Source organism: Corvus kubaryi, unplaced genomic scaffold (assembly GCF_017639235.1).
Source record: "Corvus kubaryi isolate FWS band 111438036 unplaced genomic scaffold, C.kubaryi_AGA036_p1.0 66, whole genome shotgun sequence".
Taxonomy (NCBI): Eukaryota; Metazoa; Chordata; class Aves; order Passeriformes; family Corvidae; genus Corvus; species Corvus kubaryi.
This window is the reverse complement of record NW_024582054.1, coordinates 2,520,876-2,659,329: the sequence shown is the minus strand read 5'-3', so window position 1 is coordinate 2,659,329 and position 138,454 is coordinate 2,520,876. Positions and strand designations below refer to the sequence as shown.

Genomic DNA, 138,454 nt, shown 5'->3' with positions numbered 1-138,454 from the left:
TTGGAGAGGGCGAGCCCGGCGGCGGGCAAGCTGAACGCCGGCGGCCGCGGGGCGGGCGATGGGCACGGCCTCGCCAGCGGTGCCCAGCCGCGGGCGGCGGCAGCGGGCAGCGCTGAGCCGGGCGAGCTCATCGGACGGGCGCTGGATTTCAAGAGCGAAGGGGCGCAGTGCTACAAGGACAAGAAATTCCGGGAGGCCATCGGCAAGTACCACCGCGCCCTGCTGGAGCTGAAGGCGCTGCTGCTGCTGCTGAGCCAGGAGCCGGCCGGGCAGCGCCCTCCCGCCGCCGCCGCCGCCGCGGCGGGGCTGAGCGAGGAGCAGCGGCAGGCGGTGGAGGCTATCGAGGTCGACTGCTACAACAGCCTGGCAGGTCAGCGGGGCCGCGGGCGGGGGGCGGAGGGTCCCCACCTGCGCCGCGCACACCTCCCTCCCCCTCCGCAGAGCAGCGCTGCCGCCCTGCTCCGCTCGCCGCATCCCCTTCCCCTCCGCTGGCTTCCATTTTCGCGTTCGCGCTCCCGCTGGGCACAGCGATGCTGCCCCGGGCAGCACTGGGGACGGGGCGCACGGCCCTCAGCCCTTCCCCCGGGCGGCTCCATCCGCCCCCGATGAGTCCGTGCCCTCCTCCCCCGGGAGACAGGTGGCAGGGCGGCGATGCGTGCGTGGGGCGCTCCGGCTGACAAAAATCGTGACTCGTGAAATGGCCAAGATTGCCTGCTGCGGTGTACCCTCAGCCCGAGACGTCCTTCAGTCCCTTAGCCACAGCTTCGGCTCTGGAGCCTGTAATTAACGGTATTACAGAGAGACGGACTCCTACCATGTTTGATATAAGGAAGGGGACAGGTTTGGGCACAGCTGCAGTAGCTCCAAATAGTTGTACCAGATATAAAAAGGATTTTTTGGCTTCGTAACACTTAAAGTTGAAAGCAAATACAGTCCTGGCTTTTTGCTAGCTGCCAGTCACCACTGTGGTCAGTAGACATTTGATCATGCCTCCCTTTGCTCCCTGCCATCTGTTTAGAAGTGCTGCAGGAAGATGGAGAGGAGTGGTGTGGGGTTTAACTACTTTGTAGTCTGATTCTGAAGTCCTTACAGAAACAACTCCTGTTGACTTCAAGAAGCTTTATCCAAACAACTGCAGAATCAGAGGTTATTTTTGGTCCCCAGCAGCACACGTTTTTTTTCATTCCAAGCCTGAAAGCATCTCTACAATAAAAACTTGTGCCTAGGTACGTACAGGGAAGAGACCATTCATAACTTGGACAAGGTGCACAAAATAACATTTAAAAAGCTCTGTTGTTTTCCAGAAGGATGAATGGTCGCTCATCACGCTTTATATTCTTGGGGGTAAAAAATGGCACAAATCAGGACATTAGCTTTTGGCTTTCTAGACAGAGTTGGTCAGCTTTGTTTCCTGTTCTCTAGTCCTAAAAAGGATGCAGTATAAAGTGAATGGTTTGAAACACCAAGCCAGCATCCTCTCTTGTCATAATGCATGCCAATCTCTTATAATCAACATGCCTTTTGGGATGTAATGGGGAGCACAATTTAGCTCCTTTTCATCATGTTTCCAAATACTCTTTCTTCAAAAGCCTATTGAAATCTCATAGATGGAGAAGCAAGTAAGATTTCAGAGCGATATCATAATTGCACAGGTGTAATTTCGTCTCTTTACAAATTTCTGTTCACAGGTTTATTAAAATCCATTGTATTTGGCAAGGATCATTTAGATTGGCAGGGTTATACAAAGAGCCCATAGTACTCTGAACAATACAGCTTGGTGAGTTCATGGGCTTGGAAAAGGGCTCACAGACAGCATCTCTGCTAGATACAAATGAGACGTGGTAGGTAGAAGGTAAATGAAGTGGGAGAGAGGAATGGAATTTGCTTCTGAGGCACTTTCTGCCAGTACACAAGTTCCACTTGCTAGAAATGTCTTGACTCCTGCTGATGGAGTTGTCCTGTGTCATTGTCCATCTCATTTATTTACAGTTTCCGGTTTGTGCAAGGAATTTTTGTCACTGTTGGTTGTATTTGATCTTGTCAGCAGTAGCAATTGGTGTGAGAAACATCCTCTGTCTTTAACCTAGATATGAACAGATTTTTTCCTAAATTTAACCAGTATGAACACAGGAGGAGGTGAGTATAATTAACCCTGGACTTACAAGCAGTGCTTTTCCTGGGATAACCTCATAGTGGGTCAAGCTGTCATTTTGCACAGGCGGTTGTCACATGTTTTCAGTAGATGGCATGCACAGAGCAGAAAACAGCATTTGTCTCAGAAATGAATAGCTTCGTGTGTGTCTGCTGAGCTATCTGAAAGCAATTTTAAAGAAATGCCCTGCATACTGGAGAGGGGAGTGTGCAGTTAAACTGGAATCGCAGTGTTTGTACTCCTAGCCCAGTCACAGAGCTCCCATTCTAGCAGGAGAATCAGTGAATTCATGTCGGAAGAGAAAGGAAGAGGGGACAGGGAGTTTCCCCAGAAATGTAACAATAACTAGTATACCTTTCTAATAGCAGCTTCAAGACGTGCAGCAGTGGGACTTCATTTTCTAAGTGTGATGCAGCAGAAGACACCAGTTTCTTTACACAGTGGACTCTAGCAGAGGCACCAGCACGTACTGTTACAGCTGAAGGCAGTGTTACTTGACATGGGGAGGATATGAGATGCAGGGAGTTTTGCTTCTGAGCACTACTGGCTGCCTAGAGCTGTTTCTAAAATAAATAAATCTGTATAGTGCAGAAAGCATAACAGCAGTAAATGTTAACTCTGGAGAAGACAGTTTTTCACTTAGCTCTGAAGTAGAGCCGGTAGCATTACCAGCTGTCATCTGTGTCCTTATTATCAAGTTCTTTTAGCACCTCCGCTTACTCTCTAAGCCTGGCATTTGAGAAGCCCACCTTGCTTTTGCACTGTCATTTTTCATGTGGCCACCACACATCCACCTGTCAGAGATGCTTTGCATCACAGCTACAGATGCACTCACACATTGACTTGTTTAGATGCAGCATGAGAGTCAGAGGAGAGCATCAGCTACAGGTAAATATGCACATAGGTGAGGAATACACCCAAAGGGGATTTTGTGCGATCTCATGGGTAAAGGCTGGGGTTGTTTGTTTGTTTTTTTTTAAATCTGACCGATTACATGAGTAGGCACGTGTGGGCAAATACTAAACTGTTGTCAATGCCTGTCATTGCCTGCAGAAGGTAAATTTAGGCACAGATGTGCACACAGATTCTTGTTTAGATCCAATTGTTTTGTAGAGCACCTGCTGTGAGGTGTGATGTGGGGGGGCCAGCTCTCATATTTATTCAAAGCTCCCCAATATTTGGTGTGTTTTCCAAGGTCTGCTGTTGTGGAGCTGTGTGGCACACCCACAACGTCAACCATTTAGCCCATTTCAAAGGATCCCAGACCTGCTGGGTTTTAAATTCTTGTGATTTAAAAAAAATTATTATTTTAAATCAGCCTAAGAATGTCAGAACTTGCCATTGGCAGAGCTGCTCATGTTTTTTTCACTAAGCTGCTAGCTGGGCTTCATTTTAAGCTCCAAGAGTTTTGCCTTAAAGGGACTGCCCTTCACATCTGTGCTGCTGCGTTCTTGCGTGGGTCTGCCAATACCCCACCATTTTACCACAAGTCATTCTGATGAATGTCACCAGAGAGAAGAGCAGCATGGCCAAGGCTCCCAGAAATCACTAGGGTAGGCAAAGACAAAAGCCTACCAGCAGCATAGAGACTTGCAGAATGAATGCAGGGTTGTAAGGCAAACAGTCCTTTCTTTCTTTATGACTCATTGACGGTCTCTGACCTTGAGGAAGTCACTTGACCTCTTTTTGCCTCTCTCAGCCCTGTCAAAAAATAAAGAACAAGAACCACGATCTCATCCTGATGGTGCTTTCAGTTGAGTTTTCTCCAAGTTAGTGGTTTATGTTCTTTTAAAAAACAGATGGATGTACAAAGAATGCTTGCGGAAAAGCAAACTGGCCAAATACACCTCAGGTCTTGATCTCGCTTCCACTCGTACAGCATCTTTGATCTAGAAGAAGCTCAAATGCTTTATGTACTGCATGCAGACGGGGGTCATTTACCAACTACAAATGCAACCATTAAACTCAATGATTATTTTATTCCACCATTACTGCCTAAAAGTTTACAGGATTAAAAGCACTATGTAAGCTCTGCAGAGAAAAACAAGTCCTAGTCATTCCAAAGCAGTGAACTACTAAGGGTAAGCACAGTTTTAAGCTTTTCTAGTGAGGGAATGTTGCAGAGTGATAACCAAACCTTTGTTGATTTTCCTAAGCATGCAGAAATTCTAGTGCTAATTCTGGCAGGAGAAACAGAACCAGAGAGAGATCTGGGGATGACAACTGGCACTGGGGGATCTGGTTGCTAATCCTCCCTCTCTATGCTAACCAGCTGTATTATCTTCACCAATCTTTCCTCAACTTCAGTTTATCCATCTGCACTTATGACCTCCTGGGACTACTGTAAAACTGTTAGTTACATGAATGTAAAATAAATGTAGCATGTTTATATTCCCATTCAGGTACCCATAGTTTACTATAGGAGTCTTGCCAGAAGGGCACAAATACCTCCACAGAGTATTAAAAATTTAGCTCTCCAAGATACATCTCAGTCTGGAAAATGACATTTGGCTTCCTACACTGGCAGAAATGTGCACTGGTACCATTCCAATGACTGTGTGAAGATCATAGTGATAGTCCCACAGAACATGACACTTCCAGCAGCATAGGAACCTTCTAGCACCCTCAGGCTGGGGTGTAGGTACTACTTCCAATTATTGCCAGTTGCATGGACTTCCATGAGTAGTTCCATGGAGAAATCCAAATAAAACCACTTATCCAAGTGAACACTAATCCAAGTAAAAATGTAACTAAACACGAGAAAAGCTGGTAAAACTTTCCGCTGACCACCCACTAGGACACGTCACAAAGAGTCTCTGCTAAAAGCCCATCCCAGTATATAGCCATTAGCAAGTACAGATTCTACCAGGACACACGGTGCCGTGGGTGTTAAAGCAGTCTTGGATTGTTGCTTGATGTGATTTTTTTTTTAATGTGCTGCATCAACAAAAACACCGTCTGTAAGGATGCCATGCAGTGGGAAAGAGGAGCAGCAGCAAACAGAGCAGCAGGATGTGGTCTGCATTTTCACTGAGTGACAGGGAGCGTTTCCTGGCACTCTTGTTTTAGATACATCTGACCAGCCCGGAGTGCTTGGAAACTCTTTGATTTACAGGACTGATGCATTTACTGCTCCAGGGAGGTGCAACTGCAGAAGAGAATAAACACCAATGACTGTGTGTGGTTTTTTAGTGATAGGCCCAAACTCTGACACGTATTTAAGAAAGATATGGAATTTAAAGCCACTGTCATGAATTGCTCTTTAGAAATACTCAGTATTTACCTATTCCCTTTTATTTAGCATAACAAAAATCTCCCCTGTTCAAGGAGTTGCTTGTGCATTGAAAGGGTGGGATGGAAATACCTCCAGATGCCAGGGGGGCGGGAGGGAGGGAAGAGAAAGGATAGCAAGCTGCCACCAACCTTGGTTTAAGTGATACATTTCTGAGAGTGTCTCTTGCTGAGGCAGGAGATGTGTTTTCCTCCATATATATCACTGTTCATCCTAAGCCTTTTCAAAACTTGAGGCTCTGTGGGTTGGGTTTTGGTTTTTTCTGCAAGCACTTCTACCATATGTTTAATTCCCTTTGCAAGAGGAGAAGCCTATTCCAGCTGACCTTGTCAGCATTTGCCTGAAACAGAGAATTGAGAAGGTACAGATCCCCTGGCCAGACTGTCCCGAGGAGCTGCAGTTTTGGTGACCTGAGATCCCTCAAAGTTTAGCTACAGCTTACTATGAGAGATGAAGCAGGAGATACCAAAAATCACAAAGCTTCTCCAAGAACAGAGTGATTAATGTGTTTAACTAAAGAGTACTGCTTGTTTTCCACCTTGAGAACACTGCTGTTTTCTCAGAGTTCTGTAGTAGCACATCCTTCCAGCTTTGCTCCATCCTCTGCTGAAATGTTGTCTGAAGAGTTTCCTCCAGCAGAAGTTATGCAATGAGTCACAGCCTCTTGCACCTCCACAGGTTTCCATCAGTGCTGTGCTGAAGATGGTTCAGCTGGTTCAGTAAAACCTAGTGTTAAAATCAAAGCTGGGTCCCAGTCAATTGGTAAATACACCCATGAGCTCCACAGTTACCACCTTATCTGGGAGCTGGGCCACTTTTGAATGGTTCAGCACGTGGAGCATCCTTCTCTTCTTGTTGCTCACTTGGGCTCAGGCCCAGAAATTTCTAACCCAGCTCCAGACCTCTTTCTCCAGCCTTTCTCTTAGAACTGCTTATCAGTTCAGCAGTACATCCCAAGTTCCTTGTCAGTGTCCTCTAGCATTGCAACAGATGCTCCAAGAATGGAGGACCATCAGGAGTTCTTACATTAGGAGTTCAGGAATGTAAAGGAGCTGCTGTGAGGAAAGGAACAGTAAAAGTAAACTGTGTAAATAAAAGGAGAGGTCTAAATTGCCTGCTTCTTGATGTTGTGCCGTGTCACAGGAAGTAACATAAAAAGGACTATGAAATAGAGGAAACAAAATGAAGAAAGGGAGAAAATAGTTAATAAACTTCTGAGAAAAATTACTGGCCATTTATTGTCTTCTTTGTTCTCTCACTTCATGGATGAGAAACTGATACAGAAGGAAGACAACTGTTTATTAATTCTGTTTTCAGCTTACTCAGATGACCATACCAGTGACTAATACTGAGGGTTAAAAATGCTTTGAAAAAGAGTCAAAATTAACTATCATTAAGTAGAAAGGTGTTACTAATGGCTGCTCAGGAATATCTCTCCTTTTGTTCATTTCTGCACTGCATCTTGGATGGGAAACAGTAGGCTCAGGACATTGATGGATGAATGCAGGTAAATCTTCTTGTGGTAGCTGGAAGTGCTACTATTATGTTCTCTTTAATACATTGTAGAGTCAGTGCAGTTTCTGGAAGCTTTGCTGGAATTGCTGAAGGTAACTTCACCTGGGGCATGCTTGCTTGAGTGAAGCTGAGAGGTGGTAGTAGTGATTTTATACACCTCCCTAGGCAGCTGCAAATGGCAACCATTGAATGTGGGGCTGGAGCAGAACAATCAGTCTCAGTATAGCCATGTGGAGTTTAGGACACTGCTAGAAACAGCACTAAGACAGTTCATGAAAATGGTTTAGTCACAGTCATGGTTTTTCTCTGATAACCTATGGCAAAAGTGACAGCTGGGAGCAATGGTCTTTAGCTGTCATAGCTTGACATGTCAGAACGCATCTATTACTATGCATAGGCAGTAGCTGATGTCATGATACTTACTTCAAAATCCGCTCCATTTTCCCCACTTTCCAAAATTCTTGACATGCCATTGCCCCGAGGCTCGTAGTCTGGATAGCACCATCTGCTTCTCCTTGTCTTTGTCCTGTGTACCCAGTTCTCCCATCATATGTCTCAGCACAGAAGTCGGGTCTGCTTGCACAGTCCATGGCTCTACCCTTTCAATTCCTTTACTTGCTGTCCCAGTTGCAATACAGCTATGTCAGACTTTTTGACCTCCCACACAAAGCGTCATCACCTCCCAGATGCCCCCCATCTCTGTTCTGCCAGTGAGGTCCTCTCATCCCCTCAAGTGGGTGATGTGACACTTACAGGAAGCCAGTCAGTTGATGCTGGTTGCCTGTTGTTGTGTGACCTCTCTGCAACAGACTGTATGTGTGCAAGCATGAGACTCTATTCCCTATCTTTACAAGCTGTGTCACTCACCTGGATAAAATTACCAACTCTTCCAATCAGGGCCATGAATTCTGACATTCTTGTCCTGTGTGGTCATGACCACAACTCTGCCCATCACTGTAGTACATAACTTAACTTGAAAGCCTTAGGCAGTGTAAGTCACCATCACTGAATAGTTCTGCAATAGCCTCTCAACAGAAGTCTGGGGGAAAAAAGCAATCTTACGCTGTTTGCATCCCTAGTAGTTGTGGGTATTTGCCAGAAAAACTGTAACTGCCTGACAAGTCCTGTGTCTCAGGGTCACGACTGTGGTGACATCTCAGTCCTTTTCACTCACATGTACCATCAACAAGGCAGGAACTGCAACCCTGTACATTTCCCTGGGTGCAGAGAACAACCATCCTTACATTTCTGCATAAGCCTTTCAGGACCCAGGACACTGATTGTTGCTTGCAAGGCTACAGCATTTTTCCTTCTCCAGCACATCCATGTTTGACAGGTCAAATCTCTATCCTACTAAAGCAACTACTTTTGTAGCCACTGCTCAGTATTCTCTTTCTTTCTTTAGTAGGAACACTGCTCACTGCATTTACTTGCTGCCAGTTTATGGGGCTGTCACGTAGATTGTTCTGCATCGATGGCAATAGCAACTCCTTTCATATCAGAGTGGCAGACAGAAAAACTCTGATAATCTAGCTGTCGATCCAGTTGCCTGGGAGCTGCTGGAAAGAAACAGCTGGGTCAGTCAGCAAAGAGCCACCAAACTGGTGTTCCTCAAATTTTGATTCCAAAGCTCCTTTGATGCCCTGATTACAACTGTCAGTTTCCACGCCCCTGGCATTGTTCTGGCCTGGCCACATCAGAGACATCTGACAAAAAGCTCATTTCCTACACGATGAAACTCAAATGACTTACCTTGAGTATAAGTCACCTTATTCTTGCTATAAGTCACCTTATGCTGTAAAGCAAGGGGGTTCAGGGCCCACTTGGTAGAACTCAATCAGGCAATGGTGAAAATTTGCTGTCCATTTGATGTGTCTGTAAGGTTTAGCCTAACATGTAATGACTAATTTCAGATCAGCCCAGTTGGATGCTGCTTATCTTCAGCCTTTTCCAAAAGACCCCACTCTAGACAGCAAAGCTGATTACTGCTGCCTGAAGCAGAAGGAGAGGAGAATACAAAACAAGTACTGGGGTATCCTTGCCCCGCACATTCCCCAGTGTATATGGGAGAGGAACTTTATTCCAGGAAGTAAATTAAAAGCAGAGGAAGTATCTGGGACTTGAACATTTACATCAGACCTTTAGTGCTTCCTTTGTCTACTCCTAGACTGATGTAACTAACAAACATCTACCCCCCCATGTGCTGTGTTATCCCTGCAGTCACCATATAATCCAGAAATGTACCATGATATCAAAGGCATCTTTATGATATAAAGGACAATCTAAGAATCTTTCAACCAGCTGTAGGGAAGAAGCTGTGAAAATTCAGATTCCTCTGCTCCACTCTTGCTCCCAGAGAGGAAGAGGGCAGAAAGATTTTATTTCATCCACACTTTCAGAGAATAAATCCAAGCAATGGCCAAAGCCTCTCCCAGACAGGAGCTGCCCAGGGAGGTCACCACCCCACCCAGTTGATCGTGAAGAAGCAGAACTGCAAGATCAGCTGAAAGAATGAGAGAAGAAGTCTCTTAGGGTGCTCTGGAAAATCATTTTAAGTCAGCCCTAGCTGTTGTTCTGCATAGGCACCTTTTTTGTTGTCTAGTGATTCAAAAAGGATCAAATCAGAATCTCTGTACCATGCCTCAAGCAATGATTCTCTCATCAAACAATGTGGTGGAAAGTTAAGCCTCAACTCCTTTAGTCACCATATATTTTTAATACTAGCATAATTCAAATCCTAGATTACTGTCCTCTTAAATGCTTTGCAATGATTAATTGTGTATGACACAGTAGTGTGTTCATGTTGCAAGGAAACCAGAGCAACATAAGATCCTCACCTATACTGGAAGTACAAAGCAAATGGATTCATTTTCCTTTTTACACTTCCTAACTACTGTGATGGAGCTCAAACTGAGACAGCTGAGGAGCTTTGCTCATGGGGTGGGGTGGTAAATTAAATTAATAGATTAATACAAAATAATTTTTAAACCACAGGTCTGATTAACTTGGAGTACAGTGCCAGAAGGTATCATGGAGTTAAAGAACCTAATAAGGTTAGAAAAGAAGGCTTAGACATATAGCTAATCAGAACGTTCACTGCCCTATTAAATAGAATAAAAATTGGAAAGCAAATATTACATTTTCATGCTTGAACACCACTGCTAACTGGTTTGAATTTTTGAATAAACTTCTCTAAGATTTTAATTTCCCTGTCCATGGCCATGTCACATAAGTGACTCAGTCATTCTTTGGTCAGCTGTGTATTCACATCCTTTTCCTCTTCATTTTTTTCCAGCTCATGAGCTGACAAATTCTAGCAAAAGTTCTTAGTAGTCCTATAGAGCATGGTCTTAAATTTTGTATCACCAAATTCTATTCCAAATAAATTTACTTCTGTGTACCAGGTCATATAGTTCTTTATATATCACATTGTCATCCTCATGTCATCCCTTTTGACAGTATCTTTGAACTTTACAGTCAGTAGGCCGCTCTGACTTTTGCATAGGGCTGTTAATAAAGCACTAAACAAGCTCCATTCTGAAATTAATTAATGAGATATTCTACTAGTGATCTCTTTTCAGACCAATATCCTTGTCAGCAGAACCTATTTCATCGCATAATTGTTACACTGTATCTTCCCATTCCTCAGCTTAATCAAAAAGGCAGTCAAGACAGAGAATTGTACTGATTTAGTACAATGATTTTGGTGTTCCTGGTGCCTGAATATGGCCTCTCTGTTGGGGTGGAAGTTAGCCCCAGTCAGACATACACTCCTACCTCTTCCACTGCCAGCAATTCATTGCACAGGTGTGGTTTATAAAAGCTTTGGTAGTGATCTGAGATTTTTACCTGAAGAACTTTGCCACAGCTTATATTAAAGAGCAGACATCTTATTAGGGGACTGGTTTATGCTTCTGCATAGTTCAAACCCTGACTTTTTCAAGCAAATAATATTCTGAATCATCCCTCTGGTCTTTAGTTTATTCGTTTTCAGCCTGATTTCCAAAGGAAATGAGTCATAAGTACATATGTTTTCTGCTGTCTGCCTGTCAGTCCCCTCTCAGTAACTTTCAAACCTGTTGGCCAGCTTGATTTGATAGGAAGACAGATGTATCAATGATACTAAATTATTGTGGTATAAATGGAGGGCAGGGAAGAAGCAGGGCCATCACCAGAGGCCCAGCTGCATGACAGGGTGACACCTAAACTGCCCTTACGTGGTCTGTCAAAGCTCAGGCAGGTGACAGCCTGGCACAGGCAGAGTTAGTTCGCTGTTGCTGACAAACCACTCTTCTCTGTAAGTTTATATAATGCATTTTAAGGAAAATAAGGTTGAGAACTTTATTTTACACCTCTCTTCAGTTAGTTAGAAAACAGCTGACTTGGGCATCCTCTGCCTCATTGATTGTCAGTTGTTCTCCTTTCCATCCCTCCCACAAAAGCCATAAAGGTTTCTCTCTGTTTCAAAACATCATCAAAATGGAAAGGCTTTGGGCTACACTGGACCTGGATAGAACATATGAGTGAGTAGTTAATTTAACGAAGGAAATATTCCTCCTAGTTTGACATCTCCATCTTGCCACATAAATCTTTTCAGCTAGGGTTCAAGGAAAATGTAAAAGCATTTCAGTCCCTATCAATTTTACATGGTAATCCTGCTTTCCACCCCTCAGCAGACTCTGCAATGGTCAGCTCTTTCACGTGCCCTGGGAGGTGAACTGTGAGCCACCACAGGGCACAACACACAGATGTTATTCAGCCACGTCATCACAGCTTGTTTGTGGTACAGGATAAAGTGCTAGCTTTCATCCCAAACTCAGCATGCTGCAGTAAGCCAGGCTTGAGGCCATCATGGCCTGCACAATTGTTGGTGACTTCATTGGAAAGCCTTCAAGCTGCATTTCACAGTACTGCTGTCAATTGTTTGAACCACCATGAGCAAAGGATGCTTTTCAGCAGAGAAGGCAGCCTGAAATCCCCCATGTCCTCCAGAGTGCTTCCCTATTTACAGAAGTCCCTCTTTGTCTCATATGGGTTTTGAAAAAATACCATCATTCCATTAAGACCTTAATTTCAGTGTTTAATACATTCCACTAAGAATTATAAATATTTGATAGCACTTGTTGGAGTTGACTGTTGCTGAACACCAGATATTTACTAGATGGTTGTCTGGTGTTGCTGATCTCTGATAAAATTCCGTGTACTGTTTCCTTTTGAAAACAAGTCAAGAGACAAGATCCTTTCAGTGGGTGTCAATAGCAACAAGGGGCCAGAGGAGGAAAGGCTGCAATGTAGAGAAGGTGCAACAGTGAGAGAGAGAGTAAAGCAACACAAGGTGAGCAAAAGCAAACAGCAAAGAAGAGGCAGTGGAATAAAATAGCAACTGGAACAGATTTGAAGGCCAAACATGTCTAGTTGACTGGACTAGACTGGATTAGATGAGCACTGATTCTAAAAGATACAGACAGGTCAAAGATTACTAGATAGTCACAGAGAAGGAAACCTCCAGGGTGTTTAACCTGGCAGATCAACAATAACAGCCTTGGCAAAAACAAACAGAAGGAACTTGCATCTCGTCTAATGTGGCTGCAGTAGGAGCTAGTATTTATAGAATCAAAATGATGTAGTAGTTAAAACCTGACTGAAGCTCTTGCTCTACCAGTGCATTGATGGGACTTTGCTCCTTCCTCTCCTGGCTGAGAAAAACAAAGCCATGTAGATTAGAAGATCCAGTATGAAGATCATCTCCATGTGAAGCTCTTTATTATGGTAAAATAAAAATTTGCCGGTACACAGCTGGAGGCAGATTTTGGCTACAGACAATTCTTTTTTGCTTGACATCTAGATTTTAACTACTGCTTTAATATTACCACAGCCAAGAATTTTCAGTAAGCCTCTGGTTTTGCTTTGAAGGACTGGTAACTACAGGAAGTGGTAGGTCAAAATACTCTTACAAAACAGAAGCTATGGGGATCATATGAAAAGTTGGCTGAAATTCCTTGCTTCTCAAGGCCTTGGCCCTGTGAAGGGAAACTGCAGTATTACATCACTGGATTTGTGCCAGAAAAGAAGCACAAATCACCACAAACTTACCTTAAAGTAGCTTAAGAATCATCTTACAGAAATAATGAACACTTCTAAATAACTGGGATCTTCAAAACTACAGAAGTCTGAGATAGGGGAACATAAACACATAGCAAAGGCTTGCAGTCATGCCAGCTGTTCTTAAATGCTTACCTGTTCCCATGTCTGGCTAGGATGTTGCTCTAACATCCTCCAGCAGGACCTGCTGATAGGAATTAGCACTAAATGGCAGCTGTCAAGGACAACCCAGGATTGTTCATGTTCTGAGTGCTACAGGACAATCAAGAATGGGACTGAAGAGCTGTCAAGAGTCTTCTGTCCATACCCATGAGTGGTAAAAGTGTACAGATAAGACACATCCCAGGTAACATTTGCTTAAGCTGTTCTTAAGTATTTGAAAAGCTAGGAACCTTCACATCTTTCCCAAGCAGTCTCTTTCAAAGTTTCATTCTTCACTGCTATAAAGTTCTTCCTAGCTGAAATGTAAGCCCTCTTCTTACTTTCTGAGTACAAGGAGAACAGATGATTTCCTGGTTATACCCTTCTTTCCATTTGAGTTGCTTTTTTTCTTTTTATGTAGATGAATAGGGTTAGCCTCTCTTCCCTCACTGTCTTGGTGAGGCCCTGTCCTCTCTGGACCACTTGTTATTGTCAAGGTCCTCCTGTGGATTTTCAGCAGAATTGCTTTCCAACTACCTGTTCCCCTGCTGTACCTAAACAGTGGGGTTTTTTCCTGCATATCTGTAGGACCTTTAACTTGCCCCTGTCGAATTGCATCCTGTTTTTATCAGAACACCACCACCAATTTGTGGGGATCCTTTGGAATTCTATCCCTACCTTCCAACAGATTCCAGCTTCTCACATCTAGGAGTTATCTGCGAATTGACAAGACAGTCTGCAGTCTGTCATTTAGGTCTATATTGACAATACCAAATACCATGGGGCCTAGGACAGATCAGTGCAAACTCTACTTAATGTTGCCTTTCATTTTGTTAACAGAATTAAGTCTATTCATTTAGTCTGTGCTCCTTCAACTTGCTTAAAAAAAAGTCACTAAAATTTGTGATTTGACTAGCGTAAAAGCCAAGATATCTACTGTTTTTCCTTTATCTTCAAGATTGATCACCCTATCACAGACTGAAGTTAAACTAATCTGTTCTGACAGCTCATATTAGTCCTAGGGTGGGCTGCCAGCCACAAAAAGCCTGACACACAGGCTCAGCAGCTCCTTTGAGACCTACTAAATACATTTTAATGTGTACCATGGTGGAAGCATCAGCATGCTTCAGTCACTACTACTGCCTCTCTCTCTCCTAGAAGAGCTAATTGGAATGATGAAGTCAGAATCTTTATTTTGGAAGAGGTATGGAGGACTAAGGAGCAGCAGGGAACTGAAAGAGACCATGCTATGTATTGGAAGGAAAGCACGGCCAGGATGGCAGGAGGGGGAGGAACAGTTGGTATCTGTTCACAAATTGAGTCAGGCTGAGGAGAAGGGGAAGGCTGTTTGGAAGAGGTGGCTCACTTTGGGCTCTACAAACATTTGTGGATCCACGCTTCATTTAGCATTAATCCCTCCCTACGGAGAGAGGCAACCTGTCATACAGTTTGGATTTTAATCTTCCACACATTTCCCTGCAAGCAGAAACATACGGGCATGTTTAGGTCTTTTTTGGTACCTGGAGAGGAATAAATGAGAGCCACTGGCTGGAAGTTGTACTGTCATTGTGATATTCCCTATTCATCCCATTAAGGTTGTCTGGGAACTAGGAGTCAGCTGATGAGATTATTGCCAGACATTATCAAGCTGTCTATAATTAGCTTTTTATTGGTGAGAAGCCAGAAAATCCTCTTTGTTTGCAAGCTTGGACTATAGAGAAAGAAGAGAAATATTTAATGGAAGATTGTTTGGAAACTGTAGATCCTAATTAGTGTCTCAGTCTAGTAGGGAAACTGCATGCAGCATATCTCTGAAAAAAAAAAAAAAGATACTTTAAGCATCCTCTTTTGAGGAATGCTGGTTTGCATTCTTGAAAGGCACAGAACACATGGAGCTCTGTGGAGGTATGGATGCTTTTCTCGGTTCCTCTAGTACAGGATTCTTACATTCACACATTATATGGCTCCTTTTAGTGCAAATCTATTGAAAATTTAACACAAGTTAAAACACAGCTTAAAACTTGGGCTGTGCCTTCTACATGTAACCTGTGCAGTTTGCAAATTTGGGATCAATAAATCCAGAGAAATTTGGATAAGCATTCCAGTAGCCAGTTCTTTTTATGCTGTATATTAAAATACGGTATTTAAGTCCAAGGTGACTTTAAATCTAAAATAACCCTCTACATTTTCAACATCACCTTATGAGTCACATGTTACCTGATTTATTTTAGAAGTTAATTATATTCAAATTACTAACACATGACTGACATTTTCAGTCTCATATAGTAATGGTATCCCTTTTAATTCTTCCAGTGGACATTGTAAACTCCATGTGCTTTTTGTCAACACCATCTACACAGTCTGCAGCAAACAGAGATTAATTATGCATCCATTAGTGGCATGGTTAGAAGGTTGCTGTCTATTCCAAGACACATATTTTTTTCTTTTCACACCCCCCATCCCTCCCGGTGCCTCCTGTTTGATTTGGGTTTTGTTATTGTTGTTGTGATATTCCAATAATTTCTCTTCCCAGATGCTTAAACCAGAACTTGTCACTAGCGTGTTTTCTCTTTTCTGAGGGAGAGCATCACCATGAAGGATACTAAGCCTTCTGAAATACAGGACTCTCTTAGTCTGCCCTGTTATTTTGAGTCTTAAAGAGATGTGAGAACAAAGTCTATTCAATGACATATGAAGGTCTTAATCGAATGTCCGAATAAAACCCTGAAGCAGTTATATTAAAGTATCAATCATGTTTCCTAAAGTAGAACCCCTGAGCAAGAATAGGAACCATCTTCCTGCAATTAAACAGATTTTAAGTGAACGGCTGGCTGCTATTCTTAGGGTGAGATCATACTGAAAGCAAAGTATTTTGCAGAGTTTAATTGTGGTTATATCTGGGAATGACACTGTCAGTTTAGGAAATGCAGGTTGAGCTTGTAGTGGTTAGAGTACCTAGCACTTGTTAAAGAGGAACAATCCACAGAAGTTGTTAAACTCTAGTGGTGGAGTCAAGAATAAATACCACAAAGAGGGAAGATGCACTTCAGGTTTAAGCAGTAATTAGTTTAGCTACTTCTCTCTGCATTGCAACTAAACAAATCAATACAGGCTGGTTTTTTCCTTCTAAGAGTTGAAAATAAAGGTCATTTGGATTCAGACCTTTTTGCACAGGTATATAAGAGGGGTTCAACCACATGACTTACCATTAACTCCTGTATAGAACACCTACTCCAGTCTCCAGGGAGTATTTGCAAGGGCAACCTTTCAGCACTGCAGCTTAGTGTTCCTTGGTGATATCCCAGCATAGAAAAAGGTGATTCAGAGCCAGGATGTGACTGTGGTTAAGCGATCTGCTAGACATGCTGCTGCCATACACAGCTAGGGAGGCTGGTTTCTTCTGCCTGGATTTTGCTGCTATAAATGCTCCTCTTGGTCTCCAGGCTGGCTGCAATGTGTACTATGTCCTTAGCACATTGTCCCAAACTCTTAACTTCCCATCTCCACCCAGACTTCACCTCCACAATAGACCTCAGCTCTCAGTCATACACCCCTTCCACCAGATACCCCTTTCTGTGCCTCTACCCCCCAGCTTTCTGTCATAACAGAAGCAACACCTCTTAGCTTGGTTTCCACTTTCTGCTCTTTATTCCTGTGACCAGGATTTCTGTGGTCTCAAAAAGAGGATTTCTGTGATCTCAAAAGTTTTCAAATCACAACTTTTTTCTAGATCAGATTATGTCCAGGGTCAACTGAATATTCAAAGGATTTGGGTACCAGATTCTAAAGTATATCGCTACAGAGTACTATATGCACTACCATACTGGGTTTTATTTTCAGAAGGTTATCAGTTGGCCAGCTAAAGATTACCTTGGGGACAACAGAAGGCACTTGCTTGACACAAAGGATATCTGCCAGATTTCCATTTGCAAAGCCAAACGATGAGGGCATGAGATGCATCCAAAGAGGCAGTCACTAGAGATCTTTAACAAAGGAAAAATAAGCTATGTTCGCCTAGCCTGTTTTTCAAAAATACCTGAACAGTCTTGTCCGACATTTCCAAAAGAAGACATCAAGGGCAGATACTGCACATAGAATATTTTAGCCCATAAACTTAAGAGACCAGCAAAGATATAAGCAGTTGACTCTCTTACAGTGAAATGCACAAGAAAATCTTAAAATTAGGCAGTGCAACCAGCTTACCTGAGTGATAGCAAACAGGACAGGAGCTTGTGAAACATGAGTTTGCCGCCCAAGATCTTCCTGTAAGGCAAAGGCATTTTCGTCTCAGAGTGCTGAGCCCAAGGAACATGCCACAGGGTAGGGATGCTTGCACAGCCCTAATGCTGCTTGCACAGAAATTTGGCCCATTCTCTTGAGTGTTCTGTAACATGGATAGGCCTTGAGCCTTGCCTACAATGGGAATTTAGCCACTGGTATAAAAAGTGTCTGGACGATTGTTCTGGAATGAAGATTTGCCCTTTGGTGAAAATTGCCAGCTAAGCAAGGCTCTTGATACTGTTGTTCAAAATCTCCATGTTAAAACCTGGACATGCTACTCCCAGACTTAGTTCTTAGCCAAAATTAGAAGCCAGAAATTAGGGCCAAACTGAGTTTTTTGCATAACCTGCAGGGGTATTCTCACAGAAGAGGTTTCTGTGGTAAATGCTGACTGACAGCACTTTCAGTTGAACTTCATTTTGAGGATTCAGAGAACAGCTATAAAAGTAAGGAAAGCTGAAAAATAAGGTGGTTTTTTAGTAAGAGATTCCAGATGCCACTTTATACAAGCTAATAAAGAGGAGATGAAGGACTTGATCAGAGTCTCAGAGTACCTACGCAACAAGGATGTGCAGGCTTTGCAGGGTAACGTGTGGCTAGTAAATTGAAGCTAAACAAAAAATCAGTATAGAAATGTAGTGATGTTTCCTAAACAATTTAAGTTATTAGCCTTTGGAACAAAAAAGCTGCCATGGATCCCTTCTCACTGGTACCCGTCAAGCCTTGGTAGCTTCCTGAAGGATACTCTGAAATTCAAAATTATTTCAGGGTGGAATAAAGTAGAATCCAAACCCGTCAACTTCCAGGATTTTAGTTACAACTTCCCATCCCAGCTAACCACAGCTGCTGGTAAAGGTTAAACGTGTGATGTATTTTGGCTCTACAGGTGCTTTAATCTTTGTTTTGCTCAACCTTGTGCTGAACAGGGCTACACAAATTAGCTCACTTATCTACTGGAACCAGATCCATACTGCACCTCTCAAATGGAGCTGGCTGGCGTAGATTTGAATGCACAAATTAAAATGTACAAATCTAGACTTAACATTCCTCTTGTGAAGAAAAACAGCCAAATTTCCTATTCCCTTGCTTAAACATCAGCAGTCAGTTGGGAAGCATGATAGACAGGGCCCCTCCTCTGGAGCTAATAGCATTAACCTTCTCCCTGTTCCCATGGCACATTTCACCCAGTAATTTCAAGATGGATTTTATTTTATTTTATTTTATTTTATTTTATTTTATTTTATTTTATTTTTCAACAGATGGGGACTCTTCATCACTATGAGACATACATGGGCTTAAAAGTTAAGAATTACTTATTGCTTAAGCTGACACAATAAATCAGCTGCCAAATTGAGAACGATAACCAAATATGATGGATAACCATTGCATGCTGCTGGAAGCAGGGCAAGCAACATTTCTCAGTGGGGGAGATGTAATCACCAGATGCTGTATTACAATGACAATGAGACCTGCAGGGAATGGGCAACTATAGTTTGCATCTGCAAGTAAAGGGCACCCTTCTAATCATCAGAGAGTCACTAGAGCTGGTGCTGTGCAGGATCAAGCCCATCCAGTTTCAAGAAGGCAGGAGGATGATCTAGGGATAAACCCCTAGATTTGGTCTTTCTGGGTGAGCTCTGTTCCTCAGAGGGATTCACTGGGGGCCTATTATGAACATAGAAGGAGGGTGATAAGGTGTTTGATGTGGTAAACACACACTGCCAGCCAGAGTTGCACATCTGTTTAGGAAAACACGTTTTCAAAACAATTCTGCCCATACAACAATTCTCTCCTCAAAACAATTGTCCCCTTCAAAACAATCCTCTTACCTTACTGAATTAGGTAAGAAGTACAAAGATTCCATGTCTCTTCCATTTCTGAAAGCTGAATTACTTACAGCCTCAATATTTTTGGATCACAGTCGATTTAGATAATTTCAGGCCACCAAGAACTGGAAGCACGCATGTCTAAATATTTATAAGGGAGATACTCCCTCCAGGTTCATTTCCAACAGCCGCTTCCAACACTGGGTCTCCAAATGGCCAACTCTTCCAGCAGAACTGCTTCCTGCACATCCATCTGCTCAGTTTGTTCAGATAAACACACATCTCTCCTGCTGGCCATGTGGTGCTGACTTCTCCCCGCCACGTGCATGCACGGTTAGCGGGGATGCCCTGCAGAAGCTTTACTGTGAGTATGAGTCATAGAAAGAACCCAGCTGGATATCTGGAAACCCATTTGGATTTAATGAATTAGCAGGATGTGGGAGAGTTTTTCTTTTCTTTTAAACCAATACGTGAAGCAAGTCCCGTATGGAATTACTGAGTTAATATACATGAACAGACTGCCTGTCATTTTTCCAGAGTAATTTCTGTGACTTTCACTGGAAATACCAAGTAGCAAATGAACAGAGAGACTGAAATCCACCCCCTAGTTGCTCTGAAAGGCAGTTCCACAGAACGTGAAAGGCTGGCTCAGATTGGCAGCGTGCAGAAAGCTACTGCCACTGCTGTACATGCTACTGGTCAGCAGATAAACAAAGCAATCCTGTTTCCAGGGCAGTGAAGCCAGCAGTAAATTTACACAGCCATCTTTTCAATAGCTTTTAAAAATAAAGAAAAACAAGGCACAGTCGTTTCAAGCTCCATTAGAAACAGAGTGAGAAAAATCAATGTGTGACAAATAGGAAAGGACTAACTCTGGATAAGGAAATGCCATTAAGGTTTTAGAAACATATGTGTTTTTTAACTGGGAGTCAAATAGCAAATTATCAGAATCTTTCAAAATACCTATGCACATTAATGGCAGGAGCTGTTAGAATATATTGACCTTCCATTATTAAAGCAAATGGGACAAAGCTCTAATTAGTAATGGTTGTGTCACTTAAACAATGTACAAGCAGTGGGACTAGTTCTGCAGTCCTTGTTCAATACATTTCTAGCATCAGTGCTCTGATGGTAAAAGCCTGTTTGTGATTGTTCCCAGTAAGCTATTTAAGCTTTGAAGGTGTACTTGGGTTAGAAATATATTCTGTCCACATTAAGTGATCATGAATTTGAACTAATTTAGATTGGAAGGAATCTCTGGAGGTCACCTAGCCAATCTCCTTCTCATGAAGTAAAGTGTGATACAGAGAGGGTTGTAGGGCTTACTCTAGGGGTGTGGGGAAAGGGGATGAAGAACTGCATCATATTCCCGATCCAGCACCATATCCTCTCAGCTGCAGTTACCATGCAAAAAATGAAGTCTGGTTGTTCATTGGTAACACCTGACCTGTGATGACTTGGGTTTCCAGGAGTACTGAGTCTCCTCCTTGCCAGAGACACACTGAGTAACACCACCTGCTATGGGAAATTTCTCTCCATGCCCTGGCACTAGATGCTGCCAGCCTCTGAACTGATCCTTGTAGTGGCATTCTGCCTTCCTTCCCCAAATTGTGTCATTCCCAAAGTTGCCTTGGATTGCAGCACTAGATGGGCTTGTGTTGCAGCCCAACTTATTTCCTCAGAGACTGTGACTGCACCATGTCCTATTCTTGTTGGTGTTCTCCAAGCCATTCCTAATGCCCAGGTCACCTGTATGAAGTTTAGCCCACTGGAGTAAGCATGACAGAAAGCCATGAGCATGGCTGTAAAGCATGGCTTGGGGATCTTCCCCTTTCCCCTTTATTTCACTCCTAGTTGTGGGAAACTCACAATGGGAATTTTCTTCAGCTCCCAGACATTTATGTAACAATTGTCCTTCAGCACACAGAACCCTCAACATGTTATTTACTGTTTGCCTTTTCCTTTAGGAAGTTGGCAGAACTCACCTCTGGGAATGAAATTGTATTGCAGTGCTTTTGAGGAAGCAGGCAGCATAGCACATTTGTTCCCTGTACTACAGCTCCAGGTGTCTCTGGTTTGCTGACAGCACATTCCAACAGGGCAGAGCCCCTTGTTGTTTCCTATAGCAAAACTCCATACAGGATCTCCTGGATAAAAGGCAATTACATATTCTTTTTAAACCTAAGAGCCTTGGATTAAGCCAAATACCAAATCTGATCCAATTTATCCCCCTTTTTCCTTGTTGGATAACTGTTAGTCTGCCTTTTAGTACTTTTCAGAGCTCCAGCCCTCAGTCCAAGAAGCAATTTCATTACAAATGAAGCCAGCCACTGCCAGTAGACTGTGTGGCATTCCAGAGTTGTGGAGGGGTGTTTATGTTCTCCCTCTCCCCCAGTGTTTTGTGGGCCTGTGTGTCTCCCCAGAGTAAAGACAATCCCTTTGCTTTGCAATGCCAAAAATAGAAGCATTAGTATTTAAATTGCGAACAATTGGGTTTGGCAAACAATCCATATGACTGCACCCTTTCTGAATCACGAGGCTGAGTCATTTCCCTCACCTAAGCTGCTCTCTTCTCCCGTGCAGATTGCAGGGAGCAGGGGGAAATCCAGCACTAATGTTCTCCTGTCTGTCTGTCTACTGTCATCCCCATGCCCTGCAGCCTGCCTGCTCCAGGCTGAGCTGGTGAATTATGAGCGGGTCAAGGAGTACTGCCTCAAAGTGCTGCAGAAGGAAGGCGAGAACTTCAAGGCGCTCTATCGATCAGGAGTGGCATTTTATCACCTGGGTGACTTCAACAAGGCCCTCTACTACCTGAAAGAGGCAAGATCCCGCCAGCCGACAGGTATGGGGAAGGGGGGCAGGGATGTGGCTTGGCACTGAGTGCTTTTGTATTTTTTTCCATGACTTTTTTTTTTTTTATTTCTGTCCCTGACTTGATTGTCTTGATTTCCACAGGAATGAGCATGACTCACTGTGTGTCCTTTGCTGGACTCCCCTTCAAGCACTTGTGGGTACTGCAGCAAGGTTGCAGTGCCCAAAGATTAACCGCTGCCAAGGCTGCAGCATGACCTGGAAGATGACAGTATTGCTGGAGTGCTGTCAGTGTGGAGGGGATTCTGCCTCTCTTTCCCTCCCTAACTTATTTTTGAAGAGGAAAGCAGGATGGGGAAGGAGTGTACTCCAAACATTACATTTTCTGACTCTCTGAGAAAAAGCTTTTTCCCCTTAGCAATGCCAGGAAACTATTTGTCATCCTCAATAGCCTTCCACCATCTCAGTAAAGGGTTAGTATTCTGCTTTGATCAAGGAGACAGACATTTACCCACAAAGCATTCATCAGGATGCTTCAACTTTTGCTGTGAAATCAGCCAATTGCTTGTTAAGTATCTGTCATCCATCTGTCAAAACCATACAGTTCATTTGGGGACAGCAATGAAATTATACATCCAAACAACTTAGCCTTGCCAGAGCAACCATCTTCATGCTAAACTGCCCAGCCTCAGAAGGCAGGTGAAAGAGCTGTGGAGATGGTGAAAGAGATGAAAGGTGAAAGGCCAGAGATCAGGGTGAGGCAGAGATGGTGCTTTTATTTTTCAGAAATAATAGGGAGATAAAACAACACTGTGGTGTTAAACAGAAAGGAATTTTGTAGAACTCAAAATTAAAGGATCTCAAGAAAGTAAAATGGAAGCCACGTGCAAAGAAAATCTGCTACAGAGCAGCTCTTCAGATGAATCTGAGAGGAAAGAGTGAGAACTGGGTGTAAAACAGGAGCAAGCCTGGGTCCTGGCGGAGCATGGTGGAGCTGATGTTCATTGAACTAGAGGAGGGAAGGGAGGCTGTTGGAGCTGACTGTGCTTGATGTCCTACAGGCATTGGCCCTGCAGGGCTCCTGCAGTGTCTGTGTCCTGGAGGACCATCAGGGAGGATGTGCTTGGGAGTGTGCTGGGATCTCCTTCCTCTTCCACTTCCCCTAAGGGTGCTTGATCCCATCTGCTCTGCTTGGCCATGGGCTCCAGGCAGTCTGACAGCACAGCTGTGCACCCCACACTCCCAGAGCAAATGTGTTTAAAAGCTCAGTGTAGCCTATTTTAGTTTACACTGTGCCCTTCTGCTTTCAGCCCTTGCCAGAACTAGGAAATGGAGAAGCATATGCAAGAGAAAAATAGTCAGTGGAAAATAAGTTATCCTAACCTTGAAGTTTTGACTAGGCTCAGATGTGAAAAATTTCTTTTAGCTGAACCACTTAGCTTCCATTTTTAAAATATGTGTTTCTGTGCTCCCTTACCACCCCCCTCCTTGTGATACTATTTATTTGGTATTCCTCATTGCTTCTTGAAATAAATACTAATTTATTCAACAGCAACAACTTCAAATACCACTTGCTACAAAAACATACCAGAAAGTGTCCCTAAAGGCCCTTAATGTATACAAAATCCAGTTCTGGCCTTCAGCTTTGCATCAGAGACTCTTTCCTGTTATTTGTAGACCATTCAAGGCTGTTGTTCCACTGTTTTATTTATGATTATGGAAAACTTGAAGGGCATTCAGGGGGAAAGAATATGTACAGTAAGAAAGGATGTCACTGTTAAAATGCAGAAATAGGAATCAAGTAACACTATCAAGAATTGTTATGTGACCTGGAATAAGTCAGTGTCTCGACTTTCAATGTCTCCATCTGCAAAGTGTGATTGTTTTCTTTTATCTGAGGTTTCACCAGGCTCACTGGTTATTATTGCAGTCATGTTCTGTGTGTTCTTTTTTTTTCTAATAAGGAATGGTTTTGGCACAAATCACTGGCAGTTATTCTCTTTGGTGGGAGAGATTTTGAATGGTAAAGAGGAATTAGTTAGCAAAGTGGTTTAGTGTTCTAAAGGGGTGGCAGCACAGCAGATCCCTTATGGCTATTCACTGTCTGCCCAGGGTGAAGGAAGGTTGGATTTGGCCTGATTTCCTGTGCCACCTCCAAAAAAAAATCACAAAAGCAGATGGAAATAACACAAGATAGTTGTATAACCCTCTTACTGAGGGAGAAGGCAGCTGCTGTTAAGTCGTGTAAAGCATGCATGGAGCCCTCCATGGCTCTGTGTCCAGAGGTTGGTGCAGCAATGGGCAGCCAAACAGACACCTTGCTGCAAAGTCTTGTTCAGCCCTCTCCTACTGGGGCTGCATTGTCAGGGCAGGGACCGACTGGGATTGAGACCAGACCATCAGCTGGCAATGGCCTGGTAATGTCAAGCAGTGGTCCCTGGTGTCCCTGTGCTGGGAACCCACGTTCAGACATCCTGTGGGCTGCCCAGACCAGATGGTTTTTGTGCTGTGTGGGGCAGGCTCATGGCTGCACTCAGGCACTGCCTTCCTGCACCCCTGTGACTCAGAAGTCCTGGGAACAAAACCCAGGCCACGATGTCTAAACAGCAGATAAGCAACTGGGCTCTGAAGCTACAGGGGAAGCAGAAATGATCTTCAATATGGCATTAGGCCACTCCGCACAGGGACACAGGCACAGTCCTCAGAGCCAGGAAACATGTTCCCATTGCAGCTCTACTGGTACCTCTTTGCATGGGTCTGACCCGTCATCTGTGTTGTTCTTACTTTTTATTTCCACATCAGCCGAAGGGGATAATTTCTTCTCCACTGAGAGATGAGAGTCTTCTCATTAACATTTACACACAGCTTTGAAATATTTCTGAAGGCAGAGCTAGTATGGTGCAATACCATTAGGTAGAAAAAACTTGACAGGGCTCTACTCCTGTAAACAGAGAGCTGCTCTCATTATTTTTCCTTGGTAAAATAATGGTCCTCACAAAGACAGCAAAACGTGCCAAAGCCAGCCTAAGAGATTTATAAGTAGCTTGCAATGGGAGTGTCTCCCACCCTCTATCAGGTTACATATATATTATTTTGCCCCTGGCTTCCTAGGCATGTGGAAGTCTCCCAGGTGAGTGAAGCTGTGCCATTAGCAGTCACTACCTTACCCAAAAGCCAAAGGGGGCTGGCAGCCTTTCCTTTCCCAATTATGAGCCCACCTCTGCCCCCTCAGTGAGGTGCTGAGTCCCTGCGGGCTCAGGCAGGTGGATTTCCTGACATGCCCATGCAGTTATCCCTTCTTACCTGCACCAGGCAGGCACTGTAAGCATGCACCTCAGTGGCAGGGATGAGCACAGCCCATCAGAGCCTAGGCGGGCACAGAGCAGAGGTCACAGTGAAGGCAGAACAGCAAGACTCTGCTCAGGCTGAGTGCCCTGCCTTTACACTGCTGGGAGTGAGTCAGCCACCTGCACCAATTTTATTTTAAGCCTAAAATTCAGGGCTACCCCCTCAACTGAATTTCTTCATTACAGGAGGCTGCACAACTTAAATAATTCTGGTTTTTAAAAAGCTGTTTTAAAATTTGCTGGGCTGGTAAGAAATGTGAATGCATAAACAGCCGAGGATGCTGGTGCATCTTGCTTGACAGAAGCAACGGCAGAACTTCTTAACTCATGAAAAATGTCCCAAACAGGTCAAGTAGCTTAGTCATCAAATCCCACCCTCTGGAGTGCCTACGATGAACTGAACCTGCAGAACACTCAGCAGGGAGACCCACCTCACCAGAGATAACTTGAGAAGTCACAACAGCATGGCCACAGCCCACAGATGCCACATGGCATGTTTGTGGATAGCTCTGGGTAGCAGGAAACTGATCCGTCTCGCACTGATTCAGCATTGGCAGACGGCACAACAGAGACATCCTCATCTTTAAAGGAAGCTTTGCACCCTCAACTGCTTTGGGGGGTGCAATACTCACACTCACTAGTGCTGGACATGTTGCTAGTAATTTGTTCATCACTTTGAAAGCTGAAGCACTTCTCATTTCCCTAGCTGGTGTGGAACACATTGCAGTTTGGATGAGGAGGAGGCAAGACTGCCCTCTGATTGGATTGCATTGCATTTCCGATTGGTTTCTGAGGATCTAATAACTTCAGTGGACCAAGCTTATTACTGTATCCCGCAGCCGTAGGGAGGAGAGGAGAGAGATCCAGCAGGCAGGAATTGTGCAGCAAGATTGATTTATTTAATTATTTTACAAACTCTTTTATAGACTTTTTTTTTCATAGTCTAATTGGTCAAAGGATCAGCCACCCCCTGGGGTGATCGGCTAGAATTCTAAAACATTCATTGTAAAAATATTTTTCTACTGTACTATAAACATAGTTCTACAAGGTCGCAGGTGTTCATAGTTTATAGAACTCTGCTAATATCTTCGTGAGAGAGAAAAGTATCTCACAGGCTTAGAAAGAAGCAGGAAAATTTCTTGCTAACAGCATTTTTGTATCCACACAAGCTGGCCCTGGCTGGCTGTTAGAGCAAGGCTCTGAGCAAAGAACCATTTTTCAATCAATACAGAAGTGAAAGTGGCTATGTTTTTACTTGCTGGCTTCTGGTACTACATGGCTTTTGCAACTTTGTGGGTGCCATGTGTGTGTGAAGCTACCCTCATGATAGAAATCAACATGATTTAAAAGAGGATTGACCATGACTGCACAATCATTAGCTCTGTCTGGAGACACATACTCATTTAGATCAACCTGTGATTCAGGGTGAACAGGTTCCCTTAGGGCCGAGGCCAGGAGATGAAGCATAGTGTGTGTGGTGGGTTGATGCTCTGAAATTCTGGAAGGAAAAAGAAGGCTCAGTTTACCACCTGCACAATGCTGGAATATCACAGAGGTCTACTAGGATGGATCAGTGGTTCTGTGCCCCTAGGAACTTCATTAGACAGGACAGACAAGGCAGTATGCAGCATATAGCATATGACAAAACTGCAGATAGTGTGTCATGGTGGAAGGACATCCAAGCAGAAACTTTAAGGGAAGAAGGGGTACAAAGACAGTGTGAAGGATGCTCTTCCCAATTCTACTCATCATCGAAAAGCGTGAAAAGAGTGGAATAGACAGTAAATAGAGTAGGAGAGTGAAAAGGCAGAGCATAACTGTACACAAAATGCCTGTAGGGGTTTGCATGCAGGCACTGCAGGAAGAGAAGCCAGTGGAGGTGTCGTTCCACAAGTACAGGCAAGGATGACCTGGATAGTTTCAGCTGTGTGAGTTCAACTGTGCTGACCAAGAGACAAAGTAAAAACTAGCTGAGGCAAGACTGAGCAACAGGGATGGTGAGTGCAACTCAGACCAGGCTCTCCAAAACCAGAGATTCCTGGTTTGGTTTGGAGCCACTTCCAAATGATGCTGTTCCAGAACACAGCACTGGAACCGTGCTGCTCCTCTGTGATGTACTAGGGATGGAGGTGCATTCTCTCTGTCTGCCACAGGGAGTTGTGTAACCACCATACCTGTGTGTGTGTTCTTCCCCTGCAGATACCAATGTCATACGATACATCCAGCTGACAGAGATGAAGCTCAGCAGGTGTTCCCAGAGAGAGAAGGAAACCTTGTGAAAATGAAGCCACTTCAGCTGAAGTGCCCAAGGGGGAACATTTCCTTCCTAGAAGCTCATTTGATGGATTTTCCCGTTTGCTCTGCCTCATCCTCATCTCCTCATCCATCCACTCACCCTTGCTCTTCATTGAATACCAGTTTTGAAATGAAAGACACTTGGACGCTGGATATGGCTGCTTGCCAACTATGGTAATACCCCTTCCCCGTGGCAAAAGAGCACAACAACTACAGCCAGCCTTGTTCCCAGACAGTGTCACACACCTGGAGTAGGCAATGCTGGAGGACCTGTCTGGTCCTGAACTGACTGCCTATTACCTATTAGGGAAGCAACCCCCAGAACAACGACTTCCTGACCAGGCAAGCTGGAGATAGAGGGTTTCTGCTCTGAGTGATCACTGGAGCTTGAAGAGCTAAGAAACCAAGAGAGCCGCTGGTCATTCCACAAGGGACAGCAAACGCCTTTTTACCATCAGTTTCCTCTGCCTGCTTCTCCAGTGTGTGTTATTGGTCTCCAGTGAGAGCTCACATGCTCCCAGTCTAATGTCAATGAAAACTGTTTCTAAACATCCTCTTGATGAAAGCACAGAGCACCCTATGTACCCCCTGCAGAGCTGTCCCAGTGCCAGAGGAGAAGGCTGTGGGCTACCACAGAGCGCTGAACGGACTGTGAAAGCATGGTGTACAGTGTGAGGGAAAAACTGTGAAATAATTCATTAAAGGCAAATAAAAATTATTCATAGGCAACAAGTCCAGGCATTGCTTTTCAAAGGAGCCTCTTGGGTTCCCTGTGTCCAGACAGACAACATTATCTAGTAGGGGGGCAGCATGGAGTGGGGAACAAGGGATGTCTCTTTGCTTACCTTGGCTCTGCCAATGCCTTGCTGTGTGATCTTGGGCAAGTCACTTAGCCTCTCGGTGCCTCGGTTTCCCTATCTGTACACTAGGGATAATAATACTTCCCTACCTCGCAGGGGTGTTGTGAGGATGTATTAGTTAATGTTTGTAAGTAACAGTACAGTGATGTTCAGTGCTAAGTATTATTAGTACATTGGATTGAGGTCTTGATTCTCCCACCTTGTGTTGGTGCTTCCTGTGTCCTGTTTTTTTCTTTTGTAGGAGAGTGTGGTGCTGACAACAGGGCAGGACCAACAGCTTTGGAGCCTATTTTGGCAGCCCAGAGGGCCTGTTTAGACCTTCTCCAGCAGTGTGACCTTTTCTAAGAGCTCTGTCTCCTTGGCTCAAAGGTCCTTTCTGAAACTGCCAGTAATGGGATCAGTAAGTGCCACAAACACATTCTCAGTGTGACTTGCCCCAGCAGCGGCCCACAGGGACATGTTCCCAGATGCAGGATATATATGTATAGTCTCATCCCATGGTGGTCAGTGTCAAGTGAGTGTAGCCAGAGTTACTTCACTTGGCCGTCAGCTGAAACACAGAAACTGAAACAGCTGAACAGACAAAAGTTTGGCCAACTGCTGTGTGCTTTGGTCCCAGCAGACATGGTATCTACAGACAGTTGGCTATGGCATCCCACATTCCAGCTGTGGTATCTAGCCACATTTTTCTCCAGCCAAAATTTAAGAGAGTTGTTAGAGAAACATCAAGAGAAAAGGCAAATTGAATATAAGCCAACAGTGTGCCCTGGCAGCCAGGAGGGCCAGCCGTGTCCTGGGGGGCATTGGGCACAGCATCGTCAGCCAGGCAAGGGAGGGGATCGTCCCACTCTGCTCTGCACTGGGATAACCTCACCTCGAGTGCTGGGGGCAGTTTTGGGTGCCATAAAAAAAAAGATAAAAAGCTCTAAGAAAGTGTCCAAAGGACAGCTACAAAGATGGTGAAGGGCCTTGAGGGGAAGCTCTGTAAGGAGTAGTTGAGGTCACTTTGTCTGTTCAGCCTGGAGTAGAGGAGACTGCGGGGAGACCTCACTGTAGTCTTCAACATCCTCACGAGAGGAAGGAGAGAGGCAGGCACTGATCTCTTTTCTCTGGTGACCAGTGACAGGACCCAAGGCAACAGCATGAAGCTGTGCCAGGAGAGGTTTAAGTTGGATATTAGGAAAAGGTTCTTCACCCAGAAAGGGTGGTTGAACACTGGAACAGGCTCAACTGGAACAGGGAAGTGGTCACAGCACCATCCTGACAGAGTTTAAGAAGTGTTTGGACAATGTTCTCAGGTACCTGCTGTGTCTCTTGGGGTGTCCCTGTGCAGGGCCAGGAGTTGGACTTGATGATCTTTGTGGGTGCCTTCCAGCTCAGGATATTTATGATTCTGTGATTTTATGAAATCTCTGTAATTGTCTCTGAAAAAACTTCAGTCATATTCTTTAGTACAGGAACACATCCAGCTCACATTGGGGCTGGGGAAGAGACCATCTAAAAGTCGCATATAAGTCTCTGAAATAAGGCAGACCTACCTCAATTGTGTAAAACTTAGATCAGCTGGGATGGCACCAGAATGTTCCTCAGGTGGGTGGTAGAGAGCAGCTGCTTCCCAAAATTGGGAACACAGTGTGCGGCTGCTGTAAAGCAGCTGTAAAGGAGAGAGCTGCTGGAGGCAGCATAGTCACCTTCTTCAGATGGCCCTTGGTTCACACATCTGGGTCAGAAATAGGAAGCACCCCTGCCCATCACTGCAGATATCTAAGTGATAAATGGAACTACAGCTGCTAGGAAGACGATTTAAAGACAGGGAGGACAAATGAGGGAAATTCTGTAAGTGGCTGTTAACCAGACCAGAAAATAAGGTTCGGCAGAGATGTGCTTGGGTGCATGTCAGGTGTACCTAGTACTGCATAAAAGACAGAGTTAATAAGGTTCTGGTTCTCAGGCGCATGCAGTCCTTTATATCCTAAATATATCACAGCACAAAAAATTCAAATAGAGGTGACTCTCCCCTTCTTCATATTGCTCATGACAGTTCATCCCACAGCCACATGTGTCTGTTCACTAGGAATGAAATGAGGATTCATCCTGCAGGCAATGCACGAGAAGAGGACACCACCCATGCAAACAGTCTCTGCCCCAGGAAAGCTCAGGCCAGCAGAGACAGGCTTGTTCCTCATGACCTTAATGTAAGAGAAAGGGCATTCTCCAGCCACTGGAGATGTAGGGCCATGACTGTCATTTTGTCTGGGAACAATTTTAGCCCTCACAATGGCTTCACTAACGTACTGTCACTGCATCAGTGCCATGTATATATTAATACAAAAAGGGCACAGCAGACTCCAGTCTCCTCAGTTTTCAGCATCTTTCCCTCCAGGAGCACTGCAGAAGGTGGGGGAGAGGGAAGGTTTTGAATGTGCATAAGAAAAAGATCTCAGAGAGCCTTCGGGTGCTACACAACAACCTATTTTCTTCAGAAAACTGTTGTCCTTACATACACTGACAGCCAGAGCACCTGTAAGCAGTGACACACACCAGAGGCTGGAAGAAGGAAGCCACCAAAGAGAAAACAGAGTTGAGGACTGTTTCGTGCAGTGACACTGAGTTTGAGAGAATTATGGACAAAAGTCCAGGTTAGGGGCCCTCCACATGCAAGGAAAGACACAGCAGCAATGCCACAAGGCCACCAGAATTTCTGTGGACTGCGCTCTCCAAGTAATAGGCAGTTCTGCTATGCAGTCTAATTGGAAGGATGTGCAGACACATCACCTCTACTGTGTGTGTGTCAGGGGCATACGAAAGAGCCTTTGAAACATTCTAAAATGCTTTGTCTTCTGCAAAAAGAAAGAAGGCATATTTGACATCCAGCACATCAAGGAGCTCTTCAGCTCTAGAGAAGCAAGGCCCTAAAAGACTACAGGCAAGTTTATCTCATGATCACTGTTGAATTTAACATCTAAGGGAGAAACTTGTAGTTTTGTCCAAGAACTGTCTTAACAGGAAGTGGAAGAGTGGAAGACTGAAATAAAAATCAGGTGGAGAGGGGAGAATCTAGTATCAAGCCCCCAATAAAGAGGTCTACATATACAACAAGGCCTTCAGAATCCATAGCAAAATAGAGTATACACCTTTTCCAGTGAGTGGTCCTTAGCAGCCAAGATGTGGAGGTGTGGGGAGAGGCCACCCAATTCCACCCAAGTTACATGGACCTTGTTGTAGGGAGTTGGAGACACACTATTGGAGGTAGCCATGTCCACTACAAGTCAATGGTATGTTTCTGCAGAGCAGTCAAGTAGCAATGTTAAGATACACATCCTGGAACCCCAAAAAAGCAAACAAAGCTTTAGCTCAACCAGGTGATGTATCTGTATGTCAACAACCAGTACACAGGGGAATGAATACAGGCCCCTGCCTGTACCCAGCAGGGCTAAAATGTCCTCAGTGCAATGAGAAGTGAGCCCATTCATCCATCACATGGTAAAACAGCAGGAACAAAATGGCAGGTGCCAGACAGAGCAGTAGGACAGCAAGCAGGAACTGAGGATGAAAGAGGAGAGGGATGAGATGATCATGGGATGCAAAATATGAGCCAAACCCAGGTTCATAGGCAGAATGATAATTGAACTAGAAAAAAAACTGACCAAAGGCTTAGACACACTATTTGCAGTTCATAACAACACCCAGTTTTGGCAGGATACACAGCAGGGAAAAAAGGCAGCAAGATTAGATGTGATTTTTCCAGTTGGAGGGGGCAAAAGAGGGGCAGGCTTCCTTCCTGCAGCACAGTCATTTTTAAAAGTGCAAGGAGAGGACAAACAGATGCTCGCTGTGGAATTTTTCCAAATATGTGTTAACAGTTGCTGTTGGCAAAAGTGGCTTGAACAGGGTGGAGAAGTCTTTGTTTAAATTAGGGAGAAGGTATGACTAGTTTCCGGGAACTGATGGGAAGGCAAAGGTCTGGATATTCTTGCTTGCTAGTGAAATCCAGGAGCCTCTAAGATGAAAAGGAGGGTCTTGAATGCAGAGCAACCCCTTTAGCTGAGCATCTCCATTTAGCTGAGCATCTCCATTCCCCAGAATTCCTCTGCAAGCCTCATCTGTGTAAATGTTGTCCCCAAAATACAGCCAGCCCAGGAGTGGCTGTATTCTCATGCTTCACATAACATCTCCAGAGGGCTTGTCTGCACTGTTTTCTTTATGCTCAGTCCCTTGATGATACCCTTTTGATTTGCTTTTTCTTAGGAGCAGGAGAAGGGAAGGGGGAGGGTATGTGCTGGGTGAAGGTGAAATCAAACCAAATTCACACAGGACCTGCTGACTATCCCTCTTCTCTGGTTGTTTATTCACCTTTCCTCCTGCACCCTGAAGGACACCGATGTTCTTCCCAAGTTTCTATGGTGAAACTTCTTATCTTCACAGTAGTTTAGAGGCTTGAGCAGGAGTTACTTAAACAAGGAGGAACAGTGGTGGGCTAATGTGCCCTCCAGGTGGGATGCTTGGGAGGGTGCAGTAAATGAACAGTTTTCTTAATACTATATTTGCATAATTATAATTGCATAATTATATTTGCATAACCAATTACTAAGATCACTGCAGCTGGTAAGAGGTGGGTTCCAGAGATTGTTCTTTAGGAGTTCCTTGGTTACTAAGGTGCCACAGGGTGTACCATCCCCCCAACAACAGCCTCAATGCTGCCTCAAGTGAGGGTGATGAAAAGACAAGGCACTGTCCTGGCCCCTCCCACAACTGCAACTGAAGGAAGGTAAATTCATGGATATATAAGAACATGAGAGGAAACCTCTGGCAATATGTAACTTTTGAGGCAGTTAGCAGCTTGTGAGATGGAAGGGCATGTAAGTGGTCCCACAGATGTAGGGAGGGGAAAACCTTCCCTCTCCTTTGCTTCCCATAGACAGATGCTGCCTCTTGTCACAGCACGGGTCAGCTCAAACTCTGTTCAACCCAGAGAACTGTGCCTACAGCAATTCTTTCCAGTAGCAGTTACGGTCTGGAATCAGGAAATAAATAGACTGTGTAGTACCCAGGAAAGTACCTTCTTACTGTACCTTCATGCTCACTCCTTATCCTTTGGAAAGCACCTGTTGTTACATGACAGACAAGGGGGCACATATGGCACTATTCAGCCATGGCCATGGTGAATGAAGCTGCTCTCCAAGAGAAGCTTCACAGGCCCTACCACAGCCTCCTTTCTTCCTTTATTACCAGCCAAGTCTTATACACAGCAGCAGCTCTGCAAAACCAACTTCCACAGCTTTTCCTTCCAGAGGGCTCCCCTTCACCGCATTTTGCCTGCAGGGAACATGAGCCTGTGCCAGCTGGTAGCTACCTCTGGCAACTCCCCATCACTGGTTAGGAAATAATTTGTAATGCAGCCAGGTGGAACTGTAAGGGCATCATGAAATAAAAAGAGGAATTTGGCTAGGGCTTTGGGGCCAACACAGATTCTCATACAAGTAGTGCCACCAGATCTTCAGTGATTCCATGTGCCCAGGTGCAGAATGCCCAGGACCACTGTATATCCATACAAAGGGCACTCAGAGAGCTCCCTGTCGTGCTCCACAGCCTACAGGGGAGATGGCAAATGAGCTCAGAGGAAGGGTGAATCACGCATGTACTCTCTGCGTTGGACTATTTTCTCCTCAGAGCTGAGCTAACAGAAGCAAATGAGCATATGTTCTCTTGTCTATTGTCAGAGCTTCAAATCAAAACTGTGATTAATCTGAAACTGTACATTTTTGGTATTAGACCCCAGCTTACCTCAGTACTGTAAAGATTTGGTGTTAACTTTGTGTTATGTTGACATCTAAAATCCAAAATATGAGCACTGAAGATGACAGAACAGCTTTCTATAAAGAATTCTGCCAAGAAAAAAATCACTTCAAAACAAAAGGAAAAATACCTGGTTACTAATAACAGAACTGATATTTAATATTAAATCATCTCGACCAGTGATTTTTTTCCCAGCATTTAGGGAGGCACTCCTCAGTCTATGCATATGTGAATGTGCATGTGGGTGGGCACACAAGGCGATCATGGGGTGCAGCCCTAGGGGCAGAAGTGTACAAGACAGAGCTGGACCTGACCACATCCTGCTTCCCAGTCCATGCCACAGTAGGACCTGCTCCACCTCAGCCAGTCCTGACACGTTCTTCCCAACTACTTTACTCTCTTGAAATGAGAGCAGGGCAAATGCTTGGTTGTCAATTACTGCTGTTACCAGTTCCCAGTTCTGCAGACTTTTCTCTGGCCATGAATCTGCTGTGAACATAACAGCTTACACATGCTCCCCATGGAGAGAGAGGAAGGAGAAGGTATTCCAAGGGAAGCAAGAGCTTCATTGAATGTGAAAGCCAGCCTAAGTGAAAACTCTCATGACAAATCAATAAAAGCACATGCAATTCGGAGTCTGGGATTCTGTTTGAGCAAGAAAGCAGAATGAGAGTATCTCAAAGGACAGTTTAGGTGGGAAAAGGAACAAAGGAGAAAGAGACATAGATATCCTTACCTGAAAGTCTGGAGGACCTGGCAGGAGCTCTTACTCCAGGGCAGAGGAGGAGTTTTTGGAATGGGAGACACAAGGGGTGAAATGCAAGAGGAAACAGAAAAATGGAATGTAGAAGAAAAATTTAAAGATAGAGCTGATAGCAAGTCTTCCCATCCCAGTAGGACTTGGGCGTCTGGGTAACCAGACCCTACAATAGCTCTGACTCTGGAGACAAAGGGAGGAAGATTGAGGCCAGTATCATCCTGAGGACACAAGAAGGAGACCTCAGGAGTGGCTGTCTGCTGGATCTTTAAATGCTGATCCCTTTCTTTTGCCTTTGTATTGCTTTCAGTATCATGAGCCAAGAGACAGCCCAAATGCCTTATCCTGATGTATTTCTTAACACATGACAGCAGCATCACGGCTGGGGGGACAGGGAAAACAGGGTCATCATTTTAGGACCTATATTAGCTGGAAGTGGTAAGCCACCTTCAATATGTTTTTTAGGGACAGAGTTATTCTGAGCCCTGAAACAAAACAAATGACAGTTTTTTTCCAAGGCTGGTATTTTCTTGATAACTTCAAATTCCAGCCCTTACGCCAAAGTTGTCCATAAAAGCAGGCTGCTCTCCCAGTTTGGTGCGGGGACCTTTTGCTGTCAGTGCTTCTACTTAAGCAGTGGTCCAAACTCAGATGTAGTTGCACCTGGTTCCTCCTGCAGCAGCATCTTTAACTCATGTTGTAAATAGAAACTGTTGTTGAGCATGTGATACTAAAATTAAAATGTGTTTTAATGGCCACTAGAGAAAAGTACATATTCAGATTATCCAGGATAAAACAGATTGACTGTTTCTCTGATTTTGCTTAGAAAAGATAGCTGGAGAATTTACAGTTGGGAACAAAGGATTTTCACTTTCTTAACCAACAATGGATGGTTGGCAGCCAATCTGGCTGCCAGTGTTATTCTCCTTTTGTGATGGCAGCCCCAAGAAAGCTTAGCATGGCCTGGAACAGCCTCAGGGGAAAGTCATGTGCAGGATGGACTGTCTTTTTTGGCTCCCTGAAAACAGCAGGTGATAAGAGCTACAGCCTCTGCAGGCTTCCTCCACTTCACACAGCAGCAGTACTGGGTTGCAGCAGAACTTTTGGCCGCAGATAAACCCCCAGCTGTTTCATATTACCTCCTACAAACTTCTGGTTAGAGAAATGGCCATATACAAATGCCATATTCCTCACTCAGAGGTGGTCTCCCGCATTTTGCTGGGGCTGAATTAGATCCAAACTAACAGCTTGCTGAATTCAGTAGGTTGTCTTTGAGGCTCAGCTGCCTCTTGGCAGGCTCTGAGCATTGACTCAGGGAGAGCATATGAGCCCAAGGACACAAGCCAAGATGCCAGCCCTTTCATGGGGTCCTTTTGGATGGCCTCGAGGTATGGGGGCTGAGCCTGGCTGCTCACAAAAAGCCAGGTCTTGGCATCAGCTGAGCAGAACAGAAGTGTGACCCTTTCCTGGTCCAAAGGCCAGGCCCTCACATCAGCTCCCCAAGCTGCAGAGGGGGTGTCACAGAGCCAGGGCTGATGGCTGACTGGCTTATCCCCACTGCTAACAACCCTCACGGGTTTTGACTATTCCAGTCTTTGGTGCTGGGACTGCACTGTCACCCTGAGGTAGAGGTAGGTCTTGGTTTCTAAAAGCCCTTTAAAACCTCAGGAGTAAGGACTCTAAACATCAGCAAATAAACGGTAAAAATCCATTAGGTGTTTTTGGAGCTCAGAAGGGCTCAGTTTATCACTTCTTAATGTTTGTGGCAGACAAGCCTGCCTGCTGTTGTGCCACACAGGCCTCGGCTTCCATATAAACACAGAAAAATAGTTACTTAGTCAGTGGCCCAGCAAAATGGGAGGGGCTGAGCAAGAGAAAAGCTTGCCTTGAGCATCACCAAACCAACATGTCACAGCAACCCAAACTCAAGTTATCACCTCAACCTGGCAAGCTCAAGGTGCAGTTCAACACCAGCACCAGGCTGTCAGTCTGGGAGATCTGATTGAAGTCTGGAAAATTATTTCCACATGAGAGAAGATGAAAAGCTGTACACAGGAAGAGGGTCTGAATCTGCATTTTACAGGTAACTAGCATAGCTTGACTCTCAGATCAGTGGTTGGGAATACAACACTCTCAGTTAGGAAAATCCTGTAACTTACAGCATAGACAGTGTGCTGGTTTTAGCTGGGGTAGAGTTAATTTTCTTCATAGTGGCTGGTATGGGGACATGTTTTGGATTTGTGCTGAACACAGGGGTTGATGGTATAGAGATGGTTTTGTTATTGCTGAGCAGGGCTTGCACAGAGCCAAGGCCTTTTCTGCTTTTTGTACAGCCATGCTGGTGAGGAAGCCGGGAGGGGTCACAGCCAGGACCGGTGACCCCAACTGACCAAAGGGACATTCCAGACCATATGGCATCATGCTCAGTATACAAAGTTGGGGGAAGAAGGGGGGACATTACAAGTGATGGTGTTTGTCTTCCCAAGTCACTGTTGTGTGTGATGGGGCTCTGCTCTCCTGGAGATGGCTGAACACCTGTCTGCCCATGGGAAGTGCTGAGTTAATTCCCTGTTTTGCTCTGCTTGTGTGAACAGCTTCTGCTTTCCCTGTTAAACTGTCTTTATCTCAACCCACGAGTTTTCTACCTTTTACCCTTCCAATTCTCTCCCCAATCCACTGGTGGGGGAGTGAGCGAGCGGCTGCCTGGGGCTTGGCTGCTGGCTGGGGTTAAACCACGACACACAGTCAAAATTCAAATCAACAGAAAAAGGAAGAACCCCACAGTATCATCAATACTGGTTCCCATTATAAAATGAGTTCCACTTCTCAAGCAATGAATCTTCTAAGACATACGCTGTCTTTGAGAGACATCCCTCTTATTTTCAGTGTCCTGGGACAGCCACATCCCACTCCACCTGTTATTAGTCTACAGACTGATGTGGAGCTCTAGGAATCCCAGATGTTTACATCTTTGTGATATCAGATGGACTCAACTAATGAAAGATGGCTGTCTAAGAAAAGATTAGATCTCTCCTTTTCACTCTTCAGCAGTATAAACACAAAGTCCCTGCAGGGACTTCACAGCTCTGTTCATGAGAAGCAAGCCAAACCAAGCTGTGTCATCTCATACGATATATCTGAAGAAGTACCAGCTCTGAAAATAGAACCTGAAAAGATCCTCAAGAGAGCCCAATTACCTTAAGGCCATTAGGTCAGATCAAGTTAAACTGCTCCTGAGAGATGTTTATCTAACCTGTTCTCAAAAGCCTCCTATGAGAGAATATCCCTGCCTTCATAGATGAAAAGTTCAGAGACTTCTTACTACAGCTTTAATTGTCTCCTTTGGAGTGATTTAAACCAATTACTTCTTGTTTCAGCTACAGTAGATATGATCAAAAAGTTAGTCTCTCTTTGCAGTAAGTTATTATGTTGGTGAAAGGCTCTTCTCTAGGACTGATCTTTCAGCTTCCATCAACACTTCTTCAACCCAGCAAGTTTTCTGTCTCCTTGCTTGTTCTCCTCATTCTCCTCTGCATTTCTTCCAGGTGGTTTGCATCTTTATTGGAGGGCAGTGCTGAAAGCAGGACAGTTCTCTAGCTATGGCCGTCTAGCACAAGACAGAGTAGAAACATTATTTCAAAAGTCCTATATATGATAGGCCTACTTACATATTTGCTGCACTAGCAAGACATTATTTACTCATGTTCAGGTCTCACCCCAGACTGCTTTGAATCATTCCAGTTTTTCTTCTATGTTGTCATCATGTCCTTTTGTATTTCTGCAGCCAACATTCCTTACTGAATTGCATCCCATGTGGCTGAGAAACAGTCGGATTCCACAAAATCAGACATCACAATTCCTTTTCCATAGAAAGAACAGATCTGCATGTCTGCTTTTAAAGGATGCATGTGGCCAAATTTTAAGAAGAAGCAAAAGTAAGGTTCAGCATAAAGTACCAGTTTTCGGGTGGAGAAAAATCAATATACTTGTTCCACTTCTGTAGCATTGTTAACAAGTTCTACTGCACAAGCTCAGCAGTACTTTAGCAGCTATGAAAAACACTTAGAGCTGAGAGTCACAGGCTGTTGGGAGCATCACTCACAGTGTCTTTCATCATGCGAAGCAACTCCTTGCTCCTTTAAATTATGTTGCAGAGTCAGGCACACTCAGATCATCCAAAATAAGCAGGATTAATAATGCCTGAGCAAGATAGGAACACTGAAGAACAAATGGCACAAAAATCAAGTGTTGTTCACCACACCTTGCAAGCTCCTTCCCCAGCTTACCCCAGTCAGACAGAAGATTCATGTTTCTTTCAAAACTTTCTAAGCAAAGGTCACAGGCAGTACAGCCCATAGATTTGAATTACCATATCTCCTGTCTTGGTTTTTTAGCAGCTCATGTGCCTGACCATGAACAGAAAACCAGGTGATGCTCAGCAGAAATGAAAATTGAGGATGAAAGATAGAGAAAAGAAAAAAAAGGAAGAAAATGCTAGTTGAAGTTTGCCCAGATTTCAGTGAAGATTATGGCTTGGCTTCTCTTCATAGATTTTTTTATTCTTTACTCACAGGTAGTGAGTAGCTCAGTGACATCCAGAAAGACATTTTGATTGTTTGCCTTGCTGTTTGCTCTTTCCTAGCAAGACAAAGCGTGAGCAGCCAAGGACTTGGCTTGGTAGGTCATGGGTTGGAATGCACACATTCCAGTGTTTCTATCTTTAATCAACACATAAGAAACAAATATCAGTATCTCCCCAAGGCATTGAAGGAAATAATGCTAATTAAAGTAGCTGAGGATCTGACAGATTGGGTACAGCGCTGAAAAGTGGCTTGGAGGGGAAGACAAGTTGTGTAGAGCAGTAGAGGCTGGACTTCTCTCCTAGTTCTGCACTCTCTCTTTCACTTAGCCCACGTCAGAGATTTGTGCTGAGCCCCATTTCTCACTTCGTTGAACAAGCCCCATCTTCTGTTGCAGAGTGTGGAAGAACTCAACAAATAACGCTTCCGGCTGTAGTGGGTTTGAAGGGACTCTATGAACATGAAGTATTACTGCTGCTGTTGTTAGGATTAAGAACAGAGTCTGCTGCTGAATAATTCATTTGATATGAAGAACAGCCAGCAAGTTGTTGAACAAAAGTGATGTACAATGAGACATAATTACAGAGTGGCTGAGGAGAGCAGGATGCAGATGGCGCTCTCAGGTTGGCTGGCGGTGAGATCAGACCATGAACAAGCACGGATGTATGTCGGGTTGTGTACTTCCTTTTCTGAATTATTGTATCGCTTTGCCTTTAGCCTTCGGGACACTCAAGGACTACCTCATTTGGAGGGCCCATCTCTGGTGGAGAAAGAGGATTCAGTATCCCCAGTTTTTTTAGTACTTACCATTACTGATAAAGCTCTAGAAGCAGTAAGTACTGCTGACTGGGAGGCACATCAATACCGGTTTTCTTGACAGGAGGAAGGGGCAGAGCTGCTAATTCCCCACAGATGTGTCATGTTGTGGACACCAAAACTTTCTGCAGCAGATTTTAAAAATTGGAAGGAGATTCTCTGCCTCAGACTGCTGCTTGAAAAAAGATACCAGCATTCACAGAGCCCAGCCTGCAGTGTGGGAGATTTAGACCATCTCGGCTCTTCATCAAATCACACAGGAAAAGCTTCCTCTGCCTTGGCTTAGGAAGAAAATGAATTCCTCTCTACTCTGCTTTCTTTAGCCCCCACCTGAAGTACTGCATCCAGCTCTGGGGTCCCCAATATAAGAAGGACATGGACCTGTTGGAGCAGGTCCAGAGGAGAGCCATGAAGATGACCAGAAGGCTGGAGCATCAGCAAAAAACAGGCACTAAATCAAAAACTAAACCAGAAACGGAGACCTCCTTCAGCCAATTTGTCATCAGAGTTAAACAAAAAGCCAGAACTTCCAGATACTACTGACAGATTCAAGCCTGGCTTGAGAGACTGAGACAAAATCCCTCCTGTATCCCAAGTCTCTGGCTATTCTGACCTGTGAGCCAGATTCAAGGGATGGGGAACATGGAAGATATGGATGGCTTGGAGCCAGAGTGAGAAAGTGGAACATGAGAAGAGGTTTTATCATGCATTTCCTTTATAATAGCCAAAATACCCTCCTGTTCTTTCTCATATATCCTAGAGAGAGCACAACTGAAGTGTGAAGAATTGTTTAATGGATTTAGTAATAGTATTGATCTTCTGTCATTTAAAATGGGACTCAGGGCTTAATCAGGTCTGTAGAAGTGTCTCATTATTTACTTTACCAAAGAAAAGGATTAGATATCAGAGAAAGAAAAGGCCCTTCTGCAGGTATGGGTTTGCTCTGCAGGAAGAAAATCCATTCCATTTACTCTTACCTGCGTATGTGTTTAAATGGGAAAGAATCCAAATTACTCTCTGTGGGATTCTGCCTGGAGGAATCAGTAGAGTAGCAATAAACAGGTAGACTCAGCAACACAGCAAACTGACTCAGCTTTCCAACACCCTGACTTAGCTCCATTATCTGGTCACATAAGCATTGACAGCAGAAATTGTATTGTTGGTGACAGAGACAGATTGAACAAGTTTTCACCTTCCGAGGTACCATCCTGCCACCATCACCTTTCTGAGATACAAAGTGAGAAAGAGTAAACCAGAAACCCTCTGATGGCATTTTTATAGTCACCTTTGAGACAAAAGAAAATTGGCTTATCACACCATTGCCTGTAATGCCCCTGCCTCAGGAAACACTATGACAGTTTAATTTCCTTGACACCTGAACCCAAGTTAACTTCTCAATCTGTCTTCCAGGGTGGTTGCAGATGAGACAGGCCATTTTGGACCTGCGTTGTGGCACTACTGAAGCTATGCAGACATGGAGTAGCAGCTGTAGAACTGCCTACTCAGAACTAGTTGGGCATATCAGCAGAGCAAAATATTTCAGGTTGAACACAAACATTGACTTTGCAGCGAGATTTCTTTTGCAATGATATTTTTTCATGTTAACATCCCAGATATTATCAGTATGTTCTGAGATTGGCGCGCGCACACACACACACACACATATATACTTGCATGATAACTATGATGAATAATCTGGTTTGATGTGGCTTGCAGGGGATAGTTCAAACAGCAATTTCAATTCCATGCAAACTCTACATCAGTTTCTACTGCTGAATTCCACAAACAATAGAGAGAATTCAAGAACCTCTGTATTTTCCATCACTGGAAAGATTTTGCATTAGTTCTCTTTCAAGTACTTCTTTTTGTAGACTTTTACTTAAAACACCTCACTGTTTAATACAGGAAGCTTGCAGGTGGCTTCTTTCTTGGATCAACATTGATCTGCCTTGCTCAGCACTGTCATTGTACTTATTCATCCTGATGCCCACTTGCATTTAGTCATGGGTTTGCCATATCGCTGGCACATTTGTAGTGAAGTTAATGGAACATTGTATGGGGCATGAAGGTTTTGGACATCCCCTGTGTCCCAACTCCTTACTTGAGGTGAGGAAGGTGCATAAAGCCAAATGACCAAGAAAGGGTTAATTCTTTCAGAAAGGGTTAATTCTTTCATTTTTCTAACCATATGAAACAGAGTTCTTCTTCCAGGCCAGAGATAGGCTAGCAGGCGAGCAGGGTATCCCCTTGGAAAAGCACAGGCAGGCAATCCCAGTGTGACCTTCAAAGCACAGGGACATGGCTCCCTGAATCAGAGGCAGCTTCAGCATGGCAAGAAGAGCCACTGACAAATTTTAAGAGAAGCCTGAAAGTGACCGACAAGTGCACAGACTGTGCTGAGGTGTTGAGAGCAGTAGAGGGTGTGCTGCTCTGCCACAGCAGCTCCAGTGCTGGAGAAAAGTCCCCAGAATGGTAGCTGCTCCCAGAGCGGAGATCCGGGCTGGCAGTGACAGCTAGGGAGGCAGAGGGCAAGGAGGAAGTGGTAGTGGGAGTGCAAATTGTCACTCCTTGTATAACCAATGGATTTCACCTGGCAGTCACTGATGGATGATAAATTTAGAAGAAAAGAAACACCATTATTTTAATGTTCCTATTAAGAAGGTGACAGCATTGGAAAGATGCTATTTATTATTTAGCCATGCTGCAATATGTAATATGTTACATACTTCAGTCTGACATTAGAGTCCAGTATCTCAGAGACACGTTAAGAAACCTGTACCTTTGAAAGTCTGATGTAGATTCAAAAAGCTTGCAGAGGCAGGAGTAGCCAGCTGCTACAAATAAGTTTCTGATTACAGGAGTTCCAAGGCAAGAGTAGCTTTGTCTAAAAAGAGAACTTTCCCTTTATGCTCAACCATCTATTTTGTGCAATAATTGAATGTCTGCTGAAAAACCGTCTTGTGTTCTGTTGCAATAAAAAGAATATGTTTGATCATAGCTTGGTTGTTCTCCCTGAAATGTTGCAGCCCACAGCCTTGAGGGCAGAAAGCCTGACATGTTCCTTCTCAGAGCACCCCTCATTCATACAGAAATGTTTTGGGCCCCTTGCACATTTTGCCTACAGTACCAGAGCCCTTTCCTTCCTAAAGCAAAAGCCTTCAAGCTCTCCTGCCACTTCTGGAGTATTTCTTACAGGGAAGGGTACCCTGGGCTTTCTATCAGGTTTGTAACGTCCTTCCCAGATTTCACTCTCTGGATTATATCCACAATCGATCACAAAAATAGATGACAGTTTTTACTTCCGGAGCTCAGTCTGAACCCTACTGACTTAGCAGGAGCAAGGGAGATATGGTGAATTCATCCTAGCTTGCATCATATCCTGTCTGCATTGCACCTTTTTAGCTGTAGGAGGACCTGCCATCTTATGAAAGCAATCTACTGCAGTATGATCCAGACAGCAGCTAAATGCTTCACTTCTGTTTTTTCATTTGTCATCACATTTAATTTAAATCAAGTCTTAGAGCCTAAACCCAGATATTCCTTAGAACTGCAGATAATTCAGTAGAAGTAAAATGCCTTTTTTAGAACTATATTCAATAATAAGCAAGTGTTAGTAGGAGTGCTAATATCACTAGGAGTGAGGAGATGTTTTGGTTTTAAATTCCCAATTTCATGATGCTGAGAAGCACACCACAGTTGTTCTGTGTTGTACTCCAGTGGCTGTAACGCCTTACTGGAAACCACAAGGAATGGATGTGCTGTTCTGAGCTGGGTTTGGGTGCCTCCCCCAACTCACACATACTTGGGTGCATGTGTGAGAAAGGACAGGAACGCACAGGCACATATACACTTTAGGGGTATTTTATATTTCCCTCAACCTTATCCCACTTGCCAAAGGAGATTGTTGATTGTTGTCTTACCCCAGGCAAGATGACTGGCATGCAAAACCTTTTATATTTTGTTGTTCTTTGGTACAAAGAGGTTGTTTATCAGAGTGATGCCCACAATATTATCTTTGTTGAACGTACATAGGTAAGAGAGGGCAAGAGCATAAGGAGAGAAGGAATCTAAAGTTGTGTCAAGGTCTTGACTTGCCTCCCTCTTATCTATACAGGAGAGTATGTTATCTGTAACACCTACCTTAGGGGAGGTCAGAAATTACTTTCCTTTCCCTGTCTGCCACTGGAACTAGAACAGCAAAAAGACTGGGTTTGAGACAGATGTATTCAGCCCACAATGCCAATCAGAGGGTCATTAAATGGGATTAAGACTTAGAAATCAGCACTGAGTAGCTGTTAGGAACACCTGGTACTTCACAAAGTGACATGTGCAGAAGGGCATCAAAGACAAGCTCCCAGAGTAAGGGCAGTTCCAGGCTATGCTATGCACAAAGGCAAAAGCACCTCTAGTTCCCTGGACTCCTGTCCCCTCACTCATTTCCCCCTCAGTGGAGTACAGTAACATACAATGAGAGCTCAGGACTTCAGTCCATGTCTCCTGTATCATTGATGCCATTTAGCTGCTATGCTGGGTCCTAAGGGGTACAGAGAACACCAGGACTTTTCTTCCTTTAGTTATGAGGAAAGTTCTGTTCGGTTCTCCATCAAACATTATTTTGCCATTTTTGTTTTTATGTTAGCATCTGATGTTAATCCACAGGCAACTCTATTTCCAGCCTCAGATCCTTTTCTGAGGTTTTGCTTTTCAACCAGCATTTCCTTTCTCCTTTCACGTCTGTAAAGCTTATTCCTTTTCTTTAAATCAATACAGCTTTATTTAGAATGGCATCTTTCATAGAAAATGTATTCTCAAATGCCCGTGGATAACTCCAGATCATGGCCTGTATCTGGGACAAAGTACTGCAAGTGGTAAATATTGCATGGAGTCAAAACATTCAATCACACTTTGTTTCAACAAACCTCATGTTATCGATTCCTTACCTTTTCTGCATCTCATAGATTTCATATCTGCATACTTTTCCTCTCCCCTCAAATGCTGGTGTTGCCCAGCTTTGTCCTTTATGCCGGTCTGATCACAGCTACATGAAATCCTCAGGAAGGAGGATGTTCTCAATTAAAATATGTGCCCAGCTTGTATTTTCAATGGGCATTTGCTCCTTACCTCCCAGGATATCCAATCACATCAGTTCTACCTAATTTATTAAAAGTATTGCTTATTCAGACAAGGTTCTGAGTGCTGACCCCAGGACATCAGCACCCATGTGTAATGTGCTATTGTAAGAAGTACCATTAGCATACATTGAAGAACTTGTACCTGCCCTGAAAAGGACACTTTGAGCCCAGGCTTGTCAAGATCTCATCAAGCAAAAGACCAGTCTGTAGTAGGAAGAGGATGAAAGGCATACAGGTGGCCTCCTGGAGAGCACTAAAAGGGAAAATGACAGTTCTTCCCCAGCAAAGCTTCAAGACTTTCTATATCCTCTCCCTATACATCCTATGGCAACCTCCCAACCCCTGTCTCCACACCCACTAATGCAGGGGTACCAATTCTGACTTCTGCAGAGGCATCTCCTGTAAGCTCAGGATTGTGCCCCTGAAATGTGAGCAAAATAAGGGGCAAAATGGGAAGAATAGACTCTGGCACTAAGATTTGATTGTTTTTATATGACCAGAATGGGAACAGGGATTAAGAAGTATTAGCACATACAGTGAAAACTAGAAGCAGCAAAGACCCCATGTACTCTGATCCCAAAGTTACTTGGTTCCACTCAGGACTCACTGATATTAAGGATGGGTCGCTTGTCCTGCCCACTACATTGTATGGCAGATAACCACTGTCTGCCAGTGACTGTCAGCACTTGGCTGCATCCCTGGATCTGGGAGACTCAGGAAGCCTAATGCGTATCTCTGAAGGGCTGGGAGACCCTGCCATCCCCAACAGGTCAGGAGACAGCAAACACATCTCAAGGATCATCTCTGGTGGTGTGCACAAGGGGACCCATGGCTCAGACTGTGTGGGCTCAGCACTGCTGTTGAGAGATGCTTTGTGTAACATACACCACTGCTAAGGGATGCTGATATTCACTGTGTGTTTTAAGTTTTGACCAGGTGAAATGCTTTATCATTCTACACTCACACACAAGTAACTTTCCTTTATTACCTAAAGCCTGCAAAACTCACAAAATGTTTGACTGATCCTCTGGGTAGAATGCAACATTTTCTTAGGAAACAATTATCAAAATGAAAAAATAGCCTCAACTTCTGTATGCCATTTTTCTTCTTAATGGGCCATTAAAAGGCTCATTCTTGTGCTGCATTACTCAGTACCTAGCTATAGCATTTCTCTCTTCCCTGTTAGTGCTGCTCTTATTGGAGCATCTTGTGCTTCCCTGTAGAGCTCTAGAAACATCCAGCCATTTTGTTTTAATATTATTATCCCTGCTAACAGCTGAATGCAATTGTCCAAGAGAGCAAGCTAATGTACACCTACAGGGAAAAACACTTGCAGAAAATCAAAGAAGAGAGCTGTGGCCAGAGAAGGGAGTTAAGAGGGAGGACTCCTAAGATCTACTTTCAGTTCTGCTTAGAGCTTACACATGTAGAAAGATTTTTTAAACCTCCTTCTGCCTCAGTTTCTAAACTCTTGAACAATCCACGGAAGAGGCTTGCTTGGAATATTAAGCAATGTTTGCAAAGATCCTGGATTTAAGGTACTAAGTGCACTCACAAAAAGTTGGTCTGCACTTCCTGTGCCCCTTAATTACACCACTTTCAAAACCTACACTGGCAATTCTACCCATCTCCTTCTCCCACTCTCCATCTTCAACTCTTCCTTCTTATAAATTTTCCCTCTGTTGGGGGTTAGGATTTTTCCTTTTTTTTTTTTATCCTTTCTCTTAGGAAATTTTCTCCCATTTGTTGTTAAGAGACAATAACTACCGATACTTAAAGAGACAAAAGAACTGGCCAAGGTGGGGGAAGGCTGCAGCTGGCTACTCTTTTACCTGGGGGGTTTTCTCTTTGGAAGGGCAGAGATACCGCAAGATTTTGGCTGGGGGGTGAGGGGTTAGGCTTGGCTCCTCTCGCTGTCGGCATGGGAGGAGAACAGTCGAGCTGTTGCTTACTGTGGGGAGAATTCACTGCCACTGCCGGAGCCCAGCCCTCTACTGCTTCTCCTGCCATGGGTGAGCCTTTGCTCGTAAGAGCAGCCCTTGGACTGGGACCTTATTAACACCCTACCTCACTAGAAAGGACCCTCACCATCTATTTGAGTGCCTCACGGGAAAACTCAGGACCCTGAGCCCCTTCCAAGGGAGCCTCTCCCAGCTGCGTTCAGAAGCTGGGCTGCCACTGCTCCAGGTTTTTGCTACACTATAGCCCCACCCACCCTGCCTGCCGGGACACCCCGCGGCTCCTGGCACAGTTTCTGATACCTTTCACTTGCTGCTCCGGGGTCTGCTCGTCCCTGTCGTTCCAGCCGCAGCTCTGAGGTTCCTGCCGCACCCACCTTGCCATCCAGCCCGCCCGCCATTACCGCCTGTGGGAAACGCGAGCGGACTCGCGCCACAGCGCCCCCTGCAGGTGCGGGGAACCATCGCACCCTCCCTGCCCGGCCGGGAGCCACCGGCGCCCCTGCCGGCTGTGAGCGGAACTGCCCTCGAGCGGAAAGCGCCTGCGGCCGAGAGAGGCTGGCACTGGGCTCCTGGTTCTGTTTGTTGTTGCTGCCATTGTTGTTGGTTTGCCTTGCTACACATACTAGTAAAGAACTGTTATTCCTTTTCCCATATCTTTGCCTGAAAACCCCTTAAAGTTATTATAATTCAGAGGGAAGGGGTCATATTTTTTCCATTCCAAGGGAGGTTCCCTCCTTCCTTGGCAGATGCCTGTCCCTCAAACCAAGACACTCTCCTTTTTGGATGTTATGTGCACTCATTTAAATTGCATCCAGAGACATCTATAGTGGATGTTAGGAGAGCAATTCTAACAGGAAATATAGCAAAATGATGATAGTTTCCCCCACAATGTATTTAAAGGAAAGGAAACGAGCATGTAGAAATGCCTGCCCCACAATTACTCTGTGTAGCTGCCAAGTGCTGCTGATCCTCAGGCCACTTGGCTGGAAAGGAGGTCACAGCTATGCACCACTGTGGTTTCGTGTCAGTACTGCTGCCTCTCAGCTGTCCTGCCTGCAGCATACGAGTTACCTCTCATCCTTCAGTATGTAGCTTTGCTTTGCTCTCACAAGCTCCTGCACCCGAGGCCAGGAGCGAGGACGTGCTGCATGGCCTTGCAGCATCAGAGGCTCTGACCTTGTGCTCATGTGTACATGCAGTTCCCTTCCTTGGAGGAATGTGATTTGTTTCAGTGATCTTCACTTATCTGTCTTCCTCCTTGAATCTAGAGAAAGTAAAAATTGTTGGTTTTTAGATGTGCTGTGGCTCTAACCACCTACTAGATGTGTAAAACACAATTCACAGTTCACTGGGGTAATTTAGCCAGTGAACAACTTACAGAAACCAGAACTGCCAGGAAGTTCCATTTTGGGGAGGTGGAAGAACATAATTTGCACTTCAATCATGATGTTCACTGCCAGGTAAAATCAGCACAAGCCTTAGCCTGTACTTGGGACAAAAATGACAAAAGGTTGATGAGCCTTGATAGACCGAAAATGGAGAAAAAATCTGAGAAGCCATTACAGAATCAAATGCAAGCAGCTGCAAGAGCTAAGCCCAGTTCTGTGATGGTCATATCCTCACCTTGGTTATTATTTTGTACCTTGTTACTAGCCTGTGATTGGTGCCTATAAATGCAAAAATTCAGCTCAGCTGGAAATAGATGTGCTCTACACCAATTAGTATCTCATCCACTCGAAAATACAGAAAAAGGCACAGCTACATAAGCTGCAAAACTGAGTGCTGGCAGATGAGGCTCTGGAAACACATCCAAGAGGGTCAGGTGGGAACTGAGAAACAGAACGTCAGTAGGAGGAGAGGAAGGCTCTGTGGGAGTCATCGCTCCCAGAGTTAGCAACAGGAGATCGGGTTTCACGGTGCTCAGTCGGCAGACTTGGATATGCAGGCATCCTTATGTCAGACGACTCACTCCTGACTTACATGTAAGGCTGCTTGGCAAAAACCAACGCAAGCCTAGGGGCTCCTGAGAAAGCCATCATTTTGCAGCTTTTGAAGGCACTATCTGCATGCTGTCAAGTCACTGAATGCCTGCTGTAAAATTCAAGCCCTCAGTGAAATGCAGTTTCCACACAAGCAGTGCAGCGGATGAGGGGAGGGCAGCAAGGTGCGGGAACATAGCACACACCTGCTTCCCACAGACCCACAGCTCCCCACCCAGCCTGCCAGAGCTCAGCTAATCCATCCCACAGATCCTTTATAGTATCATCTCTTCTTTGCAGGGCTCTGCTCCAGTGTGGTTCAGGCTGCAGAACCCAGATGGGAGCTCTGGATGTTTTCCTTTCTATCCACAGAAAACCTTTTATCTTTCAGCTGCCAAAGGGGCATGTGGATCCTGACAGGAAAACGATCAGCAAGTCTCTCTATCAGCCAGAGACATCAGGGACACAGGCATGTTTAAGCCTCACTCCCATTCCCAGCCCTTATCTGCCCAGAGGGAGCCTGTGGCCCTTTGAAGGGCCCAAACTGCTCCCTCACCCTGCACAGTGTCCAGGGTGATGATCACTGTCCTGCCCAGATCCCCTGAGAGCTGTCTCACCTAACACCCTGGGAACAGCCCTGCTTTTTTTGCCAGCTATCTTAGATGAGTGACAAGGGGTGTTGAATGGGAGGTGTGACACCCATGGGGACCCTTGCGATACGTCACATGCTTTCATCTGCTCTGAACTGGCACCGAGTGTGCCACATCACCTCTGCTTCTTGCCTAGTAATCATGCAAGAAATCTGCAATCTGTTTTTATAAAAGGGCTGAGTACTCTTAAAGATGAGGGACTGGGGCAAGGAATATAACTAAAACAATAAGATGGGAAAGAAAGCACACACGTGTTCCCAGGTCTTCCAGTACAAGCTCCAGAAAGGTTATGTAAGGTGCTGTTCACATCCACTTTCTGCTGCTGTTTGGAGCTAATGCACAGTCCTGGAGACAAGAAGCTTTCAGCCCTGGAATACGTGCCCTCAGCATCCCTGGGCAGTGTCCTCCTGTTCTGCCTGGGGGAGAGGCAACTAGCAGCAAAAAGAGCATGTAATCAGCTGTAATTGAAACCCACCACCTCCATCCCACCTACCAGCAAAGGCTAGGGCTTCATACAAAATGTCCCTGACTCCCACAGAGAGGTGTCTGTCCTCATCTCTGTCCTGGGAGAGAGCAAGAGCCCTTTTCTTACAGGAAGGGAAACTGAGGAGTGTGTGTGCTAACCATGGATTGCCAAGCCATTGCATGGCTGGGCACAGGTCTGTGCAATGTCCTGCTTGTAATGCCAGAATTCCTTCATGTGTACAACAGGTCTTGAGTGGGGTAGTGGCTTCTGTGTTGTGACTGATAAGGGGAACGAAAATCTCTACAGCATAGGACTGCGTGGCTGCTGGCTACCACAGGAAGCAAATCAAACCCAATGACCTCTCTGAGCAAGGTTTCTTTGCCATGTTGTCCAATGTTCATCCAATAAAACAAACTTTTATTTTCAGCCTGTCACAGCATAGCACTGAAATGCAGATGTGGTAAACTTTCTCAGGCATTAAAGTGCTAAAATGAAACAGTCATTGCAGCAAATTTTGTCCTTCAAGTTCTTAAGCAGGACACAGACCATCACATCCTGAGTCATCCAGACTCACATCAGCACAAACTTGCTGTCTATACCCAGGACTGCCCTTTTACAGTAAATCCACCTCCCTACCAGCCTGGCACAGCACAAAGCATTTAGCAGTGAATAATATTTCTGCACCAGTAGGAACATCCCTGCAGTTTGAGGATGCAAACAGTTTCCTCCTGGCAATCCACAGTGCAGCTGCCAAAGGCTACCAGTCTGAGCTGGAGCCTCAGTGTTATTTTAAGCACTGTTCCCAGCTGCAGCAGCACTGTGTTTGCCAAAACCCTTCCTTCTAGAAAGGAAGAAAACTAGCCAGGCCATATGGTGGCTTTCAGGGAGATCAAGTGTTGATTTTCCCAGCATGTCATGAGGATAAAACTAATCCACACTTTAGCATAGCAGGTGAAGAATCTTGCACACCTTGCATGTTCAAACCCATGTATTTTGTCTGTCCTTTTACCTCTGAATTTATATGTCCCTCAAACTCCAGCTTGATGCCAGGACCTAGATGAATACACCTTGTTTGTGCCTATCACTGAACAAATATATGGAACAGCCACTGAGCTGTATTAAAAGTCAAAGGTAGGGACCCAACTATAAGTGAGGATAAATGAGGTCTTTGAGGGACAGGAGACTGGTGTCAGACTGACACAGAGCAGAATGCCAAGAATTTGTGCACTTCTGACTCACCTCTGGCTAGAGAAGGGTGATTAAGATAAGGGCTCTGCTCCAAACATTTCTGGACAAGTTCTTCTGCTTTTCTGCTCCCCTGCCAGAATTGAAAAGACACATCCACCAGGTACCCGGGTATAAGGGTAGACACAAGTTGTTTCCACAGAACATTCCCAGCTGCCAACAGAGAGGTTTGCCTCCCCATATGCACAGTCATCCCAGGACACAAAACCAAACAGCTTCTGTTTTAACTACCTATCAAGAGACACATTCAACTATCATCTCAGTCAATTTAGCAAATGTTTGCCTTAGATAAAACAAAACTGAAGAAAGGTGAGAGCCTTGTGTAATCTAAATCACATTTACTCCCACACACAGAATAAATAAAAAAATCTTTTCTATTGTGCACTGCAGCCTATGGAGAAGTACGTATTTAATAAACATCCCCATTCTAAAACCAGTTAAAGAAGGGGTGTAATGAGCCATATAGGAAACACATTGGGAAGATGAATCCAAGTGCTCAGTCAGTTCTAAGGTCTCCTAGCTTCAGTCTGGCTTTCCTATGGCAGATCACAGCAGTCAATATCAGCAAAGTGAAGCAGACCCGCTGGCAAAGAAAATGGCTGGCTGAGTTACAGGATTAGGCCCGTGGCACTTAAAGTAAGGGTTGGCATAGTGCTTCAGTCACAAGAGAGAGGCTGATGGCAATACTGCTTAGGGGCAATTCCTCTCAGCTGGTGTTATTTAGATTACGTAGAGGCAACATCCTGATGCACACCAAAACCTTTGGAGAAGCCTAAGTTTACAAAGGGTCTGACACAAGGTTAAGACTGCTTGTCTGAGATGGAGCCCAAGGTCATAAGAGCTGCATCAAAATAAGGCAGTCTGGATGTGCCACACAGCCTGAGCGGAATCTTTTGTGGTATGAGACAAAACAGGAGTTGCACAGAGCTGGTCAGGCCCCCAGATTTCCCTTAGCCACATGGTCCCAAAGCTCTGTTCTTAGCTTGTGTGCAGGCTTGCTAACTGTTAACCACCCACTGCATGGTTTAGATGAGGAAAGGAAAACAGTTTCCAACACTCTTAGCTGTTGCTTATGCAATACTTAACATTATTGTTGCTCAAAGGCTCTCATAGAAGCTCTTGCTTGGCCCTCCCTAGTCCCAAAAGCCCTGTTGTTCCTGAGAGATATTAGGTAGCACTTACATCTTCAAGACTGTGCAGATTCAAGTCCAGAAAGGACTTAAGCTTAAGTAGCAGGTTATTACAAAAAATTCCTACACTCCACCAGACATTTTCAGTTATGTGCTGTCCAACAACAATTTTTAAAAAATCTGTTCCATCTTTTAGTTGGATGGGAAAGAATTTGTGATTGAGACTTAGACATCTGTTTTTCTGATAGCTGTGTAAGTTGAGGAACCCTGAAGACTAAATGGCTGTGATACCATTTCAAAATTAAGAACTGAAAATACTGATTGCTCAGCCATGTCTTTAGGCAGGGGGACAGTGATAGACATTGCTTGAAATAGTACTGCTGAAAGGTATGTGTATAACTGGTGAGGAAAAAGTGCCCTATCATGCATGTAATTTGTAATAACCAGTGCATGCAAAGGGAAAAATACTTCAGGCTAACCCAGAAAAGATGACATGTGGATGCAAGAAGTGAGGTCCTAATGTCAGAACTGCATGCAGGTGAGAAATCAGTTGGCAAATATGGTTATGACAGATTGCTCCAGAGACAGCTATGTGATTGCAGAAAAGGAGATTGGATGATAAAGACAGAAAACTGTATGGAGGAGGAGAAGGCCAGCAGAGAATCTCAGCTGTTTGTTCTGAAGATACAAAGCACTGAGGCTGCAGGAGCTGCTTCTCTCACCAGACTCAGCAAAAGCTGAGGTTCTGAAACCCCCAGTGGTGATGAAATCTGCTCATTCTCTAACTGCACTGGATTACAATGCTAAACTTCAGAACTAGACTAAGATAATAATGAACTTGAATGGATTTTGCCATTGAATAGGTGTCTGCCCCACTGAGTATCCCACGGCCTCTGTAACAAGAGCCCCTTCCACAGTTTGGCTGCTTGGGCTCAAGGTCAGCTCAGATATAGCTGCTGGCTGTGGTTGGGACAAGAGCTATGAGAAACCTCATCACAGCCTCCTCCCTTCACCAAGTAGCCACATTCTCCTTGCCTCGGCTAAATTATGATTATGCCTACACCTGCCCAGTACCTTGCTCACCCAGGCCCCTTTCTGCCTTCCTAGCTTGACCGTGGACCTGTCTTATCCCTGCAGACTTGCCTGATGATCACTGTGACTGGCCCCGGTTACTGTCACTTGACCTGCTCTGCTTGCCTTGCTCAGGTACCCTGGGACTGTATCCATGAGGCTGCTGCCCTTCTGTCACCCTTTTTCTCCAGTTCATCTTCCCTTACAGAGCAGCTCCAATCACAAATCACTATCAACAAGAAATTCTCCTTTAGAATGCACAAGCTTAGAAGACCATCTTACCTCTAACTAAGGCCTACAAGATCCAGGGGTACCTGTACAAAAGTAAATATAGCCAGATGCAGTTGCAGGAAGATCACCAAAAGCAAAAATGCCTGACTGCTGCAAAAATAGTAAACTCTTTGGACAATGAGCAGTTCTCCAACTACTGCCTCAGGGCCCCATTGGAGAACATGATGGTGTAAGATGTTCACATCCATGAGAGCTGGTTCTTTTAATGCTGGCTGCAATCTGTGACAGGTAACCCCATCTGTGCTTTAAAAAAAAAAAATTCAAACCTGTAATTTGTTATAAAGTTAAGATACTACAGCATGATTTGGGGAGAAAAGAATAAATTTCAGAGCAAATTTTGCAGGCATGAAGTGTACAGACTTTGGTTATATTTAGTAAAGCAATTATGGTTCTACTTTGTGTTGGAGTGCTATCAGTTGATCCTGCCTCTTTTCATTCCACTCAGATTTGTTCATTGTTAAATTAATGAGGACTTAACGGAAAGTAAATCACATGCCATTTAATAAGATTTCAGATGAAGTAGCAAAGAACCACAAAGCATGTTGAAGTCTACTTGAAAACCCCAGAGCTTTGTTCATCCTTCGTCACAATTATTTCCTTTCCCTGCCAAAGCAAACTGCAGTGTCCATTGTGCCCAAGCATGAAGACAAAGCTTGTTAATCCTTGTTGAGATACTCTGACGTTTGTTATTGTCATGTTCACTCCAGATTTTTTTCTAAAGCTTAGTGTCCTTGAGCCTGATAGCAATATGCCTACAAACTTTTCATGTTACATTTAAATAAGGTCTTGTTAAGCCTAGCTTTAGTAGGACATCTTCTCCCTTTCCTTCCATGTCAGAAGGACCAAAAATATAAAAATTTCACTAGAAACAGCAGATTAATTAATCAAATAATATGACCTGCATGATATAGAAAAGCCTCCCTTCTTTTCCCTTAATCTGCACAGCCTTGGAAGGCTACTAGAAGTTTTATCAAGGTGTACTATGAACTTTCAGAGCACCACTTGCATTTACTATTTCAGCATGTGCCATCTGAGGAACATAATGTAATAAATGGTGGTTTCCTCACCTGAGCACATTCATAGCTAAAGGCCACATACAATTTGCACTGTAGAACTTGTACACCCAACCCTTGCCTACACATCAACCAATGAAAAACTAAAGTTGCTCAGCCTAAAGCATCTCGTGGTGTGTTTGTTCTGCATCCATGCTGACCCTGCCAGCTTTCATTTAAGATGCTCCTTCTCTTCTAGAAGTGGTTAGATTCCCCTGCTTAGAAGACTGCTATTTTATTTTTCTGTTCTGCCCCAGTGCTTTGTGCTCCTGCCATGTTCTGCAGAGGCTGCAGTTGCTGGCAGAAATGGAAGTGCCATGATGCATGTAGACTTCTGTTGCTGATGAGGCCAGCTTGAACATTAGGGTAACCTTGTCATTGTGACAGGTGAGTAAATTCACCTAGAAAATCTGATTCTTTTAGGACATAATGCTACTTTGCAGAACATTACAGGAGGTAGAAATATTTGTTTTAATTTTACAGTCTGGATCTGGGGAGGAGTGGAAAAGTAGTTTGGAAGACAAAACACTGTAAGACACCTTTTGTTAAAACAAGTGAAAAAGCAATTCATTTTGCATGCTATTATTTCCAACAAACTTAACTGACGGTCTGTTCACTCTCCTCCCAGTTTATCACAAAACACAGCACTACAGCACTTTGAATGGAATATATGACTAAAGGTAGCCTACCTATGCATTGTTCAGTCTCCGTATCTGTTGGAATGGTGAAGGATTTCCTGCATGCACCTGCATTAGAAAAAATTTTTTTCAAAGGAAATTATGAAATACAAGTTCCTGTAGTGCATAGTCCTTCATCACATTTCTTAAAGCAGAAAAATGTGAAATGATGGATTTGTGGCAGAGAAGAGCAAAAGTATAACCTAGGATTCAAAAACATGACCTAGGAATCAAAACCATGTTGTTCTGGCTTTCACACTGACAGCAGACAAAAACAGCTTGGAAAGATCCTTGTTCATGTAACTGTGTCTCATGGAATGATGTGGCAGGGACAAAGGCACAGCATCACAAGTGAATCTAAACCATCTGTTAAATGTCATCATGCACAAAACATGTTACTTCATAAGCTCCAGATCCAGGCATTTAGATTCATATTCTAGCTGGCATATCAAATAAAGAGTAGAAAAACCTCAAGCTAACAGAACAGAAATATTAGCCTTAATAAAAATGGTATGCAATTAATTCCTTGGTTCAGAGAAAAGCCAGAAGGGGCTTAGCAGACAGACACTGTGTGCCAAGACCTGTACTAAACTGTCTGATGTTTTGCAAAAGCATTTCAAAAGCCCTGTGGAGGACCCAGAGCTGGAATAGCTGATCACAACTGAGAGACCTAGTAAAGAAAAATAAACTTCTTGTTGCACTGGGAAAAATTCTGAAATCCTCAGAGCAAGGTGATGCCACTGTTATTCTAAATATCTGCTTAAAATTATTTGGAGCACAAACCCAAGAACTCAAGGCCTAAAGACAATCTACTTTTATAACAGTTTTATTCAAGTCTGTGTGCTCTAGTGTTGAGACAAGGCCTAGATCAGCATTACACTGTAATACAATAATTTTAGCCATTGAACCAAGCCTGCTTGGCATCCTTGGTTTACAATTTACAGTACATCCAAAAAAAGAGCAAAAAGAAAAGAAATCCCAAAACGTCAACAACTTTCATTAGCTCTTTGCTTCACTTAAATATTGTTCTAGAACATAAAATAATTTAATACAAAAAGAACTGTAATCCAAATACACATAATACATTGACACAGAACAGAGGAAAGATACAGTAGATTATGCACAAGAGTATTCAGTTGATGTGTTACCTACAGTGAAACAAACTGGACATTAATATAATTTAACTATTTAAGCCCAAGAGGGTCAGAGGCAACTAGTCCAGGTCACAAATAAAGCTTTTCAAAAAATAATGCAATCTTCTTTTCCTCTAAGCTTACTGCTGTACAGAAGTTAAAGGAAGGCTCCAATGAATCACTTTATTTGACAACATTTCATCACACAAACAAGAAAAACTTGGTGGCCTCTGTTATTTTACTCAATTCTGGGGTACAGTGCCATTTGGTAATGTAACTGCTTCATTGCAGGTTCTTCGGGCAAAACATACCTTCAGGCGCTACCTTCCATAGCAACGGACTTCTGAACACCATGAACGGAAGAGAAGACATACAGAGGTCTCCAAAACCAGACTGAAATACTTGAGCTGTAAGATGAATCCCAGTCCTACAGAGTTTGGAGTTCCTAATGAAGTACCCAATACCCTCCACACAGTGATTTCAACATAAGCAGGAACCATCCCATATCTCAAAGGATCAGACATGGGGGCATGATCTTACACTAGAGAAATCTACTCACCTGGTTATTCAGATTTACAACATTGTACCTAGGAAAGTCAGGTCACCGATTTTTGCATCTGGCTTGAAATAGAAGCAGGAGCAGATCCACAATTAATAAGGCAAAAGAAAGAAGTAGCTTATAAAAAGAGGGAGGAAATACATTCTCTGGCTAAGAAATTCTTGGACTTTCAAAGCCACAGAAGAGACATTGTTAAAAGCACAGGTATTTTCCCTGATTTTTCCACCACTGTTGCCTGCCCATTCCATATAAGCATCTCAAACCAGGCAAAATATCTCACGTATTTCCAGCTTGTCCTGAATTTATGACAATGAAATCATAATATAGCAGCACAAAGTGCTGTGCTGACAGCTGACAGGCAAGAATCCTAGAACTCTAGTCAAAGTGGCGGACGTTGATCACTGCTGAACTTGTCAGGTCTATCCACCAGCCTGGAGGAATGCATTTGTAAAATAAGAAACACCTGAGAACAGGCCTCAGGTTAAACTGCCATTTGCACACACACAGCCTCCAGTCACCACTTACTGCCTCTTTACAGCTAGCAATCTGCTAATGCAGTTGTTGCTCTTTCACCCCAGGTCAGAAAACATTCTCAAAGCTTACCCTGCTTATGGTTAGAAGTAGCAGTCAAATAGGCATGGCATGTGCAGTCATGGAAAGGCCACAAGAGTCAGCAATCAAACCAAAGCATTTACCCAGCGGCTTGTTGAGGAACTTTCTCCTCAGGTTAATTGACTCTTTCCTCTGACAATCAAAGTAAAGAGCCTGGTCCTTCACAATCAGTCTCTGCATGACAATCCCCCAATTCAGATTAAAAGAGCTTTGCTCAATTGGGGTCTTGTGCATTTTGACCCACAAATACATTCCACTGACTTCAGTGATGTTTAAGTATGTGATGAAGAGCTTTCTGAATTGAGGCCTCTTCCCTTTTAACTTGAAAGTTAATTACCCTAAATACAAACTTTTATTACCAGATGTTCTTGGGTTTATGTGGTATTTGTAACTGCCAAGCATGAAGGGCACCAGTGCCTTTAGGTGGATCTAGGTAAATTCTGCAGTACCAACCCAGCCATCCTCCTAAGATATCTATGCTACAAAAAAATGGATCCTACTCTCTGCCAAGAGCACTGGCCAAATTCAACCAGTTCAACTGGCAAACACTCCTAAGTACGTTTTTTTACTTACTTTTTTTTCCTGTGGCTATATTCTTTACAGTCTAGGGTATCTGGATGTTATAGTTGTCAAGACAACCTTTAAATTAGAGCAAAAGAAGAACTGATGGAGCAACAACTGCTCGAGATGCAGTGTGAAAAGTCAGCTCAGAGATACTAGCTGCTCTGTTCAGATACAAATGCTAACCCTGTTGACACTGTAAGAGCTGCTCAATAAAGCATGCAAGACACAAGAACAAGCCTACTATGAATATGTGGTCAATCAGTGGAGGGTGACAACTGATTTTGTGACATTGACTGGGCCTGGGAGAAAACAAATTACCCAAGTTGAGAAGTGGCCACATTCCCAAATTCCAGCAGAACTCAAGGAAGCAGCTCTGTTCGCCTCCAGATATAGTTAAGACTCAAGAAGCTCAGTGTTCAACTGAGGTATGCCAAACAGTAACCAGAGGCCAGGTTTGTTCTGAAACTTAATTGCTGTTAGCAGCATTCTTGAAAAACACCAGCACGTCTTCCTGCGCCATTATAACCTCTACAGCTAAGACCACAAAATACAGAAGATCAGGACATGGCTAGAGCAATGTTTCTTCTCTCTCAGACCCATATGCCTCTCCAAGACAAGGAGGCCAGCTTTATCCAACCTCAACATCTGTTCTTGAGAAAATGCTCAATCAAAACGATGAAGGTAGAATGGGAGACAGTGTTAATCAGTCAGAAATAGCATATATAAAATGCATTATTCTGGTCTTAATGTTGGGCTTTCAGTCACACTGTACACAATGTAGATTCTCACTAGCTATCCCGGCAACTAAAATTTGAACATGGACAAGATCCTAGAGATGTACTTCTGAGTAATGAAGGGCCTTCCCCCTACCTCCCTCCATGATTGTTTTTCAAATTGCTTATTTTAAGCAAATACAACTTTGGCATTGCTCCTGCAGATTAGTTCTAAGCCCCCTTTTTCTAGCTGTGCATCCGTCTGACCCATCAGCTACAGACCTAACAGTAGCCCACTTCAAGCTGGGTTAATAAATCCACTACACTGCACACTAAAAATGTGTCATAGTTCCTTAATGTTAGTTCTATTGGGCTGCCTGCACATTATTAGCATTCAGATACAGGAAGGACTGTATTAGGAGCTGATACACTAGGAAAACAATACTGCAAATGCAGGAAAACAATCAGGATTGTGTATAGCTCCACTTTAAGAGCACATGAGAATATTATTTTTTAAAAAAAAATCTGTTTTGAAAAAAGAGACTATCACTTTTAAAAGCAGTAGTGACCAATATGAAATCATCACCTTTTTGTCTATGGACAATCAACTCTTCCACAGGTTAGAAACCATCAAGAAAAATGCCCCGCTTTGTCCTTTATTGTTTATTTTGGAGACAAATATCCAAAGCAAGTATAATCTTCACTTAATAAGCTGGTTTTACTTTTCCATCAGGAATTTGCATGTGAAAAGCCAAATACAAGTTTGCCTCTGCCTTCCCATCTCATTCCAAGCTTAAGTGCTTACTTAGAGCAATTCTTACCAAAACTTAGACTTTCTTTCCATTCTATCTCGACAAATGAGGTAGTTCAGGGTAAAACAAACCAAACCAATCAGAAACTGGGTAAGTTGGATGGGGCTTTGAGTAACCTGATCTACTGGAAGGTGTCCCTGCCCATAGCAGGGGAACTGGAACTAGATGACCTTTAAGGTCCCTTCCAACCCAAACCATTCTATCAAACTAAGTAAATGTACATTCCTCAGATTCTTCATTAGGACCCAGCTTACCGATGATGCCAACAGTTTACCAAGTAGCTAGTATTCCTCTGTCCTCTGACTTACATTAAGAAGGATAATTTCACTCTGTTATTTCCTGACAACCCCCGCTTCCACTTCACCCACTTGTATCTTATGCTTTTAGCTTAGAAATCTTTTAGGCCAAAGGATGCCTGAAACGTGTATGGTTTTCTGCCTTACACTTGTTACTGTGGCAACAAGAATAAATAACCAACAAAGATGGGATGGGGCCAAAACCCTAATGGAGAGATAGGGAGAGGCAGTGATAGTGCAGGGTTCAACACAGGGGTGTAAATGGGAGGACATGAAATGTTTCCTGTGATGGTATTTGGCCTGATCTGCGGAGAACACAGTACTGAAAGCTACAGCTAGGAGGTCCCTCCAAAAAACCAACCTCAGGCCCCAGCAAGGAGACGTGCTGAGATGGAAGGCACCTCAGAATACAGGATGCACCTAACACATACATATATATATTTGAGAGGCCTAAAAACCAAACCAAAAATAAACAATATCCCCAAAGAAACAGAAAACCAACAAACAAAACCACGGAGTTCAAGAAGCCATTCTCAGTAGGAAAATGTTCCTGATCAGGAAAAGGAAGATTTTTCCCTTGTGTACAAAAGGAGATAAAACGTATTTCTTGTATACAAGCACTGATGAAGTGCTGAAGATTTTCCAGTTGCAAAAAACGGGAGATCCTTGTTAGAAATGAACAATAATAATTCCTGTAGCTACATCAGACCCACTACCCAGTCACCAATGGGAAGTTACTTGTTCATCAAGCACACACCTCTTAGCCTGGGAGTGACTACTTTCAACATACAAAAATAAAGCTGATGTAGGTAATTTCAGAAGTTGTGTTCATCTTGGACCAGGGGCAAAACTGTTTAAAAAAGAGCACGGGAAAAAACAAAAGCAAATGCACATTTTAACTGCAGCATGACTTTCTACTAATGCATTCAATAGAGGGAGCACCAGAATAAGCCATAGATTCATTTCCATAATGCCTCATGAAACTGTGAAAGTAAGGTTAATGAGTTCTTGAGACTGTATTGTTTGTTAAACACCATTAAAAAAAAAAGAGAAAAAATTTAACCCAAAAACTGGATTGAAAATAGAGGGGAAAAAAAGCAAATTTGGTTGAAGATCCTTTCTGTCCAGCTAGCTACCATGTTACTGGCTGTGCAAACTGCCGTATTCTAACATTAAAACAGTAAACTTAATAAAAACTGTAATAAGGCATTCTTTCCTATAGATACCTTAACTATATCATCAATCAAAGGTTTACAAAGTCTGAAAGTTATGCTCTAGGACAGAGAGTCATTTTGGTTCTTGTATTTGCTGTATTTATTGCTTGCTTGCAAATATGTTTTAACATGTGTCTATCCCCTCACCTTTAATATCCAGTTTTACCCAAGTTAGTCTTAAATGAGTTCAAAACATGGAAGCTAAGAAACTGTTCTGCAGTGACAGGATACGGATCAGAAATCTTTCCAAATGTAAATGCCCTTGATTCATACAAAAAAAACCCCAAAGCCAAAAGGACTTAAATCACTCTGCAAGATCTAACCCTTCTTATTCACCACAGAGTTGGTAAGAGTTCTTAAGAGTATCTCCAAAATGCATGGAAAAGGTTAGAGAGCAATAAGCATGTTTTCCAAGAAGAAAGATTTCAAAAAACCAGAAAGAAACAAACCTATTAACATTAGCTTAAAATTACTTGCAAAAATAACAGGCTATCATTGAATTTTGGGGCATAGGAACAGGTTCGGTTCCATACATCTAATGAGACTGCAGCTCCCATATTCATCCCACAGAGATGAATAGGTTTCAAACAAAAATTAATCTCAAGATAGAAAGGTGACTCAAGGTGGGAGGTTTCCTGTCATGTTTTATTTAACAAAGCACTCCAGAGGCAGACTTTTCTTTACTTGACCATTACTGCCTCACCTTCAACCCAATGAGAGGTATCCAGTTTCGTGACATTTCAAAGTAACATCTCTACACAGTATTGTCCACAATGTCTTAAGATAACAGCATGCTAAGAAGAGGAAGGCAACTACTTCCATTCCTAGAGGTACAGACAAACACTTCATCATAAAACCATGCCAAACCAGAACAGGTCTTTTCACATCAATAACAGAAAATTCACTTTAAAAATACTCATTTTGTTAGAAAACTATTACAAAAAGAGTATTTTCACTGAGGTTCCCTGCCCCATAGTGAATATCAACCCATTGTAATAATAATCTGGAGGGAAAATATGTATAAAAAGTTACATTTGCACCTCTGAAAATGATTGAAAGGAGATTAAGACCTACTTGCTGGTAAAACAGAGCACTGTGCAGTGCGTAAGAAGCATCAGTATTAGAAAAGAATCCATAAATATTTAATCATCTTAGTTTTCACACAAAAGCTTTCTTCTCTCTACTTGTCCCACACTCAATTTCTATGAAACCAGTAAAAACGTATCCAAAAATCTGTCATTTTTTGCACTGGTTGCTGTGTCTGTGCCTTCCCCCCAATATTACAAGAACACTAAACAGGCTACAAGGATAGCAGATTTTGAAGGGCTAACAAGCTTCTTTCTATTTCCTAAATCAGCACATCAATTACATAAATTAGTTATATACTTTGCCAGCTGACTAAACAAAAATACAAATATATTTCTAAACCACAAACATTTCTCTCAGCTACAATCTCATTATTACTATCAGTTAAAAAACTGCCACTTCCTCTTTGTAAGGCCTGTAATCGAACACATTTTTCTCCATTCTTTTGTCATTGTTTTAATCTGCTCGGTGACTTCCATGTTATCTTTTTCTCATTTTCTCAGCCAAGAAAATGTGCAACTTATTCAGACATTTAGGAAACAATACATTTATTAGAATTTTTTTAAAGTAAGATTTTCACCATCTTCCTCAATAATACTACTAGAAAGGTAGGTCAGTGACCAATATTCTGACATTTTTGTTTCCCTGAAAAATGGGAATACTAGCAACCAGTAGGAAAAAAAGATTTCTTGAGCTGACGGGCTCGTACCTTCTCACTATCTAGTGGACTATAGTCGATCACTCCTTTGGAGATTTGGAGCACCTCAGCTCCCACAGTTGCAAAGGAAAAACCCCAAGAGATTAAGAAAGTAGAGAATTCAAGCCAGGATGGGACAGATGGATTTGAGAGAGGTTTTGACCTAGCTTAAACATGCACACAGACTCTGGGCCTTAGAGCACTGGCTGCAACAGCTTTTGGAGTGCATAAGGTAAAATACCTTGACAACTCTTTGTCTTGAGAGCCCTCACTCTGCCTGCCAGAGAATACCCCACCACCTACTGAAGTCAGGAGCCTTGTTTCCACAACTGACTCCTCTTGCCTGATACCTCAGGTTGGCTACTGGAAGACAGTTATGGGTGGATGCTCGAAGACTACCTCAGGTTAATTCACATGCTAGATTCAATAAAGATAACTGCACTGAAGAAGCATTAAAAAAAACCCAACCAAACAAGAACCACAAAAAAACCACACACCAACCAATATGCTTCTAACTAGTCTTTCTGGCAGCTTTGTAATAACAGTATCTAGTTTGCTAACCCTGACCTGGATCCTTGACTCTTGTCACCTGTCCTACCAAGTTATTTGATGTAGCAATGTCCACTTGGTATTAGAGAAGATGCTCTTTGGAGCAAAGTACTTCTCAAAGTTCAACTGCATACCACTTTCACCAACTGATTATATAGAAGGGGGAGAGAGGCAAGGGGGAGTTTAATACCTCATCCTCAACTTTCTTAAGCAAAAGAGGTGACAGAACAACTTGCCTTTACAGTTGTCTTTCCTGGGAACTTGACAGAAACCTTAAAAGTTCACCTGGTGATATCAACTGGCCAGCTATTAGAAAGTTCAGCAGGCTGAGTTATATCAGTATGACCTAGAAAGGTGACCTCCCACTTCATGCACGTAAATGGATTTTAAAGATTTCTGTTCAAACTGAGCTATTCCAGGTGATGCCTTTGCAGAGCAGATGATACCCCCTATGATATTTATAATTATACCTTTTGGATAGAAAACATTACATTTCAGAACAGCTAATCTAGTTTTGTTCCAGACTTTTTAAAATGCTAAGGAAGACTATTAAATAGATTATTTTAATGTTCTTCTTTTAAGTCCCTCTGACACAGCCTCTTACTGAGATTACGCTAAGGCTGATTTATAGCACAATCAAAATTAGCAATCTGTTGGATGAGTTTTATCTTTTTGCTGGTGTCTGGGTCACAAACGGAGTTTTCAGAAATGGAAAGCAAAAGGATGCTTAAGAAATCAATAATGCTAAAGGTCTAAATTTAACAAAAGAGTCAGAAATGTAAGTTTTCTTTAAGTACCCGAATCCCACATCATAATACCTTGTCTACAGTCAGCAGTCTCTCCAGCTTCAACATCTAGTGTAGCACCATTAAGGCTAGCTCTAGAGCATTCAATGGGGAGGGCAGCAGAAAGTAATTCTGCCATTATGCATTTTCCATGGAATGTGACAAACAAGTAATATGTGACAAAACAAAACATACTGTAATTGCTTGAATAAAAAGGTGCACTTGACTAATGGGAACATGCTGGTTTCAGTCCTCACACAGAACTAAAAAGCCTTACGTAAAGTTCTTCCCCACACATGCTGGTTTTTAAAATCAGGTTACAAACATCTAAACACGCAGCTTCTCTCTGCTGACAGCTGCAGGAAGTATTCGGCTCCACTGCCTTCACAACAGGACTGGACTGCCCCAACAGGCCAAGCACTGCATTGGCAGCACCGTCAAATGAATTATTTGCAACCAAATATCAGCAGCTTAGCAAAACGATCGCAGATCTGTACAAAAACAATGAACAGACATGCTGTACCCTGCAATAAAGCAGACTACTCTATTACACTCAAATAAAGGCCACATCCCTTATATATAATGCCAAATTTGGGGAAGACTGAAGCTCTCTTTACAGCCAGTAAGACATAACTGCAGTGGCACAGACACACTTTAAGTCTTTGTACAGAAAACACTGAGCCACAGGCACACACTATTTGTGTGACTTCCTCCTTTCAGACAGGGGTCTCTTCTTGCTCCAGATCTAGGAGTGTTTTACATATTTGAACAAGAATAAAGTTTTACATGTCTATAGTGCCTTTCACTCAAAGATCTCAAAGGACTTTATACCTATGACATACGTCCCAACCCCTCCCCTTGTGAGGTAGGTATTATTCCTATTATTTACAGATGGGGAAATTCAGGCACAGAGGTTACATTATTTGCCCAGGGTAACACAGTGAGTCAGTGACAAAATAAAACAGAATCCAGATGTTCTGATTCCTGTTTGCACAATCCAACTACTAGCAAGCCTCATTTTCAAAACAGCCTTAAACAAGTACCAGTGTGCATAAGAACAGTCTTGGGTTTCATGGGTCACTCCTAAAAGGCGTAACAAAGGAGAAAAAAAATAGAAAGAAAAAAATATGGAAACACGTAACTTCTGCAAGCCAACACATCTTTAAAGAAAGTTTCTGCTAACTCCCCTCTCAAAGCTGAGGCAACTTGACTATGAGCCTGAGAAACAGGGTGGGGAAAAAAAGAGACTGATGGAACAAAAGTCTGAAACAAGAACAAGCTCAACAGCCATACCATAAGCTTTCATCTTGAAAGCCCAGGGTCATAAAAAAAATAGGGCTGACAGGGACCTCAAGAGACCACTGAAGTTCATCCAACCTACCTTGAAGTCAGGATCAACTACATCTACTTGTTTCCAATGGTGTGGTTCACCTGCTCTCAAAGACCTCCACCAGCGGAGATGCCATGCCCTTCCCCTGCCATCTGTTCCACCTTACGCTACCACATGAGCAAAAGAGAATGAAGAAGTCTTAAGATAGCTACTTCTGCTCTTTCAGTGGGGGTATGATGATTCCCAGGCCTGTCTAATGATCTGAATGTATTTCAGAGAAGGTAGTCTCCAGATATTTATTTGTTTCTGTTCTGGATTCCTTGGGAAAACATCAAACACTGATGTCTGCTGTAGTGTAATATTTGAGTTTTGAAAATACTGATTAATACCATGATAGAGACCAATATACTTACTGCAAGTGCCAAATTCTACAAGGTCATTAACAAAAGGCTTTGATATGATAATTTTAGCTCATTGCAGATTCAAACTGCAGTAACAGGGCAGGGAAGACTACAGAAAAACCCCACAGCAAAAGTCAGCAGCTCAGAGTTGCCAAGTTTCACCCAAATGCAGACAAAAATCAGGCAGCTGACAACACATCTTCAGCAGAGACAGCACCATATGATCTCTGTAGCATCCCTCCATCTCATCTGTCTTCAAAGTGCATTCTCAGTGCAAAAAGTAGGATTGAATTTAGAGGGGCTCACTGTCCCCAGTGGTTTCATATTAAGACCAGAATTCTTGCTTGAGTTCATATGCTGCAGCTTTGTGTGTGTTAAGTTCACTTCTGCATAGCGGAATGGTGCTGTCCTGGCTCTGCCCCTCAGCATCTATGTCCAACAGTGTCCGCTCCTCTACAGGAGGACCCACCTGGAAAGGAAGCAGTGCAGGCAGTCCAGGTCTCTCTTCTACAGTGCTGCTGCTACTAGCAAAACAAGAGTCCAGATTGCTTGGAGTATCAGTACTTGAACTGTTGGCAGAAGATTCACCCTTGGCATTGCTGGGCGACACAAACCACCAGGGATCAAGCCGCTGCCGACTGGCTGCAGGACGTGGCCGGGGCAGGAACTCCAATGTCTTGGGTCTTTCCAGCGTGGGATCCTGCTGTGCATTCCATCGTCTCGGGGTTGGAGGAAAAACAAGGTTGGGGTCTGGCAGGCGAGGGACCTCACTTGGATCTTTGCTTGGACTAGGTGTTTTTAATACACCTATCCAAAACAGACAACGTAAGAGAAGAGGGAAACACGTTAGATGGCAATGCTAAGTGGTTCCTACAGATCTTAGTTCACTTTATGTACAGTGCATTTTCAAAGCAGAAAGCCTCCATTCAGAATCTACAAACTCCGTATCTTCAAGATTATGGCAATCTGAAGTGACTGGCTTCTTTACCCCTACCCTGTTCTTAACACATTTCAAGACACCTGTTTCACTGACCTGGAACAAGCATCAGGTTTTGATCATTCTCTCATGTGTTTTCTTCAATTTTCAGACTGGAGAGCATGGATTTGACCTCCTAACAGAGGAGTGGACTCTCCAAGTCCTTTGGAGGGCACACTACCCACTAACAGCTTGAATGGATCAGGGAGACACTTGCACAGCAAGATACATGACACCTGTTTGCCATGAGCAGGACCAACTTCCTGGAAGAGTCACTTAACCCTGCTTACTGCAGATGCTTCCTGGTTTCTTTTCATTTAGGGGTGGGCGTGGTATTTGGTTTTTTTTTTTTTACAAACACAACGTAACTTGTACATGTTCATGAATACCATTTTAATGAATACTTTTCATCTGAATTAACCCACATTTTACTGCAGACTTCCATTCAAAAGACAACTTCATATTTTGTTTTACTTTTGGGAAAATGCTAATTAAATCAGATTTTAATTTATGATTCTAGTCCTTCCTTTTTTTGGTGACTTACTAGGGCAAGAACACAGTAAAACATCTTTTAAATTATGAAGTCACAGCCACTCAAAGGTTGCCAACAGTGAGCACACCTACCCAGAAAGATCCCTCGTTTGCAAAGGAATTGGAGCAACAGTAGCACAGCCTCAAACTGTTTTATGGATCCCATTTTCACCTTAGAGATCAGAATTTACTCTGAAGTACAAATAAGTGTATAAAGGCAATGGAGATGAAATCCTGAGAAGAATGTGCAATATTTGTAAATTGGTACCATTTTTGTCTAAGAAACAGTATTATGCTCTGCCTCACAGCATGGGGGGGCAGAGAGAGTTCTTTAGTGTAGACATGCTGGAACTGAAACCATTACTGCATTATTCTGTTAGCTATTTGTGTAAAGACGGCCTCCACAAGCAATTCTTGTGGGCTGGTCATCTCAACGAATGTATAAGCAACAAGTAATTATACTGCTTCTGTCTTTATTCTGAAGAGGAAAAGGAAGATGGCTGAAAACCTACCTGCTCCCAGTGCTCCAGTTAAACAGCTACCAGAAGGGCATCCACTGGTTGGGCAGCCATTGACAACCAGTCCACCCCCTTTGATGGCCCCATCAGAAGGTGTGCGCCTGTGTCCACCTTGCTGGGTGTGGGAAGAGACCGTCACGTGTGTGGGAGTCAAGGACTGGTTGGGGTCCTGTTTGAACCTCTCGATCTGGACATTGACCAGTGGGTTTGTAATGGCTGGCAAGGGAGCCCTGACTGTCACTGGGCTGACAGGCATCTCATAAACCACAATCTCATCACTGTCTGAGCGCAGCAGGGACCGGGTGGAATTACATTCGGAAATGGAAGACAGGGAAAGAAGGGTGAGGGATGTGGATGGCTCGCCTAGCAACAACAGGGGATCTTCCTTCTTGAAGATCTTCCGGGAAGGTGGACTAGTGCTCCTACGTGGGCGTCCAGCTCGCTGAAAAATGCTGTCACGCTTCTTCTTCTCTTCTTTGGGCACCTCTGGCTCTTCCTCAATCAGCAGCTGACACTTCCCTGCTTCTAAGAGATCAAAACCCAGGCCTGCAGCCGCCAGCACTGCTCCACAGCCAAGCAATGCAACCTCACATCGCTTGTGGTGGGAGCCGCTACGTTTGAGGCTGTTGGTGGGTGTCAGCTGTGGGGTACTCGTAGCAGAGTTAACAGGGGTGGACTCCTCATTGGCATCACTAGAAGGGCCATCCCACTCTTCATTCTTCTGAAATGGGATGCAGAGGTATGACTGATTGTGCACAGGTGAAGGGTGCACTTTGCCCTCTCCATTAAAACATTCACTGTCCTCATCATCTGGAAAGCAAATGAAAATAGACTTTGTATCAATGTAACATTTTCACTGGCAAATTTAATTGTCTCACAGATATACTTCAAAATAAGCTTCTCCTCAAAAGATGCAACTGCTCTCATCACAAACATCATTCATCAACTCCCAAATACTCACAGGCTATTGTTTCCAAAGCAGACAGGCTGAGACAAGTAACTGGAAACACTATCAAAGTGAAAGAAATTAGTGAAGCATTCACCCACTTGGGATTAATTGCAGAATAGCATTTCAAAAGCAACCTACACCTCAGTTACTTCTAGAGTAAATTTATGTGTTTGTGAGTCAGGACCAAAAGGTAGGAGAATTTTAAGGATTGCTCCTTGCAAGTGAAGGTGTAAGCATGCTGCACATGTAAATATCATTATACAGGAAATGAGCTGAGAGACAGCATGGAGCTAGGGGAGAATTAAGCTTGTTAGCTTGATAGAGGGAGAAGCACAAGCAGTGAGGTGAACAAGAAGAAAACCCAGAAGGAGAAAGTGGACACTTGACAAAGAATAAAAGAAAACCACATACCAAACAAAATGAAAACATTACTGTAAGGTACCAGGAGAAGGTCAGGAAAGAGGTTCATTCAAATGTGAATGGAAGTGGGGATGAGAGTACCAAGTTCAGGGAATTCCTTTACCCATCTCTGCTAAGCTGGTGAATCCTGGAAAAGCAGGTGCAGTTCTCTGGATCTTCCCAAGATTCGGTGCACTGGATGACCACTGCTTGCATCCTTCTACCAGAGCTTTCAGACTGAAATAGTAGAAGGATATGAGAAAATGTACCATGCTCACAACCAGTTTCCATTTTCCCCTCATATACTCCCTATTGATCTACTTAGGGTATGCATGTATCCATCTCAACTACACAGATCTGAAGTCCTGCCACAGCAAGAAATTTGCTGACATCTTTACAGCACCTTAAAATAGAGAAAAAAAAAAAGTCAAAAGGTCCCTCCTTCATTTGTTACACTGTAGCAGTCAAAAGGCCTCTGCTGATAACTAACGAGCTATGAAAGCAGAATAATAGAAGGCTCCACTACAAAAATCAGATGAAACATTTTCTTTTTAAATCAAGGCATCTTGATTTCTTTTGCAATCAATCTTACCATGGCAGGTAAAGAATAAATTGCTCAGCAAGGAGAGGGGAAAATACCTCCAAAAATGTTTCCATGTGAAACACAAATGAACAACGAATTCAAATATCACTCACTAATAAGCTAAAGTCACTGTAACAGCAAAGCTGTGTCTCTATATTATAAACCCCAATATTTTTCCTGTAGAGGAAACACTGTATTGAAGTACAGATAGTTAAAAGCACAAGTTCTAGATTACAGAAAAAAGGCAACTAAACTTATAAATCATGTCATTGTTTCTTTTACTTAAAAACAAAGCCCAAGAGAAGAACCCAAACCCAAATCCCTAGTTTGACCTGTGTCTGAAGATATGTCACCAGGCTCCTGAACTTATTAGTAATCCCTATTCAAAGGTTTTCATTACCATCATCCTGCACTAGTTTCATGACATCAGACATGTATGTCAAGAACTTTGGTTAGCAGCACAACTTCCTGATGTATCAATATTCAAAGTTTTATTATTCATTTATCAACATAATCCGAACTGGAAAATTTGGTGCCTTTCTCCACAAACATGAAACATTAGAGTGCTGATGAAAAGCCACACACACTTAGGATAGGCAGAAATTACATGGAAGGAATAAAAAGATCTGCAGATTGACTGATCTCAACTGGAAACACAAAAGCATCGACTTGTTACCGAAAGAACAGAAAACTCAGAGATAAGCTCTCTTCCAGCTCCATTACTAGCTTGCATTGTTTTTTGGTAAGACATGTAATTCATTACCATCATTCCCTTAAAGAGAAAGGGAAATACAAGCATATATAAGTTACCTCTCATGATTCTTATTTTCCACCACCATCACTCTGCATTTCTAAGACAGCTTCCATTCCATGATTTAAAAATGTTATTATACTGGGGTATTTTTTTGCCTTGGTATGAGTTTTTCCTCTGCTCTCTACCCAATTGAGATGCTCTACTTGTCACCAAACTATACTGCAGCAATAGCAAGGCCACAGGATCTAAACTTGATTCAGCACATGATCATTTCGTTGGTGACTGTGGTACAGACATTACAATAAAAGTATCCTGTGCAGTTCTCAACTGCCCTGCAGTCCATCCTCATTAACCATTCTGGCCCTGCTGTGATCTTGAATCCAGACAACACAGCACTGAACCCTATTTGTCAAGACAAACAACCATAGGGTTTTATAACAGACATGCAAATCAGTGTGTGGGTCTGTTCTGATTTACTCCCTCCACAGCATACTCAGCTGTGTAACACAACACGCCAATAGCATACATTAGATCTAAATAACCCAGGTGTACAACATGCCTACCTAGGATACATACTATAAACAGAGATGCATATTAAGGGAAGCTGGTGAGTGAAGATGAACCACATTAACAGTGTGAACACACCCAAAACTGAATCTCAAAGCTCTTACAATATGGGTAGAGAACTACTGAGGAAGGTGAGATTTCCAGAGAGCTGGGAAAACACATACTCAACTTAGTTTGCTTCCTCATGACTTCTCAGGGCAATCTTCCCTTGCAAAGAACAGACTGAAGATTTGCTGTTACTGTCAAAGTGCAGCTCAATCTGAACAGGAAGATAAATAGCTACCAGAATAATTTCAAGGCCTGCTATGTTTGCCTTAAGGTTATAAAATTTTCATCCTTCCCTTTTATTTTTTGCTCCTTCTTTTTTCCCTCAAATTACAAGCAGACCTCAAAGACCTGTCCAGAAGATTCCTGCACATCATCTTAATTAGGCAGTGGCGTGCATTTGAAAACAATTCAAAACATGCTGCCTTAAGAGAATGTTCCTACTAGAGTCTGTCAGTGCCCTAAGGAAAGAGGAACTGGAATGATTTGAAAGCACTAGCACTTACACTGTATTTCAATCACCAACATAACAATTCAGGAACCTAAAAACTTCTCGCCTATAATCTATTTGGATTAACTAACCAGAAGGTTGTTACTTACTTTGCTGTATTATGATTGAGTGACTTTTCTGTTGCCTTTTTCTACTAGGAAGTCAAAGGCACCTCTTTGTAGGAATGGTAAGATGACAAGGTTTATTTGCTCAGCAAATTGCAAAAAACTTCCCTACAACTGTAAGACAGCATCTCTAATGTCTTAATAGCGTTCTGTAATACCATGTTAAGGCATTAGTACTGCTGTGAATAAAAAAAGTCTGTTGCCTACTTAGCTTGCAGATTTTAAGAGGTAACTGCTAAAGCATTTTAAGTCACATCCACTGTCACCTTCCGTAAAATTAGTAACCTGTGCAAAAAGCAGGGTGACCATCACCTGTGCCATAGTAAGTCTGTGACTAATCACTGCCAAGTTTAAAGACAATTAAAACTTCACAGTATATCTTTCAGAATATACTGTAAGATCACAAGTGAACTGTCACAGAACTAGTCCAACAAAAAGCTTCGTCCAGTCTCTGCAATTCAGCACAACTCCCTTCAGCTGCTGTGCATATTCTTTATGTTCAAAGATAAATGGAGAAGTGTGAATAGTCACTGTATCATCTTTTCATGACTGCCTTTACTTGATGTTAATTATAGGCCACTGCAATTTTCACAATGCTATTCTTGCATAAACTTGGAATTATCTCCTGTGAGGAATACATGGAAAGTGATAAAAATTATGAAGATAAAAGTTCCCTGGATCTCAAAGTCCCATAAGCAGCAGTAACAGCAGCACTTCTGCTACCAGAACAGCATTATGGAGAACACTTGAACTGGACCTCGCTATCCTAAGATGAGCTCTTCACTTTACCCCAATTTTCCCAGGGTTCAGTATTTGGGTCAGCCCTGTTTAATATCTTTATCTATGTCCTGGATGAGGGGATCAAGGGCACCCTCAGTTAGTTTGCAGTGACATTAAGTTGGGTGGGAGTGTTGATCTGCTGGAGGGCAGGAAGGCTCTGCAGAGGGATCTGGACAGGCTGCATCAATGATGAATCAAGGCCAACTGTATAAGGTACAATAACATGAAGTGTTGGGTTCTGTTCTGTTGACTTCGGTCACAACAACTCCATGCAATTCTACAGGCTTGAGGATGAATGGCTGGAAAGCTGCTTGGTGGAAAAGGATCTGGGGATGTTCATCAACAGGCAGTTGAACATGAGCCAGCAGTGAGCCCAGGTAGCCAAGAAAGCCAAAGGCATCCTGGCAAGACTAGGGAAGTGATTGTTCTCCTGTACTCAGTGCTGGTGAGGCCGCACCTCGAATCCTGTGTTCAGTTCTGGGCCCCTCACTACAAGAAAACACTGAAGAGCTAGAGCATGCCCAGAGAAGGGCAGTGGAGCTGCGGAAGTGTCTAGAAAGTCATACAAGGAGCAGCTGAGGGAGCTGGGGTTGTTTAGCCTGCAGAAAAGGAAGCTGGGGGAGATCTTATCACTGTCTACAAACACCTGAAATGAGGCTGTAGCCAGGTGGGGGTTGGCTTCTTCTCCCAAGCAACAAGTAACAGGACAAAAGAAAATGCCCTCAACTTGCACCAGGAGAGGTTTAGATTAATTATTGGGAGAAATTTCTTCAGTGAAAGGCTGGCCAGGCATTGGAATAGGCTGCCCAGGAAAGCAGTGGAATTACCATCCCTGGAAGTGTTCAAAAAGTGTGTGGATGTGGTACTTGGGAATATGGTTTACTGGCAAACATGATGGAGGCTACGTTAATGGTTGGACTCAAAGGTCTTTTCCAACCTTAAACATGCAATGAAATTTTATCTCCTTACCCTGTAAAATAAGAATTAAAAAATACTTAAAAATAGCAAGAACTAACTTTTGAGTCTTTAAAGGGAGCAACTCTGCTCCTTTTTAATTAAAGTCTGCAGTCTGGCACGATCTCAGCAAGGAGTGGTTCACTGTATGTTAGCCATACTGCTCTCTCAGCAACACTCTCGTGTTTCAGACACTCTGCAAAATGTGTATCTGTATCGAGTCTCCCTAGGAAAGATTCTGAATACTACAGAACATCTCAGCTGTAGAGAGAACAGAACCACAGTTTGCAAGCAACTCCATTCCAGCTGTCTGTGTCCAAAAGCAGTCGGTGCTTCAGACTGTACAGTAATTAACAGAAAACAGAAGAGCTCTATTCCCAGAATTCTAACATGATTTCAAGGTAGAAGTGGTTTTTTCCAGCTTCAGTGATCTCCTGCCTTTCTACATAATTGATGATTGTCAAGCGTGACATCTGTTTTAATTCTGTAGAATGCTATCCTTCATTTGTAGGATAGGTAAAGCATAGGCAGCAGTCAAAGAAGCTTCTTCCATATTGTCCTGTCAACATGTCTTGAGCACCTTAGAGAGAGAACATATTTTAATAGATCCAGGCCCTCTTGCAGAGGGTAACAATAGTGATGCACTATGCAAACATCAATTTTTCAGGCATTTCACCCCTGAACACACAATAGTAAAGATAAAGATTATAACCAGCTATTTTATTTTCCCTGCTAAAAAATACGGCAAGAGTCAAACCATCAATTTATCAGGGGGAAGATGCTCAAACTCCACTAAAAATTACCAAGCATTCAAAATCTTTTAGAAGGCCAAAAAGTCCTATGTTTAAAGCAGCACTCCAGCAATGATTCACTGGAGTCCTGGTATAAATAATTCACACACACAAAGAAAAAAAAAAGATGCCACAGAACGATAACCTATAGAAACAGAGGTACAACCTGTATCTCTGCAAAAATCACTTTCAGGATTGATTCACTCAAGGTACATGTCCTTTTCAAAAGACTGAAGAGAAGATATTTGCTTGGCTTTATCAGATACTTTTTTATATAATAGCATCTAAGACAAGAAAAAGCATATCTGAGAATTTTAAGAGAGAAGCAGTTTCAGATATGATACAAAATTGCAGAAAGCTGAGCCTTAAAACAGAGAAAACCTACTAGAGAGAGTTTTGTACAGCTAAGAAGTCCAACTGCTTACAAATACACCTAATAACTTAATAGCAGACAGTGAAACATGAGTCACTAGCAAAGGAACTGAATGAAGTTTTCTAAACTGTTCTGAATCTCTAACATCTCTGGTACAGGAAATAAGTTTGGAAGCAGAAAAGTGTTTGCAAGCAGATAGGCAAATCTCCTGTGAGCCAGCTCATGACCAGTTTTAGAACCTGGACACGAGTTGCCTCCAGGCCCTCTCTTACCCCTCTTCTCCTGCACCTAGCTCCTTGTGACAAAGTGAGCTTGGTCCCCAAGTGCGTCCCTTTTTCTTCTGGCCTCTCTTCTCTTCTTCCTCTCCTTCCTCCTTTGGAAGGACTGAGCTTCGTCCCCACGTTTTACTGCTTTCAGCAGGTGTCACTTCGTAAGTGGAAAGAACAGTGGAAAATGGGAAAGAAAAACAGATACAAAAATTAAAAATAATTGGTTCCACGGCAACATAAAGAATAAAACATAGACCAGAGCAGGAATAGTAACAAAAGTGATTTTGCCATAATTCTGACCATTTATCAACACAGATCTAACAACCAAATGCCAAATAAAAGCATTACCTAATCCTTTCAAGTATAGGTAGCCTCTCCAGCTTTATTCCATCACTAGTTTTCTCTTTAGAACCACCAGTTTGAAACCAAATGCACAAGTGCAGTGCTATCCATTACAAACACTACACATTAGTTAACATGACTTTCATAATTCTAATACATGTATGTCTGCCTAATCCTGTGTTATAATGGGAACACTGTTTGCATGACAAGTGCCCCTGTTCTTATTTCCTTAAAACAGTCACTTAATACACTATAGCGATGTTTCACAGATCTACTCTGCAAATTAGTATTTTTAAAAATTAGCTTGTACACCTAAGGAACATATTTTCTATAAAAACAGCAGTATTTCAAGAACGTGGGCAAGTATGGTTTTGGCTCCAAAGGAGGTGATACTCCCCCCATCACCAAGACACTCCATTTGTCTCTCTAAATGCATACATACAAGACACAAGGCAAACATTTTAGGTACTTTCTTTAACAGTCCTGTCCTAGATATGGAATCTTGGCATCTTACCACACTGACAGACTGCACATTCCCCAAATTCAATACTACATTGAGCTCCTTACACTGTATGGCCCTGAGTCTGGGAATAATGGTAGGACTTGCAGGAGGGCTGGAGCAGCTACTGATTAAGCTTTTCCTTTTGTCCATTGTTGGAGAAGCCTGCACAGTGAATTTATGCTGAAAATCTGTTTAGAAAAAGAAAAAAAAAAATAAAAGCAGAAAGACACAGTTAAAATTATCTTTTTTTTTTTTTTTTTTAATGTAAGAAAAAAAAAATTACGGTAACTTTCAAAGAGCACATGTAGATCTATGTAGAAATGAAGTTTTACAGCTAATTGCTATTTGCCCATTGTACACACAGAATTCAGAACAAAGATGTGCACTCAGCCCTGAAAATGTATCTTCTCAGTGTATGTGTGAAACACATACACACACAGACCTTGTGTTGACTGACATGCCAAAGTACATCCCTGTATAAATCCATGCACCCTACCTTTTAGTTTATTAAGCACCACCAAAAATAGGCATTTGCAGACCAAAAGAAAGGCATAAGTAACACACAAATTTTATCATAGTTTCTCTTCTGAACAGCCAGTGTCTCCCAGAAAAAAAAGAATATAGTGCAAGTCATCATCCCTGATGTAATGACGAGCACTATGTGATTTACAAACCCCACGCTTTTTGTTTTCTACAAATTTAAATGTGCACAAAGGATCTGCAGTAGAAATGCTAAGAATTCAGTATTTCTGCACATCATCTTCACTCTCAAGAGTGACTTCGTCAACACCTTACTAATATTTAACATTTCTTCCAGAAGGGTGGTATTGGAAGTCACTTGCACGTTAATAGTTCATGTATGAATTAACAATCTAGGTATTGTAGTCTCACAGTTATCAATGTATTTTTGGTAATTTTTAGATTCCTACACCAAAAAAATCCAGTAGATTACAGTTTCTCCTGCAGCATTATGCAAAATATTCCCAGAGCATGAACCTCCATCATTTTCTATGTACTTCCTTTAAAAAGCTGATTATTTTGCGTATTAACATGTTAAACTGCAACCACATTTTTACAATAAACCATATACAGCCAATGACTAACAAACATGTAACATCTCAAATTTACTTCTGGCCTTCACCTTGGGACTTTGGGCAATGCTAGCCACAAGAGCATTAAACCTAGTTTATTGATCCTGACGAGGTATGTTTTTCCCAAAGTCCATCAAATCCTTTCTAATGCATAAGGGTCACTCGTAAGGAACTCTCAAATCTACAGGTTGCTCCCACTTCACCTGGCACAGCCTGACACGGCACCAACCTGAAGGCAAGCTGATATGATTGCCGTCCTTTAACTTGAGCCGGTTCCTCTTGAACTTCCCCATGCGTTTCTTGACCCGAGGCTTCTCCTGACACAGCTGGTGGATGATAATGTTGAGCTCCCTTTCCAGGATGTCAATCTCACGTTCTGCCAGCTCTTGTTCCCGCCTTCGTAGCAGCTCCTCATGGTTCTTTTGTTCAACAGCAGCACGAGTCAGCTCTTCTTCCCATGTGCGCAGCTCCTGCAGGGAGATAAGTAGAAACAAAAGGCTACCTTGTGACCTGTGGGTTAAGACTAACACTACCTGTTCTGAAGGTACAGCTACAATGACTTGTGCTCACAGAACTGCTAACACCATTGGTTAAAGGCTCAGCTGAGAGCCAAAAACATTCCTCAAGGACTTCAATGCTTGCCATTCAAGGCCCCTCAAACCAGTATTAAAAATCAGACATAACCACCTGTGAAGCCACACCTGAAATCCTGTGTCAAATTCTAGGCTCTCCAGTACAAGACAAACATGGACATACCGGAGCGACACTGAACTGTGCCGTAAATCAAGTCCCTCCTGATGGGAGAGAATTTACTGAAAGTCCTTGCAAGGAGTTTCAAAGAAAAGCGAGACTTTTTCTGGAGTTTCAATGCTTCCAGATAGTTGTTTATTAAGTCTTATCAGAGGAACGGAGCCACTAGTGTGACCCAGGTACAGCATAGAAGACAGAAAAGCAGGAGTGAGCTCAATTATCAAGATTTACACAGCTTTTAAAGATATTTTAACCAATAGTTACTAAAAACATATATTATTTTCACTCTCCTACCAATTATTCAGTAACACGGGCAGGAACTGCGGAATTCTCTATCCAGTCATTCCAAACTACTTTTACTGCAGAACATGGAGTAGTAGAAGAAGGAGAAGAAGGTTTAGAGAACAACAACAATCTTCCATTTTGATATTTTTTACTCTTACCTATTTACTACAAAGAGAAGCCCAAAACCTCTAAATTTTTCACCCTGCGACAATCTTACACAGTAGTCTATCACCTAATTCACACCACTGTATTTTCTAGTTGTTGTCTGATTGTTGGTAATTTTTTCCAAGGTTGGAGGTTAAAACAGTGTTGTTCAGGGGGGTAAGAACCCTTAAAAACAGGCAGAGAAATATTCTCGGCACTCTGGGTTCCTACACAGAGAGATTCCAATGAAGGGCCATGAAGGTTGATTAAGAGACTGGAGCACCTCTCCCACGAGAAAGGGCTGAGAGATAGGGGACTGTTCATCCTAGCACAGAGAAGGCTTGGGTGGAGTGAAGGGGGATCTTACCAGTGCATATAAAAACCTGAGGGAAGGGTGGCAAAAAGATAAAGCCAGGCTTCCTTCAGCAGTGCCCAGCGATAGAACAAGAGGCAATGGGCACACACTGAAACACAGGGGACACCCTGTGAACACTTTTTTACTGCATTACTGAGCACTAGCACAGGTTGCCCAGAGAGGTTGTGGAGCCTTCCTCCTTGGGGATACTCAAAAGCCATCTCGACATGGTCCTGGCAAAGATGCATATGGCAAACCTTTCAATCTATCCCTTGCTGACAAAATAAATTAACTGAAACTGTCCTTGAAATCCCAAAATCCCACTGCGCTCCTTTCCAAGGACAAAAGAATTCAGCACTCAGAGTAATTTTCTTCAGCTGGCCAATTCCAGTGCAGAAGGTAAAAACTGAAGAATTAAACTTCAGACAGATAATCAGACAGATTTTAGTTTAGATGTTTTTAATAATGTCATTGTTACCTGGCTCATCACTGGGGAGACTTGGTACATTTTACTCAATAGGTGAACAGCATATAAAATTATTTCTCCATTGCTAAAGAGGAATACAGTACTCAGCCTGAGAGCAGTGTAATTAGTATTGTTTGACTGTTTGTCTGTTGAAGTTTCTGGTTTTCAAAAACTGTTCCAATACAGTTATGCCATGGGACAACAGTAGCAAGGAAATGCCTATAAGCTAATTTATTTTTCCCAAAAGCTACTACAATAGGTGAATAGAAATGTTTTAAGTATTGTTGTAGAAGTTGACTTCTTTCCTCTGATCCAAAGTCTTCTTTTCCTTCTCTCTGCCTCCTAAACCCAACCTCTGAGCCCAAATCAAGGTGGTTGCTTATTAAGAGTTTATTTTCAGGCAAGAGAATGTGAACTTACAAATGTATTATTACGCTAGTGATTTTGCTGCAGTTTTTCTTACCAACAACTAAAGACAGTCTCTGTAAAGACCTTAAATTAGATGCAGCGAGCTGTGCTTTCTGCAAGTATGCTAGAAGAAAACTTCAGCTTTTTCACATCTCCTCTTCAAGGCTGTTGGTCACCATTCCTGTTATTCCTGCTAGCATTTTTGTTTCCTACTATTTACCCAGATGGACTTCAGTTATAGCAGTTACTGGATCCTTCCCCTGGTAGCACTCATGTTTATTAAACTCTATGCATTTTGGTTGTGCTCAAAACCTTGAAAACGCAAACCCAGCAGAACCAAAGCTGCAATGTTTACTAGAGTATATATGCTGAACCTACCCCTCCTACATCTCCTGTTAACAGCTTTCATTGGGTTTCTCAATTAAGATGGTAATAGTGAGACAGTTACCAAATGCACTAAACAATCAAGATAATTCATCACAGCAATTTGCACAGAGTATAATGGAAGCTCACTACAATATTAGAAAGAGCAGCAGCTCAGGATATGGATATTTAATTTTCTTGTGATTCTACCCTTGTGCGCATCATAACCTGTCACTGATTCACGGACTTAATACAAGCTCCAGTAAAGCACAGACAAAATTAGCTCTGGGATGCACTAAACAATAATCCCTGTTTGAACCACGAAATGGGGAAATTACAATCCAGAGAGCACAAGCAGGGAGCATTGTTCTCTACTTACCTTTTCTTTGGCTCTGAGCTGATCAAACATCTCTTGGATCTCTTGTTTCCAGTCTTCCTGCAGGGAGTGGAAGGAATCTTTGGGCATTTCAAAAAAACCAGACTCTTCTATGGCAGTAAGATGGTCTAGGATAGTGGCAAAGGAAGGTCGTGAGTGTGGGTCAGGGTTCCAGCAATCTAGAACAGAACAAAGACAAGCAACTGTCAAGGATCTCTAAGTATGGAGGTCTGAGAGGCTGGATAGTACTTTACTGATCCCCAGTGGCTAAGAGTGGCATACACACCATCTGTGTTACTCCATCTTTCCCACTGCCCACTTGCACTGACTAATGTCAAGTATGGAATTCATGCTTTCATGTTTATACAATATCCAACAGAACTTCAAATCTTGAACTACCTAATTATCTAGGTCTCTGGGTTCTATTGCAATAATATGTCAAGTAAAATACAGGCTTATTCATGGTACAGAAGGTTACATCTTACAGCATTTTTAAAAAATAACAAATAATTTCCTTAAATATTTTGCTTTAAGATGCACGTATGTGCTCACAGAGTAGAAATACTATGCAGGATTCTTGCAAACACTTATTTTATCATAGTTACACTGCAGAGTTAACAGCCATACTGCAGCAGGACGATCTCTATCAGGGTTTTTTTCTAATGCCAAACTCTAATACTAAGCTGAGTCATTATGAATCTTTTCTCAGAATAGAAAACCTCTCCTGCAAAGCAAACTGGGCATAACTTGACTGAAAATAAGAGATTTAAGTAAATAATGACATCAAATAGTGCATTTAGAGTTTTTCTGTTTTTACAGGTCCTTTTTTTACTATTTGAGAGAAAATTAATCAGACTTTTTTCTTTTGCTTTTAGGCAAAACCACAGATAAACAAGTTTATTTCATTTACAATCTAATGCAATTACTTAGCCAGTTACAGAGCTCTAAAAACACAGAACTGAAGGTAGCCATCTTACCACATAAGGCAACTCAATGAGCAACAGTACAAAAGGAAATGTTTTACAGCGAAGGGAACTGAACATTGAAAACAGAAGCAGAAAATAATACAAAGTAACCCCTCAAGCTACAAACAATCCCCCAAACCATTATGTCAATATGTTTGATTTAACAACACTTTTGAATAGGAAATTCACACTCATTCAGTCCTCCCTCCTACTTCCCCCTCATTTCTACTCCAGCAGGTAACATCACTTTCTCATTCTATGTTGTCCTGTACCTACGCTTACACAGGTTCCTGTTCAACAAGTGTCCTTACTCTCTTTTGTACTGCTAGGTGCCTGCATGCCAAAACTCCAGAGCAACCAAAGAGAAAAACTTAACATTCACATGTATTTGTAAGGAACACACCTTTTCTGTATGAATGGAAGTAACTAACACATGAGTCTCTCTCATCATACAGCACTGCTCTGCATGGTCACTGGATTTACAAGACACACATTACTGCAGCACAAGACAAGAGTTATAAAAGCGTTCTAAAAGTTTTCTAGACCTTGAAGTCAGAAAAAAGGGAACATTCTTAAAATATTTGGTGATGTCCTAAAAGACATTCATTCATCAGTTTTGCGAACTGAAGTACGCCAAGGGGCAGCTGTAATTAAAAATAAATATCACTTCACAAAACCTGTGCAACAGCCAAGGCTTGGCTCTGCAGGTCTTTCCTTCGATTTTAGCGTTACTGAGATTTTGCATTTGGGAGCTTTGTTTTCAAAACTGTGGGTATCAAGCTGGAATGCATTTGTGTTTATAGCTTTCAATTTGCTTCTTTAGAGAACTGAGGATGTTAAAGAGTGCTCTGACGATCCCCTGCTGCTGGCCAATTAGTAGCAATGGGTGTTAAAGCCGGACTGTCAGTGCCATAATCCCTGTCTCTTTACCTCAGGTTTTAAGCATGGCAAAGCAAACATGACCCAAAGTACAACAAAATGCTGCAACCAGCCAAATGCATGAATGAGTGAACAGGATAACTAGCAGGTGGCCCGTGGCTTTTATTTTCCCAGGCCTAGATCAGCCATTATTTGCACTAATGAGGACAGTTGTAGCATATAACTCTTTTCTGTGAAGAGCAAAAGTTCAGCTTTGTTGTCTCAGTGAAGACCACCATGGCAGTAATTCAAAAGTAAAAGCAGCATTAGGGAAATGAGAGTTCACCCGAGATGGGAAACAGCCTTTTGAAAGACAGTTTTGGTGAAGGGGCAGAAAGTAATTGGGTTTTTTGTTCTCGCCTTCGCCCTGCACATGGAGAAGCCAAGTGTTCCAAAGCCACGTGGGTGCTCACCCCTGTGCTGCTGGGTTCAAGCCCTGGCCATATGCCTCTACATAACTTTCCCAATAGAGGGCATTATTTTTAAATACTCACTCATAGTTAAGAAATCCAGAGTCCTTGCTTTAGGGAAGCATGTCAAAATAAACTACCTGAGCATAACGCTGAGCTGGTAGTTCCATCAACTCTCTCAGGTGCAGTTTCTCACTTTACACTGCCTCCAAGCTACTCTACCTGCAACTGTACTGCTGTTTACTATCCAGTAGGATGTTTCTTTTTTAGCAGAACATACATGAAATTTTTTACTTTACCTTGACTGAAGCCTGTAACCTAAAGAAGAGACCAGAGAAATGCAAAAGTATTCCAAAAACAGGGAAATCCATCAGAAACATTTTTTTCATGACTCATACCCCTTTCCTGAGGCTAAAAGCACCACCAGAGGCCACAGAGTATCAGTTCTATGTTGAGACTCATTCTTTGCTCACCAAGACTATAAACCAAGTTTGATTTCTCTTTACCTCTGTTTTCCTTTCTGCCAGATAGGTATAAAAATGTTTATATAAACACTTGGAAATCCTTGGGAAGAGGGACACTGACAAAAGTACTGAAGGTAAGGAAGAGAGAGAGGGCAGGAGAGAGGGAGGGAGAAACAACTGAAGCTCAGGACACACGAAAGTAGTTGCAATGGCCAGAAGACCAGGTCACATAAGCACACCTGAAAGCTACCTCATAGAATCCTTTTTAATAACCACAGTAGCTCTGATGACTAACTCCTATATTTCTTTCAGATTTTCTCCTGTATTTCTGTAGCCCTCCTTGGGCACTAACTACCTCCACAGGCAAAGCAGGAAATCACATCAATCTGACTGAAAATATGGGTTGTTTTGGAACGGCAAAGCCACATTTAAACCGTCTCCCTGAAGTATCAGTAGGATAAAGTTTTGTTTCAAACCAATCTGACATTACCTAGCAAGATGTTCGACCTATGAATTTGAAAATAAGTTAAAGCCTTCAAACTAGACCAAAGTAAGTGAAGTTTTGGTGTTGGTGCGTCTTAACTACTAGAAAACAAGCTAAGTGATGACAGCAATAGCCCCCATTTTCCTATAAAGCCAGTTGATAAAAAAATCGCTTCCACTATTCTGGTAGTAGAGTGGCTGTCACAGCACACTACCCAGCCAGGCCTGGCTCCCATAATAACCTGCAGCATTGAATAAAGCCACTGGAGAAATCTGTGCTCTTAGGTAACAAAACCAACACAAAGAGACCATGCTCAACAGCACTCTAGAAACAGCACAAACCACACTCACACCACAGGTGGCTTACCTTCCATGAGTTTGGCAAAAGGCTCAGGACATGTGGAAGGGATTGGAAGGGCAAGCTTATTCATGGCAACACCATATGCTACTGCAAGACCATCAATTCCTCGGAATGGTACCTCTCCCGTTAGCAGTTCCCAAAGCAGCACACCATAACTAGCGGGAAGGAAACAAAAAAGAGAACAGGTGTTTGACTTTAACACAGTCTTTGTTAAGCAACAAGATACCTGAATCTGTGAGTTTGGTACCCTAAAGAAACTGCAGTTTTCAGAACAAGCTTATCATGACTGCCAAGCTGGTGATCTGCCTTATTTTGCCTGCTTTTTTTAGTAAGTCTGAAATAAGATGACATTTTCACCTTTTAGGCAAAAATAATTTCCTCTCTGAAAACTGGGAATAATCTGAAAACCGTAAATCTTCTAATTTAGCTTCAAAACAGAAGCTCTGAAAACACCCAAAAATATGAAGAAGGCTTGTTTGGCAGTTTGTGATTTCTAAAAATAAGTCAAAAATACTTCTTCAGAATTAAGCTGTTCTTAAGATGTTCTACAAAATACTACCTACGAAGTTATGGAAATAGTTCCAGGAGTGTTCTCCCCCAAAGTATATAAGGAAAAACATAACCTCAGAATATTTTTTCTGCTTCTAGGAAACCCAAAACAGAAACTGCTCCTTCATACTCAGTGACCTGACAGTTTTTTCTTCCATTGATCTCTTACTTTCCTCTGAACCCATTTACCATCCACTATATTCTGAGGTAGTGAACTCCACAAATTTAATGATGCATTGCCAAAAAATACTTTCATGTATGTGTTTTGAGCTTGTCACTTGGTAATTTCATTGGCTTCCCTGTAGTTCTTTCAATACAGGAAAGAGTAAACATATGTTCCCTATTAGCTCCTTCTATTGCCATCCATGATTTCACAGGCTCCTACACATCCTGCCTAAATCATCTTCTTTCCAGACCCCCAAGTCCTAATATAGATAAGTCCTAATCTAGTTACTATCCTGAACACAAGGCATTTTATATCTTTCATTAACCTTGACATCTTCTGTTAGAATGAGCAAAATCACGAAGTTTTAAAGATATGGGGAGAGGCACAAGCAGTATTGCTTCTTTTCTTTCTTTCCTATTAAATTTTCATTTGCCAGTTGCCTCACTCTTTATAAAATGAGCTAAGTTATGCATAGTAGCTCCAATGTGTTTTTACTGAACCACAACAGTGAAATTTAGAGCCCATATGAAATTCTCCCATGGGTACTACTTTGTATTTATTACCACTACCACCTATTTTATCGTTCATTATAGTAAAACTTTTCCTCATCTCTCTGCAGTAGATTAATCTTTCTTATCCTGAATAACCTGGTTATCATCAACCATGCTACCTAACAATTTATTGTTTTTTTCAAATCACTTATGATTGTGTTGAACACAGAATTCCCCACCAAGAAAACTAATTTATTCCTCTAGTAATTAAGAACTGATTAAATTACAAGAAAAATACTTGCAATCCTTTCTCACATCAATTTACTTTATTTAAAAGCTTATGATGAAAGATTTTGCTTAAAGTCTTTATAAATCCAAATATAGTATAAGCAATCTCACCACTTATCCACATAGTCAATATCTCCTTCAAGCATTTTCACTTTTCACAAGGTATTACATTTTCTTCTACAAAAGCTGACTCTTCCCCAGCTGTGCTCACATGTCCACCAGCTCCCTACTCTTTAGGGCTGCTTCTACCATTTAGAAGAACTCAAAATCACACTTGCTAATCCTCAGGAAGCTCTTTTAAGACCTGCCACCATATCTGCTGCCTTCCATTTCTCTGGTACTATAGCAGCTTTAAGCAACAGATTACACAGCACAGACATTAACTCAGCTGACTCTCATGTTCTTGTAGAAATCTTGGGTGTTACTGCAAATCTCAGGAAATGTTACTGCTCATTTTATCAGTCAGTTTTAACACCTGTGTGAACTTTACTTCAGTAAGATATGTCCTCCAGGCCTGACTCCCTTAAAGAGAAACTTTCAGCTTAAAATGCCTCTCTTTGCTCTATTCTAGCAGACACAAGTCACTGATGTTTTTTTCTAGTATAGCCTCATCTTCTTTGCACTCTTACATTTTGCTCTCCTCTGGACTGTATGTTCTCCTGCAGGGTTCTCACCTGTGCTGCATTTGAAAGCAAGTGATTCAGTTTTTAAGAAGACTTTCCTCAAAACCCTTTTATCTTCTTTGTTTTATGTTCATCTTGCCAGAGCTCAAGTCCATGCATAATTTTCCTCATTTGGATGCAGATTGAGCTTTTAAAAATATGTCTTTCAGTAGTCTTTTTCACATTGTCTTTTTCATTCTTCTAAAGGCTTTCCCATACATTCACTCAGAACTTAAACAGTGTCCTTAAAAGATATCCATGTTGCGTGTTCCCCTTTTGTTGTTTTTACACAAAATTCCCAAGGTCAGTAATGTTGAGATTAAACACTACTGTAACGGATTAATTTTTCTTAATTGTGCTTGCAAAGATATAAAATCTAAGTTACATATATTTAGACCATGTCATACTATACAACCTTGAAGGCCTCCTAAGCACACTTGAAGATGGAATGAAAAATTGCTTCTCTTCCTACAAGCTCCTTAAATAGCTGCTCCATGAAACAGTCTGAAGCTAAAATATTAAGCTTTTCTTGTTTCAAATCAACCGTTTCCCTATCCTTTTGGGAGTACATTATCACAACTTGTACTCTTGCAATCTCCCTTCCACTACACCTTTAACATTCACTGTAACTGCTGCTAACCTTAGATGGACATCCTTAACAGCACTTTTCCCACTTAGATACTGGATTTTAGTCACTAAAGATCCAACCTTTGCTGCTAACACAGCTATTTTACTTTATTAAGCAGAATATAATATTTTTTGACCTACACGATCTTTTGCTTTTTTCCTATGTAATTCATACTCTTGATATTATAATTTATTATTTCTTACTGTCTCAAGAGCATTATTTGAAAAAAAATAAATTAAGAGTCTAAGGAGTTCCCATTTTCTTTTTGGCCTTCTAGGATTTATAAAACACTCAAAGAAAATGAAAACTGGGCTGAATGTATATTTGAACTGTCTAAATCTGATTGATCATTCGTGTTACTCTTCAGTTTGGATATGACTGTTGATAGCAAAAGGTAGTAAAATCTACCAAAGAGTTGTATTATTACTTTAACACTAGTACTGGATAAATCACTACTGATGTGCTCAAAGCACTTCTTCTGCAGGGTAATTTTTAAAGGAAGAAGGAATAGACAGATTGGTGTTTCTTCTAATGTGACACTAGAAGTGTATGTTGCAGGAAAGGTCATTTTGCTTCTGACGAAGCTCAATGCCACCACACCTACAGCTCATTGCTGAGAATACTGCTTCCACAGAACTAGGGAATGCTGCTTTGTGGCACTTGAACAATAATCCCAAGTGAATAAACACCAAGAGAGGTGCTGAACACAGTGTTTTATATTAACTCTCAAGCAGAAGACTGGCAAGTACAAAGGAAAAAGCCAGAGCCAGAAGACTTCTACAAAAAAAAAAAGGCATAGAAAGAAAGAAACAAGGGCCTCTACTCATTCTCAGTGAGGAGAAAGAAGAAGTGATCAAGTTCATTTATTTTTCCAGCACCTAGTAGTAATTTTTGGACTTCAATTACGAAATGAACCATGTGACACAACCCATGCATCCCAGTCAACTGACACTTGTGTGAATAATTAACCATCTTTCAGTGATCCAGTAATCCCTTAAGCCATTTAACATCAGGTTCAATCCTACACACTGGATTTTCAGGGTGAGGGAGGCTGGAGGTCTGCAGGATTTCACATGTGATTTTGCCACCTCCCTTGTTAGTCTATGAACTTTTAAAAAACAACTATTTTTTTTCTCACTGGTACTGTTCCATGGCATTTGTGCCATAAGCTTCTCTTATCCATTTCTCCAGGTTCAACACTTACCATGAGGAAGGAATTATCAGCCCAACAAGGAGATCCCAGTTCCAAGAGAAAATAGAACATTACCTTTGTTAAGAAAAAAACCAACCCAAACTTTATCACATTTTTATGGCTATTAACAGCTGGCATTTTGCATGTTAATGAACTGGCAGCTCCAGAGATGACCTCTCCTGCCCATTTCACATCAATCAGTTGCATGTGCTTCTCCTAGGTGAGTTTCTGCTAATATTGCTAGTCAGCACTTATCTGCCAGGTACTAAAGTCTTGCCAGTGCTTCATTACACACAGAAGACTACAGAAGCCTACAAGTGGTCAGTTGTGGATGGAAGTGCTTGACCAACACCTGATTAAAACAAAATATTCTAATGACTGAAGTTTCTACACCCAGCACTGAATGCCTGAAATGTCCTGATCTGCTAATCTGATGGTTTTAGCTAGAGCTGGTATTCCATTCCTAAATGGAAATTAAATTCTCAATTATTTCACTGGTCTCAGAGTAGATGTAACTTAAAAACATCTAAATTGAGGAACATAGAGAACTCAGATGAAGGTTGTATGGTGCCTTTATATTCCAGATACCAATAGTACTGACAATATGACTATCTTTCAAGCAGCACAAGTAAAAAATGAAGTGTGTAACAAACAAGAAATATATTTAAACAGTCAAATGACAGGAAAATTTTATTTATATGCCTACTAACATTAGCTTACAGTACAGTACTGAATAAGCTGCAACATCCATGCTTCGACTTTACCCCTGTAAATCCAAAGCAAATACAAACACATAAACAGATTTACAGGAACTGACTTACTGAAATAAAACTGTAGTTTTGCTGTCCTCTGTGCAATATAAGCACAAAGTTCCTACGGTATATCTAGAGCTTGTGGGTATGGCACAGTAAAATTCACAGCAACAAGTTTTCACTAGCAAGATTTACTAAGTACTGATACTATGAACAAGCTTCACAGTGGCCCAGACCCTGGTGACAAATACCATGTGTGGCCATTCCTCACTCTTTTTAAGTTCTTTGCCAACCCTACTCTAGAGTAAACAGCTAGAGCTTTTTAAATGGAGCTTGAAACATGTTTTGAAAAGATGAAGCAGCAGTTAGTTATAATAAGACTGACTCAGGAAATTTCAGTCCTAGCATGCATCTTTTTCAGCATCTTCTTCACCTGTTGGTGCAGCAAGAACACAAGGAGAACAAGATTCTTGTTCAAAGGCTGGGCAACAGTTCAGCCAGCAGTATTATTCTAATAAGCTTTAAAGAAAAGGTGTTGAAATAAAAGGGTTTGTGAACATTAGAGACAGTTCTGTTGATGGTGCATAGACTAACTGGAAGGTTGTCAGGCAAAAAAAAACCCTATGACTCCAGTGATTAACCAAGTGGTTGAACTGGACAAGAGGAGGGGCAAGTCTAATATGATAAAAAAGTTCATCCTGTTAAGAATTTCAGGTTGCATCCTTGGGTGGGGACAGGATTTATTATACAATACTATGACTGCTTTTGTAAAATCTAGGGCTTAGAATCATTGACAGACCAGTAGTGATTGCACTGGCAAGCATTTTTCCTCTGCATACATGTTCTTTGCAGTTTGTTTAACTACAAATAAAGAGGTTTTAGCCGCCAAAAAGAAAAGGCTTATTCAGAGACAGTACATAAGTTGTCTTAATGGTGATGACTCTCTGTTTAAGGGAGAGTATTATGAGGAACTCAACGTGTTTTCAAGAGAAGACTGGTAACTAACAAGAGAAAGTGATGAAGGAATCTCAAAAGTAGAAATAAAGTCTTCTGAAAAACAAACAAATAATTTAAGTTATTTAGAGTCCTTAAATCCTGAAGTGATTCACAGTCCTTAAGTCAATGACTTTTGCATAGGTATAGAAGGCACTTGTGCTACCTTCATGAAAATCACCAACTGACTGAATAATTCTTAACTTTTAAAAAATGAATTCATACTGGTACAGAACATCTACTGATCTGTTCACAGCATGCCTGGGTTAGTAAAGTTACAGTAAAACTGTTCCCCCTTTCCCTAAGGTTACCCTTAAAGGCCCTTCCTAGCACTGTTTCAGAGAACAGCAAGTCTAGATTTTAGCTTGACAAGCTGTGTACAAACCAGTACTATCATCACGTGCACAGAAAAGGTGCACATCCTTAAGATTTTCATTTCTGCCAGACTTCATTCCAAATAAAAGCCTGGTTCTTGCTCATTTTGTCTCAGATTAACTACAGAGGCTACCACACTTAATTACAGAGTCAGAATATTATCCACACCATCAGTGCGCAAAATACAAGTTCACAGACTTATCACAAGGCAACACATTATCTATTCAGCAAAACTGGACAAGGAAAATTAAAATCCCCACACCAAATATCTGCCCTAACAGCCAGACAAGCCTACCATCTGGGCTATTTCTTTATCCTGACAGGTTTTACAGCATGCACTCACTTGTGCAGGAGCATTAGTGGCCAGCGAGAGAATCTTACTACTCTAAAGACAAAGACCCTGACATTTCAACACCTTTTTCTCCACAGGAAAAACAAAATTCTCTCTATTTCATCTGTTTCAGATGCTCAGTACTAATTCTAAGTCATCCAGCATCCAGAAAAGTCGCCGTCCTAGAGCTATTTACTGAATTCTATATTTACCAATCCACTTAATCATGGTATTCAAAGTCAGTTTCTGGAAGGATACGGGCCAACCCTTACACTCCTCCCCACCAAATTACCTCATTCACAAAAATCCCCGTGCATGAATGAAAAAGGCAATACATACATGCAAGTTATTATTTATGGATTACATACTCAGATGGACCCAGATATGAGATCTACCATCTCTTTCACATATCTACTAGGTGAAAGATTAGAAGGGTAGAAATAATTAATAAAATTATTATTAAAGCGAAAAATATAGTATTTGGATTGAAACAGGATGAGGAATTCAATTAAGTACAGTGTACACATACATCAGTGACAGACTGCTACCAAATCAAAATATCTCAAAATTATCTTGTTGGTAAAACAGTAAAAAAAATAAAGTACTTCTCAGATTGTATTATGGCCTTTGATTATGTCAACCAATAGCCAAATAAGCACAAAAAGTTTAGTTTAGATAAAGCAGAGGGGATTTGGATTATGAATCCCAGAATAATCTGAATGAAAATTTACAGAACAACAAAAGTTAGGAGGCATGCAGTAGCTGGTCCACCACTTACTTTCTACAGTAACAGTAAGTCTGAGGTAAGTCTGACAGATGGAAAGCTGGTAGATAAAGTGTTCTTAAGACCTGAATTTTAATATTTGGTTCACCATTACTCATTCTTACACATAAGAGGTTTCCTGGAAGGTCTAGTTACTCTTTAGCATCCAATCACTTAACGCCAAATCAATACCTCCAAACATCGCTGCCTTTGGAGAACATGGAAGAGCGGATGACCTCAGGAGCCATCCAGGCATATGTCCCAGCTGCGCTCATTTTGGTAGTTTTATGCCATTCCCTGGCCAAGCCGAAATCCGTGATCTTCAACATCTTGTTGCTCAGATCTCCATTTTCCACCTTTTCGAGTATCAGTACTGGAGAAAAGGGAGGGGGGGAATAAAAGGTATGCAGAGTAAAGCTAGTATTTATGAAAAAAAGATTCTCCTGGAGAATCCCCAAATTTCAAGATTTTCCCTGACTTTTCATTATTCAAACATACCATACCCTGTTACAAGTTATTTCAGGCTGATCCCTTCATCTGACAACTGAACAGTTCTCCAGCAAATAACTTCAAATTTAACCAAAGTACCAAGCCCCACAGAACAAATACGTAATAAGATAATTATTTAATATAGTGCCTAGTGTCATTCTGTATAATAATACTCTGCCAAGAGGAAGTGAACCACTGTAACTTCTAGAAATCCAGATAAGGGAAGACATTTCCTAATTAATCCTCTCTCAGCAAGCCAGTAATAGCATCTTTTTCTTGAACTGCTTAGAGGACTTTTTTTTTTTTAAATCCGGATACACACACACAGGCAGGATATACCCTTCATGTAAATGTGTTAGGAGTAGAAGCTCTATGCACAAATTTCTTTTAAGTGACTACTAAAAAACATATTTATGATCAGTAATAACATGCCCAATTCCAGAATTCATATACGGAATTCCCCACGGAATCCCTCCCCCATCATTATTAAACTACTTTTTTCTGCTCTGTTGCAGTGGCAAAGGAGTCCATACCCAAGAACTTTAAAAACACCTTGAGGCAGAACTCAAGAATGCTGTGATATAAGACATTTTCCTCTGTAGCCGGGAAGTTGTACTGTTACACCACCGAGTGTAAACCAGAGCCCACAAGTATCCACTCTGCTTTAGCAGCATCTCATTATCCTCTTTATCTTAGTGCAAAGTGACCAAACTTTGCACTAAGCAATGTAACAAAGCAACAGAATATGAGGGCACTAAACTTCCATAACTAATGTAACCATAAGACCCCGAAATTATTTTCAGCCACTTTGTAAAGCACCGTGAAGAAAAAAGTATTTGTATTACTATTATTCTAAAGACTTCACATCAAAAATCATCAAGCCAGTCAGTCACACACCATCATTATGCAGCTACTCCGTTTTTAATGTCATTACAGACACTACAGACAGAGGTTCTTAGAAAACATGAGAATGTTTTTTCCTTTTTCTATGGATACATCAATTGCAAAAAAACCAAACTGAACCAAAAAAACCCCATAACCAAACAATTGTGGATCATAAAAAAAAAAAAAAAAACCACTATGAAAGGCAAACATGCTGCAAAAATTACAGAACATATAAAAATCATCTTCAGGACCATTTTCAGCAGTCCATGAAAAGACTCAAATGTCAGCCTCAAGCTAACACAGCTTTTTTTTTTCTTTTTTTTTTTTTTTTGGGTGGGGGGAGTATCATTCCTTCCAATAATCAAAATGGGGTTTCTTACTAAATAAAAAATAAGTGTTATTTGAATCCTTCTACATAATAAGTAACACACATTTACAATGTTTAAAAACTGCTTTTAGTTTAGTAATAAAGGTAAAGAAATTGTTCTTTGAAAATTTAAAAAAGTCAGTTACCCTTTTACAAGGCTTCAGAATTCACAAAATACTACTCCAAATATTTTTGTGGGACAACTTAAGGTGTGAAGAAACTACACCTGTGGTTAAGCTCCTGGTTCTTGCTTCTTTTGCAAAATTTCTTCTAACATGCTCCATTTCCAAATTACAGAGAAAAGAGATTGAGGCCTAGAGTTACTGTTCTCTTCATTTTGGCAAAAGCATGTGCATTTTTAGAGCAATACTTCAGTGCACAACAGAGCCACCACAAGAAACCAAGGTACAGAAGGTGCCTTCCTTGGGCCTTTTCTTCAAGTAAGTCTAACTTTTCTACTTCTTTCTAGCAGATGAAGAAGTGCTAAAAGAAATTGCTAGCAAGTCACTCATTGATTGCAAAGTGAAAAGCTTCCTAGAACATACATAGTGCTTCTTTTTCTAGCTTGTATCCATTCTGCCTAAAGAACTGGCAGAATAACAAAATCTAATTTTAAATTTAAATGCAGTAATATAGAGATGTACAGTGATGTTGTGAAGTTAAAGTAAAACTTTGAGACAAGAAAGTATGGGGTTGGGGGGGGTTGGGGGTTTTTTTGCTTCCCTCCATAATCACAATGAGGAACAAACAAATTTACTGTTCACAGATCATATTCTGTCTGAATGAGCTCAATAGCAGGACAGAGCACCATATATCACATACTTTGTACATACCTTACAGGTAAGGGGTTATTTAAATCTAATTACCTTGATTTGTATTAAGTTCTAACAAAATAATTAGTACTTACATAGGCATTTTGTATCCAGAACTTGTTCTTTACTCAGATGCAGGGTAGTAAGAAAAATTACCATGACAGAAGATCACAGAGAAGGGCAACAAAAGAGACTGATTTATTGCAAGTCCTTGATTCCTTGTTTACATCCTTGGCTCCTTTTCTATTTACTTGTAATAATTGCTTGGGATAGTAATCTTGCAATCCAAATTTTTCAAAATTAGTTTTAAGAACGGTAAGTCTTTCCAGCATCTGTTACAGTTCCTTTTATTATATTATTCAGTATCAACAGGCTCACTTGTAACTGCCAGGAGTCTCCCTCGCCCATCTGTCAGATTTTCAAACCAAAAACCTTGACGCGCCCCTCTTGTGTTTGCTTGAATTTCAATGAAGAATAGGTGAAATATGAATTCATTTCAGTTTCCTCTTCAAAAAAAAAATCTCTTTTGCAGAGAACACACAGAAGGTTGCTAGGACACTGCAAATGCATTTTGCTTATGCTAATCAACATGGTCTCATTTGCTTCTGAGTTTTACCTACAATCAGTTATTACACCTTGTTTAGTATTCTCAGTGCAAGTCCTCTCTTGCAAGTACTACTTCTGCACTCGTATTAGTCTATAACAAAACAAACAAGACACATGAAACACAAACAAGCAACATACTCCCTACACTTACAGAGTTAATGTACCTTTCCCTCTTTTAACAGATTTGAGACTGAGCTAACACTAGCCAGACAATCAACATCTGGCCCAACTGTATTGAGTCTGCATGGCCAGGTTTTGGTATTGAGAGGGCCAGAAGATGCTAGAAGCTTTCCCGATGTCCAGCAGAGCCAATCCCTGGTGGCTCCAAGATGGATGTGCTGCTGGCCAAGGGTGGGCCAATCAGAAGTGATGGTAATACCTTTGTGACAACATATTTCAGAAGAATAAAAAAAACCCAAACAGTTATCATGCAGAATGTAATTGCATCAAGAGAAGAGTGAAGTGAGAGTGAGAGGAACAACTCTGGAGACACCAACGTCAGTGCAGAAGGAAGGGGAAGAGGTGCTCCAGGCACTAGAGCCGAGCTTTCTCTGCAGTTCATGGTGCAGACCATCGTGAAGCAGCGGTGCCCCTGCGGCCCAGGGAGGACCACACAGATGCAGAGATCCACCTACAGCCCACGGAGGAGACCCACACCGGAGCAGGTGGATGCCTGAGAGAAGGCTGTGACCCTGTGAGAAGCTCACACTGAACAGGCTCCTGGCAGGGACCTGCAGACCTGTGGAGAGGTTTCCTGGCAAGACTTGGGACCACATGGCGGACCAATGTTGGAGCAGGCTGTGCCTGAAGGACTGCACCCCATGAGGGAAGAGTGCAGGAAGAGTGACCCATGTTGCGGCAGTTTGTTGAGTTTGTTGCCCATGAGATAGATTTATGCTGGGGAAGTCCATGGAGAAGCGTCTCCCATGGGAGGGACCCCACACCAGAGCAGGGGAAGGACTCCTCTCCCCAAGCAGCAGCAGGAACAATGTGTGATGAACTACCACAACCCCCATTCCCTGTCTCCTTGCACTGGTGGGGGAAGGAAATAGAGCTGGGAAGGAGGGAAGGTGTCTTTTTCAAGATCTTTTACTTCTCATTATCCTGCCCTGATTTTTTTGTTAACAAATTAAATTAATGTCTCTAATTCAAGTCTGGTTTTGCCTGTGATGGTATTTGATGAGTGATCCCTCCTGGTCCTTATTGCAACTCATGAACCCTTTATTATATTTTCTCTCCCCTGTGCAGGTGCAGAGGGGAGTGACAGAGGGACTTTGGTGGGTTGCTGGAATCCAGCCAGGGTCAACCTACTACACTAACAAACAAGTTCAGGCACAAATATAAAGCACTTAAGCCAAAACACAGCTAATATATCAAGGAAGTAAATCTCATTCTTGTCTGCTGATTTTAAAGATCTGCCCATGATACAGAGGTTTAAAACAGGTAGAAAATTTAATAGAAAATCTTTCACATTCCCAGCCTTCAAAAGAGAGACTGTTTGGCAGGAGAGACACTGAACCTAGTCTGCAAGCAACCAAGGAAGAACAAGATCCAAACCAGCAGGAATATGAAGAATGTGTCAGCTTTTTAGGGGTGGATTAGCCTTTCCCTGTTTCAGCAAGGCCCATGTAAAAAATCTCTTCCTGTCTGCATGCACAGAGCCAGCCAAATTGTAGATGAAGGTCTGCTATGTACTACTGCTCCTCTTTTTTCCTCTGTAGCACAGGCTAAAAGCTGATCTCAAGTAGCATGGTAGGAGCCATCCAGCAGTGTGCAAAGGGGACTGGTGAAGCAAATCAGATATTGCAAACACATTCAGACAGCTTTCAGCATCCAAATGCTGCAGATAAACAATATAGCAAATCACCATGCTCTTTGCATACTGCAAGTGCAAAGGAAAGCACAGTGGCTTAAAGTAACATTAAAATGGTTAGCAACCTTCAGTGAAGCATACCATGCATGCATGTCCTTACAGGAGTAAAAATCCATTTGTGCTCACATATGCTTTCATGTATTCCTGAAGGACTTGGAACTTGTCCTCTAGAAAATAAACATGTGACAATGAGAAATTAATTACCGCTCACAGAAGTTCTGTCCAGCAGGACAGCTCTTCCATATCTCCACATGTCCCAGTGTAGAATGAATACGACCAAACTTGCCGTAGTATCTCTCAGCAAGACCTTCCCTAGATCAGGCAGTCATCCAGATACAGATACATATGATTTAGCTGTGTAATTTAAACCACTGAGAGTGTACTAAGAACTCGATCACCACATGGACTTTCAAGAGTCATTACTGACCCTTGATTTGACCCCAATGTTTTATTCCTTGAGACCCAGGCAGACTGCAAGTGCTGAAAGACAACAGCCAATCAAGGCATGTTAGAGAGCTGAGATATAAAGGTAGAAATTAAGCACTGGGCCTCCTCTTATCTAGGTTATGATGAATACCAGTCTTTTTTGTTTGAAATGAAAATGTCTACTGAGCTTCCTCCATATTCTCAAAGAACATCTTTGGTGTCCTACAAGAAGCATCAAGGTATTTTCCTATCAGGCTCTTGCGAAAAATTTCCTAACTTGTCATTGTTACATTTTCGGTACTTTTTGATAGAGGTTTCCATCTATGTGATGCTTGGGCTTCTGCTCTGTCCAAAACAAGCTGCAGTAACAAAGAGGAAAGGCAACATTGCATGGCATGCCAGTTTCAATCTGTAGGAAGAGTGACAGGGTGTTAACTCTGTCAATGCTGGTACCATTTAAAGATGGTTTCTTAGTATGGAAGAGCAAGAATGGATGACGTACCCAGGATCCTCTTATGCTTGTTTGTGATTTGAGCTAGCAGCTTTTCTAGCAGAGTTGAAAGCAATGGAAACCAACTTCTTGAGGTCAGGTGAAGCCAATTTACCTTCCCCATTATTAGTATCATTCTGTATGTGCATTAATAGCTAGCAGGCTTTCCACAGATTCCCACATCAGTCTTACCTAAAGTCATTAAGCCTGTAGAAGCATCCAGATCCTAGTGATAACAGATCCCAAAGCGTATGATTCTCAGTTTCATGAGTCACAGTTGTGTATCAGTGGCTTCAAGAAGAATGAGGGTTTCTTTTCTAGAGTCAGGGCCAACTTAGATGCTTTTGTTGCTTAAACAAAGATTTGTACTGAAAACAAACATCATAGGAACAGATCCCCCGAAGTACAACTGACACAATGTTACCTGACACTGAGTCAGCTCTTGCTCCTGTTCCACCGAATTCCTAATTATTATGCTTCACTAGAAAGACAAAAAACATCTGCCTTAATATTCAAAGCAATACAAAAACCAACTTGGTTAAGATTTCTAAAATGCCATCATATCCTCCAGCCTTTATGTAGTTCCTACTGCTGGATCTTCTGTCTCATCATCACAAGCCATTATGGAGATAGATGCCTTTCAGAAGGAGGAATCACTGCAGTGAAAATACTGATACCTGCAGATTTAAAATTTTGTTATTAAGGACATAATGTACAGCACCAAAACCACTGATTAGTTCTAAGTGGCAAAACAGAGGACCAAATCATCAAATGAACTCTGAAAGAATACAAAGTGAAGTTACAAAAATTAACAGATGAAATGCTAGCCAAGTTACAACTTTGCCATAAATTATCAGATTAAACTACAGAACGGTTGCCCTGGAGGCAAGTATAAACTATAGAGATGAAATTCTGTCTTGCATGCATGCAACAGATGCACACCTGCCACAGCCTTACATGTTCAAAAGGTAAATGTCTTCTCCTTCCCTTTCTCCCCCCTCTATTGCCATGGATCATTACAATGAAAGCTGGCTTACATGAAGCCAACTCACAGCATCTCAGAAGGCAGTCCTCCTAGGCTCCAAGCCGTGAGAGAAAAGACAAAGCCTCTACAGAAAGGGATTCCAACCGTAAGTCTAATATACATGTGCAAATTACCCTCCACAGGAGCCTGTCATAACTAAAGGCATATCTGTGCTAAGTGTTTACTGAAACCACATGAATCTCTGTGGTCTGGTATAAACAAGCTGTTTCAATTACAGAAGTTTCCCTACACACAAGATGTTAGAGACACATCTGGTGAAAACCAACTTAGTTATCGTTGCAAGATTACCTCAGTGTTCTGAACATCATTAAGTTGTCAGAAACATATTGTTCTATTAGTAGGACAGCTAATGTAAGTCAAACTGGTACTACTGCAAAATAAGTTCTAAAATTGCCCCTTTGCCCACAAAGCCAGCTGGAGGTCATCTCTCATTGCATCTTGCACCACTCACCTTAATAACCATTGAATCAGTTGAGAAGTCAATGGTGAACACCCCTGACAAACACCCAAAGCCTTAATGCAAGGAAGGCGTCATTTCCAGGTATTATACAGCCGTGGTTTCACTCATGTATCTACCAGAAAGACATAAGAGCAGCTTACACCAAGACAAGACAAAGACAGGAGTATAAAGATGTATAACCTTCGAGGGGCATAAAGCTGTATATCCTTTGATCTACTTGTATCTATATTTTAAAAAACCCTATGAGATTGGGTAAACCCCATTTCATATGTACCACTTCTACTTCTTAGCCACTGCATTAGGAACTTTAAAACTGCTGAGCCAATTTTATTTTGGGAATATTTTGAACTTTACTATAGTGTTGCAATGCAAATAACTGCGATGTTGATATACCTTTCATTCCGCTTATTTGTATTACAATGTTTTTCCTCTTTCCAATTATGCTAGAAGCACTAAGTCTGAATCTCTTTCCTTTTGCCAGAATACATACATTTCTACCCCTTTCCTTTAATTCTCTTCTTCTTAAACCCATCTACTCTCCTTCTGAACATGCTCCTTTATCCTACAAAAACAGATAAACCATCTGCACCAAATCTTTCAATCCGATCACTAAAACAAATATAATGAATCTTTACTTAGGTTTCAAGTTGGTCACTATAAAACCTCAGTCACATACCTCCTATTTTTAATCCAACACTATACTACTAGTAGGCACAAAAAGATAGTTTAAAGAGGTAGACTGCTTTCACCAAAGGAAATTTTTCACAAGGGAAGTTAAGAAAAAAAAATTGGCAATGAAATTAACAGCTGCTGCTTTAATTCTCTGTTCTGCTCACATTACACCAGCAGAACGAGAAAATGTATTATAACCTTCTTTCACACACAGATATTTCCCCTGGAAGGCAGTATCACTGTCAGATTTTTGCTTGTTTCTTTTGGAATAGTTATTTTAGTTTTCAGATACACTTTTGAACAGTTTCGACAGCATTCTTAGTGTCCAGTGAGCCAAAGCAATGGGAAAGAGCAAGTAAGGAAAAATAAACTCTTTATCATATTCTGATCCAGTTGCTAGCAACATCAAAGATAGATAGTAGAAAATGGCTCCTCAACTGTCAAAATTAAGTATCAAGGCAGCAAAATATGGTCATAATTGCATTTTTCTGGTTTCTGAGCCTACAGAAAGGATTAGGTTAATCTGCACAGTTTAGTCCTGAACAGAATACTTCTTTGCTTTGCTTGTACTATAAGCTGACTCATCACTTCAGAAGCAGAACAACATTCAGGAAGAAACTACTACAGTGTGATCTTCCACAGGAAAAATATCCCACTTTTATATATTGAAGTAGAGGAAAGGGGCTGCTACCTACTGCACAAAATCGTATGAACAGCCAGGCATACCAAAAGCTGGCTTCAGCTTTTTCAACTACTCTGCTGTTGTATTCCCAATTTATGTGGCACACAGCAGACCAAGAAAATAAAGAAGTTTCTGACTTAAAAGGCAAAAATTGGTAACAAGAATACAAAGGGAAGCAGGATTACCCTGCAATACCACCACAAGAGTTAACCACCAAAATGCCTATCGCCCCTGTACCTAAGGACAACACCTATATCAACAACTTAATGCTCCATTTCCCCGTCCAGAGAATGTGTGTGTATTAAGAAATGTGAAAAAATTGAAAAAAAATCTAAGACAGTCTCTTGTGTGGTCCAGCTCACAGTTCACACCAAGTCAATTATCGGTGCATGAAGCTACTCAGTAAACCTGGCTCACAAGAATAGAAAGCTATTAGCTAATGAACATCAGGCCTGATGGAAATGGTCACAATAATTAGGTGAAGAAGAACTAGAAAAAGAAGTAAGAGCAGGACTGAGTCTAATGAAAACTGAAAACTTACAGAAAGAAATATGTAAGGAAGAAGGCCAGAAGATGAGGAAACTTACTGTGGGGGAAAAGAGCTGGCTTTGTCATCTGTGATACACCAGGATATAATTCTAACTTGATGGATGATTGCTGGCTTCATACTTAACTTCCATGTAACTTCTCTCCAATGGAGACAGTACAGTCAGATTTTAGTGCCAGAGTAACTACTACTCTTTTATTGAAATACTGCACTTCTAGGCAGACCATGAAAAAGCTACTACCTAGTGATAAAGCAACATTAACTCATGTATTTTGTTATATTTTTAAGCTTTATCAATTTTTCACAGAGACATGTACCATTTAATAGTGTTTCTAGCATGCTAGGGTGGATATTGGGGCTTTGAAACAGGTTGGGAGAACAAAATACCAGAAGCTCATTTGCCAGAAATGTAAGAAAAACTGACTATAAAGGTACTTCAAGTAAGCCTGAGCTTAAAGGGAGCTCCTGCACCTGGAGACAAAGCAGGTGGTGGATGTCCCAGGTGAGGCCCTGACCACCAGCTACCAAACAGACACAGCACCTTGATAATGTAGGGTTGAGAAGGCCTAAAACCCTCAAAGGTGGTGGAAATACATGAACACCTCTAAGTGTCAGTGCACTTCAGTAGTTCTGTTTCAGTCTCCACCAACACTAGCTCTGCTGTGGGTCAAATGCTTCGCCACCCAACATTCTACAAAGGCAGAAAGCAGTCAAGACAAGAGGAAAATCTCCAGCAAAAGCACTCAGCCTGTAAATGTATCCCACTCACACTCATACCCAGCAGCCACTACCCATTACTTTGTGTAGTGCTTTTGTCTGCTTAGGGCCATATCAGCTGCTGACATAGGCCAAGAGCTAGATGGCAGCAACAGCAATGGGTGGGAATGACTACAGGAGGACTATAAATAAGCTAAATATGTCATCTTTGTTATTTTATTTCCCGTAGAAACATTCAATTCTAATATTTGAATCATTAACTAGCTGTATGGACTCAGTGAAATTTTTTCCCCAGTCTCCCTTTTTATCTGGACTCTAAACAAGGTTTCTGCTTTACTTCCAATGCTTCACCACATCTATTCTCATTTTGTTAAGATTGAAGAGAGCTGAGAGGACCACTAGTTATGACCTCAAAGGCTGAAAAATGGCAAGGGAAGTCAAATTCACAGGAAATGACACTATTCTGCCTAACTTTTCTTTCCCAGAATAATACCACACCTTTTTAACACAGTTGGATGTTTTTGCAGATCATTCCAGAGCAACTGAAGCACCAATGGACACAACAGCCTAGTACCAGATTTGTTTTCCCACAGGTCTTTGCTCATCTGCTACTGTACAATGACTGTTTTCGACATCACTAAGGCTAACTGGAAACTATAAACAAGGGAACTAATGCTTACCCTGTCATAGCTGGAATGTGAAAGACCATTGGCTGGAGTACCATTGTGGGTGGGAATATTGGATGCATTTTATTTCTTCCTCCATCCTGAAAACAGAACAGCCTACTGTGGCTTTACTGACCAAAATGCAAAATATCAAAATGCAAAATACAGAAGCTGTCAGATGGTGAATAAGCATCAGCCCATCTACTTCCTTCATTTAGATAATTCAAGTACTGTAAAGAGATAGATCAGAGTCCATCAAATCCCAGGTACAGAAACTTTACCAAAAGAACGAAGTAAAACCTTTATGAAAACCAATGCTGTTTCACTCCAAGATCCTTAAATGCAAAACTTGAGCAGGGTTTCAGTTCTAAATAATGCAAGTCACTTCCGTGGTATGATTTAAGAGCAATCCAGGCCCATACGGGAAGGTACTACCATTAAAGCCTCTTTCTGCCACCAATACAGCAGAAGTCTCAAGTGCAAGAGTTGAAGGAAACTGAAAAATATTTCCATTTCCAAACAATTCCAAATTTATCCAAAAATTGCTTAACACAAATTTCCCAAAAAAGCTAAAGGCTTACTGAAGTTGAAGGTTTGCCAGAGAGGATAAAGGACTGAGTAATATCACAGGATCCAGACTCTGCAACCCACCCACGGCAGAGTATGTCCAAAACAGAGCCAATCTGTTACAGGAAACTTTGTTTTCAACAAAGAATCTTTTTATTCGACCATGTATGTTTTCTAAGGGATGTTTTTCAGACCACAGAATACTTATGCAAGTGAGGAGAGCTCTGAAGAAGCTTTATTTTAACTTTAATTTCTTCCCTGACACACTAAGACCCTGGAATTTCAAAACTGGGACAGACAATTTCACCCTACAGAATATTTTTCACTTGTCTCTCCACAATATAGGTATAATTTGCACTTTGTACAAATCCCTTTCGCTGCCTTCTAAATCTATTTCCAGACCAAACAGTTTCAACCACTGCAAGGCTGTGAAATACTTTTAAATGAAGACCAGTTCAGAAAAATCAGATAAGCATCTTTTGTTTCTTGCATGGGCCAATTACTACATTTTCTACTTGCTTTTATCTGAAAAAATAATTAAAAATTCCACTGTACTCTGAAGAAATGCAATGCATCCTGAAATCCTCAGGGTTCTTAAACAGAAGGTACTATAGCAATACAAGTATTAACCATTGTCCTGTAGCTTTTGAACAGTCTTTATTTCAAGGACACAAGTATTCATAGATGAAACAAAAGTATTCTTGCATAGAAGATGGTTTCACTGAACTTACTCTGGTTGTTCCAATCCTACTTTCCCCTCTGATAAATAAGCAAAACTTCCCAAGATACATGTCAGCTCAGATGCTGGAGGTGGTAAATACTGGATGCTAGATAAAAAGATAGCCTTAATATACTGCTTCATGCTGCTGCCATTGTCTCAGAGAGACAGAAGATTGCTATTAAGTCTGCAGTTTGTCGAACAAGTCCAAAAAGCAGCACTACTGCAAAGGGAACAAGGGACTGAGATTGCCAAGCAATCCTTTTTTTAATTATTAAGTCCTATTGGCAGTACACTGGCATTCTGTCTTGAGGACAGAACTAAGCATCTGGGAAAGGATTTCAAAAATTCGCTCCAAAATGAGACCTCATATTGTAGCAGTTTGCCAGAAGCTAATTTGCAATTTTAGCTCTACCTTCCATAGTCAGCCAGCACAGCTTTGCTTCGCAAGTATCCAGATAACGAGCAATCTGCTCTTGATCCTGCGTTCAAAGTACTTAAAGTGATTAACAGATCTGCACATGGAATAAGTCCGGGCTTTCCGCATGTAGCCTTTACCCACCTTCTGTTGGGTACTCTGCTGCTCATTTCAGTAGGACTGCATCTTTATTCTAATATCTGTTTGAGGTGCAGAAGGCTAAGTGTTGCATAAGATCCTGGAGAGGACAGAGTTTAAGACCCGCTCAAAATTTCACATCTTAGAAGCAAAACCAAAAACCATTAATACTGCCTCTAGTAATAAGCAAATATTTTCTCTCTTATTACTAACCATTCAGCAACAGCACATTTAAAAAATATATATACCTTGGAACCTATACCTTCTTAATTACTGGGTACAAGTCCGGGTTCAGCAAATCCATAAAGCTGCACAACTGTCCTCTTCTATCAACCTAGAGGAGGTGATGGATGTGACAGCACAGCAGTTCTTGGATTTTAAGCCATGCAGTACAGTAACTCTAAAGAGCTAATGCATAATGGGGGAGGGGAGAGGAAAGGCCTCCAAAGCCCCGATATATTTAGAATCGATCCTTTCACCTAGGCAGGGTGAAAAAAGTCTTATCGCTTTAGTGATCCATACAAAACACTATGAATGCTCCTGGAGAATGCTCAGGTGAGTTCCTGGGAAAAACAGAGCAGTTCAGCTCTGGTTTCAGACTAAATCCTACCATACTGCTGACATTGGAACAACCTTTAGCTCAGGCATGGATTATTATACTCTTCATAATCAGTTAAATGCTCCAAGTCAAAAATATAAATACATCTGTACTCAACACAGGGCATTGCCAAACTGTATCAGTTTGAAAGCCTGCAACAAATCAGGAACTTGTATTAGGCAACAACAAAAAAAGGAAAGGGAAGAATAAAATCACATGAATGACATTCATCATTTGTCACTCAAGAGACCACCTGAAAAGAGATTTAATAATAATGCTAGTTCAGTGGGAGCTGTTTCCAGGCAAATATAAACATGAAATTCATGATGAAAAAAGGTAGCCAAACTGTTTTTGTTTTGGTTTCAATGAAGACATCTTTATGAAACAGTAAATAACACCAACGCATTCATGGAATAAGCTGGTACTGCAAAATGTAGAAGGTAAGAAAGACATAAAAACCTCACAGGCAGCAGCACAATCCACACCAGAAGCTGGGGTGCTTTATGGGGTTTTTAAATCAGATTTTATTTAAAATATTGTAAAAAGGTAGAGAGGTGTATTTTCATTCATCAGAAAAAATGTTAAAAGGTTCTTAGATGCACAATTGACACCAAGCTACAGCTGACAATAGTAAAACTCAGGAGTTTCTTGAATACTGCAGAGTTTGACCTTAAGGTGAGCAGAACAAGTTGCCAGTTGCTGAGAAAGAGGGCATTCCTCCACTATTGTACATGAAAGTCCACACAAGATAACAGCTCATCCAATAAAGCCATCAAAAAGCTGTTCATTTTTTGATGTGCTACATTTATATTAGGGTTCTTTGACCCAGCTTACCCAGTGATCAAAGTTCTGACTACACAGTAATCTGATGAAGCATTAGCAATATTCCCTGGTTATCAGATGACCATAATCATATCAAAACCACACATTATGTGACTGATTACATCAAACAAGAAAAAGCAAATTAATAAATCCAGGGCAAGACTGACAACACTTCAACAGGCAGAATTAGGCATATTGAGTTCTATTAATCAAAGTGACAGGATTTTTCTTATTCTCAGGATCCTTGAACAGTGCAAAGTCAAAAGGAACTAAAGACTATTCTCTAACATCTTTCCATAGGCCCCTACTCACAAAGGAGAAATAACAGGAATTGTAATGCTTTTGTGGTGGGTGGACCACATGGCCTGGTTCACATACATCCCACCACCCTTACATGTACCATCCTTACAGCAATTACTCATATTAGCATTTCTTTGTAGTATACCAGGAACCTCTCAGGAATCCCCAGCTTAAGTACAGAAATTGCTGTGATAAACAAAATCTTTGTGGCAAAAGTATTTACCTGTTACTCATAAGTGGAGCTTTGCTACACATCTCAACAATTAATCTACGCATAGCCAAGGAGGAAGCCGTGCTTGCATTTTAAATGTTTCCAGCTGTAATACAAACAGCAGATCTTAATATTTCTCAATGGCCAAAGCAAATTCCCGGAGCATGTTTGACAACACATCAGAGATGGATGTACAGAAAACTAAGAGCTTGGCTTGTAGCTGTAAAAATTATCCCAGACATAAGGCATTGTCTTGGGGTGATGACAGGCATACAGCATTCAAAGCACATACAGAATTTCAGAGACAATTTGGAACCCGTATGTGCACTAGACAATGCTTGCTATTTTGGGAGGGTATTTTTGTTTTAAATAAAAAATGGTGTTACAATAAATGTGTGAGCAATACAGCAATGCTTCTAGAAAGCAAAGTGGAAGGGCTGTGCGTGGCAGTAATACAAACGGTTCATAGGAAGACTGCGTGTCCTCTGGCTGCTTCCCTCCCCAAGAGGGCCCTAAGTGATGCTGCACCACGCTGCCATGACCACCATAATGACTATTCTACAGACTGGGACACAGATTTACTGTTCTGTGGGCAAGAGCTCTTCTTTCTGATCTTAAGAAACAGTGATGAAACCCAACAATATAATTCTGAGTTGTTATGTATTGGAATAGTTTCTCAGTGCATGAGGTTCTGTTACTATTTCTTTTTCATATTTGCAAAAAGCTCGGGTCTGAGGAAGACCTTTCATTAGCAGTTGGACAATTAACCAGCAATTAGCAGACATGCCAGTCAACTTTGGCAACCTTTTGGCAATCAAAGTCACACCAACATAACAAACTACCCTAGAATCAGAAAGCGAACATGTACCAAAAAGCAGCTACTTAAAACCATGTGTTATACCCCGCATTCTTTCAAACAGCTTAAGGTTTCCCTTGTCCTGTCATAAGGAAATATACACAGTGTTCAAAATGGGATAGTACTTAAAATTAAGGGATCACCTTGGGTGATGAATCATCACGTCAAAGACCAAGACTGTGTTTAATGTCTGATGCTTCAAGAGCGAGTTTGTTTCAGATATGTTGAAATTCTGAATAGAATTGTTTGATAAGAAAAGCAAACGTGAAGCTGCTGACAGATGTCAGTCAAAATTCAAATTAAGTTTATTGATGTGGAAGAAACACCAAAAAAAAAAAAAAAAAAAGTGGAGATCAAGGAATTATTCTAGCTTCCCAGAAATACCACAAGGCTGTTTTCACTCTTGACTGGCTCCTTAGAAATTTCAGAAGAACACAGATCTTTCCCAGCTCTGTCACAGATGGTCAGACAGTGAATTCAGAGGATGCCTACAGACAGCTGCTGCACGACAGAGCTGAGGTCTGTCCTACGCCTCCATATGCACAGCTTGGATAAAGTACTTAACACCACAACTCTTATTTTTTCTTAGGAGTAGAGAGAACCCTGCAAAAAATGTACACAGCGGCTCAATTACATGAAAAGGATATTGGCTAGGTTTTTGAGTGTAATATACAAATTTCATTTCTTAAAAATGAGAGGTACTTGTCTATGAAGGTAACGGATTCCATCTGTGAAGTTGCCTTTTTACTACTTAGTGTGGGTGGGAGGATACCAAAGTGTTCTTGTGGACATCAAATTTATTTCAGAAAGACTTCCTACTTTTGACTTGCAATTAACAGTGAAAGTATCGATCCATATTCAACTAAAACAAACCATTTACAGAAGACGTATTTATTTTGGAATTCTCAGAAATCTACTAAGACATGAAAATAAGACTGCAACATGAAAGCATCTGTCAAACCTCTCTGAGAAGAAAATAGCTGCACTAATTTACAAAAGCTAAGGAAGAAAAATCCCAAGAAAGTACCTAAGTACAACATACAAACTATCACCCTACTTCTGGGAATTCCTGGTATTTTAACATCTTAAAAATTAGCAACACTTCCAGGCAAAATTTACATCTTCTGCACTAATAGTACATAAAATCAGGTTTTTTTCATTATTTTCAATGAAAATGTGTAGTATTAATGGCATGAATTTCCTCATTATATTACCACAAGCAAAAAAATTATGGTTATTTGGAATTTTTCAACTACAGCAGAAGTGACCAGGATATCAGCACAAATGATGATACTCGGGGGAGAGAGAGAAATATAAGCAGAGTAACCAGAACTAGGAGTTATGCACCATTAGCAATATCTTACAGCTTGTTTACAGAATCAGGTAATTGCATAAGGGCAGAACCTAAATTCATCTTTCATCAGCCTTACAAGTATATTCAGGCTGTTTGAAAGGCCTGATTTCTACTGTACACAGTTTTTAAACTTAGAAAAAAAGAAAGAAGGACTTTTACTGATTTTTGCTCCCTGAAAATTCATCTTCCAGCTGTTGTCTTCCACACCACCACTACCCCCCCCAAAAAAAATTCACCTTTTTACCACTTTCCTCGTACAGGGCAAGTGTAACTTGGGTAACAACCCAACTAAGAACAGATCAATTATTCACCCAGTGAAGAGCATTCAGATATCACTGAAATAGCTTCACTACATTTTACAGGAAGCATTACTCACAGTCATTTAATTGGACTGACAAAGGAAATCCATTCTGATAGAAGGTACAACACTGGAGAGTTAGTCAGCAAATTACACTGGAGTACCAGAAGCAGCAATAACAGCGCAGACTTCCTAACTGCTCTGCCAACGTACATTCAGCAGACCCTGGAAGAGTTCTCCTCTACACCTCTGCCATACAGAGGAAGAGGTTTACAAGAACTTTTCCTGCTTTGAAAAGACCAACAGAAGAGTGTCAGCTATGACTGGATTAAAATTAAAAAATAAGGAATCTTTTAAGTCCTAGGAACAACTATCCATAGACCATGTGGAAAGTCAGCTCTATTGGCATCTTTATGAACACATAAAGACTTAACTACATTAAATAAGCAAAGCTATAGCAGAGTTTGGAATTCTTTTAGAAAGAATCTCAGGACACCACAAGCTTACACTGGTGATCCAAAAAGTAGGAGAGATAAAGACTTCAAATAACTTGAAGAGAAGAACTACTGAACTTGCCTGAATCAGAACTGTTGGGGTTTATTTTGACCTCTGTCCTTTCCTCTTTCTTTGACCTTGGCAATGTCACTTTGCTGCTAATCTTCTGTGCCACTTTGTGGAACACAACGATGGTGACTTTTAAAAAGCATTTTGCTAACTGGCATGAACACCCTCAGCAAAATCTTTCTATGCAGTGCAAATAACAAACATGTTTTGCTGAGACAGTCACAAAAAAGAGCAAATACGCTTTTGCTAGTTCTCCACAGTATTAGTTAACTGGCTTTATTCCTATAGCAATGCTGGCATATCTAACATTGACAGACAAACAGAAACAAACAGGACCAACTAAAACCAACAGGACTCTCCCTTTTTGATCCTAAGCATTATATTCCAGGCACTTTTCTCTGACCAGAAATGAGACTTGAATCACAGATGAGAGATAAAAGAAAGGAAAACTCTTAAGAGCTGTTCTAAGTGCAGTGATGTTGACTTCAGTGGGCATTTCTAGTTGCTTTTATTCTATAGGTCAGCATTTAGATTATTTAGGTGCTTTCACATTGGGAAAGGCCTACCAAGGATTCTGTAACATATGCTCAATGGCTCACCAAAATGCAGCTGAAGAAGGAGAGGTTGGAGATATCACCAGACGAAGAGAAGCAGCAGCAGCCAGTGAGGATTCTGTCAGATTAATAAGATTAATTTTCATTTGGAATAAATTGAATCCCTTAAATCAAATGCCCAAAATAAAAAGAGAAATACTTATCTCCCCACACAGCAGAACCAAATAGCTGTCCTAAATAATCTTCTTTCTCTCGTGTAGTTTTATGACTGACATATGAGTTGCTAATGCCACTGAAACACTTGTCTACCAGACTTACTGCCAGCTGAACTCACACTCAACAAAGTAATTTCAGAGTCTCTAAAACTAAATCACAAGTGTGCAATTTATTCTGTAAAGACCTTTCTGTACTCACTTCCTGATTACATTCCCAAAGCAATGAAACAGGCAGCCCCCAGAACCTCCAAGATTTACAATACATCTTCCTCAAACATGGTACTAAACATACAGAGCACTTTTCCTACACTCCAAATGTATTAGCACTAAATGTAAAGTTATGAAAATGAAAAGAAGAAAAACTACAGAACAGAAAAAAATTCCTTCTTTCAATCAAAAAAGATGGATAACAGACAAATGATTTGGAGTGCTTTTTAATGAGGCGTATCTCAAGAAAGAGACACCTCCCGGAATCTTCAAATAATTGTCTGAAGTTCAGTTCAGATGAACAAAACTGAAGTTACCTCCCAAAGTAATCAAAACCCTATGTTCTTTATTACACTACCAGAAATGTTGACAACTATTCTGAGCATTGTTTTGGTATATACTGAGTCCACAAAGCTGCAATAGTTTAAATCAAAAAGGATTTTTTTCCCAAATCCTTATATAATGGGGTAATTTCTCAGACTTGTCTTAGGGTGTCCACTTGACACGTTCAAAATGTAACGTGATCTGCTTAAAAGATTCATCATGAAGTACTGTTCTTATGCATTCTGTGTCTGTCTAAACATAAGCAGACATCTGACAACAAAGCATTCTCTGATTTTCTTCTATTCTAGTAGAAAAACTGATTTTAAATAAGGCAACTCTGTTCTTTCCCACTCCCCCATCTTGTTCCTTAACTCCCAAACTAACTCATCCTGTAGCTTCCGATGCACAGTGTACATCCCAGCTGGTGCTTGAAGGCAAGATGAGATGTAGGAGAATCACAGTCTATTACTCAACACAGGCAGTACCAACCAGTAAATCAATACAGCTGATGCTCCCATGACAGCTCTACTGTGCTTGTAGATGTTTAGTACATGTAAGAAATGCATCTGCAAGAATCCTTTCCAAGTTCCTGCAAGCAGAAGCTCTTCCCTCACCACAGACACATCACTGCCTGTCACCTGGTGGGTGGTAACTTGTGCAAAGAAAATGATGGAAGCTTGTAATTCTACAGGCACAAAGCTAACAAGATAACCGGCTCTCCATTATCCACAGCAACTGAGAAAACTAAGTTCATCAGAAAAACAGAAAAAAAGTAAGCTATATATTAATCAGGATGCAATAATATACTTAGTCTACTAATCTTTACAAAACTAGTAAAAAGCTTTCCACAGAAAACAGAGCAGAGGAATTTCTAAGATGCTTATTACATATAAGAGAAAAGGGATTTCAGCAATGCAGTCACAGAACAATCAAGACATGACCTAGGCAGTCCAAAGTTGTTTATCCTACAATCCCGTATCCCCACAAAAAAGCTCCGCCATTGTCATTGTCTAATATTTATGATGCTTGCTCTGTAGGTACACTCAGAAAAAACCCATGTATTTCAAATGTTTAAAATAGTATATATTTTTAAAAATTTCTCTTCAATTACACAGCACAGAATGAAGAACTCCATTTTGTTTAATAAACAGCTGTTGTAATATGTCAAGCCCATACCCAAAGTTACTAATTTATCTTATTTCAAAAGAGAGAAACAAACCAATACTTTTTCCTTAAAATATCTCAAGTCCTTCCCTCCAGTACCAGGCCCAACATTTATTTAGTTTCCCAAATGTAATAGTGCTTGCTCCAGCCTTATCTGGGATAGAATTTTCCTATACCCATCATTTCTCTACTAGATCTGATCCTATCTTGGTCACGATCACCATGTAAATTCTCTACCTTTCCCCTTCAAACACAGAACATCTCTGAATCCTTTCAGAGGCATTCCCACTCATTCTTCCTCTTTCTTTACGACTGCTTCCTCCCAAATGGGGGAAATTACAGTAATACATGTAGCAACTTCTCACCGACCATTTACAGTGCAGCAGAATTATACTCTGCTGATTCATTGTGACAAGAGACATTTAGTCTTGCTGCTGACAGTCCAGATGTTTTCGAGCATCCATATCTGTTTGGTTGGTAACACTGTGCACTGGTGTCCCTCTGGTTGGGCTGGTTCTCTTGTTGATGCTTTTCCCTTTTACAACTAGAAGTCTCTGATCTGAATGAAACAGTGAAATACTAGAAGCTAACAGTTTTTTATCTTAGAATAACTTTCATTCTAAACCTTAAAAATGTTCAACTAGCACTTAGCAAGGAAGCCTTAATGGCCTGTTAGCAAAATAAGCAAGTAAATATTTTCTTAGGTAAGGAGGAAAGGTACGACACTGAAAGGCAATTATTTCTTATTCACAGATGCAGCCAGTCATTCATTAACTAAGCAAATCATTCCTTAATTTTACAGCATTTATCAACATGCCCATATATATCGCTATCTGTAAGGGAAGGGTTTAGATATGTTATTCTGTGACATTAAGATTGCCTTATTCTAACAAAATGTGAAACTTCATTACTATAAGAACAATACTGTAGAAACTAACTTGAAAGCTCTTATCGTTCCTATTTGCAAACTCATTAACAAGAACTAATAATACTTTTTTTACTCTTTCACAACCAACTAAGTAAATACACTACTACGACATGTGAGGTCAAAAAAACATAAGAAGATACTGCAAGGCCTGGAAATTTACAGCATTGCAATGGTTAACGCTAGCACTAGTGAATCTATTTAAGATATTAAAATTCCCATCTGTCAGACCTCTTTGCTAATGTCCCTGCCCTCAAAGCAAAAGGGAACATATGCCTGCATCCCAGACACCCAGTTATTAGAGCTTCTTATTAACTCAAGCCATAAATGACAATGAGTTCATACTAACACACAAATCTAAACCACCACAGCCAACATGCAGGTCCATGTTTGCTCTTGCCATCTAGACAGAGAAGCAGAGAGAAAGGCTAAACAGTGGCATAGAGGCATCAGGAAAGGAGATGATGATCTTGAAACCACTGCAGCACTTTGCTCCCACACTCATAAATAATGTTCTATGTGTGTGTTTGACTTCAAGTTTTAAGTTTGCGAAAAGAGACACACTACAAGAACAAGACCCAAGGAACAGACAGTAATGCTGTCAGTACTACAGAGCAGCTGAAATCACCATGATTTCCACAATCCTAACTACTCTGCTCTCTAACGGGTGAGCTGTATCACATAAAGCACCACAAATATCAGCTGAAGTCCTGGCCGTACAAGGACATTTTACTCACGAGTTAATGTTTCTGTCAACACCAGCTCTATGATGGATAAAGAGAAGATCCAATTCAGCTGGAATGGGTTACATCTCCCATAATGAAAACAGGCTTGCATCTCATCTATACAGATGAAAATCAAGCAAGTGAAATGAAAGCTTAGGAGCATTTGCCTTTACAAAGAAGCATTTATCCTTCCGAAAAGTGGAAGAATAATAGAGATTTTAAGTTCAATAAGGCTTTATAACGTACAGAAGAAGTCTGCTAAAATGCCAATAAAACCTAGACACTATATGAAATACTAGTGAAGCATGCTTCATTTACAGTTGCTTTTGCACCCAATCATTTAAGTTGCTTCTAAAGAGTGAAAGCATTTACACGTTTCCTGTGATCTGTAGCACCATACTGTACAAAAATAAACCCTTCTGGGATTGAATTAGAGGATACAGTGGTTCACAAGAAAGGATACTAAATTAACATTACTCCCTTCTTTACTTTGTATGATTTTTTTCCCCAAAACCATATCCCAGCACCCTGACTGTTCACTGTGTGGCACTTACTGTTGCTGGACTTGAGGTCACGGTGAATTATGGGAACAATTGCTTCCTCGTGCAGGTAGTTCATTCCCCTGGCAATCTGCACTGCCCAGTTCACCAGTATGTCAGGAGGTATCCTTTTACCAGACAACACCCTATTGAGCGATCCTCCGCGGGCAAACTCCATGATCAGGCAAAGATTAGGTTCCTTCAAACACACGCCCCTGAGGGCAATGATGTTGGGATGTTTTAACATCGCAAAGAGCTTGGCCTCTTGGCGGACATTCTCAATGGTCTGGCTGATGTCCTCATCAGGGTCATAGCGAGCTGCCTTGACAGCAACCTCATCTCCTATCCATACAGCTCGATACACTTTTCCGAAGCCCCCTATGCCAATGATTTCTTCCAGAACAAGCTCTGAGAAGTCGATCTCTAGGACTAGGGAAAGAGGAGAAAAAAGATGTAAGCATTTAGCAACTATGCAGCCTGTACATCAGCTGAAGGTTCACACTGGCCAACCGCACCCTTACCCTTGGAGGAAGGGCCAGTTTTCACTCCAAAACAACACAAAGGAAAGCAGTAGGCCTTTCTGACAACCTTTTAGTGCCAAATAGTATGGTAAAACAGAGCTTGCAGTGTCATAAAATCTGTATGAAGTACTCACTGTAAATGGTAAAACATAGTAAAATAAAATACCTCTTACCACACTTAAACCCCTTTAATACTGATGCCCCTGCCCCTACCCCCCTTAAGGATATACTCTCAGTGACAGTACAAGATTCCAAAAATGAAAAACACACTCACCAACTAATCTTCACAATACAGTGTTTAATGTGAAACAGCTAAAACTCAACACAAAATGCATCTGCTTCTCCACTTGTCCCTTATCTGAATGTCTCTTGTTGAACAATCTTTTAGTCCTTCCCAAATCACACTTATTCTTCCACACCTCTACAGGCTTTGTAGATTTGTTCCCCATAAGAGATCTGTTAATCAGTTCTGATGTTACCGACAACAGTGTGACAAACAGATGGATGAAACCACATACTGAGTGTGCAGAGCAAGCAATAAGAAAAACATTTTTTGATTAACGCACACTGCATTTTTGTTACAAAAACTTCCTATTCCCATACACTGACTTTACAGGCTGGTGGCTAATCAGCATCATACAGGAAAAAGATCTACAGATGCAGATGTCTCAATTCAGTATACAAATTGTACCTGGAGCAAAAGCAATGAGAAAATGTATCCTGTACAACTGTACACTAAACACAGTTTATACTGGTGGCCAAAAGAACCCATCCAACACTGACTAACGTAGAATGAAAATTCCACATACTGACCAATGAAAACATGTTGACACAGCTCAATTTACAGCAGTGGTAGACTACCAGTGCTGCTACTCTGTCTGATAGTTGTGTGGTTTCATTGACTACAGTCAATGAAATTTTAGTAAGTTTTTAAGGAAGAGTACCATAATGCAAGATTTAAACAGAAAGTCACCAAGACTTTTAATACTTTCCTGCATTTGAAAAGCCAAATCTGACATTGTTCCCCTGCTTCGTCTGGTAGAAAGGAAATGAAGTTTGTAAGGGAGCAGGTTAGATCCCATTTGAGTAAACTAGTTTCCTTATTCCAATCAAATGTCTTTCCTATAGTACAAGACTTTATCACAAAACTGTATGGAGTTAATACAAACTCTTCTGTCCACAGCTGAAGGCTTTTTTTTTTTTTTTTTTGTCTGAGCTCCATCTTTCCTGAACATGATTTTTAGAAGTTGGCTTACTTTTGTAAATTAGTCAAACTTATGAGTTAGTTTAATAAGGATGCCTGTGCTGCTTTTCCTAGTGTTCCATGAACAAAAGATTAATGGGAAACAAGATAGAAAACTGACCAAGAAAGTCTTCCAGAAGGAGAAAAGGTCTCTTCCAGTCCCAAAGACAATCTGTTTTTCTCCTGCTGTGAATACATATTTTGGGTAACACTCTGAACTTCAAGGATTAGCACAACAAAGAAGATTTCAGTCCTACAGCAGCAACCTTGGTGTTCAAATACTTGAGAGAGAGATTACTAGAAAACATGAAAGGAATAGATTCTGACCAGAAACACTAAATTTTAGAACAAGTCTGTTCTAAATAAATCCAGATGTGAGACCACCCTGCCATTGAGAATACACGAAGAGTCACTCTTGCATTTCTTACTAATAAAAGACCTGAAGAAATCAGATGTTGAGTCCTATCTCTTCACTTGATAGAATTTCAATACTGGTACAATCCTCAATTAACCTGCTCCTAGGGACAAGGTCAGTCAAAAGACTGAAAATGAACAAACACGCCCCTCACATCACCAGGGGACTGCCTGCCCTGCCAACTCCAGACACACAGCGTTCAGGTGCTGTTCACAGCGAGTGTTCTGCTAGGGCATTTCACGGATTGAGAGGACATCAGCGAGAGCTGAGCGAGCCGGCCCGCAGGTGCTGAAGGGACAGCTCCAGCGGCAGCGAGGACGGGACGGGACGGGACGGGACGGGACGGGACGGCCCCGCGGGCAGCGCCCCGGCCTCCCCTCACCCCCGCCCCGGTGCTGGGAAGAAGGGCGACAGTAAGGTGGCAAGCAGGAGAACGAGATGGGCAAAGGAAACCGAAAGGCTGGAAAGTAGAACACCTCGTGTGCTGTCACCCATTTTCCATAAAAAAAAGCACATCCCTGCTGGAGGCACTAATTAATAGGGGTGGGATGTAAAACGGAGACACTTCAGCTTCCACATGAAAACTAATGCGTGACATTGAACGTTCTTTTATCTGGAAGTACGACCTTAGCTTTAGTTTGAAAATGTATATTTCTATAAGGCAAACTGGCCAGCTCACCCTCGTGGGTAGCTTCCTCAGAAAAAAAAGTCACTTCTTAGAAACGTTTTGTTTGGGGTTTTTAAAAAGTATTTTCTGCTGAGTTAGTTTATTCATTTTCATAGTTTGAGTTATACAGCTACATTAGGGCACAAAATACCTGTTTTTCTTTACATTTCTAAACACACTAACCCCACCTCTGAACTCCAGTGTAATTTGGCAGACGTGTTGTACAAGACTGTACAGAATTCAAGAACTGAAGTGCTATCATTCCTCTGTGGGCCGGTAAGGAATTACAGAGCCTGTACACCATGAACCAGTGGCCATGTTGACAACTGCAAAGTAGGTGCCGTTTAATCAGCCCTTATTAGACCACATGATTAAGCTATTTAATTCAGTCTGAAGTGTGTAAGAGCCCATAGTGCAGATGAGAGTCCCTCAAGTCGGCCCACTGCTGACAGCCTCTACAGGCTCCTCTTATCATTCATGGTACCCTCACTGAGGCAAGAATCAAGCACACTAGATGGATGGCTAAAATTACCAGCTAAACTAGTACAGCTCTCAGTAGAAGCAAAATCCCTAGAACTCATACTCCTAAATTTCCATTAAATATGAAAATAACCTTTAGGAAAGCAAGTAAAAATAGGTTCTGTGAAGAGGTGCATGTCCAGAGCGACACTTTGCATCACTCCTGCAAAACTGGACTTACTGGACTATGAAGTATTAAACAGTAGACTGTGATTCCTGTTCCAAACAGCTATCAAACTAACATCATCAGCTCTAAAAGTGGATAGCATTCCTGGCAAAGGATTTCTAATATTCAACTTGAAAATCCAATTCAATGGCAACCAACTTTAATCCCTGTCCAAACTGCACTGTTTCTTAAAAAAAAAAACAACAACAAAAACATAGTCCTTAGGCATTATACAAACCTACTGGAGGACAATAAATTCTACTTTGTCATGAACATACGGTTGATGACCTGACAGAAGAGAAGTAGTGTAGCCCTGTTGTGGCACAGGAAGAGTAAGGCAAAGACAAAGGGGGAAGGTACAACTCCCCAACTGTTTATGAACTATCAAACCATAGAAGAGGCAGCAAGACAGAAGAATCCACAGTTACAAAGCCTGAACTTGAAAACTCAAAACAGAATGGGAGCCAAGGGTTCAAAAAGTTCTACAGAAATGGTTCTCCTAAGTATCTCAAAAGCAAAACCTAATAAGCTTTCATTCAAAGCTTTTTCTGTGTGTGGGGCAAAAAATAACTTACCAATGCTGTTGCAGCATGAAAGAAAGGAACAGCACCTAGTCCCTTCACAAGCCCAAGGGCAATGGTACAAATTACTGAGTTTTACCTAAATGCTTTCAAGCAGAATACAGAGTAAGAAAAAAAGCTATTAGTTGTATTCCTTGGAGATACGGCCTAGATAGGACAAACCATCTTTTCACTCTTTTACTTTCTAGAAAAGCCTACTAGTCTGAAGATTTTTCTCTGCCCCTCCAAAAAAAAGCATTATCCTTGCCTGAACTGTCAATGGTGATAGATAAACAGGATGTAGAAACAGTCATTCCACGCTGTTTCTCTTTCTACAATGGTACAGTGACTAAAAAAACGTAGAGATGAAACAGCCCTATTCTCCATCTCCAACAAAGGCTTCAAAACTGCACAGAAATTCACAGAAACAAACCGATCCCTCGGTGCCTTCAGCATCACAACATAGTCAAGCAACCCTCAGGCAGGCCCAGATATCCAAACGGGGAAACAACTCATTCACAGGTATTTTAGGACAGAATTTGTAAGAGAGCAGAGGAACCTGGTAACACAAGTCAACTTAGGAATTTTTCAGTCAGAAATAATAAGCTTTTGGTTAGTAAGCAGGATGATACTGAACAAGTATTAGCAGTGAATCAACACTTCAGGAAACAATTGCTTCCCTTTCAGCAACCTTTAAGAATATTCTTAAAGGGAAAATGACCAAAGCCCTGGTGACTCCACCACTGCCCAGCCGCCAGGATTCTGTCGCTTGATGAAAATTTATCAGCCCCTGGAAACACAGGTCTTAACAATGGGAAACTGCTCCTGGCGTCGGTGAAACGCTAAAAACATACTGAGCGAGGCTCTGCCTCCCCGGGAGCAGCGCGCTAGCCTGGAAGACAGAAGGGCACTGGAGCAGCAGGAATACCTCAGCGGGTGGGAAAGGGAACAGACATGGGGCCCAGGGCAGCCCCTGGGCGGGAGGGGCTGAGACGCCGTAGCCCCTCCGCTCCCCGCCGACGGCCGTCGCGGGCCTCCCCCGCCGCCAGCTGGGCCCGAGGCCTCCCACGGCCGCTCGCCACCGGGATGGGCCTTCCCTTCCCCCCCGGCGGCGGCCGCCCCGGCTTCCAACAGGACCCACGGAAGGGCCCAGGCCTCCCCCCAAAGACATCGGGAGGGCCGAGCCTCGGCTCCCCCCCACAACCCTGGCAGTCCCGCCGGTCCCGTCCCCCCTCCCATATCCAGCCCAAGCCCACGGTAGGGGGCGGGACCGGGCCTCTCCCCCTCTTCCCTGGGTCCCTCCCTCCCGGCTGAGGGGACGCGCCAAGCCCCCCGCCCCGGGCCCGGGCCCCCTTACGCTGTATGGCGGGGGGCGGAGGGTATCGGGCGCGCAGCTCCGGGCCGCCCCCCTGCACGCCGCTGCTCACGTAGTTGCTGGGGAAGATGCCGACGCGCTGGTCGATCTTGCCCGTCCACCAGCCCTCGTCGCCGGACACGTGCGAGTCCCGGGACAACACCTGCACCACGTCCCCCGGCCGCAGGCTCAGCTCGTCCTCGCCGCACGCCTCGTACTCGAAGACAGCGGTCCAGAGCGGCTCGTCGCCCGGCGGCTCTCCGCCACCCGCGCCCTCCTGGCTGAGCTCGGTGAGGGGTTCCATGGCGAGGCTGCTCCATAGGGGGAGGCGCCCGCGGCACCCGGGCGCTGCGGGGGGCGGCGGGGCCGGGACTGCCGCCTATTGTTCATGCGGCCCGGCACCCGCCGGCAGCAGGTGCCGCCGCCGCTGCCGGGGGTTCCCGGCGCGGCGCCGCCTCAGCCCAGCGTGGGCAGGGGCGAGACCGGGCAGCGTGTGCCGTGGAGAAGCCGCCGCATCCCCCCCATCCGCCGCCGCCTCCTCCGCGCCCGCCTCCGCCTCCTGCCGCCGCCGCGCATCCCGGAGCCACCTGACTCTCTGGCAGCTTCGGCGGCGGGAGGGGAGGACAGGGCAGACCCCGCCCCCGCGCCGCCATTGGCCGCCGCCGCCGCCCGTCAGCACCGCCCTCACCTGATTGCGGGCCCGCGCCCCCTTGGCCACGCCCCCTCCCCGCCCAGCCCCCGGCCCCGGAGTCGCGCACTCACCGGTGTGCCCCCCATTGGCCCCCGCCCGGCCAGCTCTCGCTTCCCATTGGGCCGCACGCTCCGAGCTCCGCCTCCCGTGCCGCTTCTCATTGGCTGGGGAAAGGGGCATGACACGGGCCAAAGGCGGGGCGGGGCGGCCCGAGGGCGGAGCGTCGGGCGCCACCTGGTGGCGGGCGGAGGCGGCGCACACCTGGGCCAGCGCCGCGCCTCCCCCCGCGCTCGGTGTCCCTCCGCCCCCGCGGGGACCGTCCCTGCCCCGTGTACCCGGAGCGCGGGCCTGCGCCGGAAACCAGCCACAGTCTCTGTCTTCTGTCAGGCCATGGTCTTCCATAATCGAGCCGAACTTAAGCGCGGGCGTTAGATGGTTTCTGCACGAGGTTGTCATGGGTGTATCCCTGCTGAATGCCTTTGTTAAAAATTAACAGAATTTACTTCTCACTCTTGTAATCAGCATGTAGCTGCTTGGTCCTGAAAATCCTAATTCCTCCACAGCTTGTGGAGACACCAGATCTTGTCAATAGAATTTGTTTGCACTTGGTAATATTACTGGGAGATTTTCTTTACGTTTCACTTCATTCTTTTTTTTTTTTCATCCTCGTTTGAATTTCAGTGGTGAACCTGGAAATGAAAAATGTCTGTTCATGCTTCATTGTAACAATGAATCGTAACAATGAAAAGCAGAATACTTTCCATTGCTTCTTAAAACAAAGACTGGGAATAGACTGGCCTTTTTGTTTACCCTCTAATAATTTGGTGGTACTTTAAAAATATATATGCAAAAATGAGCTTGAATTAAAAGCTTTGGTTCAAAGCTCCCAGTTTGAAGGAAGTTTGAACTATATTCAGAGTATCTTCACATACCCACTGATACCAAATGAGAATCCCAAGCACCCTGACAACACCTGATGTCTTCCCACTTATACAGAAAATCTAGAGTTAAGTTATTCTTCAGTGTTTAGTAAATGCAATTACACAGTTCTTCTCTGCAAGATGGATTTTTAAAAATTTCTCCATTCCCGAGTGAGGCCTTTGGTTTGGCTTATGTACAGAGTAGCTGCTAGTAATTATTTAATGTTGTGTGTTGGGGTTTTATCTATTTATCTATCTTTGCATTAGCACTATGCTGTAGCACCTTTATAGGAAGCATAAAAGGATGATGAAGATCTTAAGTGTAACATGCTCTGAGTTCATACAAAATCCTTATCATTGTTTGTAGAATATTTGAATTTACTTGAATTTACTCTGGGAATACACCTCTACTTAACTGAAACTTAGTAACAAGTATTGCAGAGAACCCTACAGGGAACTACAATTGTTCTAGTTTCTCTTTTTTTTCCCCAAAGTTCAGAGCCTTTATTTCTCACAGAAACCAAACATAAATGGTCTAGAAAGAGCTGGTATATTAGTATCCTTATTTTACAAACAAAGAGCAAAATGCATCTAGTTGAGGTCAGAACTAACATTTTACTGTGACATATGCAAGATTTAGGCATGCTCCAGCACAAGTTTTCAATTGAACTTGTCTAAGAACTGAGCTTCAGGTTCTCTCCTCTCTCTCCATTGCCTCTTGTCATCGAGGGCAGAACTGAGGATGCATCCTCTCCACTATTCCTTTGTTACTCAAGGGTGTGTTTTCACAATTAGTGTAAGCTTATCCAATACTACTCTGTTGCTGAAAGGGACTTTCCTGCCCCTTGTCACATGCTTGACCTGCTTTCCTGATTGCAACAGCAGTGACTGTGTGGCTGTGGAGTCATTTCAGCTCATTTCTCTAGCTGAAAGCTAAGCCTCTGAGTAGAAGCAGCTAGTTTTCAATCAGCTTTTTAATGTTGATCTGACTTGCATTAGGACTGTACACACAGACATTAAAGCACAAGGAAGCAGGACAGGTGAAAGGGACAGCCACCTTTCGGCAGCATCCCATCTTTAGGTTACCTTGTCTTGATCGTGAAGACAAGGGGTAACAAATAGCTGTATTTATGATTTTTGGAGTTCAAATAATAGATGACTGAGATGGAATGTGAAGGGTTGCTGTTAATGTTCCTAGTTAAAATAATTGCAGTTGCATGCAATAATTTTCTGTCTAATTTTATGTAGAAAAAGATTATTTCTTTAATTCACACAGTGAGAAACAATTATGTTTTATGTGAATATGGTGCTTTAAATGTTGTAATATAAAAAATGTGAGTGAGATATAAGAAAATAGAGGCCCTCCTGTCTTTCAGCTGTTTGCCACTTACTTTGATCACTGCTATAGAGCACTGATAGGTTTAAAGTAGAGAGTTGTATTACTGATGGTGAAAACTATGGTAGGAAAAAGATTGCTTCTGTAGAGACTCAGGTTGCCTTCTGTAGTGACCTGCCAAGACAGAACCCTGCCATCTTGTGGAATGCCTTGATATCAAAGTACACAGCTTTGCTGCTCAAAAGACACCTTCCTTTTTTGTTGTTGTTTGTTTGTTTGGGGGTTTTTGTTTGTTTTGGTTTGGTTTGTTTGCTCGTTTGGGTTTTTTTTTTTCTTTATTTACCGTGATTATATGTTTGTTTCTACAGAAGTGGTGTGACTGGCTCAGGAAGCCACTTGTGCTTGGAGCTGGGAGAGTGTCCAGGGAAATACTCTGAAGAGCCATCATAGGATTTTCCCACTCTCATAGACTTCTCTTGGCACCTTTTACCAGCCATGTCAGAGACTGGTTTCTGAATGAAAAGATCTGGCCAGATTGGGTAGGCTGTTCTTAGCATCAAGGTAAATAGAACTGTCAGTAAATATCAAGCTCATGTTCCAGTAACTGACAAAAGGTAGAAGAAAAGAACATTAAAGACTGTCTGCATGCTGTCTTTGAAACATGGCATTTTAGCACTGGCAAGATACAGAAAGATTTTTGAAGTGGTCCATGCCTTTCTGATGAACATATAGCCCAAATGCTACATTGAAACTTTTTTCTTATGCATTTTCTAGTAAGACTGTATTTGTTCCCATTATTATTCAGCAGATCTGAATAATGGGAATCAGATTTTAGATATAACAGATCCAGCTCTTAAAGTCTGTATTTGAATACACACTCTGTGCTTCTTAAAGTTTGGACATGGTTTTTGTTATAATTTGTTTAAAAAGGAGAGTCTAACCTGAAAAATGCAGATGATACTCTGAATATAGTTCAAACTTCCTTCAAACTGGGAGCTTTGAACCAAAGCTTTTAATTCAAGCTCATTTTTGCATATATATTTTTAAAGTACCACCAAATTATTAGAGGGTAAACAAAAAGGCCAGTCTATTCCCAGTCTTTGTTTTAAGAAGCAATGGAAAGTATTCTGCTTATTCAGTATCATTATTAATACAAATTTAGGATTATGATCTCTGCTTTTGCCCTGTGTTTTCTAGAGGCTTGTGCAGACTACCAAACTAGTACTCTCTCTTTCAGTGGTTGTGTTTCCTCTCTCTTCACTGGACTTAGCAGCTCTATAACCTCTTAAAACTTGGCAGTCCATAGTTATAAATCTACACTGGATATCAAAATGTTGGCGGTCTAGGCTCCGAGTATCTGTGTTCTGTAAAAGGAGAAAAACAGAATAGTATTAAAAGCAAAAGAAAGAGGAATGTCCAGAGAAAAGGAAGGAGTACTGTCACAGTCCAGCTACACTGCAGTACTAGAAACATACTGTACTTCCAACTATAGCTACAATGAAAGCACATCCCTACCAGCACAGTGAGAAAGTATAAAAGATTAAGGAGATGCCCCTTGGCACATCTATTGCAGCTCACTCCTTTTACATCCTGTGGTAATTTATATTGCATCTTAAATTAACCCAGCACTAACGCTCTCATTTGGCTTTTATACATTTCAGAGGATACACCACAGATTTGTTCTGTGCTTTTATCCACAAATATAGCCATATATACCACTCTGGAGATGAATCTCACTCCAGTAGCCAGATTTGTTTGATCAATTGCTGGTAATTTCTACTCAAACAATGTAAGCTTTATTGACAAATGGATTCTTCTGTCATTAAAAATTGCCTCTCTACATGGCTGTAAAGCTGAACTAGGTCCTTTCCCCCACTTTAGAACAGTACCACTTTGCCAACATCACTTTAGTGTAGGTTTGCTCTTGATGAGGGGGAGAGGGGTAAGCCGCTGGCAACAGAAGCTTTATGAACTGTGCTGTGCTAGCTAGGAGGCAGGCTGCAAATCTGGGTCTTTAGCATCTGAGTCAGTAAAGAGAGAGCTCTACTCTGCTTCATAAAATATATATGCTAATCTCCCAGATGGCTATATGTTCTTTCTCCATAAAACAGATGACCTGGAAAAATAAAAGACTAAAAACACTGGAGAGTGGGAATTCTGGGCCAAAATCTGGAAACTTGCAGTAGATTTTACAGACAGACTTGGATTTTAAATTTAGTTTGAATCTGGTTTCATAACAAAGTACAGCAATGCCTATTATTATAGGTCACAGTATAATTTCACATGCAATGTGAATGATTCATACATCTGCATCCCTATAAGAAAAATAAAACAAAGGAAGAATTTCAAATGAGATTTCTGTCTGCACTAAAAGATACACACCTAACAGAAATAACGGTTAACTTTGGCTTAGTAATGATTAACGTTTGCACACTGTATATTAGCTCAATCCAAGCCACACATATAGTTCTTGTTTGATTAGTCATAGATGGAGTTGCTGCTCCTGTAAAGGAATATCAGAACCATGCTGCCACACTGGCAACATTGTGCCACAGTTTCGAAAATGTGTGGAAGAAATATTTAACTTATTTGAGGAACTGTGATTAGTGCTATGCAAATGCTCTCACCAGAGTTCAGCAAAGACACTACAGAAAACTTTTAACATTTCTGAGATCTTTATAGGTGGTGATAGCCTTGATCATTGTTTTCATGTTTCATGTGAAAATAAAGCAGCAGCAGACTACCCTTCAGTGTCACGGCCAGCATATGGTGCAGCACTCACTCAGAGTACTCTGCACTGCCTCCGGCACCTCATCTCCCATTCAAGGCCTTCTGCCCATGGAACAACCAAGTCTCCCTTGTTTGTGAGGACAAATGAGATTTTGTTTGGAAATACCAAAACCAAGAAGGAAAACAAGGCATTTTGTTTAGGTTTTAAGTTTGTCAAACAAAGCCTTTGGGACAGTTTTCAGATCACTAAAGGCACCCTTGAATATCTTCAGAAAGACAACACAGGGATGAAGAATCCTGCATCTGAGTTCAAACCATACAGATAAAAACTTCATTTCTAAACATACAGAGACACAACATCCACAAGATACCAGCACTTGTATGCAAATCATAGCCTCATACCCAAATCCTAACTCTGGTAAATTTGTCATTATAAAGTTATGGACATAGAATAGATAACCTTTTCGTTTGGAGTGGCATAATCATTTTGTCAATTGAGGCTGATGTCTTTTTTTCCCTAATTATTATTTACTGAGTTAACTTATTATTCAGAATAATAAACCTCAATCTAAAATAAGACCAACTAGGTCAATGCAGTAGTAATTATCATAGAATTATATAATGGCTTGGGTTGGAAGAGACTTAAAAGATAATCTCATTCCAACCTCCCTGCCATGGGTAGGCACATCTTTCACTAGACCAGATTACTCAGGGCCCCATCCAACCTGGCGCTGAACACTTCGAGAGATGGGGCAGCCACAGCTTCCCTGAGCAACCCGTTCCAGTGTCTCACCCTCACAGTAAAGAATTTCTTCCTAATATCTAATCTAAACATACCTTTTGCCAGTTTAAAGCCATTACCCCTTGTTCTATCACTGCTTGCCCTTGTCAATTGACCCTCTGCAGCTCTCCTGTAGCCCCCTTCATGTACTAGAAGGCTGCAATGAGGTCTTCTCAGAGTCTTCTCCCTCAGTCTTCATTGTAATTGTTTTTTGACACACTGTCTCGAGAGAACAGGCGACATTTGCCTACTGTTTCCTTTTATTTACAATCCCAGTTTAAATCCTTAGCAGAATCAGTTGGAGGAGCCTCTTTTTAAAAAGTGGATGACTTTTGGAAAATTTTCTGTCTTGATTTCCCCTTATAGTGTCTATGCCTGGTGACTAAGCTCAGATATAATACTGTATCCATTCTAGATTTCATAAGGCAACTAGAAGGAGATTTCCTCATACTTACATGAAAATAGACCTAAGTCTGTTTTGATCTTTTAGTTAAGTGCGGGCAGAGAGACACATGTTTTTATTGTGATGCTATCTCTCAGTACTGGCAGCACCAGGTCCACAGACAGCCAGAGACATGCATTGAGCAGGGATTTCGTGTTACAGGGTTGAAACCATGTCAAGAAGTCTGCCTTTACAATTCAGAATTAATTTGTGTTATCTGTTTACATTATTTTCCTTCTCAAATTGGTGGTCTTAATTAGTGGACTTGGTCCTGCACACCATCAAGGCACTGCACAGTTCACTGTACAGCTGAAGCTTTTGTAGGACAAGGAAAATGTGATTCATGGAGTGAGACTAGACAGTTCAGTCCCAGACTACAGACTGGTCAGCGTCATTGAGTCTAATTGGTACTTGAACAGTTTTCAAAAGAGAACATGAAACATGAATAACTTATGAAGGATACATGCCTTCTTCTTTCTCGTGCTGTTGTATTTCCCCTCCAAATGATGGTGCTAAAAGAGCCGGTGAGAATAAGATTGGTTAGCGTCTGAATGACAGGATGTTTGCACATATATATTGCTTGACCATAACTCTTCCTGCTCCACTGCTGGTAGGATCGAAACTTTTGCCCGGTCCGGTGGCGGGGAGGCCCCTGGAGCCTGCGGGGGGCGCCGGCAGCCCGCGGTCCCGCCCGCCGCAGCGCCTCCGGCCGCTCCGCGCTTGAAAACGGAGGGATTCTCGTCCGGGCTATTTTTGGCCCTGCTGGAGCCTTGCGCTGTTTCCTCAGGGCTCAGAGCTTATTGTTTTTGTTCACGTAGATGAACCAACTGTAGTCTACATAGGACGTATTTGTTTTCCAGTTCCTCAAACCATTATTACCTTTTTCCTGTTCCTCTTGAGAAAATGGACTTTTGACACCCTGCCAGGTTGCATTACTGAATTCCCTTGCCTGTTTCAGGGTGAAATCATGATAAAGGCAGGCGCTTTTACTGAAAGAAAAAAAAAAACCCACAGGAAAAAAATGTGGAAGAAAACCTTACTGTGGGAAAAAAGCAAGTTGCGTAATAGTGAAGGAATGAGGTAGTGTGAGTCATCCCGCTCATGAGCACTTCATCTGGTGAAGATAGCACCATCCAGGAGGGAATTTGCCAGGCCCTGCTTACATCCCACAACCAGTAAGCCTAGCCAGAGGTGTAGCACTGAAAATAGGACTGTATCCAGTAATCCCCTAGCATATATGAGAAACCATATCACAGTTGTTTTCAGTAGAAGCATCAACTCTCCTTACCTGCATTTTATTCTGAATAACACCACGAAACCCGGCCTCATCTAGGTCCACAAGGTAGCCTGGAAGACTTGGGTCCACAGGCTCCCCCAAAGACCCAGTTTGTCCTTGGAAGACCCCTTTTTATGGTCCATGCTTCATACTACCCTTACCATACTTTTCTCCATCTTCACCCTCAGAACAAGTTCTTTTATCATCAGAAACTGCAGTTGATTTCAGTCCTTTCCTGTTCTCCAGTTTATCCCTTTTAACCTTCTATGGATCTTAGGGCTGTCATCACCAATCCTAAGGGTGATGTAAGAGTGAGAGAAAAGAAACATGCATTTTGGATGTAATCTTGCTTCTTTTTCTTAAAAACTCTGGAGGAGGTGAGGCAGGTTAACTATCTTTCATTTGAACTTTGAATTAGTCTTAATTCAATTGTAACTGTACACACACATCCAGGACTTCTAGCTTTTTCCTCAGCTCTGCTACTGACGGATTCAGAAAATGTGACAGGTTTTCAGGCTTGTACCCTCAAAGACTGAGTAACTATTGGCTCACTTCTATCCATTATTTTGTATAGAGAGTGTTAGAAAGAAATATGGGTCACAAACACAATGGCCATTGCTATCTCATTGGTGGGGAAAATATGAGGTGTTACTTTAAAGGACAAGCTTTCAAAAATGAAATCTCTTCTTTTCCTGAAGACTATACAAGGCCACACATGCTGACTGTGCAGCCACCTCATACTGAATTTCCTTGAAGGTCACTCTAGCTAATTGAATTTGATGGATTTTCTGGAGACATTAGTCCCCCTCCTTCTAAACATTTCTAGCCTGGAGCTGATACTCATCCATCACTCCATTAAACTCAGTCCCTCATAATTTCTCTGTTGTATTTATGAGCAAATCTGATAATTTAAGCACTTGTCTCAAAACTTGTGATATGATGAGGTACACAGAACCAGGAGATGAAATTAGCTAGTGAGAATAGCATCTGACAGAAGCTCCTACCAGGCCTGCCAGTCACATAGAAGTCTTTTTGAGAAAGTGTGTGTTGTTTAGATCTGTGCTAAGAAGTAAGGCAGAAGGGAGGCCAGTGAAGAGCTGGATAATTATAAGTTCTGAACTGTTTATTTGTAAGACTCAGATCCTAGAGACTTTCTGCATTAAAAGAAAAGCAGAGATATGCACAGTTTTCCTGATGTCAGTAGAAGTAATAGTTGTGAATAAAGATGCTTTTCAATCTAGAGCTTTCAAAACTACACCTGGAACTTTGACTTAAAAAAAATTCTAGAATGTTTTGCTTGTTTTCCATCATATTTCATTTAAAGAGTTACAAGAAAGCATTTAGTTCCAATGCTACAACCTAACTGTAAAGCAGCAGGGTGTACCAGAAAATTCAAAATGCAGTCCAAGAGTCAAATTACGTTGGCCACCTGTACTTAATTCTGTTGTTACCACATTGAAACTGTTTTTCTATGATTTGTGTAACACTCAATATTAAATTAAATCTTGGGAATACTTGTTCTACTGCAAAATATCTTTTTGTGGTTAAAATATTGTTTGCAACAAAACTTCCTCTTTTCATCTCACAGCACATGCTGAAACAATGGCAAAAAGATAAATTACTCCAAAAGTAATTTTAACTGCTGTAAATATCATAACAGGATCCCTAATTTCTATAATGTTTAGAACTCTGTACATAACAGCTATAGGCAGTGCTTACAGATTTCTGACACAACCTTCACTGGCATTTCTGGGTTCTGTAAGCAGCACAAAACAGAGAACTAGTCTCTCCAAAAGGGTTGCTTACTCCACCCTTCCTTTGTTTCAAAGTGGTTTCTGATTTTTTTGCCTTTAGGGTTATTTTTAATGTTAGATCATTTCCATTGTTTATCTCCAAAAAAGTGTTTCCAGACCATTTTGCAGCCACCACTCTTCTGGAAAGGCCTATGAAAAACTGAAGATTCTATGTTTCCTCGGCAGATGTGGTCAGAAATACATGACTATCATCAGCATTGTACACCTACAATAGTCTTCTCCCTGATCATTTTTCATTGCTTAATCCATCAAACATTTCCCAAAGGGTTGAATATATCTTTCCATGCTGCAGACCAATAAAGAATGCACCAAGACTAGTGCTATTAATATGGACGGTGTTCTGGAGTGAAGAACATAGCAGCTGCACAAGGCACCCATGCAAGTGGTCTTGGGAAATACAGGCACCTCTGGATGCCTGAAGATCCCTAAGGATCTGCCATGAGGGATTTATAGGCTGTTCCATAATGGGTAAATTCACTCATTTCTGAGCAAAAGATCAGGAAGAAACTCTTCAAAGGCTTGCACTCTCTCAGAGAGTATCCTGTGGGCTTTTCCACAGAAGGGATGGACAAATGAGCAAATTTGAGGGTACAAATTTGTAGAAAACGCTTTAGACTGGCTGAGAGCTGGAATTCATCCACCTGCAATTCTCTGACCCATGAACTTCACCACTACTTTGCCAGTTATTATCTGCTGCTGATATGAGCTGGGGAACACTCTCATGTGATAAACAGCTATAGGGGAAAGCTTTAGTTTCATCCCACTGCCTTGTCTCTGACCCAATGAAAAACTCACTTGTCTACCACTGACTCTGCAGAAGCTGTGACAGTTTGTGCAGATGTTCTTCATGTAAAACATAAGTCTGTTTAATGGATCAGGACTTGGGAGATCTACGTGCTGGATTTGCCAGTGATTTACGTCATGACCCAGAGCAGATCACTCTATTGGTAACAGTTTTAACATCTGTACAAAGCAATTAAGGGTACCTTCTTTGCAGGTTGCTTTCATCCAGATTAAAGAAATATATCCAACACATGCATTAGTATCGGTGCCACTTAACAGAAAATTTTGAGTTGCAAAGAGTTCATCTATTTCTAAGTCCACTTTTCTTGGCTGCACATAGTTCTCTATTCAATCTGGTGCTATCGTGACATTGCTCATGTGGTAAAGAATTCTGATGTCAGACCTCATGGACACAAGGATAAATATAAAAAGTGAAACCCAGTCTGATATGAGAAGAGGCTGAAGACTATCAGGTCATGCAGCTGAAAGAAGATTTGCATGAAAAATTACCCTGTCTCAGAACCTGTGGTATATCTATACATGTGCACGAACACATGGGTCCATATATACACGTGTGCTCTTTGTTCACAGGGATTGCCTTACTGGGTTACAGCAAAGAGCTGGCTGAAGGCAGAGGCTGCAAAGAGAGACGAGTCGAACGTGTGCCCATGTTTCTCTATAGCTAAGACACTAAGGTCTTCCTCCCACATCAGTTCAACATGGAAGGCTGTTTTCGGAGGTAGGCTAAAACCAGTTGCCCATTGAATGCCTGTAACAAATCTATTCAGCCAGCACAAGAAGGAGAAGACCTTTGTTGCTGCTTTTGTTTCCTTGATGAATACTTATGCCATCCCCAGCTGGCTGCTGAAGACCGTTTCTTTAAAAGCCATATGTCCTCTCTAAGAAAGCTCTCATCACACCTCCTTCAGGCTTCCATCATTCTACTGTACTTATGCTTGATTTCATTTAGTTCATGAAGCGATGCAACTGTAAGATGATGGCTTTCTTCAGCTCATGCTTAGAGAAAACATGGCCTAGAGAAGAAGAAACGATTGTCTCGGACAGCAAATGTTACTCACTGGGTAGCTTATGTGGGTTTTCTTTCTAAATAGCTCTTTAAAGGGTTGCTGGAACACAAGTTACTTTAGATCTGCCATAAATTGGCAACATTTCAGGGCACTCCCCCCAGATTAATAATTTTCACATTCTGAAATCTGTCAACTATACCTCCAGACACTGCCAATTCAAGCAAATACAAAAAAGAGTATTCACAACACCTCAGGGCATGATTTCATCTGTTCTTCTACACTAAGCAGGTCTGACCTGCTCAATATTTATCTGCGAGACCTCCAGAGAACAGAAAGAAGAGTACAGGAATAGGCAGATCTTGTGAGGCAGCTGAGATTTCTTGCCAATATAAATCATGCAACATCTCTGGGAATTTAAACCTTGGTTGCTTAAAAAATGGCACTGCTTCTCCTGTGACCGACCTATATTGGCACTGAAGCACTGTATGGCTAGAGATGCTACCTTCCAAAAGGGATTTAAAACTGAGATTCTGCAGTTCTTTTCTCAAATTCAGGTTGTTAACCATGGCCACATTCCATCTCAAGGCAATGAATTACATACTGTTTCCAATAGTCTTGAATGTCAAAATTATTCTTCACACCTCCTACTAAAGCACATACTCACTGCCATGTTCCACTTCAGACAAGGCTGTATTCAGTGAGGAGTCTTACATACACAGTTAGCAAAGGAGTTGAAATCAGACAGAAATATGGAGTTACTTTCCTAATTATTCAGAATGAACTTAAAATCCAAGAAAGTTCTAGGGAAACTGCTAACACTTGCAGGACCTTTCAACTAATTTTCCCAAGCAAATCCTTGTAAGAAATGCAATTGCATGAAAATGTGACATGTTCACTTCAACACTCTCACCTTGCAATGCCACTAGTTATTCCACAGATTTCCACAGCTCTCTGTTGATAAGCCAGGTGTCTTAACACTATTGTCCAAATTCTGCCCACATTTCCTCCTCGGAATTCCTAATTTTTGCACCTTTGCAGTACCCTGAAATTGACAGGCATTTAATATATGTTGTAATTCTGCCTCTAGCAATGTACTTGAAACCAGAACTGTTTCCTAGGCAGGGACTGACCAATTCAAAAGGCTGAACTTTCTTAGAAAAATGGCTAAGAAGAGCCATAAGAGAGAGGAAATCCTTCAAATTTGAGAAGATGCTTTTGGGGGCTCATTATCTTACAGTGGGAGCTTTGTATTTCAGACAGAGAGTTTTAACTGCAAACAAAGATCTTAAATTGCAATTTATGCCACTGATATCATGAATCATTGTTTGGTAGAAATCTCTTACGGTGAGGCACCACTGTGCTGTACTTTAAAGAATGTGGTATAAGTGCTGCTAAAATACTGTCAGCTGAGTGTTTGGATATTCTAATTTTAGCCTTGTTTATTATGCTTCTTCTCCATGGCATTTTTAGGCAATTCATGTACCAGCAATGTTAGCAAATTCCTCTTTTTCAGAGAGACCTCACGGTCACTGGGACATTGATGACGCTTCTCGTTGTGATTTCTGTATGGACATGTTCACACAGTTAGGTCCTTCACTGTAAAAGTGCATGATGCCCTTACAATTTTCTTGTAAGAAGCACTGACAGAGCTATTTTTAGGAGGAAAATCCATGTAAAACTCCACTCTTTCTCCAGCAATGGGACTATTAAGCCATTCTGACTGATTTTTCAACCATGCTGAAGCAGCTGCAAGAAGTTAGGGTAAGGAGACTGTGGCCTACACAGCTGTTAAAAGTGTACAGCAGAAAGATGCATAGATACAAATTCTAACATGAAGTAAAAGGAATAGAATTGAAGATACTATTGTTCAAGTGGCAACTTACAGAAAGCTGCTATCAACAAGTTGGTAAGAATTTGTTTTTATTAGCTGTCACAGGACTTCTTTGTCTGTGTGGATCTATTTTAAGCAGTTGTCCCCTTTCAGCACTCCTTGATAATAAGAAACTTATGCAAGTGCTCTTATTTGGAAAGACTCTTGCTTTGGTCTTCTTATTTTGTCTTGAGAAAACCACAGGGCTCAGACAGTGTATGGATAGAGCTTACATACTCAAAAGGTGCAGCAGGCAGCTGAGATAAAGTGCAAGGGCAGGATTAGTGGGACTGTGGATTCCACAGTTCAGCTGTTTACAGATGAGTAATTAGCATCCTCCACCCAGTGAATTATCTCCTCCTCAGTAGCACTGTGAGGTAATATGGAGAGCTGTATTAGTCACAGCGATAGTTGAAAAAAATTTAAAAAAACCCCAACCCCAAACCTTTCTTCCCCTTTCTTCTAATTGTGAGGGTAAGAATGATATTTTCCCCTACTGAGAGGGAATAGTTTGGCCTTTCCCACAAGGTCCTGGGCAGGGTGTATCCTGAAAGCACAGGTGGATCTGGGAATGTGATTGGTGGTAGGCAGTAGCCTGGCACATAGGTGGGGCTGTTTCATGTGGGGTCTGTGCTAAACCTGCCAGCACAGCATGGAGAGGTTGTCTCCTGCTATGGAACCTTGCAGCTGGTAAATCCCTCTCTGGTCTGTGCTGAAACACTAGAGAATAGGCATATTTTTCTTGTTGTTTCTAAAGGCTGTATTCTAGTTGGGAGTCAGGGTAATATATAGGACTAGATTTTGTGAAATAATTTCATAAAAATCCCTTAATATGCAAGGCTGAATCTGGTGTGACTTATAGAAATGAAGTGGGGTCTGTGAGAGTATCTCGTTCTTGCTCAGAAGTTTGTTTAAAATCTGTGCAAATAGCAGATAGGCTGCTGCAAGATGCTGATGTCATGGCAACATGTAGAGTCCTGTAGTTGCTAAAACCACTCTACTGTAATTAAAAGTTAACATAGAACATCTTCCTGACAGGCTTTATGAGAAAATTAGCTCTCTTACAGTGAAACTAGGCTAGCAAATATCATTGTAAAATGACTTTCTCCTTTCTCTCCCTTGTAAATAAACTCACTTCCTAATTTTCATATGAGATGAGAGAATAAAACATATCATCACTATTTATGACAATGGGTCAAATTCAGATAAAACTTTTTCTAACTTGGTTGCTATTATAGGGAATGGTACGGGGGAAAAAGTCAAGAAATAAAATTATGTAAAGGTTTAATGCCTTGGTAGCAAGTATACATTTCATTATTGTTTCTTCAGAAAAGCAAAAAGTAGGTGTGCTTTTTTCCTAGGCTGATTAATTATATACAGAATTAACTCCTGTCTTTTTTTTGCCTATTTTTTTTTTTTGAGCTAAAGCTGTTGCTTTGGATACTGTATGCAACTCACATAGAGTAGTATGTGTCGGCAGGATGCAAAAATTGGAGTTGAAATGCTGCTGCCTAACTATAGATCCCAAGTCAAGGGATCAATAGGAAGATATATATATATATATATAAAAGTCGGTAGCAAGCCACCAAGGCCTAGTTTGTCAATCTTCATCTGAGAATAAATACTTTATCCAGCACAGAGAGAAGTGCTAACCTTCATAACTGTTAAGTGAGTAAATTGGTGCTGTTCTTGTTTTCTGCTGAGTGTTTTATTAGCTACTCACAGTTTGGTATCATACTGTGATGATTTACTGTAACAGAAGTTTCCAACTTATAAGCTTCTTTTATGGACATAATAAGTTTTGTCCAATTTAGGCAAAATACTCTTTTTTAACTTTTTGTTTCACTTCTTGTCCTAATTATGAGTTACGTTCTCATAAAACTTAGGAATTCTCTTGATAATTAATTTAAAAATTATAATTTTGGGTATCCCATGAAAGATGTCTGGAGGGAAAGTGTAGAACTGCATTCCCTTGAATGAGAAGATGAGAGACTAATGCACTTCTAATGGTGCAAAGCATGCCACAATGTTATTATTAGAAATAGCAATGTGTTGAAGCATTTTTTGTGACAAGTTTCAGTGTTTTATTACTGTTTTGATTAACTTCTTCTTGTAATAGTACATGCTGGTTGGTCTCTAACCACTTAATTTAATGCCCACTCTCAAATATTTTATCTAATAAATTGTCATGCTCTATTTTTTCTAGAGCAAGCTATTTTCCTGTACCCATCCTAAAGAAATACTGTAAGGCTAAAGTACAGTGCAGATGATAAGCTCCTTATTCACTGGCATGCACAGATTGAATCTACTGCTGTTACTTTCTATCTAGGTGTTGATTGTTTGTTTCCCCTTGAAAGCTAATAGTGATTTCTTTTTTCTTGCTTTGTTAAGGATGCCTACAACCAGACTTGTTATCAATTTTACTTTTTGGGCATGGATGGATTCCAATAATATTATTTCCCCCTCTTGTGTCCTAATGTTTTCAATCTGTCTGTATTTAAATAGCTAAGCAATGAAATTTTAATTGTTCTCTCAAGCACATGATATTCTCTTCCTTATTTTACTGGACGCAGACTAGATCCTCCCATGATGAAGTGTACTTGAACAGGGCTATCTGTGTGGAATGAGGTTATGCTGTTTTGGATCAGGGTTGAGTCTGTAATTTTACCTGTATTTTATGTAAATACATATATGTACATGTATTATTATGTTTTGCTTCCTCTGTTTATTTTTTGCTTTTAACTTACACACACACGCACCTTCCTCCCCCCAATACCCCCAAGCCTTTACAACATCATGGCTGGTCCAGTGGTCCAACAACTTCTAGGAGTGGGGCTGGGGAAACAGCTAGAAGCTTCCACAGCATCCAGCTTCTCACATAGGGGCACTGTATAATACGAATAATTACAAGGACAGTGAGGCTCATCTGGCCAGATTTAATTAAAGGCTTGTAAACAGGAGCATAAAGATTTCTAAAGCATTTACTGTAGCCTTCAGACATGTTATTAGTGAATGCTATCCCCCTTGCCTCCCTTTGTGACGGTGAACAGCTTTTATGTAACATTTATAAAACAGCTGCTGAAAGAACTAACACTTCATAATCCTGATCATTACAGTATCAAAGTATATGTATGAATAACACAATCTAACCAGTTAATCTTTGAACAGCTGTATTTATAATTTTAGTTTTTAATGGTATTTTGGCAAATTATGCAGTTGAAACTATTTTCTTTTTTCTAAGCATACTGTAACTGTGAGGTTTGTCATGCTTGGCTTTAATGCAAAAGGATAAAGGGAATTCCCCCTCCTCATCCATGATAATCCTCTGTAGTTTTGCACTGTTGTTTTTTTTCCCTTCCCCGCATCTTTATTTCCTTTAATATCTCAATCCTGTTTGACAGAGTGAAAAAAAATGCTCTTTTGTAAAATACTGCTCCCAGTTTTGTATTTGAAAATGCACTGTCTGAGAAAGGTTTATTTTTTTTACTGGGGACAGAGCCATTGTGGTTGAGGCTTTATGTCCATCCCTTCTCCCTACTTTCTCACTGGGGGAACAAAAAATAGATGAAATACATTTGCTTTGAGTCAGTAACTTCTGTCTTCTGGTTTTCCAAGAATAGCCAAATGCTGCCATTGGCTCACTAACTGTCAGGGAGACAGCGGAGACTGAGGAATTAATGCAGCCTCTTGAAAATACCAGCCCAAATGCATGCTCATCATGAGTCATGGCTGAGTGCTTGGGTTATTTCATTCCTGCAGTTTTTCTGCAGTAGAGACCCAGAGTCACAGAATGAGTGAGGTTGGAAGAGATCCCCACAGTGGGTCATCTGGTCCAACCTCCCTGCCCAACAGGGACCTCCTAGAGCACATGGCACAAGATTGCACCCAGACAGTTCTTGAATATCTCCAGTTAGGGAGATTCCTCAACCTCTCTGGACAATGTGTTCCAGTGTGTGGTGACCTGCACAGTAAAGAGGTTCTTCCTCATGTTCCACTGGAACTTCCAGTGCATCAGTTTCTGCCTGTTGCCTCTTGTCCTATTGCTTGGCACCCCAGAGAGGAGCCTGGCTCCATCCTCTTGGTATCCTTCCCTTAGGTACTTATGGACAATGATGAAGTCCCCTCTCAGTCATCTCTTCTCAAGACTGAACAGGCCCAGTTCCCTCAACCTTTCCTTCTAAGAGATGCTCCGCTCTCCTCTTCACCATCTTTGGAGCCCATAGTGTTTGTAGGAAGAGGACTCCTCTTGTCCCTTCTTGAGAGCACTGTCTAAACTCCTTCCCTAATCTGCCCCTTTCTAAATGACATGTGAGATTTGGGCTGTGCATATTAAAAGGGAAAGCTTGAAAAGCCAGCCGTTGATGAGAACTGGTGACCTTTTAAAGACAGGTGAATGTGGAAGTTGAAATTTAAATTTGTGAGAGACTCGTGGTGCACCCACGGCCTGCTTGCTGTGTTGTGTTCTCTCTGTAAACCCTAATGGTTCTGGCTTTTTAGGTGTTGCAACCTACAACAAAGCCTTTGGTGGGGATAGGCATGCCGAGGTTTTGGCAACACTATGTATTGAGAGTAAATGGGGGGGCTTCAAAAATGGCAAAGTTATTTTCTTACTGTAAGTTTGGAGACTTAAAGTGTACTTGAGAGGCTTGACAAATGTCTTCCTGCCCTGCTGCAAGGAGAGGATGCAGCACTTTGCCAGGAGTCAGGCCCTGCGAGAAGGAAAGAAAGGAGGTTTGAAGGGGAAAGGGGGTTAGCCCAGGCTCCTTAGACGTGAGCCTGAAGATGGCGTGTCTGAGTTAGGGGCAATGCTGATAGCCCAGCTGAAGTGCCGTCTACACCAATGCCTGCAGTATTTAGATTTAGGTTGGACATCAGGAAGAATTTCTTCACAGAAGGGGCGATTAGACATTGGAATGAGGTGGAGTCACCCTGTCTGGGGGCCTTCAAGGAAAGACTGGATGTGATAATGCCATGGTATGGTTAATACGGTGGTGTTCGGCCATACCTTGGCCTCGGTTAGCTCAGAACTGTTTTCTAACCGAATTGATTTCGTAATTCTTTGATTGAAAAACCCCTTTCCCAGGGCTGTGTCTCTTCCCACGTTCCACAGTACCCTCAGAAGGCGGGAGCCCCGCGGGCCGCTGGGGGGGGG

The 138,454-nt window shown here is 41.9% G+C and overlaps 2 protein-coding genes and 1 long non-coding RNA gene across 4 annotated transcripts in view; 2 read left to right on the top strand and 1 right to left on the bottom strand.

The window, feature by feature from the left end:
- Window positions 1-28,820, top strand: part of TTC9 (tetratricopeptide repeat domain 9) — a 47,430-nt gene extending 18,610 nt beyond the window's left edge. The window contains exons 2-4 of the mRNA XM_042047226.1: window positions 7-370; window positions 21,969-22,151; window positions 27,667-28,820. Of these exons, the coding sequence (XP_041903160.1) occupies window positions 7-370; window positions 21,969-22,151; window positions 27,667-27,746 (627 nt within the window). The 3' untranslated portion in view covers window positions 27,747-28,820. The remainder of the gene's footprint in view (window positions 1-6; window positions 371-21,968; window positions 22,152-27,666) is intronic.
- Window positions 28,821-57,035: 28,215 nt separating this feature from the next.
- On the bottom strand, window positions 57,036-120,043 carry MAP3K9 (mitogen-activated protein kinase kinase kinase 9). Of its 2 annotated transcripts, XM_042047694.1 has the most exons (11): window positions 119,635-120,021; window positions 114,202-114,615; window positions 92,146-92,326; window positions 84,770-84,918; window positions 81,166-81,341; window positions 78,245-78,485; window positions 76,990-77,112; window positions 76,084-76,237; window positions 70,474-70,586; window positions 68,996-69,811; window positions 57,036-67,783 (listed from the first exon to the last, which is right to left on the bottom strand). In XM_042047694.1, exons 1-11 carry the CDS (start codon window positions 119,933-119,935, stop codon window positions 67,302-67,304), a joined length of 3,150 nt encoding a protein of 1,049 aa, XP_041903628.1. In that variant the 5' UTR covers window positions 119,936-120,021; the 3' UTR covers window positions 57,036-67,301. The 2 variants fall into 2 exon arrangements, with proteins under 2 accessions (XP_041903628.1, XP_041903629.1); XM_042047695.1 differs by lacking the exons at window positions 92,146-92,326; window positions 114,202-114,615 and having other exon boundaries at window positions 119,635-120,043.
- LOC121673884 lies at window positions 93,537-96,100 on the top strand. Its single transcript, XR_006019347.1, has 3 exons — window positions 93,537-94,134; window positions 94,461-94,534; window positions 95,295-96,100. It is a non-coding gene; the product is annotated as an uncharacterized LOC121673884 (long non-coding RNA).
- Window positions 120,044-138,454: the final 18,411 nt, after the last annotated feature.

Coding starts and splice junctions, on each gene's coding strand:
- MAP3K9 (XM_042047694.1), bottom strand. CDS start 119,935: ATGGAACCCCTCACCGAGCTCAGCCAGGAGGGCGCGGGTGGCGGAGAG. Junction 114,616..119,634: donor TCCGCCCCCCGCCATACAGC/GTAAGGGGGCCC, acceptor CTCTTTCCCTAG/TCCTAGAGATCGACTTCTCA. Junction 84,919..92,145: donor AAAGGCAGCGATGTTTGGAG/GTATTGATTTGG, acceptor CCTTCCCGCTAG/TTATGGTGTGCTGCTTTGGG.